The 115,240-nt window shown below is 42.9% G+C and overlaps 1 protein-coding gene across 5 annotated transcripts; it reads right to left on the bottom strand.

Moving 5' to 3' along the window:
* Nucleotides 1-4,778: 4,778 nt before the first annotated feature.
* On the bottom strand, nucleotides 4,779-63,264 carry gabra1 (gamma-aminobutyric acid type A receptor subunit alpha1). Of its 5 annotated transcripts, none has more exons than XM_074671816.1 (10): nucleotides 62,803-63,264; nucleotides 60,521-60,626; nucleotides 56,025-56,137; nucleotides 54,989-55,056; nucleotides 46,094-46,314; nucleotides 39,666-39,748; nucleotides 38,400-38,543; nucleotides 36,483-36,635; nucleotides 11,248-11,450; nucleotides 4,779-8,790 (listed from the first exon to the last, which is right to left on the bottom strand). In XM_074671816.1, the coding sequence occupies exons 2-10, from the start codon at nucleotides 60,598-60,600 to the stop codon at nucleotides 8,470-8,472; spliced, it is 1,386 nt and encodes a 461-aa protein (XP_074527917.1). In that variant the 5' UTR covers nucleotides 60,601-60,626; nucleotides 62,803-63,264; the 3' UTR covers nucleotides 4,779-8,469. The 5 variants fall into 5 exon arrangements, with proteins under 5 accessions (XP_074527917.1, XP_074527915.1, XP_074527916.1 ...); XM_074671814.1 differs by lacking the exon at nucleotides 62,803-63,264 and adding an exon at nucleotides 62,440-62,642; XM_074671815.1 differs by lacking the exon at nucleotides 62,803-63,264 and adding an exon at nucleotides 62,081-62,421.
* Nucleotides 63,265-115,240: the final 51,976 nt, after the last annotated feature.

The raw sequence follows: 115,240 nt of genomic DNA, 5'->3' as shown, positions 1-115,240 counted from the left end.
TAGCTACTGTTAGCACCATAAAAGCTCCAAAAATAAAGACACGTACATTTTAAAGCCTTTATCCGACTTGCTACATGGTGTTGTCCTCGATACCTGACGACTCTTTAGGCAACTCCAGCTAACACCTTATTTATTTAATCTCTGCCATCATGACACCGTCTACTACTACTAAAGGGGAATCATGGGTAAGTTTGACGTCTCAAAGGAAAAAAAAGTTGCTGCAGACGGTTCAGGCCGTAACAAACCATCATTTCCTCCATGCAGGGAGGAATGATCAGACGTGTTTTCATGGACTGGACCTGTCTCCTTCAGATGTGCTGTTTTCTCCTGATCAGGCCGTTATCCTGATTGTTTCACGTAAACAAAGGTATTGATTGACGATAGAGTAGATTTAAACACCTCTGAGGTTTTCAGTTCAATCACAGGTAACAGTTTTCCTCGTCTGCAGCCGTAGCTTCCTGATGCTCTGCGTGTCTGTGGAGGGTTTCCTGTTAAACATAAAGACCGAGCGGAGGCTCCAGGGAAAAACAGGAGGAGAGGAAAAAGGACTGTCCTCCCGGCTCAAAGGGAAACGAGGGTTTGTAGTGGTGACAGGAGGCGTCCACACGGTGCGTCTGCAAAACCCAAATGTGTCCAAAAGTGCAGATGAAGGAGAAAACCTGGAGTGTGCATTTGAAGCAGAAACAATCAGAGAACAATGCAGATACGGCGCCTGAGAGTGGGACACGTCCCCTCACCAACCCCCTTAAATCTGAGCCTGTGAGGGGAGAAGTGACAGTCAGAGAGAGGAAGAAAGGAGGAGAAGAGAAAAAGAAGAAGAAGCCTCTTCTCTGCTCCTCTTCTCTGCTCCTCTTCTCTGCTCCTCTGCCAGCGAGAAGCAGCTTTATTACATAACAGTCTCGGGGCTTGGCAGCTCACATGCTTTTAAGGAAGGAGCACACGTTCCTCTGCACCTGAAATCTCACGGCGGGGTGGGAGACGCTGGGGATGCAGGAGGGCGAGGCCTGGGAGTTTGGGAGCAGAGGCAGCCAGAGACCAGGAGGAGAGAGTGTTGGGGGGAGAAAGTACACGTCAGGGGAAATGTCTGCTTTGCATTTTAGGGAGTGAGCTCCAGATACACCCACAGAGAGCAGGAGCAGCTTCCCTTTGCCCTCAGAGTTCACTAAAAACCCGCTGGCGTGTGTTAATTGAATTAATCTATTATTAAAATGAGCAGAAGAAGAAAAAAGGTGCAGGAGGATCAACAAAAACAGGCTCCTAAACTGGGCTACTCCAGCTCTCTGTGTTGTTTCAGCTTTGGGGCTTCTCCAACGGTCGGAGGTGTTTGTGGTCTGAGGAAAGCAGCACAACAAACATTTCAGTCTCTTAATTTAGTCGTATGGGTGCAAAGCGTTACATAATCAGCATGTTCTCCAGTCCAGCTCGGGTATTTACTTTATCTTCCTCCATATGTTGGTCCGTCTCATCGCTGTCCCTGCAACAGTCCGACCATAACAACGTTTGTATATTTTTTTTTTGGAAACAGAGCCAAAGCACTGAAGTAACCTCCCTATTCATGAGCAGAATATCAAAGATAAAAGCCTTGGAGGAGTCTCACAACAACGCTGGCCTGGAGCGGCTGAAGGAGACCTGATGTGTTTGGTTTGAGGAATAAAGGGCAGGAGACAGTGACTAATGTGAGTGTGACTCACTCAAAGGGAGAAAAGCATCCTGAGAAAGAGCTGTGAGTGAATGAAAAGCAGGAGAGAAGAAAGAGGAGTCTTTTTATGTCAGAGTTAATTTACTGTAAGCAGACAGTCGTCTCCACGCAGACAGAGCAGCCCTGTCAGGTTTGCAGCTTTCATTAAGACTCAGAGCAGGTTATTAACTCTGGGTACAGAGCAGGTTTAACCTGAGGAGGTTTTCATTGACTCAGAGGTGATTTATTCATGCAGCGCTTACATCAGTGTTCTTATTAACCTGCTTTTTAAATCAAATTATTTTTAATTTTCATATTTCTTTTTATGCTTTAACCCAGACCAGGGGTCTTTAACCTGTGGCTCTGTGACTCCTCTGCAGTGGCTCCTTGTATAGCTTTAAAAATATGACTGAAATAAAGAGTTTTTATTTTTCTTACAGAGGGTATTGATGATTAAAGACACTGACACTAAATAAAATCCTGTGTTAACATTTAGTTGAACTAAATCTTCATCCCATCTGTCAATAAAGTCTGCCACCGCTCTACTTCACCTCCTACAACATCAACAGCCCACCAACTTTCCATGCACCTGTGGCTAACCTCAATATTCATCATTAATGTGTGGCAAGACATTTGCCAACAACAGATTTGCAAAATGTGATCAATTTCAAAAAATATATTAAATTCAAAAACTGTTTTTTTTTTCCCTTTTGCAAATTTTTGTAAATTATTTTTTTTATTTATTATTTGATTTTTTTTAATAATTATTTTTTTAAGTTCTGAAATAAATTGAAAATTTTGCAGGTTTTTTAAATTTTAAGAAATTTCATTTTTTAAGAATTTTTTTGAATTTCAAAACAATATCTTGTCAATTTATTTTTGTTATTTTTATTTTTGCAAAAATATTAAACTTGAAAGAAGTAATACATTGTTTTGCATTTTTTAAAGAAATTCAGAGTTTTGAAAATTCAGAAAGTTTTTTAAATTTTTTAATATTTAGAAATTTTCACAATTTTTTTTTTTTTTTTTACTTTTCAGCAAATGTGTTTTATTTTTAATTTTAAAAATTGCAAAATTTATTGGAAATAATAATGATAAAGAAACAAAGACGTTACATGACTAATTTTATAAATTCAAAAACTTCTTGTTTAGATAATTATTCACTAGATTTTAATTATGTAGAGAATTTTAGACACTTAAAGAGACTTAAAGAAGATTTTGTTTCTCCCCAAATGACTTTAAACTTGGTGAGCTGAGGTAAATAGCTCCTATGAAAGAAAGGCTGCAGACATTTGTGTTTCTCTGTTGGCAGTCTTATCAGACAGAGAATAACTGGTAAAGTCCTCTTGTCTGTAACTTTTCTGTTACACTGAGTTTAATTTGTGTCTGTTTTCTTCAGTTTTGTCGATGTCTCTTTCACTCAGCTCTTTGTGTGTTTCAACATGTTTCCTTACCTTAGGATTCTGACCCTATCCTGACCCTAACCTCTGTGTTTACTTACCAGCGACTGACCACTAATCTAAAGTTTGTGATCTCCAATTAAACAGATAGTGATTCCCCATAGGCCCTCCATGGTGCTTCCTGATGCATTAGAAGCTAACAGCTAAACTTTTTGTCACATTGTCAACAGGAAGAGGTGAAATATTTACGTTGTACATGAGCGAGACTTCTGTTTGCTGATTGGTTTCTTGACGCGACATCATGTCATCACTCCTGGTTCCACGCTTGTAATTCAGACATAGTCATGGTTTCTACTGGGTTTGCCCAATCAGAATCAGGTATTCATCCCAGCTGAAGAAGATGCTCAGTTAACACAGTTAATCTTTCCCAACGGGGTCAGGCTTCGTTAGAGAAAATGAGTCAGTTTATTTAGTGAATGATGAGTTTTTTTGACTGAACTCTGAACACACTGTTAACACATGTTTAGAAACTCCACTTTTCACAAGAGTTTTGGAGTAAACTGGGAGATTATCATGTGGAACTCAAAGTTAGCATATTGTAGCATAGTTTTGGCTTAAACAACCATCTTTAATGCAACTTCCCTTGAATATCTATGCTCCTCCTTAACCTCAGAGCAGCACTTTGCTGACTGCAGGAGCACTGAGACCACACCGTGCGTGATGCCCACAGCACAGGATCATCAGAGGCTCAAACTGTCCTCCTGACTCACAGCAGGGTGAGATGGGTGGGCTCTTCTGCCCAGTAAACACTGGATGTTAAAATGCTGAGCCCCAACCATTAATGTACCAGACCTATTTATAACCTCAGAACCCCTTATGACATCATCAGCTGCGCAGTTTCCATGGTGATGGGGAGAAAAGCTAAATTCTAGAACCAGTCCAATTCATGATCTCTGTTTCTTTATGACATCATCATCATCATCTGTGTGGTTTCCATGGTGATGGATCATCTCCATTCATTTTAAAGGGCCAATTTTTGGGGGAAATGGAGAATATTTTAAAATGTACCTGGGATAGAAATGTGAAAAGTAAACACACACTTCTCCAGAATATGCTCCAAATTTTAAAGTAGGAACGGTAAGAATCTGTGATAATTTTTTGGAGTAGCAGTGAGCAAAATAAATAAAAAAATGAATAAATAAGTAAACATACGGGAGAATAAGAAGTTTTTTTAAACTGACAGGATTTCCATACGTTGAAATGTTCATCACTTAATAAAGTTAAAATGAGTTGAAATGGGTTTGGAGTTTGGACTGGACCAGTTTTATTTTTTTATTTTTTAATCATAAATCCTGTCATATCATTTAAAGTTTTCAAAGCGTTAAACTCACATTTCTGAATCTGGTTTGGTCTGAGCATCTTAAAGGTTTCCCTCTCCCAGGTTGATCCTTTATTTTATGCTTTAGCTTCCTTTAATACCAAGCATCCTTGGAAAGCTATTCTAAAATCTTCATGTTTTTTTGTAAAATGTTGCTAGCACTGAAAGCTCCACAGCTAGCATCTTAATCAACTCATGCTGTGTAAATCCATAAACCCAGCTGACAGTGAAGAAAAAGCTCGTCTGTAGTTGGTGTGGTGTGAACTCCACTTCTGGTTGGTGTGATTGATCCACGGCACAAGGACAGAGGTGTAGCCAGCTCTTTCATTTGTTTTCTTTTTATTTAAAGACTAATGCAGAGAATCAGATCTACAGGGCCATATCATAACCAAAAGAAAGAAAAGAAAACATTTACAGAAGGTTCACCATTTCATCTACATCCACCTGAACCCTTTGTCTGTTTCACTGATCGACCAGCACATTCCTGTGTGTGTGTGTGTGAGAGTGTGTGTGTGAGTGTGTGTGCAGTGTGTCTGTCCGTGTGTGTACAGTCTCACTCTGGTTTCTCTTACTCTAATCAACGTTTGTGCTTTAGAAAATTAGTTTTTTTTTTTACATTTCAGTGAAAATCAGAACATATTCGCTTGATAAAAATACAAGAAAAACTCCAGTAGGTATCTAGGAATAACCAAAGACTCCATGTTGAAAAGCGAGTGCTGCTGAAAGTGCGATGGACCCGGCATCAAACATGAGGAAAGAAACCAGTGACGCGCCTACACATGTGATATTTACAGGTGGCCTCTGCGAATGACGTGAAGGTAAAGGTTGGAAGCTCATGATTGCACTGTGCCTCGTTTTCACATTCTCGTTCTGGAGCAGTAAATGTAGCAAAACCAGGCCTGGCCTAGAAAGATCTGGTCCACAGCGTTTGTTCGATCCCGCTCCGAGTACGAGACAGGGGCTTAGCAAAGATACTCCCAACAGAAACACGTACAAAATACTTTTTTTTTACTCTCTTCCCCCAAAAGTCAACACTGGGTGGCGCTCTCTGTAATCCCTCTGAGCTCGGAAAGCAAACCATCCATTTTCACCAGGCTCCACTTTCAGAAAGACAAACAGGCTCAGGAAATGAACAGAAACACTCCTAACAAGGTGGTCTTGTTACAATTTTTGCTCCATTTTTTTTTTCTTTTTGTTGGTTTTGTTTTCAGTCCCATCACTTTATTGCAAGTCTCTGGAGAAAAAGTGCAATCAACACAGAAAGCCGTTTTCCCTTCAACCACCAACAAATCTGAAGCACGAACAAAAGGTAAAATCCAGTTTTCCCTGCGATGACACCCTGTTTAGCCATGGTTAAAGGAAAAACAATGCTAACGTGAGCGCAGCGGATACAAAAGCTAAGCTGTTTTTCTTTTCTTTTTTAATAATAGCTTAAATCTGAAACACAATGGTCAGGGAGGAGGATGGTGGTGTGGTTCGAAGCTGTCCTTGCATAGCATGAAGCTGACTACATAAATGTAATGTTATTGTTCTAAATGTGCAAAATGCATAACAATAGGTTGATAATACAAACAATATTCATCATCATCTTAGCTAATATCTTCATTAATAGAATCAAATACTGTATGCATTATGTATTTTACATATGTATATAGATTTTTTCTTCATGATAATAAACATACATACAATAGTTTAGAATTCAAATATCTTTATACAACTCTTCACCCTGAACTCTGCAGTCCCATGACCCTCTGCTCCTAGGTTAAGTGGCTGTTAACGGAGGACGGTTTGCACGTGGTTCGCAAAGACGTCCTGCGTTACTGGAAAAGGTTCGTAATGATAAAGCAAATCATAACAAAAGCAACGACCTGCGATTTCTCCTTCGTCTCCCTCAGGCGTTAGCGTGATCAGAGATCTCTGCGAGGTTCCTGCACGCCATCGACCCGCTCAGCGCCCCGTGAAACACACTGAAAGATAAACCAAAAGGAAACACGCCCCCACCCTTAACGCAACACAACGCAACACAACGCACCCCGCGCTCAGAGGTTTCGGACCCGGGATGGACGCACGGCGCGATGACTGTGGGTCCACGCCGCTCACAGATAAACTTCACGAAGAGAGGGGTCAGTGTAAAGCTACAACGGATAATCCCCAAACTGAGTGTCAGGTTCAGGTCCTAAGAAAAGCCCTTGCTAAGTAATATTGCTACATAAACATAATCTAAAATGGACTGTTCAGAAACCTCAACGTGCCACGTCAGAGGAGAAGCGTCTCCGGAAAGAAGCTGACGACGAGCTCAACCAAAGAACAAAGAGAGCAAGCAATGTTTAAGACCAGAAACGAGAGCAATCTTTTCACGTCTGCGTTAGTTTCTGTTGGTTTTTTCTCGGAAGAGGGATTGACATCATGCTACAAAAATATATTCTTCTTCTTCACTTATCGTAGACTACAAGACAAGTCCTCTGTGCGAAACACAGCGCCGGCTAAAGCAAGATTACAGATCCACTCCCACTCCACAGCTCGCCTCGCCGCCCACTCCTCCGCCTCCTCCGCCTCCTCCGTCTCCTCCGTCTCCTCCGTCTCTGTCTCTCGCTGTTGCTCACCGACAAGCAGCAACAAATGAGTCCAAACGGGCGTGTGATACTGAAGGCAGTGTAGCTGGTACTTTCTGAGTGTTAACGTCTCAAATTGTCAAACTGAGGAGAAACGATGCCAACGAAAGGCGTGGGGTGGATTCAAACGGACGCGCCATCCACCGACAGAGACGTAGCCAACCGTAGCTTCGGCTCTGAAAATGGAAAAGGCACTTCTCCGCCCCTCAGTGTGCCCCGCCCCTTTTTAAGCCGAGCTAACTTTGCTCTAAATGGCGCTTTAACCGGAAACCAAACTGAGAGGATAAAGAAATGACGAGTGTTTTAACGCTAGTTTAAGTTGCACTCCAGGATTTCAGATGTTTTGTACATTCTTACTCCAAACGATCTCCGTTTACACTGCGGCTGCTGCTGTTTTTGTTGTTGTTGTTGTTGTTGTTGTTGTTGCTGTAAACAACCCTGAACTTGAGAGTGAAAGCAGCTTTGAATGGACGCTAACTTGGCGAGAAACAGTCACTGAAGCATGAATTAGACCAGTAAATACTCTTCTCTTTTTGATCGGTAGAAATAATCATGAACAGGAACACAACGTTAACAAAATAAATAAACTTTTCCATGTGTTCAATAAACATACCCTTGAGTTACACTCTGCAAAGCTGAAACGTAATACTGACATCTCTAACACTTGGTAATATTTACAACGCTGTGAAAGGAAAGAGAATATTTTCCACGCTGCGCACATGATGCTTGGGTTTTCGTGTGTTTTCCTCTTTTAATCCCTAAATAAACGGTGTGTCCACTGAGACGTGTTTTATTGCTATTGCAGAAACCCCTAACGTATTTCCAAGGATGACGTAATTAATCTGGTGAAACGATGTTGAAGACGTTTGGAAAGAGGCCGAGCCGAGCCGCTCGCTGCTGATTTCAGATGAACTATCGCTGGATGTTGATCTCTATCTGAATAAATAAATATAAATAATAAGATGCCCTGACCATGCATATACACAAGTGCCTTTTCCATGTCTGTGACTCCATGTTTGGATAAAGGAGGAAAGAAAAAGACAACGAAGAGAGAAACCAAAGCCCCTAAAGAAGTTTGGGCCATGTGCAGTTGTAGGTTAGCATTCTCTTGGCTAAATATTTATAGTAGCGTTTTCTTAGTAGCATCATCCCAGACCTGAACAACACCCTCTCAAAAGTCTGTTTCTTTGTCGCTCTTTTTTTTTCTCTATTTAGTTTTTTCAAAGTCAAACTTTAGGTAAACATAGAAGCAATGCAACGACTGGGAGTTCAAACCAGCATGGACACCATGTTTGTCTGAAAATCAACACCTGTTTTTTTCTTTTTCAGGAGGAATACCAAAGAAAAGAGAAAAACCAAAGAGAGAAATTACAGAGAGTGGATAAAGGAATGAAACATGGATTAGTGAGGAGTTACCCCCTGCAGTTTGGGCTTCTTATTCAAGTAGGTCGCCCAGTAGACCAGGTTAAAGGTCCCAAAGAGCAGAGGGAAGGCTATTCTGGCGATCCTGTCTATCTTGCTCACACTGTTAAAGGTCTTCTTGGCCTCTGGAGGCTTGGGCTTTGGCTCCTCCTTGGGCTCGGTTGGAGGCGGCGGGGCGCTTTTGGCAATCGTGGCCAATCCAGGGTCCCTAGCAATGTTGGGGGCGAAGGCTGTAGCAGTGGCAGCTGGGTAGGCCGTGGTGTTGTTCTTCTTCAGGAGGGACTCCTTCTTCTTCTTTTGCTGGATTCATTAGTGAGGAGGAAGAAGATGAGAAAGGACAGATGTCAGATTTTCATCCCTCTGCACGGCTAAGCTAGGGACGGAGAAGTCATCTGGCCCTGAGCTAACAGTTCATCAAATGCAAACTCTAAAACGTGTTGATCGCTTGTTGCTCTCTGCCCTCACTGGACATCACCAGCTCCTGATCTTGAAACAGAGCTACGAACACTGATAAAAACCCGTCTCACCTCAGTCATCACATCTCTAACCTGTCGCCCTCAGGTGGCGCTGCAGGTCACACATACACTGTTTTCTCATGTGCATGAATAAATGTGCAATCCCACCACCCCTCCACCCCCTCCACCCTACGAGCCAAACATTTATACAGTACGTACTATTTATTTCTCTATTATTGCTTCATCATGCCTGATATTTATTTTTTTACTTAGTTATTTCTTTTTTTTTGTGCTCTTGATTTTCTTCAGTTGTTTTGTTCCTTGTTGGAGCAACAAACGGACCAGAGCTCCGAATTTCATCATTTCCAAGTGACAGAATGACAATAAAGGCTTTCTATTCTATTCTATTCTATTCTATTCTATTCTATTCTATTCTATTCTATGCTGAAATTGATATAAAGATGCTATGAATAGATGCATTAACAGTGGAAACAGCCATGCACTGCAAACCCGAAGACCAAAAACTGCAAAACAGAAATGTTGTGCACACAGTTTTTTATTTATTCATTTTTTTATTTTTATTTATTTATTATTTTTATTTAATTTTTTATGTATTTATTTATTTATTTATTTATTTATTTATTTATTTATTTATGTATTTATTTATTTATTTTCATTTATTTATTTATTTATCTATCTATCTATCTATTTATCTTCATTTTTTTTCATTCATGTATTTATTAATTTATCTATCTATTTATTTATATCAATTTTTATTTATTTATTAAGAATGAAAAGGTGGCATGGTTTGGTCTGGAGAATTGTTTTTTCTCCATTTTCTTGTTTTTAGGTAAAAATAGGGCATAAAGATACAAACCAGACTTTTACAACCAGTCCCTTGTTTTTTTTTTCCACTACTGAAGTCCTATCTGTACATAAAGCTTTCATTTTGTGTTTCCATCTTATCTTCTATCATATTTTATCTTGACTTTTTTGGTTTTGCTTTTATTGATTTATTTTATTGCTTGGCCGTTTTCATTGTTTTTTACTGTCTGCTGTTCATTTTTACCTGTTTATACTGTTTATTGAGAAGTTGTTACTGTATTGAAAAGTGCCATATAAATAAAGTTTTATTATTATTATTAAATCACACAAAGGGTCGTACACATTATAACTGACAAACTAAATGAGAAAAGTCAGATTAGGCCAATGTAACCTACAGAACCATGCAGAAAGGAGATGAACAGAAAAAAAAGCAACTGAGCAGCTAACCCCACTCAGGTTCCTCCACGGCTGGAGAGAAATGTGCTATTTTAGCTAAAGTTATGTTAGCATCACTCTTTCCTTCTCTTTTTTTAAACTGCACCACTCAGACCTGATCGTTTCAGATCCAGACTCCTGTTGTCTGAGAGAAACTTCAAACTCTGAAACAGCCTCCAGCTCAGGTCCAACACCAGCCGACTGCAGCTCGGTGATTCACTTCAGATAAACCTCAACAAAACCTTTCCTACACTAAAACCTGTGTCTTTATTCACACCTTCATAACCTCTGAGCGGTGGTCATATTAACTAGTTTCTGGTCTTCTACGTCTTCACCATGTTAAATAAATGCTGCACCCCCCCCTCAGGCCCTGGAGCCTCTGATTGTGAAATCTGAGTTTGTTTTCCTGTGTTTTTGGCTTCGCTTCAGTCCAGTATTTACATATTGTTTGCTGTAATGCAGGTGTTTGGATTTTTTATTTCAGCTCATTTCTGTTTGTTTTGGTTTGTCGCAGGTGTTCATGAATTTGGATGGTTGGAGCATTTACAGCAGGTTTCCCTGAACGAAGATGGTCACAGAGCGTCTGCCCTCGCCAGCCAATCAAATGAGAGATGGATGAAAAGGATGAATGAAAATACAGGTATATTTATCAGATTTAATGTTTCAGAGACGTTAAACTCAGTGACCTTAGAGGAGCGTTAGTGGGATTCATATTTCTCATCAAAGCGAGCGAGGAAACAGCGTCTGCTAACTGCAGCACGAGAGACAAGCAGAGCAGGAAACAGGAGCTGAACTATTAATGTTCACGTCATGTTGCTCAGATTGCTTTTTCTACGAGACGAGGTTGCTGCAACAACAGCAACGTGTTCCCGTCTGGCTCTGCTCCCATTGCTGCTAACTGTCCTCAGTGTCAGACTCTCTGGACCGTTGATCCAGATCCACGTTTTGATAAAAAGATCAGAACTTTAAGACGGTCACACGCCTTCTCTTCAGTTACTCTCTTTGTGGATTTTAGGGAAATAACCAAAACATTTCCTGTTACCTTCTCTGGCACCACGCTTTTCCCGTCCCAGGCGTAACCCCTCTTGGTGAAGTAGTTCACGGTGGCGAACTCGATGAGGGCCGAGAAGACGAAGGCGTAGCAGACGGCGATGAACCAGTCCATAGCTGTGGCGTAGGCCACTTTGGGGAGGGAGTTCCTGGCGCTGATACTGAGCGTGGTCATGGTCAGGACGGTGGTCACTCCTGCAGGGGGCGGAGACACAGAGAGGAAACATCAGACGGTGGAAACAGGATCTGAGCTTTACTGCAGAGCGTTTCCTGATCTACGCAGAGGATGTGGTTGTTTCACAGGCCGATGGCGGCCGAAGACGCTGCTGAGGGCCAAACAAAGGTAAAATACTGTTCCTCTCAGCCACACTCAGTAAAACCAGTCATGAAAAGCAGAAATTTAACTTAATCTGTGCACATTTTAAACCCGAGTGTTTCACATTGAGGATGTGTGAGCTGCAGCAGCTGAGAGCTGCAGTGAGCCGCTCGGCGCAGAGAGGAAGTGGGTCAGAGCGTATCCAGCGACGCGGCGCTCATCACAGAGCAGAACAGGCGACTGCAGATGTTTACACAGCAAACAACATCAGCCCGAGCAGCAAACAATCCTCCAACCCAACCTGAGCTCCAGCAGGAACAGCTGGGAACAGCTGGCTGGCTGCGAGAGCCGTGAAATATGCAGAGAGAGAGAGAGAGACACACACACACACACACACACACGAGGAGGAGGAGCATGTTTATGTAAAAGACACACATGTAAATCACACACAAACACACGCACTAACATGTCCTCACAGATCGTAGATCGAAGCAGAAGTTTGAGTTTTTCTCCTGAACTGAGGATCATCTTTTCTCAGACGTCTGTCTGAAATCCTGCTTCACGCTGAGTGAATGTCTGGATTTTACTCAGAGTGAAACTTTGAGGTTTGAACAATCAAAACACACAGAGTTGATTCATATCAACAGAAGTAAGCAAATAAATCTCAGCTTTGATCAGAAAAATGATCAAATCTTTGCCTTGTTTGCGGCTGTTGTTTGTTTCCTCCTGAGTCAGGGCTGTCGAGGGTTAAACGGACTTTCTGTTTCCTCGCTGTGGACACTGTTTTCTTCACGCATCGCCACCAGCAGCACCGTGGTCTGTCAGCTGATTGGCTGACTGACATTGCTAACAGCCAATTACTGCAGAGGATTTTAGGCTGGTCTACAGTTTCTGATTTATTCAATCAACCAAATCTGTCGTTTTAAACCTGAAGCCTAAAAATTACCTTCATAGAAAAAAATCTTAACATGAATTCTTCACTGATGTAAAGCTTAAAAAGAGACAGCGCCCCCTATGAAGGAAGAACAGTAACATGTTAATGCTAAAGCGGTGTTTTTATTTATCTATATCTCATGTTGATGATTTCAAACACTTAAATGTGTCGTAGTGATTGTTTTCTGATGAAATGCTCAAAAAGACTGGGTCTACGTCGATGTTGGCGCCATATTGGTGGTGGCATCCTGGAAAGATGCTCATGCATGTTTGTCTGTGACATCACCCATCTGTTCCGGAACAGGGTTATGAAGCCCATCATCAGCAGACGCCATATTTGATTTGCAGCTGGAAGGCCTGTTAGAGCCCAATACGTACCAATGACTCAAAACGTTATAAGAGATACAAATAATAAACCCAAAATGTAACAAACTACTGATCCCATAACACATATGTGGACGTTACATTTCTGCCTCTCAGATCCACGATATTTCATCTTTTTAAACTTTGACCTGTTGGCCACATTTAGGGACGCTGCCCATGTGGTGGTATTACGACATTACACCAACTTCTGTGGAAAAACAAAAAGGAAATAAGACAAAACAAAAGAAAACACTGTACTCATGTACAGAAACATTAATAACTAAAAACAAATAGCTAACTACTAACGGACATACTCATACTTTTACTTATGCAGTTTGACTTCTCAAAGAGAACAGGGAGAAATGAAAAATGCACCCAGACAAAAGCTCAGCTCTCAGGACGTTAAATGTAACGACTTGTTACGTTTTGGGTCATTTTTACTTTTTTGGGTCATTTTTACAAACTGAGCTCCAACCATAGTCTGTATGTAGAGTGGACAGCGTGGCTCCGTCATTTATCATTGTACAGTTTTGAAGCCATCACAGGAGCAGCCATTGGCAGCCAGAGTCTGTTCAGTAGAGACTGTGAGGGATTCTGGGAGAATCTGAGTGGAGCTGGGTGATAAAAATGATAATAATTATTTTTCTTTGGAGATTCTAATCACTTCCTGACTCTACCTCCAGACATATTTTACAATCCCTGAAAAAAATACACGAGAACGTCAGCTGTCAATCATCGTTAAACGTTACATTAAACCTTGTTTTTAACCTCGTTTAACTAATGAAAACAAAACTTTTCAGAAAAAAGAGGACTTGGATACAAGACAGCCAAATGATATCTTCAAATCACCACAACAATCAGACGTGAGAAACATTTCTACCAGGTGGATTCATTTTTTAAAGTTTGACCACAGCCCATCTGGAATGACTGGGGAGATGGATTTTTAACCTATACTGCAGCCAGCCACCAGGGGGAGCAGTTTTTGTGGAGACCTCACATAGAGCTGAGCAAGATGACGTCCATTTTTTTTTTTACAGCCTATGGGTCCAAATGAGGCAGATGAAGAAAAGAGGGACACAGACCAGAACTGCTTCTTTTTTGAACCAGGTTGTAAACACTAATTTGTGGTTTCTGGTCTGTCTGCAGCCAGCCTCTAGTGGACACTTGGTGAACTGCAGCTTTTAGCACTTCTGCATTGGCTTTGTTTCTTACATCCAGGTGTCTTAGTTTGACTTGTTACCAGGTAAAAAATGCTGTGTCAACATTTCTTCAGATTAATGCTGAACCCACAGTTTCCATCATTTTAACGTCGACCTTTGGATATATTTTTGGCAGTACCTGGAAACACCGGACATATTTTAGGTCAGGCCTACGCCGCCTTCCTGGACATGCCTGATTTCCCCGTCTTTAAAAAGCGTTGCTGGGCCTGAAAGAGGGATGAGTCACTGCCACGCCGCTGGCACCAGCCTCGGCTGATGGTCTGACCATAGGGCGCCAAACTGGTTTGTCCATCTGCTCAGTGGTATGTCACCAGTAAACCAGTCATTTCCCCACACGGTTTCCTGACGACAGCTCCTGCTCCAGTCCAGCACAGCTCTGTAAATAAAGGCGCGTGTTTGTGCTGCTCTCATATACGTCTTTCATTTGTATGCAACTGGGTCGTTTGGCGCTTTGGTAATGACAGAAAAGTAATTTCCTGCGTAATCAGCGAGCTGGGGGCTGCTGCTTTATAAGTTGTCCCATTTTCAGTAATTTCAGTGACCAATAGGTCATTCTGCAAATCTCTGGCCTCTCTGCACTTGTAGTTTTATCAAGCTAGCTTCAAAAGCAGACAGAAAAATAAAAGACCTCCTATTAAGCTGCCAAATACTGTTAATTGCTCCATTACTTGCTGTGACTCATTTCATGCCGGCCTGGGTGATTAACGTTGTTTTTAAAAGCAGAACTCTCAGATCTGTTAATGCACTTTGAGAAAAGTGTTAGATTAACTTTACAAGTTTGGGATTAGCGAGGAGTGGACGCAGGGTGTTTTCTGTGAAATCAACAAACTAACGCTCAGCCCGATCATCTCAGCCCGGTGTCTGAACACGGCCCGGCCCGTGTTCCTCAGCTGGGACTGAGTAATCACACGTGTCCTGAAATGGTACTGTTTCCCCTCCAAATTACAAATCCTTCTTACTCTTCCTCCTCACTTCTGATGAAGCGCTAAGGGATGAATCACCGATTCCTCATCCTCCCACTCTCCTTTCACATGCTTTTGGCAGAGCAGGCTGGGTGCTGTGACATGAAGCATAAAGGATGATTATCATGTTCTCATTAGTCAAAGCAGGAGAAATGATGGTTATCCATACGGGAACAGGACAACCCGAGTCGATTTACAGCATCTGCATAGAAGGAACACGAGCTGCGTGATCGTACGCTCCTCGTGTTCATTATCACAGGAAAAGAAAAAGTAGGTCAGTGTTATTTATTCTGTATAATTCATTGTTTTCTCCTCTCTGAGCTCCTCTTTGCATGATCTTTAAAAACCTCCCAGAAAGATGATCTGTGTTTGATGAGATGACAGGAGACGTGTGGGAGTAACAGGAATTAACACCTGTCTGGATGTGACACAGAGTTTAATTGAGCACAAGTTGAAAGAGCACAAAATGAATGATAACACCAGGAAAAGTGTCGTTCAGCTCCAGTTTGATCTAAGTTTGAGCTCCCAGGGAGGAAAAGAGGAGGAAAAGAGGAGGAGAGGAGGAGGCGAGGCTTCGACGTAAGGACTGAGAGGTATTTTCGTGCTGCAGTCGGTCTATATCTGCTGCTGTAAACCCACACATGACCATGCTCTGCACTGCACCCTCTGCTAAGTAGGCCATTCACCGGGTTGCTGCTATATTGTTGAGGGGATGCATGGCGGCAGGAGATATGAAAATACCAAGTGATGCTTAGTCACATATTCAAGCCAGATTTCCCGTCCCTTTCATCTCAGCTCAGCTAATTTCTATTAGCCAAACAACCTTTTAGGGGAGAAACAGGCAGCGACTTGTCACAAGACGTTCACATTAAACTCAGCTGCGAGTGTTCGCTGACTGCATTTGTCATTTGCGTTCCCTCAAGGAATAAAACACGCCCACGCAGAGACGGCGTCAGATACTGGACAGAAAGCGTGTTCCCATTCTGCTCGGGTTTATCCTCGCTGCGAGCTGGAGCCAAATTAAGACAGGATAACACCCTGACAGGAGTTTAGGGACGACACGTAATCTTCAAGAAACAGTACAAACACTGTGTTTACAATTAACTGCAGGGCCGTGCAACGAGGGGGGCAGGGGTGGGAGAGGCTCGCCCTCAAATCAGAATCCAGTTCAGATAACCTGATGTGGATTTTTTTATTTTACTGTTCTTCAAACTAAAATGAAAACTAAAGAGGACTGTATGTGAAGATTTTTCACCCAGCCTTCTTCAGTTTTCAGTATTTTCCCAGAGGAGCAGAGAAACAAAAACTCTTTGATCGTTCATGAAAAGAAGTTGGAGACCCTTTGTTCGTCCTGCTCCTCTCTGATCTGCTGTGTCTGATGTTAAACCAGCTCTTTTTAAAATATCTGCTGCTAACGTGTCACTTATAGTTATCCTGTGGACAGGGAGGAGAAACATGATGTTTTTTTATTGGTGTGTGTGCCAACTGGGCCACGCTGAGCAGATCGTCTGGATACGACTCACACAGACTGAAGTTTCAGTGTACTTTAGCGCTCACTGATCAACGGACGACACAAAGCTCTTTATGCTATAAATAAAAGTTTTATCTTGCAGTTATACGACTGCAGGTAGTCTACCATCCTCAAAGTGGGTGGCCCTAAAGGCACATGAGACCAAAACATTGAAAGACCATCATTTATTGTATGTTTTACCTTCAATCTATGAGCTTTTTAATAGGGATACACCGATACAGATCCTGGTGTCGGTGTATCGGTGCCCCTCAAAGCCGTATCGGTATTGGTGGGAAAGGGACCGATCCGGTCAAACAGCTCCACGCCTTTTTTTTAATGGTGCTCTTGACTTGATTTAAAATGTGACCTTTGATGCACTTTTTTTTTGCTGCAGGGTATAAAACTTTACATTTGAATAGAGTTTCTGTACATTCTGATGCTTTGTTTTTACTAAAAAAGTTAGATCGGTTGTTGGAAGTTGGATCAGTGCATCTCTACATACCATACCATCGCACAAATCGCACTCAGGTTGTTGCAGCGCTATTTAATAAATGAACTGACACTGAGAATGTTTGGTTGTTTTATGTTTTACTATGTTGCCGACTGTATCAGCATGGATCGGGTATCGGAAAAATTTAATTTTGATCGATTGGATCAGAATGTAAAAAAGTGTATCAGCCCATCTCTAGTTTTTAACAGTCACAGTCAGTCAGAGGGAGCCTCAGGGCAGAGTCCTGCACGGGTCCAATTTTCAAGATCCACCCCGACCTGGGGACGTACAAACCCGCCCCCGAACTACAAACCCGCGCATCAGCCCGATTAGTACCACAACCCGATCCGACCCGTTGAAACACGACCTGCAGCCCGACCCTTAACCGTATTTGAAGTAATCATTTTGGGTCATATTGTCTAAAAATTAAATGGTGTATCACCATAGTTCAGATGCCAGTGAGTAAACAACGCACCTGAATGAAGCAACTCTTCCAATAAAAGCCTGACTTCAGCTCCATCATCAACCCTCTGTCATCTTCTCACATACACCTGTGAAATCACTTGTTTTTTACCTTTAATGCTTATAAACTTTGAATCTCTTAAAGGACCTTTACATGTGTAATAGCAGACTTACTTTCTGTCCAGACTTAAGCGACGCTCAGCAGGTACGAGCCGTGATCTTGTCACAACCATGGATGTTTTATAAGAACTGGATAGCTTGGCTATGTAGTCACAGCCTTACAACCAGCTTACAAGTTACCTTTTTATTTCATTGTATTTATTATTCTATATTAATTTTGATGTGTCAAATTAAAACCCCCGACCTGCTTGTTATTTTTTCCACCCAGATCCGAACCCAGTTTTTAAAAACCACCTGCAAATCAGCTGTTTCTGCCAGTCCCCGTCGGGTATCTGACCCAGTGCAGGACTCTGCCTCAGGGTTTGAGCTAAACCAATCAAAAGGAGACTTTGACTCATTTCTGTTATTCTGGTTACTGAGTTCCCAATAGTTTAGTTTAGTTTGTTGGTTTAATATACAAAAGAAAAGCACATTGATAAACATTTCTGTAAATATACTGATTTAGCCAAGCTGGATATTTTTCATCTGTAGTCTTTGGGGCAGGTGACATGGGCGCTGATGGAAATGAAATGCATAAAAAACAAACAAACAAACAAAAACAGTTCTATCTAATACTATACAACACATTACAAACATTCATTAAAATGCAATTCAATCAAATGAATTAAAATTTCAGAGCAGACGCTCTCACACTTTACCATCTCTCATCCATAATTTTGAATTTCTTTTAAAGAAAGGTGAGTGTCATGCTCCTGGTATGTGAATAATACAGATATGCTACAGACAGAAACATGGCACATTCTGACCCTCTGCAGCCAATCAGGAGCCAGGATTCACCTCCACAGAAACTGAGCATGATTAAAGTCCTGCTGTACATGTTTAAACCGTCAAATATAAAAGTATTAGTTAATGAACCTAATAATTATAAAGGTAAAAACTTAAGCCCCTCCCCCTGATTATTGCATGTCATTAAGCTAGTAAAGAGGACCGTCATTTTCCTCCATGGTGAGACATTTTTCAGCACTTCGCGCTACTTTGCGGGCGACGCATCGCGCTCTTTCACCCGCAGCAGCAGCAGCAGCAGCGCACCGATCAGCTGTTCAGGTCTGCGGCTTCAACTGGACAGAAACTCAACCAAAGCGAACAAAGCGTGTTTCTAACAGCGCCAAAGATCAGCTGATGACTGTGGACACCTGTCTGAGCTGGAGTTTAACGGAGGAGACGGCGCTGGAAGCTCCTAAGGATTAAAAAACAGACGCTTCTGTTAAACGAAGGAGGAGCTGCTGTTACCTGGGCACAGGTGTGTGACCTGCGGTGATTACGACCGACACAGAAACTTCCTCCTGCTCCGGGTGGGGCTGAGAGACAGCGGGAGCTCAGGATCTTTGGAGGACAATGAAATAATTTAATACACCGACAGTTTCTGACGATGCTAACCGACCAGAGTCCACTGACGCATGAGCGAAGTTTGCCTCTGACTTTATTGGATAACCTGGATTCAAACCGGAAACACAGAAGAGACGACTGGAAGAGCTACGTCACAGTAAGTGATCGGCTCTCATTGTTTGTTTGTTTGTTTTTTTTAATGCTCAGTGACACAACGAGTGATCTGTGCAACATGTAAACTGTTACAACACACCGTGTGAGCTGCTGAAGGGAAACTACGGAAGCCCATTTCAGCCAGTTAGAAAATTAATAATAATTACAATAATTTCAATAATAATAATAATAATAATAATAATAATAATAATAATAATAATAATAATAATAATAATACTAAATTATTATAATATCTAAAACAATAATAATAATAATAATAATAATAATAATAATAATAATAATTATTATTATTATTATTATTATTATTATAATGATAATGATAATAATAATAATACTAAAGTGGAAATTATGAGATTAAAATCAATTTCCATCCATTTCTTAGAGTAAAGCTACTGCTTTGTCTTTTCCAAGGCTTCTTCCTGTCTACGATCTCACAGTTATTAATTTTTATCTCATAGTTTCAATTTTTTTCTGTCATAATTATGAATATTATTCCACAATTAGGATTTTATTATCTCATAATTTCCACATATTTTTTATTATTGTATTTTTAAAAAAAATAATTTAATTTAATTTAATTTAATTTAATTTATTATTTTATTTCACTTTTTTAACTAGTGGAAATGGGCTTCCTCAGGAAACTGATCTGATATAAGAAACTCTAAAGAGGTAGCTGTGTCCTCTGAGGAATAACAGGCATTTGGTGCATGTCATGTATAACTGAGATGTAAAAATGTGTGAATTTGTTGATCTATCAGTGATGCATCGCTCATTGATCCAGCTGGCTGATATTTGCTGCAGGCGGAGGAGCACGTCTGCAGAAAAAAAAAGTGCTTGTGTTGGAGTTTCTGGTTGCATTTTGCTGTGGTTGGAGCATTTTTTAGTGACATGTGTCTTTAAAAAACCTGGATGATTGGTTTCCTGTCAGTTCACCTGCAGCTGCAGATTAATTTCATGGAAATCACTGAACTGAACGGTGTGTTCAGACCTCCAGCTGAGTCTAACTCTCAGAGCACAGAGTGACTCTGGCAGCCGTCATGTGTTCATAATGAACACCTGAGCATGACAGAGCCCAGCTCCTCACCCCGGCTCCTGCTCAGAGTGATGGAGAGGAGGATGAAGGATGAATACGCTCTGACAGAGAAATCTTTCATGAGGAGGAACTGGAGAGCCAAAAACACAAGTGTGGGAGGAGAAGGAAGGCTTGAATGCATATTTTGGAGAGTGGTGGGGTTTGTTGTGGAGGGGGATTAGTGCAGGTGTAGATAAGGTGGATGTAGGGCTGGGTGTGTGGCCACAGAGCGCTGTCCGTCTGTCAGCGTCTGTCAGCGTCTGTCAGCGGTGTGATCTGCCTGTAAATAAGCCGACTCTGCGTGGGCGGGCCAAAGCAGCGCCACTGGCTATTACACAAGGCCTCGCAAAAAATGCTGGGAATCATATGTACTTTTAGTGTGTTTGACGAGCGCTGTTGTCATGGAAACAAGTCTTCCAACACCTCCAACGTCTCAGAAAGCAGAGGGAGGACTGAACAGAGAAAAACATTTGGTGATAAAATTTGGGACGAAGCATGAATCGGGCTGTCGGGACGTGTTGGTGAGCTTTGGTGAATGATTTATCTGACGCTGTGTGTGTGAGTGTGTGTGTGTGTGAGTGTGTGTGTGTGGAAGAAGGATCCCCCTTGTGTCTGTTTGGTGATAGTCCCACTCAGGAGTCATTTTGAACAGTGGTGCGTTGATTCATTAGGACGCAGCTCTTAAACGACTCGTCTGACACGTTGTAACTAATGGACTTAAAGCTTTGAAGGCTCCTAATGAACAAAGTCACTGATCTGGAAAGTTCTCACTGGATTAATAGTGGTGTAACTCAATTCTGGGGACTTCCTTCCACTCAATTTAGCCCCAGCGTGCAGCCGCAGTGACACTTGATGTCTACGATGAGTATCTGCTAACAAGGAGCTGCTCTGTTCACAGACACTCTCACAAACAGGGAGGAAGATGGATTAAGAGACAGAGAAAGGTGGTGTTAGGAAGTTTGGAGGAAGTAGGTTTAAGGTGAGGGAATGATTTCTGAACAGACATGGACAAACAGAGCAAATGTGCTTTTTTTTTTTTTTAGAGATGCAGGAGCGATAACGGCCTGTGGTGAATCGGTTTCTGATTCCTGATTTATCGTCCACCAGGGCGCAAGGTTATAATAGTTAACTAAAACTAAACTAAAATTTAAAATACATTTCAGTTAACTCAAACTAATAAAACCTAGAAAAGAAAACAAAAACAATAAGTAAACTAAAACTGTATCTCGTGTTCACAAAACTCACTGAAACTAACTAAAATTAAAGACAAAATTCCCTTAGCTTTAGTTTTTGACAATATTAACAGCCTTTAGGATTTGAATTAATCCGACACATTTTCCCAACCAATTTTACGACAGTTTTTGGCAGTTGTCAGCGCCGTACGCAAGTTTTTTTTCCCTAGGATGACATCGGGAAATCCACACCCCCAACGCATGTGATTGGTTCCTGCAGCATCTCTTCTTCTTCTGTGTAATCCTGCTGATTTGACATTGAGTGCATTACATGCGCCACCATCGGTCTCCAAGGGAAATGAGTCACCTCACAGGTAGTTTACATTTACCTATCAGAGAATGATATATAAAATCAGAACAAGAAGAAACGTGCTCTCGCTCTCATCGTGTCTCTTCGTCCTGGCAGACTACCTGCGTTTGTTTATATCTGGCACGCCGCGCGCGGACTGATACACTAAGCGGCGAGCGCCCTGTAGCCAGCTGTGGCTCTGCAGCGGAGGTAGCACCGTTTTACGACACGATGAGAACTAGAACCTCATTTAGCGGTGTTTTTGTGTGAAAGTAACATTCTGATAGGTAAATGTAAACTACCTGGGAGGCGCCTCATTTCCCCTGGAGACCGATGGTGGCGCATGTAATGCACTCAATGTCACATCAGCAGGATTATAGAGAAGAAGAAGAGATGCTGCAGGAACCAATCACATGCGTTGGGGGCGTGGATTTCCCAAATCATCCTAGGGAAAAAAAACTTGCACGACGCGACGTACTGGGACGTGTTTGTTTCCTGCACTGACTGGCTGTGCTCTGTGCTGAGACCAAACGTAGAGGAGCAACGAATCAGAGCATCTGTGACAGTTTAATTTAATCTGAGTCTGACTTTATTGTTACAAAGTCCAAGTTTCTAATTATTAAAGCTCATATTATATTTTTTTACATAATTTATGTTTTTATTATTTTTATGTAATTCATGTTAACATTATTTTAATATAATTTATGTTTATATTTTTATATTAAGTTTATTTTCTTGTGTTGAAGGCAGCAGCCAACAGTTCAGTATCAGCATTGACTGAGCAGTGAGCTCTATGTTGGACTGGGAAATAAATAGTGTTACAAAATATTTACTCTGACCTTTTTGAGTCCTGCACCTGGTTAATAAGGTATGAAAAAACTAAAACTAAACTAAAACTAAACTAAAACTAAACTAAAACTAAACTAAAACTAAACTAAAACTAAGCCTTGATGCAAAAATTCAAACTAAATAAAAACTAGAATGCCCGCTCCAAAACTAATTAAAACTAAACTGTAATGGAAAAAAAAGGTCAAAACTAACCTAAACTAAACTATAATGACAAATCCAAAACTATTTTAACCTTGCCAGGGCGTCAGACTGACGGTCTACCTGTGCTGAGATGCAGTTTGGAGGATGAATCGCTCCTGATGTGACTAAAAATAAATTCACATGCTGCAGGAGTTCAGCTTTTGTCCCTTAAGGTCAAAGCGTTTCTCAGCAGAAGGTGAAAAGTCTCGGCGAATTATTGTTGTTGATCGTCCTGACAAGTTATTGATTGCTCCGTCGTTGTTCAGACTCTGACACTTGATGGACAGCTCCCTGAAATGACGAGCTCCGGCCTATCTGACTGATCTGAAGCTGAAAGTGTCGCTCTGCCATCGGATCAGAGCCGGCCTCAGAGCTCACATGATGATGAGGGTTAAACACGGACTCAGACGCTCAGACAGAGCCGTGTCATAAATGTGATGTTAATGACCTGTTTTACAAACTCCGGGCTGAGCTGACACCCTTAAAGAGACAAACAGTTTGTGCTGGGAGCTCCACGTCAGCGTTTAAAAACCACAACATGACTGAAAGTTGTTTTCCTGAACCACATTTCATCAGAGCTGTCAGACCCCGGCTTGTGTAACTGAGCTGCGACGAGCGGCTCTAAAGTCTGACATGCTCGCCGTAAAGCCGCTCCTAATGATCTGTTACAAATTGTTCATTAGCATTTGGTGCAAACACTGATTAATTCTCAGGCCTGTAGCAGAGCTTTAAAAACGCTGAAACTCTTTAATGAAACTTGTTTTCATCATCTCCTCCCTCAGACGTCTCAAAGTCAGACTGCTGGAACTGACTTTTGTTAAACGGCTCGAAGTTTAATTAAGTTTGACGTTACTGCGGTAAAGTTTCTCTTAATGAGTGTTTTCACCTACAGTTTACTGTGTTTTTACTGATACAAACGTTGTTTTATGATCAAACAATGAAAAGCCTTCAGAGGAAGTGTTTTCTTCGCTGCATTAAGCTCATCTCACTGAGGTGTTGCTGGACTTTATTTTTATCAGTCTTTAAAGTTTGTCATGTTTTTATTTATTTAGATATAAACTGAGGATTTATTTGAGGGGAAGCTTAGACACCTGAACAGGCCTCAAACAGCTAACAGCTGTTAGCCACCAGCAGTGACGGGTGCAGAAGAATATGGTTTAATATTACAGGTAGGTGACTTTTTTATCTGCATCAGGTGTAAAGTAGCATCAGTGATTTCCGGTGCAGATTAAAGAGGGGGGTGGGGGGGGTGGGGGGTGGGGGGGGGTGGGGGGGTGGGGGGGGGGGTTATTCCCATGATTCAGACACGAGTCCAAAGTAACAGTTACGGATGTTCAGACTAAATTTGTGTTAATTCTTTAACTGCTTTTATGTCAAGTTCTGCCCTAAAGGAAGGGCTGAACAATTCATTGAATTTAAATTAATAATTTGAAGTTTAATCAATCAGTCAAAATTCTTCTGTGATTGTGACAGTTAAATAAAGATATATATTTTGTATGAAGTCATGCTTCAATCTATTTCATTTCATCATAGCATGTAGGCCTGGCCTTCATACTATAGAATGATAGAGAATGATCTATTAATTGTTTTTAGTAAATAATGCAAAAGAACCCCCCCCCCCCCCCACAAAAATAAATAAATAAATAAATAAATAAATAATAAAAATAAAACTCATAAATAAAAAATAATAGATTAATTAATCAATCAATCAATCAATCAGTCAATAAATAAATAAATAAAAATAAAAAATACATAAATAAAAATAAAAAATACATAAATAAAAATAATTAATTAATCAATCAATCAATAAATAAATAAATAAATAAATAAATAAATAAATAAATAAATAAATAAATAAATAATGAAATTAATAAAATAAATAAAATAAATAAATAGATAAATAAATACACAAATAAATAAATAAATACAAATAAATAATTAAATAAAATAAATGAATAAATAAATTAAAAAATTGCATGATAAATCGCAATCGCAATATTGGTTCAAAAAATTGCAATTACATTATTTTCCCAAATCGTTTAGCCCTACTGAAAGGCCTCCAGAGGAACTGGCCAATCAGAGAGAAGGGGTTTGTGGAGCAGGAAGACTTAGAGACAGCAGCAAAAACAAAAAGCTTCTCTTAAAACACCAGTCTGAGACAAAAAGTAAAATAAAATAAAAATTTTGAGCCATAAATATTTTAAAGCTACTTCAACTAGAGGAGCAGTAAAGTGCCCCCTCTTTAACTCTTTAACTTACACGCCTTGTAACCCTTTAACGTTTCATCCATAGAAACAAAAAAAAACCCAAAAAAAAATACAAAAAAAACAACAACAAACAAACAAAAAAATGTATATTTTTCCTGTTTTTGGAGCGCTGAAATCATGAACCACAAAATCCAGAAATGTATTTTAAGCTGCAGAGATTAAAGGGTTAACTGTTGCACCACTGCTGCTCTGTTGTGTCGTCCACGGTGGATTTGTTTCACCCACTCAGTCTTAAAGTCACGTTTGCCAAATATCTGTGGGAAACAAAAGCAGGAGGACTAATCAGAGTCATCTTCAGTTTCTTCAGGGACTGAATCCATCCTGGTTTAATCCCCTGCTCCTCCTCCTGCTTTAAGTTATCCCTCCTTCGAAACAAAGCCTCCTTCACACCTCCTCAGCTCAGCGTGTAAGACTGAAGCTAAAACTTCTGCCTTTGTTCAAGAAGCCCACAGAATCTGTCCTAAATCACAAATTCAGCTTACATTTGATCCAACAGGACGGTGACACAAGCAGCAAAGACACGGTTAAGACAGGAGGAAAATGAGACGGAGCCAATTAAACATCAGCTTCCTGTAACCCAGGACCACCAGGCTCCACAACACGAGCAGAGAAACATCGAGTTGGTGTTTGTTCAGTGATAACAGCAGAAATATTAAACATGTACGCTCGAGCACGTGAACGCTGATCTAACTGAGCTTTTTTAGACGTATAGAAACACATTAATGAGCTGGATTATTTCTTAATGAAGCACAGAAGCTGCTGCAGTCGTACAACATGTAACGCCGCCTGACGAACCAACGGGAGCGCTGTGTGGGGACATGTCAAACACCTTCCTGTATCCCCCTCAACCCGTCCCTGGGGGGCGCTGTCTTTGTTGGATGTCTATCAGCATCTCCAGCAGCTCCTCATTTATTCATACCTTATCAATACCTGAGCCTCAGGGGGCCACACACACACACACACACACACACACACACACACACACACGCACACACACGCCGTCAGCAGCGCCACGTCACCGCACATTTACATAAACAGAGGAATAAAATCAACACGCTGATTGGCAGGTAAGTTAAATGACTGTGCCAGCCTGACACACACTTATACACACACTTATACACACACACACTTATACACACACTTATACACACACACACACTTATACACACAGTGTATAGTAGCACTGCCTACATTATTATCACCTAGTAATCATGTATTTATGAGCTCCCAGCGGTGCAGGAGCAGCACACACAGCTCAGGAACATGTGCACACTCGCTACTGTGCATGCAAAACCAAGGTCTACACACACACACACACACACACACACACACACACACACACACACACACACACACACACACTCATTCTGTAATGAGCAGAAACATTAAACAGCATCATGGGAGAACCAATAAATACAGAGCCAATCACTCCTTAAGAGGAGGAGGAGGAGGCGAGCTGATCTTCGCAGCGCGGCGTCGCTGACAGCTCAGAGACTCAGCGTATCAGCGCCGTCATCCTCGTTTCTCTCCACTCCTCATTCAGACTCCGTGTAAATAAAAGAGTTTTCTACCAAACCCAACTGTAAACTAATCAGCCTGGTAATGGGCGCAGTGATAAATACGATAACTCTACCCACTGCTGTGTTTTTAAATTGCCTATTCATCTGTGGGGCAGGCTCAGAGAAAGAGATGTAGAGCCGGTCTGCGCCGCGCTGCGCAGACACGCTGTAATTTAAAGAGGAGCTCTCGCCTGGCGTTTGTTGGTGTTAACGGGGTTTCCCTGTCAGATCTGCACGTCTGTGTCAGAGACAGAAACCTGATCACATCTCTGGCTGTAAAGGAGCAGCTCTCCGTGCACGGCGCGATGCACGGCGCGATGCACGGCGCTGCTGCTCTCCAGTGGAAACAAAGAGGGAGCAAGCTGTGAATAGATGTCTGCAGGATGAATGACTCAGGTGCATTTGTGTGCGTTAGTGATTCCTCTCAGTGAACAGGATTGCTTTTAGGCTTCTGTGCGCTCTAAGATCTGCTTTTGGACCCTGGATTTGCAGCCACGCCGCCCGTGTGTTAGAATAACTGCTTTTGTCTCCCAGACATCGCCTTTCGTCTCCGGTAAATGTTCCTTACAGCTTTATTCAGGCATGGCAGAGCCGTAATGGAGGCAGCCATGAAGTGTTTCTGACCGGGGGCCTGGACGAATAAACTCAGATGGAGGTTGTGATCAAATGTGCACCACAAACATGCTCACACTTCCTGTTAGACGTGTCGGTAGAGAAGATCATTACAGCTGATTCAGACGTCAGAGCAGTGAAACGTTTCACCCTCCCTAAATGTTTTGCATTACGTTTCTAAACGCCTCTGAGGCTGACATTTCTCACATCCACTGGAAATTACAGAACAACTTAAACAAACGCTGCTTCACTCTAATTTTATGATTCCCATCTAATCTGTGTCAGTGCACCTCCAGCTAAGCCGGCTCAGGCGCTGTGTGTGTGTGTGTGAGAGAGCGGTGTGTGTGTGTGAGAGCTGTTACAGAGAGCTCATGATGCAGTCTCACCTCTCAGTCCTCGCTATAAACACCAGGTCGTTAGTTTGAAACGTGTGTTCATGTCCTCTCAGGCTGCAGAGCTGAGGTAACTACTCATGATGTTTAGACGGGCGCACGGCGACACATCCAACCTGACAAACGCTCATTTCTCTCCACGCTACGTGCACACACCAAGTTCAGTTCATCAGTGTTGCTGCACTTTCTCTGCAAACATAAAGACCAAACTTTGACCAAACTTTGACCAAACTTTGACCAAACGTTGACCAGACTTTGACCAGACTTTGACCAAACTTTGACCAAACTTTGACCAGACTTTGACCAGACTTTGACCAGACTTTGACCAAACTTTGACCAAACTTTGACCAAACTTTGACCAAACTTTGACCAAACTTTGACCAAACTTTGACCAAACTATGACCAGACTTTGACCAGACTTTGACCAGACTTTGACCAAACTTTGACCAAACTTTGACCAAACTTTGACCAAACTATGACCAGACTTTGACCAGACTTTGACCAGACTTTGACCAAACTTTGACCAAACTTTGACCAAACTTTGACCAAACTATGACCAGACTTTGACCAGACTTTGACCAGACTTTGACCAAACTTTGACCAAACTATGACCAGACTTTGACCAGACTTTGACCAGACTTTGACCAAACTTTGACCAAACTTTGACCAAACTTTGACCAAACTATGACCAGACTTTGACCAAACTTTGACCAAACTATGACCAGACTTTGACCAGACTTTGACCAGACTTTGACCAGACTTTGACCAGACTTTGACCAAACTATGACCAAACTTTGACCAGACTTTGACCAACAGAAGTCATGAAGCCAGTGCTGAGAAGTAAAGCCTGACGTTAAAACCAGATGGAGTTAGATCAGTGGTTCTCAAACGGGGTTACGTGTACCCCTGGGGGTATGCGAGGACGCTCCAGGGGCTGCCCTAGATTCAAAAATGTAATTCAAAAAAATAATATCAACCAAGAAAAATCCTTTTAACACAATTTATTTAATCAATGTTTGAATCCAAATAAGTTAAAGTTCCTAAACTGAGAACTTTATCCAATAGACACTGATAGTAGAGCGCTGTTTTACTTTTTTTTTTTCCAACCAAAACTAATTTGCGCTTGATAGGGGATACTTGGCAGAAAGAATACATGTCATAGAGGGTACGTCAGTGAAAACAGTTTGAGAACAACTGATTTAGATGGGAGATGGATTTTTTGACCTGTACTGCAGCCAGACACCAGGGGGAGCAGTTTTTGTGGAGACCTCCCTTCAAGCCGAGCAAGATGACATCCTTTTTTTTTTATATAGTCAATGGCCTTTAGTAATCAGTGTACAAAAACTTAGAAAATCTACAGTATGCTAAAAATCCCTGGATGTCCTACTGATCTGGGGAAATTTCTCAGTATGCGGCAGAGCTGTCTTTGTGGCATACTGTTTCCCACAATGCACTGCACTAATGCTGTTTGTCAATGCAGGTGGCTGGTTTGGGTAAATTACGGCCATCTAATGGAATGAGTCGGCATTACAACTACAATACAACAACACTAACATTAGACGGTCTCTGAGATAGAAGTGAAGTGATGAGAAAGGAACACTCGTAAATCTCATCACTTCCTGTCATCTACAAATTCACTGGCCCATAAAAACACTGATTCATTTATTAAACCATATGTGGATTATATGGAAGTGTTTTTTCATCAGCTGTAAAAATAAAAATTCTGATTTTTTTTTCAGTTATCGATATAACTTTTGGTGTAAGATTAGAAATCAAGGATGATGATTCCGCCACAATATGATTAACAAAATATCTAAATGTCGAGATCTGCCAATTGTTTGTTTTGTACATCTATAATAAAGAAAAAAAAAAAGAAAAATATTAGCTGTGCCTTCTGAGCTGGAAACCAGAGTAGTTTACTACAAAACAGACCCAACAGAACAGCCAGACTGCAGACTACATGAAAAAAGTCAGGGCGTGCGTTTGCTTTAAAGCAAATTAACAACAAAAAGCACAGGTTAGTAAAAACTTTATAAACTCAGTTTGAAGTGTAGTTTATCAAACATCGTGGCTGCAGTTTCCCTGCTTCCATCTTCACTCAGCTTTTTGTCAGAGCGTGTACCTCTCTGTACTCAGCCCCCTCCCTCAGGATGTCAAATGTTATCTGTTGAACTGGTGCAGCACCATCACTCTGGGGGAGTAAAACCTTTTGTATCACACCTCACCCCGTAGGAAATCCAGCTGAGTGGTCTTTAGAAGACCCAAAACCTCTGGACTCAAGTGACTTCTATCAGAAACAGGAAGTACAACCCAAACCAGAGTGAGTATCTGTCTCTGTGTTCCCAGTTTAACATCTATAACCTGATGTGACGTTTACTCACACAGGAAGTCCAAACACTCCAGCTCTTTCCCTGTCGTCTGTGTTTCTGAGCGCGCTCTAACAGCTGCCTGCTCCAACACCCTGACATCTGTCTGCATCACGCCACTCTCAGCCGGCGTTTACAAGCCCCCGTTTACAGGCCGCTCTCAGAATAATCACTGTAAACAGGAACGTAGTGTTAGAGCAGAGGCACTGCGATCAGGGGACACCGGGGTCGACGTTAACCTCTGTGTAACAGGAACATACCATTACCTCTGAGCTAACACGAGGATCGTTGTCTTGCTCGTCATACCAGTCACACTGTGCAGATAATTCACAGCAGTAAAGTCACAGGAAGCATTTTACGAGCGGCTCTTTGTCTCTCGTCCTCACAGCGTCCCACGTGTTCGACGCTTTGATAAACGCCATAAATCCACGGCTCAGATGATGGCTGCAGGATTAAGATGGCACTGAATGATCTTGATTGTCTCCTATGTCTCTTTAATGATTCATTTACAGCCGTATTGACTGTGTAACCTCTGAGGAACGGGCTCATTCATCGCCCGTCTCCCATGATGCATATTAATCACGCCGATGACCTCCCTTAGTATATTTGGACGCTCTGCTGCGCTCCGTAAAAACTGCACGCGCCGTTATGCCTCTCATGTAATCTCACACTGATAGCATGAGCGACACACACATGCCCCAGATAGTCGTCTGAATCTAATCTAGGCCATCCTCATTTCCCCCGGACACGTGACGAGCACCGCAGGTAGCTCGCTCGCTGCACACACACACACACACACACACACACACACACACACATGCATATATGCATAGGAAGGCAGCAAACATGGCAGGGGAAGAGGAAGAGTCTGCGGCAGGACTGTAGAGCCCGCTGCATGTGTCATGTTTGTGTGAGAGCTCTTAAAGCGGAGGGCCAGGGGAGACCGTGACATCCATGAGGAGACAGAACGAGAGAGGGAAGAGGAGCGAGGAGAGGAGGCGCGAGGAGAGGAGGCTGAGGTAACTCAAGGACATCCTGCCTGCTGCTGCGCTGTGCTGCTGCGCTGTGCTGCTGCCGAGCATGCTGCAAACGAGCAAGAGCTTTCCTTTTGGGCGCTATTATGTAAGACATTAGTGTGACAGACAGACAGATACACACACACACACACACACATGCACAGACGCATGCACACACAGATCTGTGCACAAAACACACACTGGTGAACACTTTCGTCTCACACACACACACACACACACACACACACACACACACACGCACACACACACACACACACACACTTGTGGAAACAGATTCAGAGCACGTAAATCTGAACGCACACTGAGCCTCGTGCCTGAAACTCCTACCGCAGCTCCTGTTCTCCTCATTGGTGCAGAGCGCGAGCAGGAGGCGAGGAGCAGGAGGCGAGGAGCAGAAACCAAACGTTTGCTCCCACTGTGCGCCTCCTAATCAGCGTCTCCTTCACTTTAAAGGAGTAGTTTGACATTTTGGAAGCACGTTTATCGGCTCTCTTGTCGAAAATATGACGAAGGGAGCTTTGATATCATCCTGTCAGGACTGAGAGGTTGCCAGGCAACCAGCCGAGCACCAGGAAGTCACTTTGCTCTTCACTAAGTGTTTGTTGCAGACTTTGGCTCCTTTTTTTTCTCCTGACTGTCTGAGCAGAGATTAAACCAATCTGTAGAAACAGCTACTCGCGGTTATCAACATAATCTGCTCGCAGCGTCAAATATTTTGGCATCAATAGGATTCTGCTGTTCTGTTGTCATACATCTGTAATCTAACTGGAACTGACCAATGGCATCCGAGCAGGAAATAATCTGTGCGTGGTGCAAACGAGGCAGATTCATTCATTCACTCATCACTGTGACATTAAGCAGCTGTTTGCAGAGAGCGGCCGTGAACATTGTCCTGATCAGAGTCTGTGTCCTTGTCTCAAACTGTGGTTACACTGTGAAAAAGAAGAAGAGGAGCAGACGATGAAGTCTTCCTGAGCACGACGAGTCCAAGACCAGGATTAGACCACATGTGACTCAGAGCTTTTGGAGGTTTTTGGATGTCCCACAAGGCTTCACTCCACTGTCTCTGCTGCTTACTGCTGGCATTACGCTAGGCTAGGCTAGGCTAACTGCGCATTTAGAAGTCATGTTATGGATCCAGTTTTATGTTGGTTTTGGCGCCTCCTGTGGGCAAAGCAATACTTTACTTTTTTGGTCAGATCCAGTTTTTCAACAAACTGAAATCCCAACGTCCTTGATCTGACTTTTCTAAGACTCATAAAGACTTTTTACTTTCTTCTTTTGGTTGCTAGGCGCCGCCCTGTTGGTTGTAGCTGCCTTTTGCAGCAGCTCTCTCTTCTTTGTCTGTTTCTTGTAATTTTTTTGACTCTTTTTCGTCATCTTTGTATTTGGAGTGGATCATCACTTTATATGGCTCATTTGTTGGTCATGGACACCAAACTTTTTGTGTCTTCAGTGATATTTTTACTACTTTTCTCCTGTGTTTGTCTGGAGATCCTACATGTAACCATGGCTGCATTGTTCACATGTGAAATCAGCTGTTAGCAGCCTGTAGCATGTCAATGCTAACTGGTGCTAGGCCGGATGTTTCCCTCAAGGTGAGGAGAAGGAGGTGAGGATGACGTGCTGGTTCTCAGGTGTGAGCTAAGAAGTGACGACATGGACCTGTCCTTCCATCCATCGTTATTGGGAACGTAAGATCTATCTCCAATAAGATGGACGAGCTAGCTGTGCTAACCCAGCAACAGAGGGAATACCAGAGGGCAGAGTAGCATCATGCTATCCACAGACATGGCTAACAGAGCTAACAGCAGACACCAAGGCCACATGTGAAGAGCTTCACCTGCTGTGAGCAGACAGGATCCAGGAGACAGAGACTGAACAGACTGCTGAAGAAGCTCAGTCCTGGACCCTGTGGAGGTGGAGGCTGGCTGACTGGACAATGATGGACAAGCTGTCAGCATCTATTTTACTATGGAGCTTTTTACACTTTCTATACTCTTTCTGACTTTGGTTTTCTTGATTGCTGCTGTGACTTCAATTTTGTTGTACTTGTTACAATGACAATAAAGTTCTATTCTATTCTATTCTATTCTATTCTATTCTATTCTATTCTATTCTATTCTATTCTATTCTGTGCTCACTTCTGATTCTGAGCAGATATGACCTAGCGGTTGAGGTCGTGTCTCATGTGGTTAGCCCTTGAGAGCGTGACCTGAGTCTGAATCCAGCCTGTGGCCTCCTCCGTGCTCTCTGTGCTCTGTGCACAGTGCCCTCATCTCTGGTTACAGACATTAAAGCACCAAAATACAGCTTTAAAACTAAATAAGTGCATTAATATCATCTGGCAGTGCAGTTTCTGGGCTCATCTCATCCCCAGCTCCTGGGTCCATTGTGTTTCCTGTTTGTTCTGCGCACCGTGGGGACTGGAGTAAAGCGTATTGAGGAGTTTAAGATGATAAATATTTGGCAGCAGGTGATCGTGCTATAAGCATGTCCTTTTTTTTTCCTTTTCTTTTTAGTCAGTTTTGCATTTAGGGCCTGTGTTTATTTTAAGTCACATTTGTTGGCCATTGACACCAAACTGGTTGTGTCTGCAGCAGTGTTTATACTAGTTTCATTCCTGTGTGTGTGTCTTTATCTCCATGTATACCATAAATATCATTGTTTACACATAACATAAGCTGTTAGCAGCCTGTAGCATGTTAATGCTACCTGGTGCTAGGCCCAATGTTCCCTGCGAGACGTACTGATACTGCGGTGTGAGCTAAAAAGAGAGGACATGGATCTGTCCTTCCATCCATGGTGATGGGAAATGATCTGTTTCTAATAAGATAGAAGAGCTAACCATGCTAACCCAGCAACAGAGGGAATGCCCGAGGGAAAACCTAAAATGTTGTTAATACTTTTTGTCCCCAAAGAGTCACTCAAGTGGGCTCACTACGTAGCAGTTCCCTCTTTTTTGTCCTTTTTTTTCTTCTCTTTTAATGTCAGTTTTGCATTTGGGGCCTGTGTTTACTTTTCTTATTTGTTAGCCATTGACACCAAACTGGTTGTTTCTGCAGCAGTGTTTATACTAGTTTCATTCCTGTGTGTGTCTTCATGTCCATTTCTACCATAAATATCATTGTTTACACATGAGATCAGCTGTTAGCAGCCTTTAGTGTGTCAAAGCTAACTGGCAATAGTCCCAATTTTCCTTGTGAGCTGAAGGGAAGGAGGCAAGGGTAACATGCTGATGCTGTGGTGTGAGCTTAAAAAAGATGACACAGACCTGTCCTTATATCTATGGTTACGGGGAAGGATATATGTCCAATTAGATAGACAAGCTAGCCATGCTAACCCAGCAACAGAGGGGATGCCAGAGGGAAAACCTAAAATGTTATTGATACTTTTTGTCCCCCAAGAGTCCCTCTAGTGGGTGCTCTTTGTAGCAGTTCCCTCTTTTTTGTCCTTTTTTTTCTTCTCTTTTTGTCAGTTTTGCATTTGGGGCCTGCGTTTACTTTTCTCATTTGTTGGTCAATGACACCAAACTGGTTGTTTCTGCAGTAGTGTGTTTACTAGTTTTATTCCTATGTGTGTCTTTATCTCCATGCATACAATTGTCTCATTGTTTACACATAAGATCAGCTGTTAGCAGCCTGTAGCAAGTTAATGCTAACTGATGCTAGGCCGAATGTTCCTTCTGAGGCTGAGGGGAAGGAGGCAAGGATGACATGCTAGTGCTGCAGTGTGAGCTAAAAACAGAGGACATGAACCTGTCTTTCAATCCATGGTGATGGGAATGATCCGTCTCCAATAAGATGGACAAGCTAGCCGTGCTAACCCAGCAACAGAGGGAATACCAGAAGGCAGAGTAGCGCCATGCTATTCACAGAGATGCTGAAATTCTCAGTGTAATGTTTTCATTTCACATTTCTTCATTTGCTGCTGTAGCTCTGTTAGCTTCCCCGTTGGGGACAAATAAAGATGTATCTTATCTTATGATGCTACAAGACGCACAGTCTGTGTTACTCAGATACATATTTACATTTCTGTCTTCAGGCGACTCTGTGTGAGCCTCTGTGTGTCCAACAGAGTCCACTTGATGTAGAGCTGTAAACCAGGCTCTGACGCTGCAGTCAGACAGTCAGACAGTCGCTCAGCTACAGTTTCATCCCTGTTGGACAGGTTGATGGACATTAGTTACAGTTTCTTCCATCAGAAAGAAACCAGTTTGTTCCCGGCTCGGTGAGAGCGCTGATTGGGTCGGTGTCCCGTCTAATCACAGTCACTCGTCTTGGCAGAGGACAAGGTTTTCCCCTCGCCGAGGAGACAGGAGGTAAAAACTCTGTGGGTCTTTCCAAGGCGGGCGCTCACGCCTGAGTCATTATCAGCCGTTGTGTGTTTTTACTCTGCGTGATATTCTTTCTCCAGGCTGCCAGCGTGCTGACGTAGGTGTAACTTTGCCCACAGAGTTGGATGATTAATCCTTTGTAGCTGTCGTTGGTTTTGTGAGAAGAAACGGTGACGAGTTCTTTCAGATGTCTGTGGTTTTAACTGAACTATTAAACCAAAAAAGACTGGATACGGCGGTTACTGGAAATAGCAAAGGAGTAAAAGTGATTCTTTACTTAGGAGTGAGTTTTCATTCCCTTTGATAACCGTTAAACTCTGAGTTTGAGGCGTGATCTCCACGTTAAAAAACACAGCGGCTGCAGATCTTTGTGCTGTGAAGCTAAGACGCTGATGATTTTAACCCCGATTAGAGGATCTCCTCCACGCTCTAACATTTCCTGTGTGTCCATCAGCCAATCAGCCGTCAGTCATCAGACTCAAACACGACGAGCCCCCGTCCTCTCCGTGGAGGCGGTCTCCCTCACGCTGAGGTCTCGTCTCGTCTCTGGAGTTATTTACCCTGTCAGGAGCGCTGACAGCAGAAACATTTTCTCATCTTTGTGTGAAGAAATGAAGCTGCACTCCAGGGTCATTGACAGCACTGTGCTTAAAAGCTGCGTCTCACAGTTTCTTCTAATTAGTCCAACGTGTCAGATGTTTTTCATTTCAAAGTCAAAGCAGATGGTGCTGCACGCGTTGGCAGTTATGGTGGTGAATCCAGAAATGATCACAATTTATTCCTTTATTTATTATTTTACTGAATTTACCTCAAAACAAACCCATGTATTGAAAAGGTGATAATGCAGATGAAGAGCATGGTTTACATGTGAGGTAAATATCTTAGCGTTATCGTTCCCTGACTCCATTTCTGTTGGGTCTCCAAGCAGCCCGGTTATTTCGATTCTTGCTCGACAGCACTACAGTTTTGAGCGAGCGCCTGGCGGCCCGTCATCATATCTGCCAAATGGATTTCTCCAGGAACAGATTTGGAAGCGTCTGTTTCCTGGGCTCGTTTCTCTAAGCACAGATGTTTGGAAAGGAGGAAAGCAGACGACTCACCAAACACAGTCCTGGCAGGGACGGACTCTCTGTTGAGCCAGAACGACACCTGGGAGAGGATCACTGTCATGATGCAGGGCAGATACGTCTGGATCACAAAGTAACCAATTTTCCGCTTCAGGTGGAAGTGGGTTGTCATCACCACGTACTCTCCTGCAAACGACAGACGAGATGTGAGGACAAGAGCAGGGATAAACTCTAAAAAAGATTTATAAAAGGCCTGAAGCCGGAGGAGTTTTAAAGGCTTGAGTTTTCAGTTTTTCATCTGGATGAAACAATATGTTGATTGTTGAGTATTTCCAGAGACGTTAGTGAGTAAAACAACCGTCATAAAACCCGTTCATGTCCCAGCTCGGGCGCTGCAGTCGTTGGGGGTGTTGTCAGTAAAGCGAAGCGTTGCTCAGGGGACAGAGCTGTCTGAAGCTTCACTTTCTGCCCGCGGCCAACATCACTGCAAACAGGTCACCCACTTTACGCCACCACTAATTTGTGCCAGTATCAATGGAGGAAGAGGAGGAGGAGGAAACAACGTGAAGGCCGGTAGGGAAATTATGAAATCTGGGACATGAGCTGTCACACGTAGAGCTGAGAAATGTGCTGCTTCAGATCGATGGTTTGTGGATTAATGAAGCTGTGGACGTGTTTGGGCTTTTTCTTCATCACCTGATCAGAGTGAAGCTGAACACTAACGTCCAACTGACCGAAAAACATAAACAAAACCATCAGCAAAGAAAAATAATCTTCAGGATAGATATTTTATTAAGTCAATAAATGTTGTTGTAGAGTCAGCGTCAGATTGGGATTAACATCTCTTTGTCAAAACAGGATTTAATAAACAAGAGTCTATAGTAGATTGCAGGCTCTGGTTTTTCCATAGGGGGCGCCAAAATCAACACAGAGAGTTGCTCACAGTAGCTTTAATTTTAGTTCAAATTTCTTCTGTCATTGAATTTTCTTTCTAATAAATTATTTACTTCATGTAGGCTTTTGTTAAATCTTCTGTATACACCTTTCTCTTGCTGTTGGGTTTGGTGCCTCCTCTGGGCAGAGGATGATTTTTTGAATTGACAAAAATAATTTTTAAAAAAAGGTATTTTGTTAAAAACATTTCTTAAAATCTTGAAGTAGAAAATGTAAACGAAAAAAAAAAAACTGTTTGCAACCAACAAGCAGTAATTTGGCTTGACACCTGCCCCATATTGGTGATTTGGTAGAAAAAATAAAATAAAATAAAATGGAAAAAAAAAAATCAATGAGTAAATAAATATATAGATAAATGAATACTACAGTAAACAAATAAATATATAAAAACTACAACAATAAATAAGTAAAATAAAATGAAAAGATAAAAAATAAAAACTTTAATACATAAATAAATAAAAATAAAAAAACAAAATAAAAAATAAAAGAAAAACTACAATAAAGATATGATAAATAAAAACTCTAATAAATAAATCAACAAATAAATAAAACTAAAATAAATAAATAAATAAATAAATACAGTTAAAAAAAACTAAAAAAAGAAATAAAAACTACAATAAATAAATCAATAAATACAAACATAAATTTAATAAACAAATCCATTAATAATAAAATAAAATAAAACAAAAACCTAAAAAAAAATAAAAATCATTCAGTTTCATCTCCTGTGTCTGTGAACGTCCTACTTTTGCTGGTCTTTAAGAGGCCTAAGTGTTGCTTTTAGTCTGTTTGGTATCCAGTTTAAATAATAAAATTAATAAATAAATAATAAATAATAAAAATTAAATAATCCTCACTGAAGCTTCCAGAGAAAGATTTAAAGTCTCTGAAAAGTGATTTTGTTTTTGATGAAAAGTGCAGACCTCTCTGACAAACTGCTCTCTTTTTATTTGTTTGACTGTGAAAGCTTAAAGTCTGAGTTTACGTTGGACCCACCTGTGCTGGACTGCACCACACCAGAGTCCACGCTCTGCCCCATCAGATCGTACTGGTTCAGTCTGGACCCGTCCTCTGCCACCACCACGGACTGGGCCGCCCCCCTGGTCCACACGTACACCACCTCTGCCCGGGTGTAGGCGTCTGCCGAGGACAGAGTGGAGAGTTATGAATTATTTTGCTGCTGGATGTCTGCCGGTCACATGCTCCTGTTTCAGGCTGTGGAGCTGCCAGGGACGCCGGCAGGAAGAGAAAAACAAACCTGAAACGAGGTCTTCCACTTAAATCCTCCCTCCTCTCAGCTTGTCCCCCTGCATCTCGTCTGGCTGCTCTCATCTCAAACCTGCCTGTCTCGTCTCATTTGCCGTTTAAGCTTATTATCTTTTTCTTTCACCTTGTTGGAGCGTTTTATCTCATCTCTTTTTTATCCTCCCCGCTCGGCCCGCTTCAGATTTTGTTTGCCTTTTTGCCAACATGGCGCCACGTGATGCGATGTGATGTTGTGTCACTTCATGTTATCCCCCGGACTTATAAGAAAACAAACAAACAACATCACAACGGGACAACATGACCTCAAAAGAGCCCAGTCAGTCTTCCCTTCCCTCCGGCCAGCGACCTGTCAAAGCCGCAGTGTGGCTGGGCCACTGCAGAGGAAAAGGATGGCTCCTCTGCAGACTGCAGCAGAAGGCAGAGAGCTCATCACTGAAATATTTAGGGAGTGAGTTCAGTTTGAAGGGGGGTGATGCTGGGTCCTCTCACTCACGCTGTGCAGCTGTCTGAAGGATGGCGGAGAGGCTGTTTGACGCTTTCTGTCTGTTTCACTTTTACTGTGTTTTTTTTTTTTTTTTATCTGGCTCTCTCTTCCCCTCCCCCACTGCCTCCACTCCCCCTCCATGTTTCCACCTCTCGTTACGTCTTCTCCTGGATGATGAGGGCAGGAAGCGGTAGCTGTCAGCGGCGAGCAGCTGGCGTGATGTCCTGGATGTATAACAGACACGGCTGAGGGTAAACACAGGTCGGTGTGCAGGGGTCTTCCAGGGTCTTCCAGGGTCTTCCTGGGTTGAGTGGGGGGGACCAGAGGGGCCTTGGCGGGAACAAATCCTCTGGGAGGACAGCTGTTACCACACTGTCATCCCGATCAGGGGCTCGTGCTGGGGTCGAGCTTCCAGTCCAGTGATGATGGTGTGTGTCACAGGGATACATGTGTGTGTTAATACCCGTGTTCATGCGTGTTTGTGAGCGTGTGTGAGCCGAGAGGATACTTACAGCTGCCGAACTTAAGTGGACAGGCGTGGGCGTCCATGGGGAAGTCCTCCAAGTGCATGGGACACTCTGCTCGCACCGTGAGCCTGGAGGAGGGAGAGAAGCAGAAAGATGAGGATGGATGAAACAAACAGAGGGAGAGTGAAGGTGGAGGAGGAGGAGTGAAGGCTGAGGAGTAATATATCTGCAGCTGGAGCATGCAGAGGGGAGCCCTCTGGGCCTTCAAGGTATTCAGTGAAGGCCTCATGAAAAATATTGAAAGAATTTTTGTACTCCTAAATAATTATTTTATTTTGTTTTTATTTATTTATTTTACTCGCTGAAATCACAGCAATGAGTTTTATATTATTTTTATAAACTTGTCCTGGCAAACAGTGGGTTAATATAACTAAATGGAAAATGGACCAATCACAGTTTTCCTTTTGATGGTATCTGGGTAAATCAGCGACACCTTCTGGCAGGCAGGACCTTCAGTAACTGCAACGAATGCCTGAGTAACTCAAGCCAATGTGGACACAATGTGACAATGACAGCTGTCTTAGCCAATCAGATTTTGTTAAGTTGTGGGCGGGATCATTTCCTCTCATCTTCCGGGGATTCGCGAATACTTAATCGATAAGCTCCTAACTGTAGCTGTGAGTGAGTGAGGAGGAAAGAGAAGATCACGTTGGCAGAACGTGAAGAGAAATGGAGGAAAGTAACGGAGAAGACTGTGTGGTTGCTGGATTATTTGAAACTCCGTTTTTAAGGCTGAAAGCTCGCCAGCTCCAACCTGGTCTAACCTCGGCGCAGGGCGGAGTGCACCCTCCGCAGCTGAAATTTGGTGACAGCCGCACATGTGCGCACGCCTCAGAGGCAGGTTTCCAGAGTGTCAGGCACATTTTAATGCATCTGATGTCAGATTAAAGCCGTTTGTCATAATGGAAAGTTAACCTGACGGCAGCTGGAAGTTTGATGCACATCTTGCAATTAAACAATAAACAGCCTTAACATCTGATACTGAGTATATATCTGGTTCTCTCATTTCATTTAATTCAAAGAAAAAAAGAGAGAAAATAAATGTATGTTACTCAGGATTAACCCGTGATTTCCCATATTTCTCTGTTTTAGTCTTTATTTTTAACCTGATCTAAAAAGATGGAGTACATTGTTGTAAGGAGGATGAGGTGGAGACACCAGGAGAGTTTACAGTAAATCACTAAAGGTTCGCACGATTTAAGCAATAACTTGTACGTACGCACTGTTGGTGAATGAGGCCCATTGTGAGCATAGTGATTGATTTTAAGTTGATTTTTTCCATTTTATATCTTCATTTTTTAATAGTTTGAAGTTGTGTTAGGTGTTGCAGTGTTCAGGCACATGATAAATTTGTAATCCCATAAAACTATCAATATACTGAACTTCCATGTCACATGATTCTATTGTTTTTATTTCTTTGTTTGATTGTTTATTGCCACGTGTGGTCCCATGGTCCTACTGAAGGCCCAGAGGGTGGGGCCACGGTTCAACACTGGGAGCATGTTGTGGTGTAGTTTGTGAAGGAGCAGGTGGTGTAGTTTGTGCAGGAGCATGTGGTGGTGTAGTTCAGTAGCATGTAGCGTTAGCGTTTTGTGCAGCCTCTTTCACAGCACACGTGGCTTGCTGCAGCGCCTCCTCCACCCTGATCCGTGGGTTCCTCTTTCCTGACAGCTTGGTGAAAAACAGCATGTCAGGCCACCCGTGACACACTAATCTCCCATCCATCCCTCATCTGGCTCATCTGTGACAGCCGTACAGGGCTCCGCCTCCTCCCCCTCCCCCCCCCTGTCAGTAAACATGCTAAAACAAATGTTTTACGGCGCTGGCCGCAGACAGCTCACATTAGAGTCTCTCTGCTGGTGAGCATCAAGGTCTGAGCCCTGGTTTTTATTCAGCCGCTCTCTGCTGAAGGCTGCAGAGGCACCACCAGTGGTTGGAGCTGGGCTCAGCTGGTCCTACACCTTATCTTGCTGCTGTAACTGTCAGGGAGCATCCCAGCAGCCATAAATCATGATGGGATGAAACAGGTTTATTTTTACCGGTGAACACGAGGATGGAGAAAGGGCCAGATGTAATAAACTAAATGTGATACAGCTATCATAAATGGCTGACTGTGGTCTCTAAAGAACTATAAATAAGTAATAACAAACAGAAATTTACTCCAGCAGTGAATCTTTTTTTTCCTGTATCAAACAGACCTGTACGTTAGAGTTTATGGAGGATTATTGGGTTTTCTCTGTCAGACGTGACGTGTTGTTCTGTGGTTTAAAGACTCAGTCTGGTTATGTTCAGGGTACAAATATCTGAGAAACATAAAGTAACACACAGTGTACTCCTGCTAGCACTAGCAGGATTATTTTTGTATAGTTGGAGCCTGGTGTAGCAGTAGATCTCCACTGTTTCCAACAAACTGTACGGCTACATCAACATGTGACGGATGATCTGAACGTGTGAGCTCCTGTTTCTTTAAAAAAAATATCTCTGTTTGTTTCTTAATCTTACTACAAATCCTGTTACCAGCACAAATAATCCAACATTTAATCTCACTCAAGTATTTCCAAGTAGCTGAAGCCTGATGTAGCAAGAATCGCCGTTATTTTCCACAAACTGCTGAAACCGCGTCAGGCGAGTACTGGTACTGGTATTGGGCTGACACCAGCCTTATTTCAAGGTGTCAGTACTCCTGAAGACTGCTGATACTCAACACAAAAAAAAATCCTACGTCAAGTCAGTCCTCCTCACCAGTAGGTGGCGCTAGGCCCTGTTATTTTGCCCTGTTGTTCATTGGTTAAAAACAAACAATAAACTCAGGTTGTGTCTGAAATCACCCACTCACTCCCTCCTCTATACTCACTATAAAGTGAATCAGATGTGTTGGACTCTATAACCCACTCAGTCAGCTAAATTAAAACAACATTTCAGACACTACTCACTCACTCACCAGCCGCTGACAGTGAAGGAATTACTCTTGCGTCACTCATGGACGGCTGGAAACTTACAGTTGAAATTTTTCTCAAACACTGTAAACAGTATTTATTTCAGAAATAACTAATATTATACTTAGCGTATTTTCCGCAACAGCCAAATATAATAGAAACATTTATTACACATTATTTAAAAAAAAAAAAAAAAATCATATATTTGCACAAAACTTGTGCTGTGTTTGAGAATTACAAGGTCCAGTGAATGCATCACCCGCCATGAACGGTTTAACGCTAACGTCCGTGTTGTTTGTTTCTCTGCTCGAAGTTGTGAGACGGGCTCGTCCGAGAGTTAAACAGAGAGAAACGTGTTATTCTCTGACACTTTTTAATGTTGTTTTGGTTTTATCAGTAATCAGCCAATCATTCTGTTTGACCCGTAATGCATGATGGTAAATATTGCTCATATAGTGAGCATCGCTAATACATAGGGCTGAACGATTTTGGAAAATAATCTAATTGCGATTTTTTTGGACCAATATTGCGATTTAGCATGTGAATTTTGAGGGGGGATGTTTATCTTCTACATTATTCACTGAACACAAGCAATAAATCATTCTGTAGTATGACCAACACAACAAATGATACTGTCAACATATAAACATTTGTTTTCCTGAAGGCCAGGCCTTAATGTTATGATGAAATGGGATGAATTGATATGTGTAATAAACTTATTATTAATTCCCTTAAATACAATCAGAAGAAGAAACAAAGCACTGCAGAACAACAGGCCTGTCCTCAACAATAAAATAATAAAAAATAAATGTGAATCTTCTTGTCTGTGGATCTCACACTAAATACAGAGCAGAAATATAAATAAGACCAAATCTCTGACTCAAACACTGAAATATGTCAACATGTGGAATGCACTGTTTTTATAAAATAATAAAGAAACACTGTGTGAACATAATTTTAAGTATTATTTGTATAAAAATCTTAATGATCCTTACAAACACACAAACTAAAGTAAATGCACTTTAAAAGTCCTTCTTTCTTTCTTTGTGTTTTTTTAATTGCATCCTTTGCGATTTGAAAATTGCTTTCTATTTTTTTTTACCTTTATTTAACCAGGAAAAGAAACTCATTGAGATTAAAAAATCTCTTTTACAAGAGTGTCCTGGCCAAGAGAGGCAGCAGCACAATGCACAAAGTTTCTTACATTCACAAAACAGCATTCCTCACAAAATACTCAGACCTGTCCATTACGGTTTAAATTTGATTAATTGTTCAGCCCTACTAATACACTACTTTTCAAAATGCATTGAGTGGATTATACGGTGGATGACCATGCTCAGTCAGATTTCAGACAGCACTACAACATGACGCACTCACTATGAAGTGAACAGGAAGTGATTTCAGACACAGCCTCAGAGCGCTGTTTGTGTTTGATTCTGGACTAAATGTCTTTCAAAATGATCTGTCAGTGAATTTAGATACGATGGATTAAAAGTAGCAGCAGTATCAGTGAGTACTCAGGAGGAAGTACTCGTACTAGTATCAGTCTGAAAAACAGTGGAACCAAACATCCCTGGAGGAACCAAAGTAGAGGTAGACCGATATATCGGGCCGATATTTGGACATTTGTCTCTATCGGCCATCGGCCGTATTTTCTTTTAAAAAGCCGATTTTTGATCCGTTGTATAAAATGACGCAATTTTTGATCAGGCACAAAAAAGATGAGCACCTCAAACTCTTGGAACCACTTGGATACATTACATACTTTTGTTCAAATTATATTAATAAGTTTAAATTTCTTTTTTGACATTTTAAGAAGAGTGTGAATGTTTACTACTGCTTGTTACATTGTGTGTTTACTCAGACAAAATATTTCATTGTTTTGAAAGCTGAATAAATGTTCAGAGGACTGGACACGACTTGTTGTAATAGATTTCTTTTCGTTTCTCAGAAATTGCTGCGTTTCACAAAAAATGTGATAAATATATATTTATTTAACAATCGGCCTGAATATCAAATTGGAAAAATCGGCTATGCATATCGGCATCGGCTGCCCAAATTTGGAAAGCATCGGCTTTGGCATCGGCATCGGCCCCAAAAAAACCCATATCAGTCGACCTCTAAACCAAAGACCAAAAATCAACCAAAAACAAACAGAATACCTGAACAACTTTTATTATTTTATCAACTTTAAATCTTTGAAAAGCCAAAGTCGTCCATTAAACCTCCGCCACTGTAAACACAACAGATTAAACACATCACACAGAAAATAAACCTGATTTAATAAACTGACCCTGTTGGCTGAAACTGAAACCAACTCTGAATCATCCTCAACACTCTCTGTGAAATCACTTAAAGAAGGGATCATCTGGTAAACTTTATAACTTCATGATTCAACAAAACTTTTTTTAACCAAAATCTTCCCAACAACTAATTTTAGAAGCGTTTGTGATTTGTAAAGATCTCTATTCTCTTTTATTTTCAAGTTACTGTCCACAAATCATTATTCAAACACATTTTTAGCAATGCAGGAAAGACATACTGAAGAATCTAACGTCCAATCACCTTTAACCAAAAGCACCAACAGATTTATCAAATATTTCAGTCAGATTCAGATCTTTACAGATCTCACAGCCACAGTCACGCCAAACACTACAGGAACTCTGATTTCATAACTTGACGTGATCCTGATCCTGTGGTGAACTCACAAATCTCCATTTTTATCTGGGATTATTTTTCAGGCTTTGTGCCATCGTCAGACAAACAGGAAACGTGGGGACAGAGACGCAGAGGAAAGAGGAGCAGCGGCTCTGCTCTGAGTGGGAGTCCAGCCCACGAGGAGTCCACCAGGAGCTTTAACCTCCTCGTGTGTCTGTGTCCTCAGCACAACATCAATAAACCACCACTCAGCCAAGACACACAGAAAACTGCAGATTTCAGAGAGGAAAGGAGAATTTTTTATGGATAAATTCCTGTTAGCGTCTCTCCAGCTGGAGACTGATTCAGACTGATTCAGACACTCAGCTCCTGCTTTTCACTAAAACCTGCTTCAGTAAAACCAGCAGATGTTCTCCTTACCAATGGAAATTAGAGTCAATCCAGACTTCACCACCAAAAAAGCCTTCAAATGCACCAAATGAGCTTTAATTCTGCAGAAAATGTCCCTAAAAAACCACAGGATTATCTCCAGTTGGAGTAATCTGTCAGCAAAGAGCTGTTTGAGAGAATGACTCAGAAATTATTTGTTTCTAAACGGTCGGACTGAGTGGAAATCAGAAAAGTCTCCTGCTCTCATGGTGTTTGAGCAGATTGTGTTTAATACTTTAACTTTGGTCACTTTGATTCAGTTCAGGAAACTCAACGTTCACCCTCCGCCCTCCTCAGAAAACCACCGAGCTCTGAGCTTCACGCTGCAGCTACAGGCTCAGCTCTAAACCCTCCATCACACCGGTGTAGTGAGCAGACGTGCGTCCCTACCTCATGGTGTACAGCAGGGTGCCCTCCTCCGTGATCCGCAGCAGCTTGTTGGGCATGGTCATGTTGTGGGCCACAGACTTCTTCCCGTTGTGGAAGAACGTATCGGGAGTCCAGATCTTGCTCGCCATCAGGTTGTTGAGACGCAGCACGGCCATGGGACCTTTGAACTTTAACCTTTCGTCCTTCCAGCTCTGTCTGAAGAAGACATCGATGGTGTACTCCTGCAGGGGGAGGAAAGAGGTGAGCGCAGTCCGGGTTAGGTCTCTGCACGTTAAAGGGGACATATCATGCTAGTTTCTCCTTTTCACTCTGCCAGACTAAGATGCCTGTAAAGCATTTCTGCCCTCAGTACAAGTCATTTAGTTCCTTCATTGCCCCACAATAGCGTTCTCAATATCCTCATTTTAGGCCATTCTGAAGATCTGGTTGAAACGCTCCGTTTGGAGAATGACCTCCAGTAACCTCGCAACGTCACAGCCCTTTGTGCTCTGATTGGTCAGTTCTATCAGAGGGGCGGAGGGGGTAGAGCCAGGGGGCAGTTTTTGCAGCATGGCAGTATTTACACACAATCGCCACATTGGATGGAGCAGACCGAGCGAGTTTGCTGTTTGCCAAAACTTCACCATAAGGCATTGATAGCACTAGGGATGGGTACCGAATGAGGTACTTTTATAGGTACCTACCAAATTCTGTCAAAAGTACCAAGTATCGACTCAGGTAAAACCAAAAGGTACCATGTTTAGGTACCTAAACGCATCCTTGTGACTGTGAGGGAATAGAAGAGTAGGCAATTTTCCATGCTGGGCGTGAACACACCATTGCAAGGTTATATATCGAAAAATAAATATGTTAAATTATTTTTTTAATATATATTTCATTAGTTAACAAATTGATATTCTCTACCACATAAACACAAGAAAGTACCGAAAACTGGTACCGTTGAGTACCGGTACTGATTGCCAGGTATCAGGCTTTGGTACCGTATTGTTTCAGGTGTGAAAGGTACCCATCCCTAGATAGCACTAATAAAATGGCAGAGTGTAGGATACGTCCTTTTGTATTGGACCCCGAGTCAGACCCGGACAATCCACCTGGACACAGATCATCTCAGGACGCTTCAGTGTGGTGAGTCAAAGCGGTACTGTAACATGTAGAGTTTATACGTGGAAATATAGGCAGACTTCACCAATAAACTATTTCTATAACAGGGCTCCATCCTGCTCCTTCACTTTTCTCTGTCTGTTTTATCCATCATGCTGAAAGTGTCGTCTAAAGATCGCCTCTACCCTCAGTCTCACAAGTATTACCACGTCTGCTAAAACTACAGTGTTTTAACTGCTAATTCACCATGTAAAGCCGCGCTGCTCAGCAAAGCAGAGTCCCTGCATCGAGCTCTCAGTCAGTCGGCTCTTGGTGGGTGTATCCCTCGGTGGCGGTTGTGTGACTAACTGACATCACAGAGGAGGAGCTGCTTTATCAGATTACTCCAATAAAAAGAAAGGATCCTCGTGTCGTCACCAAGGTCGAAATCCCACGGCCAAATGTCAATGACCTATTTTCAGAGGCATCAAATCTCGTTCTAGGATATCAGAAAAAATACAATATCTCATTTTTTGAAAATTCAGGGGGTGTAAGGTCTTGTTTTCTAATTTATTATATCATATGTAAGTATTAAATCAGGGATCAGCATGATATGTCCCCTTTAAGGCTCAGCTGATGGTCTCAGAGCTGGTAAATGTGAAGAATAAGCTGCTCCCTGGTTTCATTACCTGCCTAAACACGGTCACGTCGTCGTGATGCTCTGAATGCAAATGGAGGATAATTTCTTGGTATTGGTCATTTGGTCGTGCATTTTTAGGAAAGTGCCAAAAAAGATTATTGTTTGCATTTATCTTAAGGGAACTTCTTTTTTTCCCATAACCAAATGACCCTGGACACAAAGAGGAAGCAGCGGACACAAAATTAGGAGAACATTTCATTTTGGCGGCGGCTAATGACCGTAGCTCAGAGCAGAGTTTAATGGTTCCACATGACCGGCCGTCGGAGTAAAGAGAGGCTGTAAAAATTACAGTTCAGCCGTTTTTTTTTTTTTACTTTCTGTCTTCATCCCCTCCCCCTCTCTGCCTCTTTCCCCACTCAGCGCGCAGGATAATTAGTGTGAAGTGAAACAAAGCTTCAAGGTAAAAGAGGAGGATAAAGAGGACGGACTGGAGATGGAGGAGACGTTCTCCACCTCCTTCCTCCTCCTTCCTCCTCCTGGCCTCAGCACAGCAGCAAAACAGGCCGCAGCTCCATGTCAGCTGGAGCAATTAACTGAGATTATGTCAAATAGAGTACACACACACACACACACACACACACACACACACACACACACACACACACACACACACACACACACACACACTCAGGGCTCACGTGCAGGGAACAGAAGTGTGTTTTTATTCCTCTTGAAGTGGTGCAGCAGAGGCAGGCAGACATTTGGAGGAGATTAATTGGTTTCCGGTGCAGCGGGTAAAGATCAGATGCTCCTGTTTGAGGAGCCTGCAGCCCTCTCTCTGAGGGGGAGCATATGGAGGCAGGAGGAGAAAGTCCTAAAGGTGATGATTCACTTTTTGATGTTTGCATTTGAATTTCAAAGTGAGCTCCTGCTTTGTGTTTGTCTCTGGGTACGTCGTGTATTTTTGTCCCTCTGATGGAGGAATCTCTACGATCAGTCTGCTCGATCATCACGGTGAAAACTCGTCAAAGTGTCGACGTCTGAGCAGGCTTACGTCTCCTCATCAGACTTAACTCACTAAACTCAAAGACAGCGTTTCATCAGACATTCATTTAATCATTCGAGCTGCTTTTGTTTTATTTTCATGTTAAAAGGCGCTGTGAGGACTTCCTGTTCCCAGCGACACCTTTGGCCTGATTCTGTAGCATTTTCCCAGATAAAGACTGCATTTCCCATGAGCACTATCACCCACTGTGTTCAGACGTGGCTCTTACTTAGATCTGCATTTGTTTTGGAGAGCAGATCTTTTCAATTTAACTCTTCTTTGATCCTAAAATCTTCTTAACCACTGAGTTCAGTGTGTGCCAGTGAAGAAATTAGTGATTGTGATTTGTATGTGATTTCTGATCTTTTAGCAGACAGCCTCAAGTGGACACTCAGTGAACTGCAGCTTTCACATAGGCTTCGTTTCTCTAAACCAGATGTTGTCTTTTGGAGGTAGCGTATTTATTTCACGTTACAGCCCGGTGCTCTGAGACGTGTCTGTAACGTGTAACGTTAGTGAATCCTGGTTCTGTCCTACCAGAGCTCATCTACCAACTCCAACCTCACCAAGCAGAGCTAACGTAACCTGGCTCTTCATTTTATTGATAGACTCTCAAGTTTGAACAGACCACTGCAGAATAACTGCTGACTGTGGGTTGGAGTCAACATTAGCACAAACACATTAACCTGGGTTTTAGCCTTTAGCTCATGTTTTAGCTTTAAGCACATGCTCTATCTCTCTCCTGTTTCTTCTGCTCTTCTGTTCTTTTTCGTTTTCCTTGTCCAGCTCCAGTGTTCACCAACACTACAAAACAGTTTAAGAAATCCTTTTCTTTGGGAAAACTTGTTTCTCTCCGCTAATCTTTGCGACATGCATGCACATGAATCACATGTGCTACCTTGGGTTGCAAAGGGGTGGAAGATTTTAGGTAAATTTTTCGAAAGTTTCCTGGAAACTTTCCATTGAATTGAAGCTCAGGAAGATTGGATATTTTCTGGGTTTTGTTGACGTCAACTTAAAAGAATTTTCTTAAATAAATAAATAAATAAAAAATTCTGGGAAATGTCTTAGAAATTTTCTGTATTATCAACTTGATTTTCAAAACATTGCATATGACATGTTTGCATGCATGTCTGCTTCAAACAAAACTTGATATATTTACGCACGTAAGTGACCAGGTAAATTCAGCTAATATAAATTTACCCCAAACCCAAAGAAAATTCCTGTTAATTTCCAAAAATCCCATTAACAGTTTCCAATTTTCAAAATTCTGGAAATTTTGCAACCTAATCCAATCAACCATGGTCGCCGACCAGTACAATTTAGAATTAGCTAATTTTGGTGATAATCTCAATGTGAACCCCGGGCCATGTCCAGCTGTGTATCTGGGAAACCTCTTATACTTTTATATGTTTAGTCCTGTTCACACCAAAACACAGTTTGACGTCACTGAAAACAATGTTTCTGAAAACTCTGGACAAAGTGAAGATTGGGGAAAACTCTGGTTTCATAGTTTCATGTAGACGTTTGAGAAACACAGTTTTTGTTTCTCAAACCTCACAGCTGAATGACGAGGTTCACTCTGATTGGCTGGCACGAGTTACACTTCAGAAAAACACCGACACCTGTTGGTTTGTCACACTCCGAGCTGCACTTATCGTCAGATTTGCCCGGTTACGTGTGGATAAAGATATTTATTATTTTGTTTTTGATAAGACCCAGCTTCATGTGTGGGGTCAGGTTTTATCAGGGGGCAAATCCAGAAAAGTTGGGACAGTGTCAGGAACTCTGATAAATAAATCCTCACAGGGCACCTAAAGATCGTCATCCAGAGGTTTCTGAGCAGATTTCTCAGTGAGGATGGATCAACTCCACTTCCTGTGAGAGCTGATCAAACACAGCATGTAACGCTATGATTGGATTCACAAATCCACCAAACACATTCAGATTAACGGCGTTTGACCAGCACTACACTCATAACCACACAGCATCCAACAGCATCCAACAGCATCCAACAAAATCCAACACCATCCAACTCCATCCAACAGCATCCAACAGCATCCAACACCTTCCAACACCTTCCAACACCATCCAACATCATCCAACACCATCCAACACTATCCAACAGCATCCAACAGCATCCAATAGCATCCAACAGCATCCAACACCATCCAATACCATCCAACAGCATCCAACAACATCCAACAGCATCCAACAGCATCCAACACCATCCAACACCATCCAACACCATCCAACATCATCCAACAGCATCCAACAGCATCCAACAGCATCCAACACCATCCAACATCATCCAACAGCATCCAACAGCATCCAACAGCATCCAACACCATCCAACAGCATCCAACACCATCCATCACCATCCAACAACATCCAACAGCATCCAACACCATCCAACACCATCCAACACCATCCATCACCATCCGACAGCATCCAACAGCATCATACACCATCCAACAAACACATTCAGCAGCATCCAACACCATCCAACACCATCCATCACCATCCAACAACATCCAACAGCATCCAACAACATCCAACAGCATCCAACAACATCCAACAGCATCCAACAACATCCAACAGCAGCTGACATCAAACTCCATCCAACACCATCCAACACCATCCATCACCATCCAACAACATCCAACAGCATCCAACAACATCCAACAGTATCCAACAACATCCAACAGCATCCAACAACATCCAACAGCAGCTGACATCAAACTCCATCCAACAGCATCTAACAAACAGATTCAGCCTGACACCTTTTATCCAGCGCCGCAACCATAACCACACAGCATCCAACACCATCAACAGCATCCAACAACATCCAACAGCATCCAACAGCATCCAACAGCATCCAACAGCATCCAACAGCATCCAACACCATCCAACAGCATCCAACAGCATCCAACAACATCCAACAGCATCCAACAGCATCCAACACCATCAACAGCATCCGACAACATCCAACAGCATCCAACAGCATCCGACAACATCCAACAGCATCCAACACCATCAACAGCATCCAACAGCATCCAACAGCATCCAACAACATCCAACAACATCCAACAGCATCCAACAACATCCAACAGCATCCAACAACATCCAACAGCATCCAACAACATCCAACAGCAGCTGACATCAAACTCCATCCAACAGCATCTAACAAACAGATTCAGCATGACACTGTTTATCCAGCGCCGCAACCATAACCACACAGCATCCAACACCATCAACAGCATCCAACAACATCCAACAGCATCCGACAGCATCCAACAGCATCCAACAGCATCCAACAGCATCCAACAAAATCCAACACCATCCAACTCCATCCAACAGCATCCAACAGCATCCAACAGCATCCAACAAAATCCAACACCATCCAACTCCATCCAACAGCATCCAACAGCATCCAACAAAATCCAACACCATCCAACTCCATCCAACAGCATCCAACAGCATCCAACAGCATCCAACACCTTCCAACACCTTCCAACACCATCCAACATCATCCAACACCATCCAACACTATCCAACAGCATCCAACAGCATCCAATAGCATCCAACAGCATCCAACACCATCCAATACCATCCAACAGCATCCAACAACATCCAACAGCATCCAACAGCATCCAACACCATCCAACACCATCCAACACCATCCAACATCATCCAGGAGCATCCAACAGCATCCAACAGCATCCAACACCATCCAACATCATCCAACAGCATCCAACAGCATCCAACAGCATCCAACACCATCCAACAGCATCCAACACCATCCATCACCATCCAACAACATCCAACAGCATCCAACACCATCCAACACCATACAACACCATCCATCACCATCCGACAGCATCCAACAGCATCATACACCATCCAACAAACACATTCAGCAGCATCCAACACCATCCAACACCATCCATCACCATCCAACAACATCCAACAGCATCCAACAACATCCAACAGCATCCAACAACATCCAACAGCATCCAACAACATCCAACAGCAGCTGACATCAAACTCCATCCAACAGCATCTAACAAACAGATTCAGCCTGACACCTTTTATCCAGCGCCGCAACCATAACCACACAGCATCCAACACCATCAACAGCATCCAACAACATCCAACAGCATCCAACAGCATCCAACAGCATCCAACAGCATCCAACAGCATCCAACACCATCCAACAGCATCCAACAGCATCCAACAACATCCAACTCCATCCAACACCATCCAACACCATCCATCACCATCCAACAACATCCAACAGCATCCAACAACATCCAACAGTATCCAACAACATCCAACAGCATCCAACAACATCCAACAGCAGCTGACATCAAACTCCATCCAACAGCATCTAACAAACAGATTCAGCCTGACACCGTTTATCCAGCGCCGCAACCATAACCACACAGCATCCAACACCATCAACAGCATCCAACAACATCCAACAGCATCCAACAGCATCCAACAGCATCCAACAGCATCCAACAGCATCCAACAGCATCCAACACCATCCAACAGCATCCAATTGCATCCAACAACATCCAACAGCATCCAACACCATCCAACACCATCAACAGCATCCGACAACATCCAACAGCATCCAACAGCATCCGACAACATCCAACAGCATCCAACACCATCCAACAGCATCCAACAGCATCCAACAGCATCCAACAACATCCAACAACATCCAACAGCATCCAACAACATCCAACAGCATCCAACAACATCCAACAGCATCCAACAACATCCAACAGCAGCTGACATCAAACTCCATCCAACAGCATCTAACAAACAGATTCAGCCTGACACTGTTTTTCCAGCGCCGCAACCATAACCACACAGCATCCAACACCATCAACAGCATCCAACAACATCCAACAGCATCCGACAGCATCCAACAGCATCCAACAGCATCCAACAGCATCCAACAACATCCAACAGCATCCAACAGCATCCAACAGCATCCAACAGCATCCAACACCATCCTACAGCATCCAACACCATCCAACAGCATCCAACAACATCCAACAGCCTCCAACAGCATCCAACACCATCAACAGCATCCGACAACATCCAACAGCATCCAACAGCATCCGACAACATCCAACAGCATCCAACACCATCAACAGCATCCAACAACATCCAACACCATCCAACACCATCCAACACATCGAACAGCATCCAACAACATCAGACACCATCCACCATCATCCATCACCATCCAACACCATCCAACACCAACCAACACCATCAGACACCATCCATCACCATCCGAGACCATCCAACACCATCCAACACCATCCATCACCATCCAACACCATCTAACAACATCCCACAATATTCATCTAACAACATCCATCACCATCCAACAGCATCCAACACCATTTAACACCATCCAACACCATCCAACACCATCCAACAAACAGATTCAGCTTAACAGTGTTTGATCACATGCAGCTGTATGGCAGCACCACGCTCATAACCACACAGCACCATCCAACAGCATCCAACACCATTTAACACCATCCAACAGCACCCATCACCATCCAACACCATCCAACACCATCCAACACCATCCAACACCATCTAATAGAATCCAACAGCAGCAGACACTTTCTAACCACATCCAGCACCATCCAACAGCATCCAACAGCATCCAACAGCATCAGACAGCATCCAACACCATCCAACAGCATCCATCACCGTCCAACAGCATCCGACAGCATCCATCACCGTCCAACAGCATCCGACATCCAACACCATACAACCGCATCCAACAGCATCCAACACCACCCAACAGCATCCAACAGCACCATCCAACAGCATCCAACAGCACCACCCTACAGCATCTGACATCCAACACCATACATCATTAAACACCACACAAACCATCCAACAGCATCCAACATGTGACAGCTTCATGAACACATCAGGCGTTAACAGAACAAAGCATCACATTAATGATCATCTCTGTGCTCAGAGAGCGGAGGGACCAACCACCAGAGGAGGGTTGAGGAAGGAGGATGGGGGTGGAGGGTGGAGGGTGGAGGGAAACTGGTGACATTTAAAGAGGCAGAAAGAGTCTCACCATGTCGTGGTCCGAAACCGGCCCGATGCTGGTCACGAAAATGTCAGTCTTGACTTCGGTTACACGCTCTGTTGAAGCAGGAAATTGGCAGAGTGAGTGACTATCAGCGCATTCATTAGCCCCTAACTACCTGTTAATACAAACCCACCTGGCTATGGCCTGATCAGCTCACACACACACACTCACACACACACACACACACACACACACACACACACACACACACACACACACACACACACACACACACACACACACACACACACACACACACACACACACACAGGGAAAATAAAGCATAAAAGCGCTCGTTTTGGACGTCGATAACCGTTTCTGCTGCTATTGGCTGAGTGTCAGCTCCACTTCCTGTTGGCTGCTCCAGCCTCTTAATAAACGTTTGCTGTTAGGGAAAATATGCTGCGCTGCGTCTGTGACACTGAGAGGAAACACGTCCACTGACGGTCCACTCAGGTGGTGTCAGGGCTGCTGTGTGTGAGTGTGTATGTGTGTGTGTGTGTGTGTGTGAAATGTGACAGCATGATGTATGAATGATACCATCATAATCCATAATTCTCTCCTCTGCAGTTGAGCTGGAAGCAGGCTGCGTGTTTCTCTTCATCTGTCTGTTTGACGCCTGCTGCATCACGCTGCGCAGCCTCGCCGTCCTTCACACGCCGCTTCTCACATTATCTCTCCTGTTTCCTCCTCTTTTCTCTGTTCCTGCCATTTTGTCTCCCTCTCTAACAATGGTTGGTTGATAATAGCGTGAAAAGGAGCCCCCCCCCCCTTCAATAAAAATGACGGTAGCTGGTTTTCTTTCAGCGTTGTGACAATACGGCTTCACAAAAGCAGCAGGTGAAAAACGAGAGTCTGATTCTATCTTTTAATTATCACCCCCTGGATCTGATTCTCACTTTTTCCAGCAGCAGATCAGCAAAGAGGAAACTTTTTAAAACATAAATAAATGTTTGCAGGGAAGACAAACCAACAGTCACCACGAGGGACGGAGGACATGCAACGACCCGGGTTCACTGACCTCCCAGTCCTGGCCTGAGGCGGTTGTCGTATCCATCCAGAAGGCTGTCTAAGATCTTGGTGAACACTGTGGTGTTATCTTTCTGCTCATCCGTCATGCCGTTCTGCCCGGAGCTGGCAAAGAAGCAGAGGAGAAGGAGGTTTAAAGTCGTCACAGCTCCAGCCCAAAAACCATGATCCCAGCTGCCAGGAGAGTTCACAGACGCTCTGCAAACGAGCGATGAATCAGAGAGGAGAGGAACACAGAAACACAGGAGCAGAGCTCTGAAGTCAGCGAGATGGCCGTGCTCACCAGCACGAGGAGCACAGGAGGCGCCGTGGAGCACAGGAGGCGCCGTGGAGCACAGCCAGGGAAACATGGACCACGAAACTTTGTGAATCTTCTGTTAAAGCGGCGCCATGATTCGTACATTTACACAGGAGGAAGTTCACCCCAAAAACTGAAACCTGATCAAGTGTTTTTGTCTTAATTTGAGGTGAAAATGTCTTTTTAGACTCAATCTGAGCCACATTCACCTGAGCAGTCCAGAAAAATGTCTGTTTTCAGGTTAGAAAAGTTTCCTTTATTAAAAAATTATTTTAGTTTTGAGCAAATTTTTAAGCAAAATTTTCTTTTTCCACTGGCAGATTTTTTATTTTACTTCTTACAGCAATTAAGACCTTATTTTATCTTTTAAAAACTTGAAACATTTTGATTCGATTGATTTGATTCGATTGATTCGATTCAATTCGATCAGTCTTTATTGTCATTTAACGGTAGGACACAGTACAGAAGCACAGATACATTTGGGCACAGCTCTCCTCTTTGTGCTAAAAGATGATAAATAATAAATAAAATAGAATATTAAATTATAAATAACTAAACACCAGCTATATATGCAAATTAACTGACAATAAATGAACACTTTGCTAATATCAAGTATAATCAGACAGTTTTTACTAAAACAAAACAAAAACACTTGATAAAATTCCAGTTTTTGCAGTGTTAGCGTTAGCTTAGCGTTAGCTAAAGGCGCCAAACCAAGCCCAGTCCATCCATCCACACACACACCAACAAGTGTTACAGGACTTTTTTTCTGGTCACATGAATATGGCTAATATCATGATTTGATTCGATTCGATTCGATCAGTCTTTATTGTCATTTAATGGTAGTACACAGTACAGAAGCACACATAAATTTGGGCTCAGCTCTCCTCTTTGTGCTAAAAGAGCTGATAAATAATAAATAAAATAGGATATAAAAGCATAAATAACTAAACATGACTGTATGAATCAGCTTTATATGCAAATTAACTGACTCTAAACAAACACTTTGCTAATATCACGTATAATCAGACAGTTTTTACCAAAATAAATCAAAAACACTTGGTAAAATTCCAGTTTTTGCAGTGTTAGCGTGTTAGCAGTGTTAGCTACAGGCGCCAAACCAAACCCAGTCCATCCATCCACACACACCAACAAGTGTTAATCTCAGGGATTGAAAAAGGACCCAGTCTGCAGTTTTTCCACCATAATCTGGTTTCTTACAGACCACACCGGCTCTGCTGAGCGCGCTCCCTGAACATGAACCCAAACGCTTCGAGCGACGCCCAAAACAATCACAATCAGCGATGGAGGGAGCGCCGTTTGCTGCATCTCTGCATAAATATTTTAACGCTCTCATAATCAGGAGCGAGGGCCTTAATTGTGAGCAGGGACGCCACCGGAGCGTGTGTGTGTGTGTGTGTGTGTGTGTGTGTGTGTGTGTGTGTGTGTGTGTGTGTTTACCTGATTTAATGCCGACACACTCTGCGCTCAGGAGCTGTGTGCACACGCCGGCCTGTGTACTCAGCCTGCATATGTTTGCATGAACGCTGATAACAATCAGATGAAAGTCTCTGAGCATCCAGCGCCGCTGTGCAATTAACCCCGCCCCCTTTTTCTACCAGTGGTGTATGGTTTGATTGTATATGTTTGGAAACTGCTCCAAGGAGAGGAGGAGGTTATGGAGATGAGTTAGCGGGGACCTGAGGAGCTCCAGAGGAACGACGGATGGAGATGGAGATGGAGGAGGAGGATGAAAGGCAGAGGTTGGGATGAGGTGAGGAACAAGACGCGGCTCAGAGCTGAGGGTCTGAAGCAGATCCCACAGCTGTGAGGTTTCCAAACAGTCTGCCTGTGGAGAAAAGAGGGCCGCGCCAACCACGCCAGGAGTGGATGGCTTTGAAAGGGTTAACGTGAGTCTCTCTGCGAGCAGCGCGCTCTATCTGCCAACAAACAAACAAATCTGTGGAGAGCAGAGCCAGCGCTTTAAAACCCGACTCTGAAGGTAACGGCTTTGAAACAATCTCAATCCTCAAACAATCATTAATCCGTCTCCGTCAGGTCTGAGGAGCTGATCATGAGCAAATATCAAAAATCAAAATCAGAAATTAAAGCACAGCCTTTCCCTGCTGCCTGCATTTCCAGTTTACCAAACCACATCTCGACGCCGAACTCTTTTTTCTTGGCGTGCCCTGAGGTCTTACAGCCGGCTTGTAAACAGAGGAAACAAGCTTCGTGTCCCTCGGCTCGTTTAACAATAATTAAATCACGTTAAACACGAGGAGGAAAACCCAAACTGGTGAAAACCAAACATTTCTCCATCTGGATTTTAAAGTCAAACTCTCACCCCAACCTCAGAGAAAATCTGGTTTTTACACAAGAACATCTTCCACCCTCGCTCCTCAGAGATGGTTTTTGTTTTTAGGAAACGAGCAGAGGAAGGTTTGAGGTGGTATGATGAGGAAAGAAGGAGAGAAGGAAAGGATGTAGGGAGGGAAAAGGTGCTGAGGAGTAATACACATGTTCCTCAGCCAGGGGCCACCTCCTCATAAAACACTGTACACCACCCCCATCTACAGGTCATCTGAACAGCAACAGCCCTCACACACACTCTCACACACACACTCACACACTCACACACACACTCACACACTCCGTCACTGGGAGATCTAATTATAAGGCAATTTCTCTGGTTGGAAACATACTGTAGCAGAGAGCTAGGTCTCCCTGATTACCGTGTCCTGTTCAAATCCCTCAAGGTGTGTGTGAGTGTGTGTGTGTGTGTGTGTGTGATTCAGCATTTGACTTCAAAAGGAGAGGATGAAGATGAGGAAGAGAAGGAGGAGGACTCTTTGGGTGATAATTGCTTTGCAGGTTAGCGCTGACAGCTCGTCCGTGTTTTAACGTGCAGTCAGCCGACCCTCCATCGTTCCCTCTCCTTACGTGTGAAACCAGGACCAGAGCAGCCCGCAGTAACGCCGCCGTTACCCTGGAAATAGGACACATTCCATCTGTGCTCTGCAGCGTGGACCCTGCGCTGCGCTGCGCTGTGCTGCGCTGTGCTGCGCGGCGTGGATGTTTGTGGCTGTCACAGGGAGGAGAAATATGGCCCGTCTCCAGACGTCGGAGCTGGAGTGGAGCAGCTCTGACAGCTCTCTGAATAATTCACCGAGCAGTGAGTGAGATCCCATCACTTTCTCCTCCAGAACCAAACGACGTGCAGCAGATGGATCCGACTTCCCGGCCTCGACTCTCACTCCTGGGACCGTCTCTCCTGCGTGTTTATTCACTGCCAGAGCTCCTCAGAGCAGCCGGAGCGTTCCCGGCTCTGCGGCTCTGCGTTCTGCTGCACGCCGGCCTGCCCGGCGTTTGAATCATGTGGGAATTAATGCAGCTGCAGTCACATGACAGAGGATCTTATTGCTGTCATCTCTCATCCAATCACGGCCCTCTCCCTCACTGCACGTCTGCTTCTGGTTCGGTGACATCCAACACATCCCAGCTGACATTGAGGAGAGTGTCTGTACACGGAGCCTACTGTCCCTGCAGCCACTGTCACTGACACATGTGCACAAGTGTGTGCCAAATACCACTGAGGGACACACACTCACACACACACACACACACACACACACACACACTCAGAGTATGAGCATGCAGATCTGCAGACTGAGGATGAGGATGCTGTGCCACAGGTCTGCAGAACCAACCAACGGTTTCTGCTCCTGGTCTCCACGCTCGGTGTTTCACGTCTTACTCCCTGCATGCAGCTTTGAGCTGTGAGGAAGCTGCACTCAGAAACACACTGAACAGGCTCTAAAAACAAAGGTTAGGCTCAAAGAAGAGCCTACAGGTGATAAACTGCTGCACACTGTGCTGTTTGACGTCGTTTAAAGCCAGTTCACCAGATTTTAAGCACAAAGACCAAAAAAAGTCTGAATGTTTGAAACAAGCTGAGTTAAAAATGTTCCCGATGAGGTTTAAGCAACATTTACACAATCCTTTGTTGCAGATTCTGTTGTCATGAAAGAAACCAGAGAAAGTTTCAAGGAAGATTTGAAGTTTTTGACTCAAAAATCAACGAGAACATTTTTCTAGCACCAAACTTTGACCTTGGATTTGCTCACAGCAGTTTGAGCGTCTTCCATGGGGAGCACAGATCCATGCATCTGCAAGCTGAAGCTGCGTCTTACCTCTTCCCACCCAGCACGCTGTTGGCGGCCAGCAAGCAAGCCCACAGACACAGGAAGGCCGTCCTGCTCCGTCCACACATGGCTGCAGTATGAGGACCTTTCACAGCTGGAGGTCAGAGAGAGGAGGAGAGAAGGAGGCAGAGATGAGCATCATCAGCAGGTCAGAGGAGGCTGAGGCCCCCCCAGGAACCCCCACACACACACAAACATGTCACCACAGCCAGTGTCAACAAACATGCAGCAGAAGTGGAGGAGGTGGAGGAGCTGTGAGGAGTGAGGACCTCGAGATGAGATGTTTTATGGAGGTTTTTGCTCCTTAACGCGCCTCACGCGTTCACTGACAGCGCATGAATCAACCCGCACGGCCCTGCTACATGCCCCCCCCCCCCCCCCCCCCCCCCCCCCCCCCCCCCCCTCCAACATCTACACCATCATGTGAATTATCTGCCCCTGACACAGACTGAGGGAGGCCGGTGGAGGTCTCTGCTCAGGGAGGAACAGCTCTGGTCGCTGCCGCTCAGGACGCGCCGCTCAGGACGCGCCGCTCAGGACGCGCGGCGGAGGACGGCTGCATCTGTAGCGCATTAATGATGAAGAAGACATACCAAGGCAGCACATCACCGCGCACAGAGCCGCCCGTGTGAGCTGGTAGCACCTGTGCACAGCCTCCCCGTTAATACCCTGCAATGTGAAGCGCGCAATACCGCAATATGAGCCCAAATCCCCCAAACACAGCGCCGCTTCCTCCTCAGTCATTACGCTATGATGTCAGCCAGGTCATGAAGTATGTGTGCAATTAGCCTGCGCTATTGCGCATGCAAAACACAACGCGCGGATTCATGGTCCGTTTCGATGAAGACACAATCGATGTGAGCAGTTTTTCCCACTTCACGGAGGAAAACGCGCTAAAGCAGAATTTCGCAAAATCCTCCCAGGAAGACAATACCTCAGCCAGACCTGCTGTGGAGCTCCAAGGTGCTCTGCGCGGAGCGGAGAGGAGGGGACGCTCAGTGCCCTCTTGACATGAAATAAAAATCAAATCAAATCCGCTGGTTGACAAGGATTTGACAGAGCAGGGAGGGGGATGATGCAGATTAACGCACGGAGGAGAAAATCCCGCACATAAGCACACTTTCCAAGTTATTCAGAGGAGATGCCCCCCCTCTCCGTCTCCACGACGATATTTAAACATATCATCAGCTGGAGAGCGGTTTTAGCATGCAACTGGCATCTCCCCCCCTGCAAAGGCTGCTCGGAAACACACGCACGGCGCTCCAACCCTCGTTAAGCAAATGATGCCGCTCGGCTCGGAGCGCTGTCCGTGGTGCTGACCCAGCCCGTTACAGCCTCGAACGGATCCGGTTCGGTCAGAAAAATCACCTCACACGGTCCCGATTCGACGGCAGACTCCCCCTGCTCCCCGGAAAACTGGTCTTGGATTCTAGCGGCGTCCAGCAGCACAACCCGTCGCTCTCTAAATCCGAGTGAGACTCCCCTCTCTCCCCTTCTGCTTCTCCTCCTTCTGAGAAAAGGGCGAGAAAATGGAGCAGAACCACTTACAGCAGCTGAGTCGGGGTTATATTCGCTGTCCGCTGGCTATATCCTCAAACTTTTCAGAATATCTCTCTTCCGAGCCGGTCTGAATGAGAAAAATCCTCTGTGATCTCAGATCTGACGAATTCTAGCTGGAGGCTGGAGAAGCGGCTGCTGACGATATGCGCAGGTCTCTCTCACTGTTCATTGGTGGTGCTGTGGTGAGTTCAACTCTCCCAGTCCGTCAGCAACAACACAGAAATGCCCTAAACTAACAAATGTGGAGAGGTGTGTGTCGGAATAGCGCGGTGTGGTGCCTGTGCATCGAGCGCACGGAGACCTGAGCTCAGCGCAGAGCGGCTCATTTTAGAAGAGGCTGTACCAACCTGACAGAAAGAGCAGCCCGCCCATTTTATATGCAGCACACTCCAACTTCCACTGCTGTCGTCCTAATCTCTCCCAGTGCCTGCTAAATAAAAATCCTCTTATTTTTCAGAAGGGATCCCTGCTTTGGGTCTGATCCGCCGCGCTGTCTCTAGCTGTCTGACTCCTACGTGACGGTGTCCAGAGAGGGTGAGGACACATTTACCAAAAACAGCCTCAGCACCGAGACCCCTCACGGACAAGGACAGTTTGATGAAGCACAAAACAGTCAAACACGAATGGGTGACACAGCTCGGAAACGCGCGCACACACGCAGAAAAAAGAGACACCTTCTTCAGAGAAAAGAGAAAACGGTGTTTCCTCACCCGCTTCCTCTGATGCCCGAGCCTCTCTCTGCCTCTCTCTGCGATGAAAACCTCCGTGCAGCACTCACCGTGTCCTAAAAGCCTGCGCTTCGCATGGAGCCCACAGCACCGTGTCTGTGTTTACAGCCAAATATTCTGCTGCTGCTCAACACTGAGCTGAGCACGGCGAGGAGCGCGGAGCTGCGTGCATCTGCAAGGGGAGGTCGGAGAAACGGGGCTGATGAGAGCCAGCGTATATTTCTGTAGTCATCTGCGTATTTCAAGTTAAACTACAAATCAGAGGACATTTTCATCAGCAGCACCAGGGGCTGCGTTCAGCAGGAGGGGGACAGGGCTGTGGTGGCTCTGCAGCTCGGAGCGCGGCGCGGTTGCATAAGCGTCATATTTCTCCCAGCTGTTGATTTAAGGATGCTTTGACAAGTCGTGTTATTCTGATTCTGACTGGAGGTTTGTTTTCCTCAGAGCAGCAGAGTGAGCTGGCAGCGGAGTCACGTCAGTCTGTCTGCAGTGCAACGTTTCCTCACTGTGTGTACGTGAGCGTGTGAGTGTGTGTGTGTGTGTGTGTGTGTGTGTGTGTGTGTGTGTGTGTGTGTGTGTGTGTGTGTGTGTGTGTGTGTGTGTTGCCTCCTCACGCGTGGTTAAAGTAGTACATGTGCGTGATTAGTAGTGCGGGGCATGACGGGATGTCTCTTTTTATTCATGTGAGAAATAAATTTCTCTGAATCTGAATCAACCAGAGGAGGAAAACGATCCAGCTCCTTCCTCCTCCTCCTCCTCCTCCTCCTCCTCCCTCCATTAACCTGATGCTGCAGGTGCGCGCGCGTGTTTTAATGATGCTAACAGTAATAATGATGCTAACATTAATGATGCTAACAGGAAGTGGAGGGGGGTTAATGCCGCTGTGAAGCCGGTGGAGTATCATTTCAAGCTGCTCTCCTTCCCTCGGAGCCAGACGACACCGCTGCATGTGACTCGATACAGCCTCTGCGCGCGCGCGTGCACGTGCGAGGCATGCATAACCAACACGTGCCCGCGTGCGCGTGGAGTTGGAGGCGCGCGAACCCGAGAGGAGCCGAGAGAGACTGAGAGAGGAGAGGAGAGGAGAGAAGGAGGCTCTGTCCCTGTGCCTCCTCAGGAAGAGGAGCGAAGAGGAGCAGGATCCAGACTGTGGACCAGAACCTCAGAGCCCGGGGGATCCGGATCCACTCAGAGGAGAGTCCAGAGACTCAAACAGCTCCATCTCTGGGCAGGCGATGGGAATGAAGTGTGTGTGTGTGTGTGTGTGTGTGTGTGTGTGTGTGTGTGTGTGTGTGTGTGTGTGTGTGTGTGTGTAAACAGAGATGGATGGTGGTGATTTGGCAGAGATGTGCAGGTTATGGAGAAATCATCCCTCGCTGTGAACGGAGCTTTCTGCATTTTAAAGAAGAGTATTGACAAACTAAAGCTCCCTCCTCCTCCTCCTCCTCCTCCTCCTCCTCCTCCTCCTCCTCCTCCTCTTCCTCCTCCCTGTGTTAGGGCATCCATCACGCTCTGGTCGTGCTGGTCACTTCCTGTCTCAGACTTCCTGTCACAGACTTCCTGTCACAGACTTCCTGTGGAGAGGAATCCTCTCGCTGACACATTATCACCTGCTCATGTTGGCATTTAGCATCTCTGCCACAGGTGTGTGTTTCCCATCAGCCTGTGATCCTTTAAGGTCATCCCCACTGTGTGTGTGTGTGTGTGTGTGTGTGTGTGTGTGTGTGTGTGTGTGTGTGTGTGTGTGTGTGTGTGTGTGTGTGTGTGTGTGTGTGTGTGTAAAGTACCTTAAAGCCATACTTGAGTAAAAGTACAGATATCTCATTTAAAATCTCCTCCTGTAAAAGTGAAAGTCCTCCTCTCTGAAAATCACTGAGTTAAACTCTAAAGTAGCTCACATTAAAACTTCCTCAGTGTCAAAAATCAAAGTACAAAGAAACAAAAACAGAAAAAGTCGTTTCTCTCACTCTCTCTTTGCTGTGGAAACGCAAACGGATCAGGATTAACTGAACCACACCGTCCCAAACCGTACTGAACCGACCCGGACTGCTTGGTGGAAACGCAGCTTTTCTCTCTCCCTCTATCCCTTCTTTACCTCCTGCTCCTTCCGTCTCTCCTTCCTTCTCCTCCTGCTCCTCTTTTTCAGGTCTGACAGTGAGTCTACGCCAATATGTTGTTGTTTTTCAGCAAACACAGGAGGCCCCTCATCCTGTAAGATGAACCTTTAACCCCGACAAAGGTGAAAATGTGTCCGTCTTCCTCTGAGGCTAAGCTAAAAGCAGCAGGTGGTGATGGAGGTGGAGGTGGTGTCTCCACGAGGGATGGGTGCTGGTGCTGAATTTGGTTGTTTTGGAGGTACAGACTGAATTCTGTCTGTAGCACCAAGAACTGGTTTATGTAAAATCAAAGGTACCATGTTTAGGTCCCTAAACGCATCGTTGTGACTGTGAGGGAGTTGAAGAGAAGGAGATTTTCCTACTGGACATGAACACAGCATTGGAAGTTTATACACTAATAAATGAATGTGTTATACTGAAGGATTTGAGATTTTACCATCAAACACATTTATATCTATTACCACATAAACACACTAAAGAACTGAACATTGTTATCTGCAGTGGATGATGTAGCATCCATCACGCTGTGGACCAGTGGTCCCCAAACTATGGCCTGGGGGCCGAACACGGCCCGCCTCCACATTTTTCCCCCTGAACAAAGAGGCACATTGTGATCTTTTTATTTCAGTCTGGTCACGTGAACGAGACTTAGTTAGTTTGGTTTCTCAGCCTGCTCACTTTCTGGTTTTCACAGTGAAGTTAATGAGAGAGCTGCAAACAGTGGAGTCTACAAGAAAGTTTCATGGTCTTGAAAAGGGTTATTTAGTTATTATTCATTTCATAATGATGTATTTAATTAATAATATTATTTATTTTCTGTTTTTTTCCTGTTAAGAGCCCAGAAAGGGTTATTATATTTGGTTATGTGTGCCTTTCTGGGAAACAATAAATATTTACGTTAGGGCACCTCTGCGATGGTCACACCTGGCCCCCGTCAGAGAGGGGAACAGTTGTTTGGCCCTGACAGGAAAAAGTTTGGGGACCCCTGCTGTAGACCCTGAGGAATACCCTCAGGCTGTGTGTCTTTGAGATGGTTCACAGTTTAACATGACAGCGCTAGTTATTAGCACGAGAACACATGGTCCTTATAATCCAGACTCAATGAGACAATAACCAGTTCATCACATTTTAATTTGACCTCAGTAACCATGGTGACGGTGTAAATATACTGAGGTAAAAGTGAAAGTTAACATAAATAAAAACGGAGGTACAGATCAACCTCCTGTAGTAGTACTTTAATGAAGTACTTTTACTTTGTTTCTTTACTCCACTGCTGGTTTCTCATGGAGCCTTCATCCCTCAGTAAAACCACCAGGATTCAGGATTCAGGTCTCAGGGGACACCTCCCAAACCCCACAGGACCCTGGGGGGTTGGTCTGACCTCTTTTAAGTGTATGAATACCTGCACTTAAATGACTCCAACACACACCATCAACACACACACACACACACACAGATACTTCATCAGACAGACAGGGAGACAGGTGGAGAGTTTTTTCCAGCCTGTGTCTGTTTTTGTTTGCAGAGGACTAAGAGCGCTCTCTTTAGGGGAGGCGTGTCTTAATTTGGCGTGTGATGTCACTGCTTTGGAGATTCCTGAGGCGTGCTGTGAGTCAGAGACTCCTCTGACCTGCGGCGAGTTGTAACCCCGGCTCAGGTCGGAGCTGCTCCTCAATGAAAAGGTGGATGGAGCCCACTCTCTGTCCAGCTCCACGTCTGCTGAGGGACAGAGACAGAGGAGGACACAGGGAGAGGACGTCGGCTCAGTCAGCCGAGGAGCTGGACTTAAACTCTTCCTTTCCTGACCCTGGGTGCTGCCGAGTTTCTGGGAACCTGGTCTTGGGGAGGTTTTACCCTCAGAGTGTTTCTCCTGTTGTTCCTGTCTGCAGAGCGTGACTGTCAGAGCGGCTCGCCTCAATCAGACGTCCACAGGAATAAATCAGCTGCTGGTGAAGACACAGAGAGCTCCCCCTCTGTGAGCTGCTCCCTGCAATCAGCCAGGAGCCGGCTTCACCTCTGACTCACTGCTCAGGCCGTGGCCCTGTGTGACACCACCACATTCACACTTTCCTGCTCATGTTCACTGGCTCATGTGTTCAGAAACACTCGGTCATACACTGTGTGTAAAAACAGCTGATTTATACACACGGTGCACGGCGAGGTTTCACTCTTATCCTCACACACACTCTGAGGAATACTAACACAACTTTTAGCATCAAGATTACACCCAGTTTGTGATCAGATGAATCTAAATCTGTTTTATTTTGAAAGTCACAGGAAGTTTGAGGTGGTTTCTGTGCACAACTTCCTGTCCTGCTCGACCTGCGTTTCCATGAACTTGACGCATAGCAGCTCCAGCATATAACGACAACCTGCCACAGCCAAGACAAAGCCTCGTCACGTTAACCATTTGATTCTTGTGATGTTAATAACTATTCATATACTTGAAAATTAAAACCCATCTCCATAGAGGTGGGAGAAAAAAAGGAAATCAATATATCAAGATTTTTTGTTGGGATTATTTGTCAAAAAATCAATTTTGATATTTTTCTCAAAATCAAATTCTTCATTTCATTTTTTTGATTTATAACCTGGATTAACAAAAAGTTCCCACTTTTCTCCAGGAGAGGGTGAAATGTTTCTGTCTGACTCATGTGATGAGGATTTTATGGGTAAATATGGCTCCAGATGTAGTCTGTGGACGTTATCATCGTTATTTAAAGGTCCCATATTCTGCAAAACCCCCTTTATTTAGTCTTTTAGTGAAATGTGTGGGTCTTTGTCTTTCCTCCCAGCCCACAAAATGTGATATTTAATGACCAAACCTGTTCTTAGTAGAGCTTGTTAATGTAAAATCCTGACCTAAAACCAGCTGTTTGGAATTTGGGGATTTGCTGACGTCAGCGATTTCCTTTTTTGACCAATCAGGAGCAAGTCTGACCTGATTGGTCCACCAGGGCAGATACCCCTGAACTTCCTCCCCGCCCACTCCCTTCTCTCCAGCAGTGAATGCCAAAGTTGAAGAGCCATCACTGCTCAGTTTTTGGCTGTAAACAGCCACATAGCTCCAGTGTCTAGTGTCTAGAGTTCATTTATCAGGAAATGTTCCAGCTACACTCAGTAAAACTGAGCATGTGTGTGCTAGTCACTTCACGGCCGACTGCTTTTCCAACTTTGGACAGTCCAACAGAGGGCTAGCCAATAGACTGGTCCTGAATCCAGGCGCATTACCAACCATCCTCCAACAAACCTGGGACCCTGGAAATGTGAGTATTTTAAATGCTGTGTGCTGTGGAGCAGATGGAAGAGCTTTTCCTCAGTGTCCCCCCTGTCTCTGTGTTAGCTTCAGGATGCTAACTTTAGCTGCAGTTAGCCTGTTGTTTTGGCCTGTAATGTTACGGTAAACGAGCTTCTCTGTTTTCTAAACATTGTGCACTCGGAGCTCGTGGCGCCGCTCTCAGTGACGTGGAAGAGCGGGGCGGTATCAGCGGTGGCTCATTTACATCTGAAGGCCACGCCCACTTAATCAGAGCGTTCTGAACAGAGGGGCTATGAGAGCCTGGAAACAATGCTGCTGTGCTTGATTTATTGGCTTTTTGGACCAAAACATGTTACTACCATTTCATGAAGACATCAATGATCCAGATTACACTGAGGAAAGGAGCAGGATACGGGAGCTTTAACTTTTTCAGATGGTCTGGTGTTAAAAAAGCAAACTGCAAAAATCACTATTTAGTTGAAATGGCATCCAAAATATTGTAATAGAATTGAATTGTGGGAGTTAATTTGTACAGGAATGGTGGTGAGGTGTAAACAAGAAGTGTGATATTTACCCAGAGAGAGCAGGACAGGAGCTGAGAGTGGGGACTGACTGATGTTGGGAAGGGACCACAGGGTGGACTCAGACCTGCAGAGGAGAACTGGACTTGAAGAGGACCTCTTCTTAGATCTGACATGTACAGACCTGTCTGGTGTTCCTGACTCTGACACTTTGTGTGACGTGTTGTGTAAATATGAGGAGTATCTTCTATCACTGAGTGAAAAGGACCCTCCATGCTGCATTTGAGGAAATCAGTTTTTTTTATCTACACTGAGAAACTACCCCGTGGAGCAGGAAGAAATATGACCGTGAAGCAGCAGTATCTTTAAACTGAACACAAACAGTTTTTATTTTAGGTTCTGGGTGTTGGACTCTTTGACTCACAGTTTGAATGAGCAGTATGTGTTTGCTTCAACAAACAAGTCAATACAGCTACTGAAACGATGTTACATCCTGCTGCGCCACACTTAAAGCAGGGTGAGATAAGACGTAGATCCAGATCTGAAGTTGCAGATAGCTCTGATCGCTGCAGGAAGCTGCAGCAACCAACACGCTGATGGTTCACACTTTGATTATTCATGATCGTCAATATTTGCTGTGGTCTGTAAACACCGTGTTCTCCGTGTGTGGAGCTGAGACACACGCTGACCTGAAACACAGCAGCCAGAGGCCTCTGCTCCATCTCTGCACCTTCAAGAGCTCCCATACATTCAGAGCCCAGCGGACTGCTTTGTCCGTCCTGAGTGTGTGAGTAAACTGTGTGGGTGTGTGCATTCATACATGGGTGCACATGATGTGTTCATACACATGCTGGATGAATGATGTGCTCAGCTTGTAGTGAGCTTTCAGTGAGCAGCGCTCCACAAGGTCACACTCTGGAGATGAAGCCCACACAACGAACTCTGCTGACAGGGATAGGTCTGAAAAAACAACCTGTGGAGGAAAGGTAAAGGGCGTATCGCATTCACTTGAAGAAAAAAAAAAAAACTCAGGTTTTTCAGAGTAATTTATTCTTCGGTTTGTTTTATGTACTAAAAAATTTTGTTCTTCTGATTAATATTTTTTTATCGTTTTTATTTATTTTTTTTTTTAAATAAATATCTCTGTTTTTATGAATAATTTTTTGTGGCAATTAATTTTGTTTTTCTGATTAATATTTTTTTATTGGTTTGTTTTGGTATAATTATTATATTGGTTTGTTTTTTGTCACAATAATTTCTGTTTTTATGAGTAATTTTTTGTGGCAATTCATTTTGTTTTTCTGATCAATATTTTTTTTTTGGTTTGTTTTTTGTTATAATTATTTCTGTTTTTATGAGTAATTTTTTGTGGCAATTCATTTTGTTTTTCTGATTAATATTTTTTTTATTGGTTTGTTTTTTGTTATAATTTCTGTTTTTATGAATATTTTTTTGTTGTAATTAATTTTGTTTTTCTGATTAATTTTTTTCTATTAGTTTGTTTTTTGTTATCATTTTTTCTGTTTTCATGAGTAATTTTTTTCTGTTTTCAGATTTCTTTTTTCCTGTTTTTAAGAGTAATTTTTTCCTGAAGTATTGAGATACTTCGAAATCCTGTGAGAACCTCCAACCTGCAGACGACTCCCGTGGATGTGTGGTGGCTCCTGTGTCCCGCACGGATCAGAGATCCTGTTCAGCTCATATCTGCCTTATCCTTAACTTTCTACTGGCTTTCAAATGTAGAAGCAATGCATTTTTTTAACACCACCTGTTCGTCTATTCCTTAAGTATTACATTGAACAATAGGCTTATATAAAATATAAGGATAAAGTCGAAAACATAACAAGGGTATCATACCCTGTGTGTGGCTAATACCTTAGCTTTATTGACCCGGTACGGACCAGTAGAAAGGGATTTCTAAGTATCTCAATACTTCAGGATAAAATTACTCAGAAAAACAGGAAAAAAGTAATTTGAAAACAGAAAAAAAAATACTCATAAAAACAGAAATAAATATAACAAAAAACAAACCAATTTAATAATTATAACAAAAAACAAACCAATAAAAAATATTAATGAAAAAAACAAAATTAATTACCACATAAAACAAACCTGAGTTGTTTCTTTTTTTCTTCAAGTGAATGCAACACACATCCGTAGAAAGGAGCAAAAACAACCAAAGTATTATTTCACTGATCTGTTTTTCCTCTGTCCTCTCAGTGACACCTCTGATTCTCTTCAAGGTTGAAACTCTCAGTCATCTTCTCATGTTATATAATTTAATTGTTTTCCACCCACAGCCAGAAAATTGCAGCACGGTGTCCTTTAATGCAGTTACAGATCATCTCAGTGGGACTCCAGCCATAATTGCTTTAATTAGCTCCCATGTTGATAGAAACAGGAGCCTGGGAGCTGTTATGGAGAGAGTGGATCATGTGTGTGGTGCAGAGAGTGGAGCCTGTTTCAACGCCACATGTTGGGTACACGCCGCTCATGGTCGGAGACTTTGTTCATGTGTTGTTGTCATTTTTAAGTAAGAAGAAACAACTGCATGGGGTTAGATATGATGACGGACAGATCCCACCTCCGTCACAGAGCAGCTTCACCTCTACGCCCGTTTGAGTAGAAGCAGCGCAGCAACAAAGTGGATCTGTCAAAGTTTACATCAACCCCAAGCAGACCCAGAGGCAGGGAGCTCAAAACCGCTCCACCAGGCTGGGTCCATCAGGCAGACGCTGAAAAGTTTCACTAAAAAATCCTTCATCCACTTCTCTCTGCCTTTTCTCCTTGTATGTGATGCTTTTATTTTATTTTATTTTATTTTATTTTATTTTATTTTATTTTATTTTATTTTATGTTATTTTATTTTATTTTATTTTATTTTTTTAATGGAAGTTGTTTTTGCAATAAAGTCTATCAATTTAATACAATAATAAATAAGAAAGTAGATTAATACACAAATATGCAAACACATATTTGCATATTAAATAACTTTTATTTAAAGTTTCATTGATGTCAATTTTGAGCAAGATGTCTGTATAGATCTATATTTATACAAACTATATAGATCTATACAGACATCTTGCTCAAAATTGACATCAATGAAACTTTAGATAAAAGTTAGAAAAATAATCTCCCTTTTCTTTCTTTCTTTCTTTCTTTCTTTCTTTCTCCTCCCTCACAGGCTCCTCTCCTCCTCTCCTCCTCTCCTCCTCCTCCTCTCCTCTCTGATGTGTTTGGGTTTCCCTCTCCTTTCACTAACATTTTAATGACTCCAGCCTCTAGTGGCCATAAAGAGAAGTGCAGGCTCCTTTCTTGGCTCTGACGTTTGGCTGTGATTTAAAGCGTATATCTGGGTGTCCTGACGTCGTCCTCACACTCGGAGGTGTCAATCGATTGCCTCAGCCGTAGCAAACACGTATAAATCTTTCTGAATGTCTGCATCTTTCCCTCCCTCTTCCTGTTTGTGAAGAACCGCTTTTTTTGGCTCCTCCATCCTGGTCCAGGTCCAGACTGGCTCCCTCTTCTTTCCTCCTTCTCAGAAACTCTGAGCACACACACACACACACACACACACACACACACACACACACACACACACACACACACACACACACACACACACGCAGCCATGGAGCAGGGCTTTGGGATGCAGTGGGGCCGCGGCGCGGAGGCAGACAGCACAGCAGCAGCGGCGCTCTCTCTCCTCAGTTTACATAACACTGATTATAACCCTGAGATTGAGCCAACCAACGCGCAGCTCCTCGCTTTGGCCTGGGCTCCAAAATCTTACCAACCATCTGCTCCATGCTCAGTCGATCTCAATCAAATACTTTTTACAGTTTTACCTTTTTAGAAATGTTCACAGAGCCATTCAGAGTCAGAGGATTTCTCAGATTATTCACACATTTAAATCTTACTCATCAATCTCTAAAGAGTTTTCTTTATGATGTGAAGCTACAAACTGAGAGTTGAATTAGAAATCTTTTAAGTGTTTAGCTAGTTTATTAACTTCCTCATGAAAAGCAGAAACTAAGAGCAGAGCTGGCCTCATGTTGGACACGCTCTGCTGGATCTATATCTACATCAATAACCACTGTAGCTACAGGGGGCCACCACCGAGCGCTAAGCTAACTTATTGCCCCTCTCAAACTTTATTTTGAGAAATCAAAACTTCTGATTGAGGAGCTAGCGGGCTTTAACTGCCTTTGATAAAGAAACAAGAGCAGGGTACGTACAGCAGGGCGTTCCCTCTTCACTCACGGTTACTAACGTCCTCACTTTGCTAAAACCACAGCCTCAAAATGTCTTAAAATGTGTTAAAATGTCTTGAAATGTGTGGTTACAGAGGATGGTGTTTTTGACTGTTGAATATTGCTGATGACTCCACCTTTTTGTACGACAGAGATCATTTAGGAGTTTTACAGGTGGTTGAAGTGGAACTAAAAAACTTAGACGCTGGTTTGATGTAGACAGGAGTTTGTTGTATCCCAAATTTTGACACCAGTATTTTCACTTTTACTGCTAAAAAATATCAGCCTCAAATACCAGCTATCGGCTTCGGTGACTACTGATTAGAGATAGACTGATATGGATTTTTTAGGGATGATACTGATTATTAGTAGGCAAGGAGGCTGATAACTGATATTTGAAGCCGATATTAATTTGCAGGCAAATTGAAAATATTGGCATAAAACTTTTGAACTATACAAACTCCAACATAAAGTTAAATTAAAACATAGAAAAATAAACAGTTTAAGTTTTCTACAGTAAATAAGTTTTCCAAAATTTCTATGTTACTGCAAAAAAAACTGGACTGAATAGAGTTTGTTTTATAGGCATGTAATGCAGCTGAATTAATTCTCTGTTTGGTTTTCACATGACTGGTTTTAAATGTTTTCTTCTTTAGCGTAGACAGAGAAACTCTGTGCAGAGAAGCATCAACATCAGCTCCTGAATGTCTGCAGTTTAAAACATTTCTGATCATTTTTCAGAGGCAGAAAAACTCATTCCTGTGGGTTTTGATAAGAGGAGTGAATTCTGTGTCTGTGAAAGTTAAAATAAGCTCATAGACAGTAAGATAGTCACAATGCTAATTGTGTTAGCCCATCTATGGGATTTTCCATTGACATTAGCATTAAGCTAGCAGACGGATAGAATCACTTAGCTTTGCTCAGTTAGGCTGTCTATATAGTTTGCTTTCTTTTTTTCACACATACTTCTACTATGACTATTTCTATATCAGTATTATCAGCAACCCTGAATTCATATGATCAACGGACACGTCTGGAGGAACTGTCAGTGAGCAGAGCTGCTGCTTATGTTTATAAAATGTTATTGGGCTCACAGTAATGTTAGTAACTGCTGCCTTAACTTACCTTCAAAATATATCTCTGCTGTCCGGAGTTCCTCCTGTTGGTGAAACCTTTTTTTATTATATCTGTGTTGTGTTTGAGAGAGACAATGCTGGATGCGCACAGCTTCCACTGCTGATTGGCTGTTGAGCCATGGCTCTGCTTGTAACCAATCAGATGGTGCTGTGGGAGGGGCAGTGCTGGGGACTGAGTAGTGACTGCAGACAGCGGTGCGGCTGAAACAACACAGTTTGGAATTGCTTTCCTATTGGCCGTCAAAATAAGAAATAAAAATGGCTGATGCTGATATGCCCCAAAACGCCAAATAACGGCCTCGATAACCGGCCTGTTGTCTGAAAGCTAGAGATGGGAATCAAAAACCGTTTCCTGTTGAGAATCGATAAGAAATGTTTCAATCCATCGATATCGTTAGCCTTTGTGCTTAACGATTCCCTTATCAATTCCTCACATTGTGCCAGAGCTGCCGGGCCTTACGTCGACTAGTCTGCTGCAGCTAGCTTAGCTTAGCAGTTAGCTAACGTTTCCCAAGAAAACTCTGATTCAGGATTTTCAGCTTGAAGTTTTCCTGAAGAACTGACTTCATAAAGAAATGTTCATCACTCTCTGTCAGGAGATTCATATTCAGCACATTCAACATGGTTTAAATCACCTTATTTACCAAAATAACAAAATAGCTTGATGCTAACGTATATGGGAAACTGCATTGGTGTGCTAGCAGTTAGCATACATCAGTATAACCAGCTTCAGAATAGAATTTCAACTTTCATCACAGAAACATATCACATCAACTCTTTGTAAAAAATACTGAGAGTTTCAAATGCTAAAAGCTAACAGGCTAATGAAAGGCTCATGGCTGACGGAAAGGTTCCAAACATCTTAAACTATTGCTGTAACCACTTTGAGACACTAGATGGCCTACTTCAATTATTAATATTTAAATGTTGTTGAGACAGAAAACCTGTAAAGATACTTTTTGCACCAAGAAAATTCACAACAGGAATCGATAAGGGGATCAGTATTGACACAATCTTATCAATTCCCATCCCTACTGAAAGCACAGTGCTCTGTGATTTTTAATGAAACTTTAAATCCAGGTTGTGTAGTTTATTCATGGTGCAGATGGACACAGTAGACTGTGACGTTAGATGGGATGTTGACTGACTGACTGTATCTAAGTGTTTTTGATAACAGCAGCACGACAGAAAGTTATCCAGTGTACGCTGAGTCTTAGTAATCTGGGTTTGTTATTGGATGAACGTCAAACCCACAAAGATTTCTTCTCCCTGAACGTTTTCCACCCTCATCTCAACAGATCCTGAAACTGACGTTTAAAGTACGACTCTGTTCATTTCTCTGTATCTCAGAGCGAATCCCGTGACCCTTCAGTGACCGTTGTCCATCTGCCTGATGCCTCTTAGTGACAGATGAACACGTCTACCCATGATGCTCTGTGTTATGATGACCAGCCCATTGTTACAGCAGAGCATTCCTCCTCACTGCTCTTTGATTCAATCTCCATGGCGATGGACGTAGCTTCAGCTCCGTCCTCCATTCGTCCGATATTTCCTCTGAGAGCAGTTAGAAAGTTGGAGTGCAGACGTTAATGGATCATAAAGTCTCTCCTCTCTCCAGATGCCGTGTAGAGATTGGAGTGCAGCACCGTAACTGCAGCTACGGCAATTATATGGAATGATGGTTCAGCTCACACACGCCACTAATCCCAAAATAAAGATGGAGAGATGTAGAGATGCTCAGTGGCTGTTAGCTCAGGGTAACAAACACAGAGAAGGTGACATTATCAACATGTGGGCTGTGAGATTCACTGAGACTGTTGCTGCCTCTATTTCTGGAGGTGTGGGAGTATTTGTGTATGCATTCCTCCAAGAGTGTGTTTGTGTGTGTGTGTGTGTGTGTGTGTGATTGAGAGGAGATGGTGTCAGAGTGTGCATGTGTGTGTTTCAGAGAAAGTCACAGAAGCACACACAGACAGATATAGAAGGAGAGGAGAGCAGGATTTTCTCCTCCGTCCTCGTTAGAGCGAATCATTCACAGCTAAACTGGAGTTTTTTATGGAGCTGATCTGAGTCTGAGCTGCAGAAAGTTTCTCCAACATGAAGCTCAGACCGAGGACACGTCTCCCCGCCTCACACAGCTGTGATTAATGCTTCGGAGCAGTTGTTAGCGTGTAGCTCGTGTTGGAGCAGGTCAGGTGGTCGCTGTGCTGAGCAGCGGCCTGCTGTACACGCTCCTGTATTAAATAATGAAAGCACGCTCTGTTAAACATCAGTTCCTACCATTAATTTACTGCTGCCCCCTGAAGATCACTGTTCTGTGCTTAATTGCTTTGAAACAAGCACATATTTCTTACCCTATTGACTCTGGTTAAAACTCTGAGCAGAGCGTCTGCTGCTGAGCGCTGCAGTCAAACATCCTCTCTCCAAGACAAGAAAACTGTTGTTATGAGACATTCAGAAGTTCTTCTTCTACTTTTCAAATCTGCAAACACTTATGTTTAGATTGTTGCAGTTCCACCTGTTTCCAGGGCTGTGTGACCACATTAATTTGAGTATGATGGCCAAATTACTCTAGCTCCACGTCCGGTATGTCTCCACTCTGTCTGGCTTCATTTTTACAAGTGCTGTACACGTCATTTTGCCCATACCAGATTAAGCCAGACAGGAAGTCAGGCACTAAAACACTATCGCATCCATTGATTGTCAAAATAAAAGACACTTAGCTAACACCAGATCGTATTTCCTTAAACTAAAAAAGGTTTTCTTCTTTTAGGATATTTCTGAAAGAGAGGTGGTTGAAAACTTGGGAATCTAGACTTTACATGTACCCATGGTTACATTATTTAAATTAAACACAAGGTTTCAGCTGTTAACAGCCTGTAGCATGTCGATGCTAACTGGTGCTAGGCCCAATGTTCCCTGCGGGCTGATGAGAAGGAGGTGAGGATGAGTGCTGGAGCTGCTCTGTGAGCTAAGAGGAGATGATATGGACCCATCCATGTTTATGGAGAAGCTAAGATCTGTTTACAATAAGATGGACGAGCTAGCTGTGCTAACCCAGCACCAAAGGGAATACCAGAGGACAGAGTAGAGTCCAGAGACTGAACAGACTGGTGAAGAAGTCCAGCTCAGTCCTGGACCCTGTGGAGGTGGAGCTGGGATGGGATCACAATCAATACACAGGAGCTGTACAGTGGGGAAAATAAGTACAGAACGCATCAACTCTTTTTTTTCTCATCACATTTATTTCTGAAGCTGCAATTCAAACTAAATTTCTCCCAGACATTGGTATTAACTCCAATAATCCACACATGAGAAGAAATCACAACGTTCAGGTCCATAAATAATGATTATGGTGAATTAAGACGATAACACAGGAAGAAAGGATTGAAAAAGTTGATGCGTTCAATACTTATTTTCCCTGCTGTATCTACAAAGCTGATCCCTAAACTCTTCCATCCATCCATCCATCCATCATTCATCCATCCATCCATCCATCCATCCATCCATCCATCCATCCATCCATCATTCATCCATCCATCCATCCATCCATCATTCATCCATCCATCCATCCATCCATCCATCCATCCATCCATCCATCCATCCATCTATCCATCCATTAATCCACCCATCCATCCATCCATCCATCCATCCATCCTCAGACTCTGGTATCTTTGTGGTCGATGCAGCTGCAGACACTCAGACTTTGAGACAGACTTTCTGAGGATGGATTTCTCTCCTGAACCTGAGCAGCCTCTGGCTCTTGATGAAACACTTAACCTGTCTTGCTCTCCGTAGTTATTCTGGTTTGTTTGTTATTTATTGCGTTGCTGGCTGTTTTTGTTGCTGCTCTGATTTTTCCTGGTGCTGAAACCTGCTCACACTCGGCCTGTGTGAACAGTTTATTTGCTTCCTGCCAATCATTCATTGATCTGCGTGTCCAGTATTTTAGAGACAGACTGATAACAAACGCTGGAGCAGGCGGAGCGGGCGGAGCTGGAGGGGTCATCACTCGACCTACACTTTCCCTCCCTCCCTCCATCAGCTCGACAGCCCGTTTTGTTCCTCAGCCTTTTAGCGCTGGGTCTGTCAGCCGCTGCCACTCAGCATGCAGAGGTGGAGGAGAGGAGGGTGAAATGCATCGAACAAGGAGCAGAGTCATATTTGGCAGAGCGGTTAAATAACCCTGGAGCTGTCAGTCTTCCTCTCAGCCTGTCATACAGGTGCCGGCCTCAGCAGCTCTGTACTTATAGGGTGTTAAGCTGAGGGTTATCAGTGTACGGCGAGCTGAGAAACAGCAGACGTGCTGGAATAACTCACTGTTTATGTTCAATACGCTCGCTGGCTGCCTGACTCTTCTTTCTTTCTTCTGTTGAGGTTTCTCTCACCGCCTGGCGTCCTCCTACAGATTTATTTACAGACCTACAGGTTAAAGCTCAGCATGGGAACTGGGACGAATGCAAAGTCCAGTTTGGCTCCAGTTGAAGTGTGTATGCAGGAGAAAACCAGTCCCTGATGGCAGAATCTAGATCCTGGTCCAGCAGTGAGGAACTCAGCTGAGTAGGGTTTCATTCAGACCAACACGTCAACATTTGTTTTAAAGTCAAGTTTTAGTCAGACTACTTCAGTAGCTCCATGTGTAAAACATAACATCAGCATGCCGCTCTGAGCTTCATCGGATCTGATGATTTGGCTCAGGCTGTCCCTGGCTGTGTTTTCAGAGCACAGCACAAAGAAAACACTTTTTTTTATTTATTTATTTTTTTCTCCATGTTTTGCTCCTCATGTGATAAGCTTTGGTGGCCTGCTGTGGATTTTCTGTTTATTCAGTGTGTGGCAGTGGGAGGGTTTGCTGTGCTGGTTGGGTGGTGATTTTTGTTTTTGTGTTTAGAAAATATATATTTATTTATTTCTGAGCTGATGTGACTTTCTTTCATTTCCTAAAAATCATTTCATGGTCTCTGACCAGTCTAAAGGTAGGCCAGCAGGTCACAGAAGGTGGTATTTACCTTTTGATTGACAGTCGGCCACGGCTAATTGCTGGCACTGAGAAACTGTCCACCTGCCCAGGTGTAGTGGCGACCGTGTTATTTTTGTCTGATAATTTGAATCGTTAGAGATGGTGAAACATTGTCAACTTTTAGCGTGGAATCAGCTCTATCAGCTCTAGCTCTATGATAGAGCAGAGACATCTAGACTAAGATCTGCTGGAGACTGGCTCTAGTTTTGTTTTCTGCCCGTGGCTCCTGTGAGGAAGTGTCTGTGTCAACTTTGGCGCCCCCTGTGGACAAAGCTCTACCTTGAATCTCTGAGCTGATTATTTTTCCTTTACTTTTGTGTTTGATTAATTAAAAAATACTTTATTTACTTTTTGATGACACTTTAACTCTCAATGAGCATCTCTGCTGTGGGAAAAATAATGAAAGCTGCCACATGTTTTCATCACTTTCTCTGACACATACTCACACACACACACACACACACTCGACTATGGTTTCAGGCATTAAAACGTCAGTTTAGAAACAGTGGAGCTGTTTTTTTAACCATGTGTCTCATTCAGTTTTGTGGCTCTCTAACAGACGTCAGTTTTCATTTCAGCCCGTGGAAACTGGCGCTCTGAGATGATTGTCGTTCCCGCTCCCTGCTGGGGATTTCTCTTTGATTGCCGACGTTTACTTTAAAAAATAATCTATAAAATGAGACTTTTCTGACTGTAGTAATGGTTCATGTCAGCAGCTGCATCAGGGTTTGGAGTTAAGAAATGTCCCTGGGATCCACAGTGAGGTAACCTCAGTCAGGCCTCATCAATAGCAATCTGGGCCGTTAATTGGAATAATGAAGCAGTTTATGAGAGCAGACTGGACTCTCCCTCTTGTGGCTGAGTAAGGTGACGTCTCAGATGTCGATGTTCATTAAAAATGCTCCGAAGCTTTGACAGAAAGGCTCAGGGGGGGCGCCAACATTTTTAGGGCGGACGACCCAACGAAGGGATTAATAACCACAGAAACCTGTGACTGAGGAGAAACAGACCCTGAGTTCTTCTTTTAGCCTCGTGAGAGAAAACCTCCCAGATTAGCATGAGCGCCATCGCCTCAGGATGAGTTGCCGTCATCCGTGACCTTCAGCGTGCTCCTGTGGTGGAGAGCGGGGAGGAGGAGTGATGTGGCGGCGTAAACAGCCTGCAGCGTGTACGCTACAGAGTTACCACACAAGATCTGTGTTAGTGTGGAGATCAACAGCCTCTGAGTCCTGTCCCAGAGAGAGAAACATGAAGCTGCTGTGTGTGGAAGAGGAAACAGCTTTCAGGCTTTAACATGAACACCTGAGTGAGAGGACGCACCGCTGTGACACGTTCTGATCATCGCTCTGATCAACGCTCTGATCGACTCTCTGATCGACGCTCTGATCATCGCTCTGATCGACGCTCCGATCGACGCTCTGATCATCGCTCTGATCGACGCTCTGATCGACGCTCCGATCGACGCTCCGATCGACGCTCTGATCATCGCTCTGATCAACTCTCTGATCAAGGCTCTGATCGACGCTCCGATCGACGCTCCGATCGACGCTCTGATCATCGCTCTGATCAACTCTCTGATCGACGCTCCGATCGACGCTCCGATCGACGCTCCGATCGACGCTCTGATCATCGCTCTGATCAACTCTCTGATCGACGCTCCGATCGACGCTCTGATCATCGCTCTGATCGACGCTCTGATCGACTCTCTGATCGACGCTCCGATCGACGCTCTGATCATCGCTCTGATCGACGCTCTGATCGACTCTCTGATCGACGCTCCGATCGACGCTCTGATCAACGCTCTGATCGACGCTCTGATCGACGCTCTGATCAACGCTCTGATCAACGCTCACACCAGGTCTTTACAGGGACCACAAATAAGTTGGTATCATTTTGTTGACGCCTCGTGTTTCCATGACGATAATGAGACAGTGTGTTGAGCTGAACATGGCTCTTTGACTGAAGCATGACCAGACGTATGTAAGGCTGCACGACGCGGCCTGAAAACTAATATCTCTATCATTTTAAGCACGATACACTTTATCTGGATATTCTGATTCTCCTCAAAGTCACTTCAGAAATTTTAAATCAAACTCTTGCTTAAAGTGACACCAGTACAACAATTCAAGCAGACCCTCCAGGTGAGATTTTTAATCTCTGCATTTAAAAACCCCAAACCTGTGCCTGACGAAATATAAAAGCAACTTTTTCCCTCCGCTCCTGATACAAAAACACGTCTGCAGAAGAGTTTCTGGGCGGGACTGAGCTGCTCGCTGTGACGGGAGCACCAGCAGGAAGTGAAGGAAGTGAAACTCCAAAGAGAGTTACAGACCAACGTCTGAAAACATTATCCTCGCAGTTTGTACTCCATCAATCAATCAATCAATCAATCAATCAATCAATCAATCAATCAATCAATCAATCAATCAATCAATCCATCAATCAAACTTTATTTGTGTCGCACTTTTCATACAGAACTTTGTAATACAGAGTGCTTTCCTAAAGAAAAAAAATTAAATAAAATAAATAAAAAATAAAAATAAAAGAAATAACAAGAAGTGGAATTCAGGGAGAAAATTGCATATTTGAATAAAATGAAATCACAAGACCCCCGCAATCCCCCCTCCCCCAAACCGCATTCAGTACACACACACACACACACACACACACACACACACACACACACACACACACACACACACACACACACACACACACACACAAACAAAGACATACAAAGGAAATTCAGACAGAAAACAGAATTAGAGTTGAAGGACTGAGGAAATGCCACTGAAACACTTAAATGTGGAAACACAGGAGCCAAAACTAAAATAGAAATTTAATAATTGAAAATAAATAAATAGATAAAAAATAAAAATAAAAAATGAAAATACTAGAGGGTAAAATAAGTAAATGTGTAAATACATAAATAAATAACATAATAAACAATATAAAATAAAAGTTGGATAAATGATATGGTAAAATGAGAAAGTGTAACATCAGTTGCTTAGTAAAATCATCTAAAATAGGATAATACAAAGGTGGTGATGTAGTCATTTTTTACATCTCATGTCCAACAACCAGCAATACATTGATTTTATTCAACATATTAATGTTCTTTGGTCAGTTGAGAGAAATTATGTCACGCCATGAATCAACTTCTGTCCAGGTCAGACTGTGACAGAGCTGCAGGTGTACTGGAGCAAACAGTGACCGTGCTAACTGGAGACTCTCAGCTGAACGTGTCGGTAGCTGTGTTTCCATTACACCTTTTCACAAAATCAAAGTGACATTTCTGAAGTTTCCATAAAGAACAATTGCGACTTGCTGGTGTTTCTATTTCAACTAGAATTGCGTACAACTTGAGTAAATTAAAACGTAACGTCTGTCCTGAGCCTGATGATGATGATGATGATGCTGATTCATGAACATTTGTTTTTATTCACTGCTCAAACTGTGATCACGCCAACTCAGAACAGGCAGGAACAAAACACTGAATGAAAATCATCATCTCCAGCTCACCTGCTCTCTCACACACACACACACACACACACACACACACACACACACTCCTCCGTCCCTCCCGCTCATTGCTGTCCTGATGCCTTCACTGACGCTCAGAAACACCAGCATCTGAACACAGAACAACCAGTAGAGCTGGTACAGTATGAACGCCACAGTCCGTCTGTGTGGACGTGGACTAGTGCGTTACTATGACAACCTGACGTGTCTTTGTGAAAAAGGTGTTTCTGTTGCACTTTTTCGATAAACTTCAGTATGGAAACTTCTGAAAAACCACCTCATGAGAGTGTCAAATCATGTTTTTGAAATTTTAGTTTTTTGTTTTTTTTTTTAATTATGATGTTTTTATTTTTGTGATATTTGTGTTTTGCACAGCTCTAGGAGTAATGGAAACGCAGCTGCTGGTGGTTGACTGAGAGTCTCCAGTTAACAGGGTCACACTTTACACTGAAACACCAGCGACGTCTGCAGCTGTTACTGAATGTGTCCTCTTTATCCAACCTCAGGTGACACGGTTAGAGCACTAATAAATAACATTAACAGCTGATGTTTTGATTCCAGTTTTTACTTTGTGTGTTTCATGAAAGTGTTGGTTTGAAACCGAGGTCAGACCATATATAGACTCACAAGTGAACCTGTAAATTATGAAGAGCAGAAAAAGTGAGTCCTGGCTGCGTCCATAAATCCTGACTGTTAGCTCACGCTGCAGCGCTTCACTTCCTGCTGACACACACCCTGACGAGCTGTAAACACGATGTTTCTCCTGTTTCAGAAAATACAACAAGAAAACAAGTTCTGCAGCCTCCAACTCCACATTAACACGTCCTGACATCCAAACACAGACACTATCATCGCTCACACACCTCCACAGGAAGGTGTGAGTGTGAGTCTTTACACAAACACACTCACACACACACACACACACGCCACGATGCACAATGGCCCTCCAGCTTTGTACCAGGTGATATCATCCATGCTTCGCCGGTCACATCCAAGGTTACACGCCTAATGAAGATTGATGTGGAGGTGATGCACGCAGAAACTGACAGCAGTGACAGTTTGGTGTCTGTGTGTGTGTGTGTGTGTGTGTGTGTGTGTGTGTGTGTGTGTGTGTGTGTGTGTGTGTGTGTGTGTGTGTGTGTGTGTGTACACATTAAAGAGAGGAATATGAAAGGAGAGAAGAAAGACAGAGTGTGTATTAACGTGTAAACACACCTATGGTTCAGGTGTGTGAGCAGCGCTTACAGGCTGTGTGTTTAGGCTACATTAGCCTCCACTCAGCCTCGGTCCAGCCTCCGTCCAGCCTCCGTCCAGCCTCCGCCCAGCCTCCATCCAGCCTCCATCCAGCCTGTGGAGCTCGTTGACGGTGATTGATGACAGGCTGTTGACCACGGTGAGCGGAGAGGGTGACCGGTGGAGCCTGCAGAGGTAATAAGGTGGATGCTGGTGGAGCTCGTTGCTCTGGATGTATTATCACCACATTCACTCCACTGTGAGCTCACATCCTCCTAAAAACCACTGCCATTCCTGGAGACGGAGCAGGTCTTTGTGGATGATGGAGTTAGAAAGGAAAGAGCAGCTTTCCAGAGCACAGAGCCCATTTTTCTGACCTCTAACGTGGTGTTTTCAGCTAAAGCTCAGCCTCATGAATCAGCTCGTAGCTTCATAACTGGATTCCTCTGTTCACTCGCTGCACATGACGATCAATTCATCACGTCAGGAGCATTGATGAATTCACGGCCGGCCCGCAACAATGCAGATCAATGCCTCCCAGCAGATCCTGACACCCAGAGGAGCAGGAGAGGACTCAGGAAACACCCACAGGCTCCACTTAACCCCACTATGTTCTCAGACAAATTTGAGCGTTTAATGATTTTGTTAATGTCAGCGAAAAAAAACGTCAATCAGTTAATTAGAGCCTGGTCTCTGGGAGTTTCCCTACACTGCCCTTTTTCTGTTTACGTTTACCAGCCCTCACTGCAACAAGGAAAACTGTTTTTCACAAACAGAAACATCCAAGAAGTCAACTTTTCATATGAGGGATGAACTGATCCAACTTCTCTGGTCCTGATACTGATACCTGGGCTTTGGGGATCGACTGTTCCTGATCCGATACATGTTTCCTCTGACTGTTTCCTTATTTCCTCCATCAGTGGAGCCTTTTTTAAAGAGGCTGACCTTCATGAAACACATTTCTGATCCTGATAAATCCATTAATGTAAAGTCGTCAACTGAAGGTTTGTTGAGTTTCTGCTGAATGTTCAGAGCTTCAGCTTCAGACCAGCAGCCTCTGATCAGACCACGTGGACTTTAAGGAGACCTTAGCAGCAGCTCTCTCTCCTCTGTCAGTTTCTTGTAATTTTTTCGTCTCTTTTTCGTCATCTTTGTATTTGTAGTGGATCATCACTTTGTATGGTTCATTGTTGGTCATGGACACCAAACTTTTTGTGTCTTCAGTGATATTTTTACTACTTTTTCTCCTGTGTTTGTCTGGAGATCCTACATGTAACCATAGCTGCATTGTTTACATGTGAAATCAGCTGTTAGCAGAATGTAGCATGTCAGTGCTAACTGGTGCGGGGGGGGTTAAGCTTCCCAGCTGGAGCTCAGGCCTCTTAAAGGCAGAGCTGTTGGACTGTGTCACTGCTGCCTGCTGGCTGTGAACAGTATGACACACTCAGGCCAAGTTCACTGTTTAACCACTAATGACATCATCAGCTGTGGGGTTTCCATGGTGACAGGTCATTGCTGTTCATTTTAATGAGTCAAAAACTTTGGAAAATGCTGAATGATTTAAAAAGTACAAGAGTTACAACTGTGAAAAGTAAATGCATCATTCTCCTGAACGTTCTGGGCATTTTAAGATTTGAACGGTGAAAATCAGTGAGGAGTTGTTGGAGGAACAGCGACAGCTCATCTGGATTAAAATCATTTAAGAGCCACAAAATCCACTTTATCTTCACAATAAAGACAGGAAAGGTGGATAAATTTCATAGTTCACTAAAATTTTATGAATGAATATCTATACAGTTTTTCATTTTTTATTTTATTTATTTTATTTTTTTTCAATTAATGGACTTGTACATGAGATATCTTAGTCTTTTTATTCGTAATAAATTAATATTTTTCATTTTTCTATTGATTTTTTTTTAAATTGCAAAAAAATTAAACAATTTCAAATTTAAAATATTTGCACTAATTTTAAAAAAATAATCTTTAAAATATTTGCAAAATAAAAAATGCAAAAAAATGTAGTTTCAAAAATTGTAAATCAAAAAAAAAAAAAGAATTACAAAAATTACCAATCATCAATACCCTCTGTAAGAATTTTTTTTTTTTAAAAATTTCAATAATGTTTGTTAAAGCTACAAGGAGCCACTGCAGAGGTGTCAAAGGAGTCTGCTGCAGGTGATAGCTGGTTTATCCCAGACCCTGCTCCTCTCTGAATTTAAAAACTAGTTTTGTTTCGTTGTTCTTTACATTTTACAGCTCCATGCAGTGACAGAGCTACATTTCCTGTCTGACATCTTAACCCAGGTGTGTTTTGTGTCTGACTGTTTTTCCCGTGTCACACCTTGGCCTTGAGAAAGCTCCAGGTCAGAGGATCTCAGCCACACAGCCAGAGAGCGGCCTTTAACCCTCTGACATTTCTGTTACACTGCAGGAACTGACCCCTGTCTCCGTCCCTGAAAGGAAATCACTGAAGAGGTGGCCTCACATATTTATGAAGACGTTGGCATGCAGCTGCCGTCCTCGGCGTCAGCTCTTTAAAATGTGGGGGATTGGTTCAGAGTCTTCCTCAATGACAAGCTCAGGAATGAGCGCGTCTGCTGCTGAGACGGCAGATTGGAGTTTAGCTCCATAAACATTTCCTGAAGGCAGAGCTGCCCTGGGGGTTAAAGCCCCAATAAGGAGAACCAAATAATTAAAACCTTCCTGCTGAGACCTTGGTCCTGGTCCATACGGAGCAGGTCTGAGTGAGCGTCAAACCCAGACACGAGGAACGCTGCTTCACAACACCTTTTTTTCAACGTTTGTGGCTGATCAGCCATTTTTCCTTTTGTGGTGATGATTTATTTAATATTGTTCCCCTTTTTTATTTCAGCTAGTTTCAGTCATCCCACGTCACGTTAAACCATCTCCAGTCTTTATGTCCTTTCTGATAAACGTCTGTTCCTGACTCTGACCATTATTCAGACCTTAAGGCGTTTCACTCAGACCCCACCTCCTGCTGGATAAATCACACCTGTGACCTTTCTGGCTCTGGGTGGCCTGTCTGGGTTCAATTGCCTGGAAGTAATCATTTCCAGGGCTCTATTGTTGGCTGTGGTCTTCTTAGGATGACAGCTGTGATCAAGATGACACAGGAGAAAGTAATAAACTGTTTTATAGGAGGTGGAGACCCAGGCCGAAATGATCCATACCAGGGGTCTTTAACCTGCAGCTCTTTGACTCCTCTGCAGTGGCTCCTTGTAGCTTTAAAAATATGATTAAAACAAAGAATAGTTATTTTTCTTCCAGAGGGTATTGATGGTTAAAGACACTGACACTAAATAAAATCCTGTGTTAACATTTAGTTGAACTAAATCTTCATCCCATCTGTCAATAAAGCCTGCCACCGCTCTACTTCACCTCCTACAACATCAACAGCCCACCAACTTTCCATGCACCTGTGGCTAACCTCAAGTTTTACAGCCCTGGGAAGATAACTACATCTACAAAAAGACTCATCTGGAAGAAAACACAGATTTTAATTCTGTGTAGATGGATTCATTTAACTGACAATGTGACAGATTAATATGCATGCTTAATACGAGGCAAGACAAGAAACAAACGGAATATTCTTTCTTTTTTTTAATGTGTTAAAGTTTTCAAATTTCATTTTTTTTATTTATTTATTTTTTACTTTTTGACATTCTCTGATTATTTTTCTTTTTTTCATTTTGCAACTTTCTGTAATTTCAATTAAAAAAATGCATTTTTTTAGTATTTTTGCAAATTTATTAAATTTCATTTTTTTATGTTTCCATATTGTTTTTACTTTGTAAAATTCTTTTATTCTTTATTTAATTATTATTATTATTATTATTTGCAACTTTGTGAAATTTCATTTAAAAAAATGCATTTTTTATGGTTTTTTGGCAGATTTATTTACTGTCATTTTTAAAATCATTTTTCACAGGTTTTAATTCTGTGTGGATGGATTTATTTGACTGACAACGTGCAGCTTGATAAACATAATTAATATGTGGCAAGACTTGAGCAACTAACCAAAAAATTTAAAAGTTGAATGGTATTATCAAAATCATATCAAATAAAATTATTCCTTTATTTTTATTATTTATTTATTTATTTATTTATTTATTTATTTATTCATTTTATTTTTGCATTATTTATTTCAGAAATTTTTCAGTTTTGGCAAATTTTTGAAATTACTTTTTTAATTTTTCCATTTTTTTAAATTTGCAAGTGTTTTAAATTTCAAATATTTTTAAATTAATTTAAATATTTTAAATTTAACAATTGTGTTTTTTTGCTTTTTAAAAAAAATAAATTCAAATTTTTGCAATTTCATCAAATATCTTAAATTTTTGCAAATTTATTAGAAACAAAAAAAGAAAAAGAAAAGAAATAAATCACATTCACAAGTTCATAAAACACACTGTTTAGATAAACATTTTAACTGTGCAAATAATTCTAAACAATTTATTGTCTTCATTGTGAAGATAAAGTAGATTTTGTGTCTCCTGACTGACTTTAATCCAGGTGAGCTGAGGGAAAATGGCTCCTCTGAAAGTAAAGGTTACAGACTCCTGGTTCATACTGATTGATCACTCAGGCAGGTAAATATGCTCCAGTGTTGTCAGCGAAACGGAGCAGTCGTTAAACCTGTTAATCTGGAACATGACTGCATGGATCAGTCCAGGTGTTATTTATGGAGCAATCTGTTCCCAGCAGGACGTCCATGATGGGAGAGGGGATGATGGTGTTAGCTTAACGGGGCACATCATCATCATCGTCCTCATCATCACTGTTATTGTTGTTTACCCTGAATCTGTGACATCATCACTCTCTGTTTTCATTTATATTTCCTGATTTCCTCCATGCTCCACAACCCTCACATGACTCCCTACATCCTCTCTTTTCATGTATGAAACATCCATCCATCCATCCATCCATCCATCCATCCATTCATCCATCCATCCATCCATCCATCCATTCATCCATCCATCCATCCATCCATCCATCCATCCATCCATCCATCCATCCATCCATTCATCCATCCATCCATCCATCCATCCATCCATTCATCCATCCATCCATCCATCCATCCATCCATCCATCCACTGATCCCTACACCCAACCCAAGCTATCATCCTCCATCCTCTTCTTCACACATCGAGTCATCTGTCCGTCCTGCCATTCCCTTATCTTCCTCCAGCAGTGTCCGTTACCCCCGCCCCTCATCCCTTATCCTGTGCTCACCTGCTCCGTCCTTCATCTCTCATCCTCCTGCTCCTCCTGCTCCTCCTGCTCCTCCTGCTCCTCCTCCATGCTCCTGTACCTATTAGTCTCCTTCCTGTTCAGCCTTTGTCCAGCCTTCCTAAATCACTTTTCCTTCAGTTTTTGTGTTTGCTGTATTCTTCACACGCCTGCTCTCTGTCGGATAATTTCTCACTGGCTGCTGTTTGCTCTTTGTCTCTTTCAGGTTTCACAAGAAAAATGATTTTTTATCCTCTCTCCTCCCAGGCCCTGATAAAAAAACACACTTCCCAGTTTCCCTGCCACTTTCCCACCATGCATCCTCTTCCTAAATCCCTGCATCCTCTTCCCATGACCTCTCCTTTGTTCCTTACATCCTCCTGCCTCATTGCACATCTCCTTCCCTTCCTGTGTCTGTCTCCTACATCCTAACCTCTCTGACCTAACCTTCTCCTTGTCTCCTTTCCTCCTTTTCTCCCTCATGCTTTGACCTCTCACATTAGTCTTCCAGACGTCGTTCTCCATTATTCTGCATCATCCTCTGTTTGCCCTCTCCTTTCCCTTTTTCATGTTACAGCAGCCTCTCGCTCCTCCTCCTCCTCCTCCCTCCTCCTCCTCCTCCTCCTCTCTCCTGCTCCTCTTTCTTAAATCCGACGTGCCCCCTAGTGTGCGCTCAACAGTCTCATCTGAGTATTTACAGATTTTATTTCCATAGCAGACTCTTAGAGACTGAGCGCTGCTCGTGGTGTTTCGGTAACCCACTCTCTGAATGACTCATTGATGAACACATGAAAGGAAAAATAGAATCTTGGACGTTTGATTCTGTGTAACAAACTCCTTCTCAAATGTTTTGGCCGGAGTTTACAGCCAAACAAAGGCACCATTTGTTACGCCGGTGAGAAGGATAATGATTCAATAACGCCCAGAGAGAAAGCTGCAAAATTAATGTGAAAACAATCGATCTTACTCATTCTGTGAGCTCAACAGGGATTATTCAGGTTCTGCTTTCAGCTCGGTCATGCAAAACCGCCCACGAGTGGGAACACGGCTTTTACATAAGATCCTGCTGCACAGGCTGAGACGTCAGGCTGTAACACAGGCAGGAAACACTGAGACGTCAGGCTGTAACAGGCAGGAAACACTGAGACGTCAGGATGTAACACAGGCAGGAAACGCTGAGACGTCAGGCTGTAACACAGGCAGGAAACGCTGAGACGTCAGGCTGTAACACAGGCAGGAAACGCTGAGACGTCAGGCTGTAACACAGGCAGGAAACACTGAGACGTCAGGCTGTAACACAGGCAGGAAACACTGAGACGTCAGGCTGTAACACAGGCAGGAAACACTGAGACGTCAGGCTGTAACACAGGCAGGAAACACTGAGACGTCAGGCTGTAACACAGGCAGGAAACACTGAGACGTCAGGCTGTAACAGGCAGGAAACGCTGAGACGTCAGGCTGTAACAGGCAGGAAACACTGAGACGTCAGGCTGTAACAGGCAGGAAACACTGAGACGTCAGGCTGTAACAGGCAGGAAACACTGAGACGTCAGGCTGTAACAGGCAGGAAACACTGAGACATCAGGCTGTAACAGGCAGGAAACACTGAGACGTCAGGCAGTAACACAGGCAGGAAACACTGAGACGTCAGGCTGTAACACAGGCAGGAAACACTGAGACGTCAGGCTGTAACAGGCAGGAAACACTGAGACGTCAGGATGTAACACAGGCAGGAAACGCTGAGGGTATCACTGAGGAGCTCTCAGAGAGTTACATTAACATCCAATCCCCAAGAAGTCAGACAAAGAGGTTAACAGATCCCTGAGAGATGGTTTCAGAGTTTCAGAGCTGGTTTTAGTGCTGGTTTCAGAGCTGGATTCAAACTGGTTTCAAAGTTTCAGAGCTGGTTTTGGAGCTTGTTTCAGAGTTAGAAGCTCATTCCATTCCTTGCTTGGTGGTTTTTATTTTAGCATGGTGTTTTTAAGGTGAAAGGTGAAGTATGAAGGAGACGTTAGCCAAACAGGGCGTGGTAGAAACTGGACAAAAACACCTCGGGTTGGTTTGAATGAGTATAAAACAGCCTGAATGGAAAACATGGGCTGTTTTCAAACCATCCAGTACAGACTAGCTGTGAATAAACTGCTTTTTCATGAAGTCTGTTCTCTGACTGTTCTGTTGGGTCTGTTTTTTGTAGTTAACTTCTCTGGTTTTAAGTTTCAGAAGGCAGAGCTACAGATAATGATGTTTTGTTTTTGTTTTTTTAACCTTTATAAAAATGTACAAAACAAACTGTGAGTAAATCGAGACATTTTAGTTATTTTGTTTATCATATTAAACAGAATCATCATATTTGATTTTTAATCTTACACCTCTTCCATATAATCCAGGTATGGTTAAAAAGGTAACTAGTGGTTTATAAGGGCTTTAATGAATTTGTAGCGGTAAACACCTGTTTAACGACTGGAAGTGATGAGATTCATTGATGTTTCTTTCTCATCACTTCACTTGTATCTCACAGACCGTCTAACGTTAGTGTTGTGTTGTAGTTGTAATGCTGACTCATTCCAGTAGATGGCAGTAATACACCAAAACCTGCCACCTGCACTGACAAACAGTGTTAGCGCCGTGCATTGTGGGAAACAGTATCCCAGGTAGACAGGTCCGTTACATACTGAGAGATTTTCCTGGATCAGACATCCGGGGATTTTTAGTAAACTTCAGATTTTGAAAGTTTTCACAAACTGACGACTACAGACTGGATTTCAGCCTAAATAGTAGGAACTGCTGGAGTAGTTTGTGGTTTGGAAAACAGCCTCAGTTTTATCTGGAATAATCTCAGGCTGCCATCTTGCTCCTCCATTTTTCTTCCATAGCTCAGCATAGCACAGCTCTCATACAGAGTTTTATATTTTGTGAAGCTGTGCACAATTCACCAGTCTGAAAATGAAGAAGACTTTTCTGCAAAAAACGACGTTTTCAAGGAAGTTTTTAACACGAAAAACTTGTGAAATGGGGAACCACATTTATCATGTGTCACAGGCGCTCTATTCTATTCTATTCTGTTCTGTTCTATTCTATTCTATTCTAGACGATCAGACCAAAATGAAAAGCTTTTGACAGGTGTTGTAAAATATGTATCTGATAACTACCAGCCGTGGTTTTTAGACTGAAGAAGGACTCTGAAATCGACTGGGAGGAAATCCACTTCTGTTTACATGTGTTATCATAGACATGGACATAAAGACCACATGCTTATTTAATCCCCACAGGCCCGTTCATTTCTGTGTCCTGGTTATTGATCCTGCAGCACACACAGCCCAGGAAACACACACTGCCCAGGAAACACACATAGCCCAGGAAACACACATAGCCCAGGAAACACACACAGCCCAGGAAACACACACTGCCCAGGAAACACACACAGCCCAGGAAACACACACAGCCCAGGAAACACACACAGCCCAGGAAACACACACAGCCCAGGAAACACACACAGCCCAGGAAACACACACATGCAGCAAACACACACATGCAGCAAACACACACAGCCCAGGAAACACACACAGCCCAGGAAACACACACATGCATCAGGATCCTGCAGAGCTGCTGTAACTAAGGAGGGGAACAGGGCCGTGGTCGGGAAGTGAACCGACACCTCTCAGACCCCAGCTCAGATCCTCCATACCGTGGTCTACACAGTGACTTTTGATTGGTGCTGCTCACTTTGTTACTACTGGAGGTAAAAACGTTAGAGCCATTGTTGTGATAAAACTCACCAAATAAAAAACGTTTAAACTGACCAAACATCCTTTTTACTGTGTGAAAGGCCCAAATTTCTCAGGACCAGACATCACTTTTTAAAACCACCCTTTTTTTTTCTTAACACCACAGTTTGAGAATAAAGAGAAGTGTCTGAGCAGACAGGGAGCAATTTAGAAATAACAACCAGGCCCTGACTCCTGAGACACCACTGTCTGGATACCACTGTCTGGACCCGGTCCATCAGTCACTGGTTTTTATTCAGGGAGCTCTGAGATGTTTATTTGTCCCGAGCAGGACGTCCTCAGACAGAGTCAGCTTGGACAGAGGCAGTGCGTTAGCTCCTCAGCTCAGGATCTCCTTGACGGCGGACCAAAGAGGGCTCCGTGGTGCTGAAGGATCCATAAAATCATATAGTATAAAACCATCCTCTCAGACTGGAGTGGTCCAGAGGATCATGTTCAGCAGGTCTGATCCTGGTTTCTTTGCTCTGCAATGAGCCGCTGAGGGTCAGAGAGGGTCTGTTCGTTGAATAAAAGATCACCTGATCAGAGGGACAGCGTTTGGACACTCTGTATCCAGTGATCTGACACAGGTTGAGCTCAGAGCGTGGAGTCGTGGCAGTGAAGTGACTCACCTGTTGTGGCTCAGAGCGAAGCAGCGGTTGTTGGTTGGATTGGTGGTTGGATTGGTGGTTGGATTGGTGGTTGGATTGGTGGTTGGATTGGTGGTTGGATTGGTGGTTGGATTGGTGGTTGGATTGGTGGTTAGATTGGTGGTTGGATTGGCAGTTGGATTGGCGGTTGGATTGGCGGATGGATTGGTGGTTGGATTGTTGGTTGGATTGGTGGTTGGATTGGTGGTTGGATTGGTGGTTGGATTGGTGGATGGATTGGTGGTTGGATTGGTGGTTGGATTGGTGGTTGGATTGGTGGTTGGATTGTTGGTTGGATTGGTGGTTGGATTGGTGGTTGGATTGGTGGTTGGATTGGTGGTTGGATTGGTGGATGGATTGGTGGATGGATTGGTGGTTGGATTGGTGGTTGGATTGGTGGTTGGATTGGTGGATGGATTGGTGGTTGGATTGGTGGTTGGATTGGTGGTTGGATTGTTGGTTGGATTGGTGGTTGGATTGTTGGTTGGATTGGTGGTTGGATTGTTGGTTGGATTGGTGATTGGATTGGTGGTTGGATTGGTGGTTGGATTGGTGGTTGGATTGGTGGTTGGATTGTTGGTTGGATTGGTGGTTGGATTGGTGGTTGGATTGTTGGTTGGATTGGTGGTTGGATTGGTGGTTGGATTGGTGGTTGGATTGGTGGTTGGATTGGTGGTTGGATTGTTGGTTGGATTGGTGGTTGGATTGGTGGTTGGATTGGTGGTTGGATTGGTGGTTGGATTGGTGGTTGGATTGGTGGTTGGATTGTTGGTTGGATTGGTGGTTGGATTGGTGGTTGGATTGTTGGTTGGATTGGTGGTTGGATTGGTGGTTGGATTGTTGGTTGGATTGTTGGTTGGATTGGTGGTTTGATTGGTGGTTGGATTGGTGGTTGGATTGTTGGTTGGATTGGTGGTTGGATTGGTGGTTGGATTGGTGGTTGGATTGGTGCTTGGATTGTTGGTTGGATTGGTGGTTGGATTGTTGGTTGGATTGGTGGTTGAATTGTTGGTTGGATTGGTGGTTAGATTGTTGGTTGGATTGGTGGTTGGATTGGTGGATGGATTGGTGGTTGGATCGGTGGTTGGATTGGTGGTTGGATTGACTGTTCTGTACGAGGCTGACGCTGCTGTGTTATGGGAACAGTCATCGACTCAGGGTACGCTGACTCTGGCAGAGCTCACAGGAAGAGGCTTCGTATCAAAAGCTCCACGTCTGAGGAAAACTTCAAGTCCAGAGAAACTCTGAGGGATCATCACTGACCTCCCAGACTCATCCACAGGTTTTCTGATTCAGCTGAGCTCCAGGAGAAACGAACAGCTGTGTCAGCTGGTGACTAGTTTTATTTATCTTTAACACAGCAGGGCCCTTTGAATTAGAAATCCAGGATCTATCACCGATTGGACACAACAGAGCAAACATTATTTCTGTCTGAACTTCAAAGATAAGGAGTCAGAGAAACACATAAACAACAGTATGCAGAAAAATACAATCACAAGTCTGTTAAAGATCACATGTGGTGTCCCACAAGGATCAGTACTGGGTCCTAAACAGTTTATATTGTGCATTAATGAGATTTATAATGTGTTAAAATAATTAAATTTGTTGTTTTTGCTGATGGCACAAACTCTTTTTGCTCCAGTAAAAACCTGGATCATCTTCTGGAAACGGCGGTAAAGGAAGTGGACGTTAGACTCGATGGTTCAGTGTTCATAAATGATCTTTGAAAACTAATTATGTGACATTTGGAAACCATGTTGTGTCATTAATAACAGTAAGACAGAAGTTATGATGGATGGTATGGAAATACGAGTCGATGAGAATCACAAACTGCTGGAAACCTCGTGTTAATCGCATTCAAACAAAAAATTCAAAGTCGATTGCTGTAACCGTACAAAACCAAAGATAATCTTAATTTGTGATATTTATTGTGTTGTATGGAGGCCCTAAAGGGACATAGGCAGCAGAAATAAAACACTTTGTTTCTTGTTGAAACTTTCATGTGAGCATGAGAAACATACATTTTTATTTTTTCAGCCTGTGTCCCTTTAGGGGCACCGTAGTATTGCTTTCTCATCCATTCATACCTTTCTGTGTGGAAGTTTGGGGAGAAATTTTAAAACAATCACAATTTTTTTTTTTGTCTTTTTTGAGTTGAAAAGAAATGGATCAGGCTCATAAACTGAGCTGATTATTGAGAGCCAACTCACAAAGTATTCATTAATCTACAGGCTGTAAAACTCTGTGAGCTGATGGATCTGAGAAAAGCTTCACTGATGTTCAGAGCAAATAAAAAGTTGTTCCCAGATTTTACCCAGAGGTTTTTTTTGTTTTTTGTTTTTTAAGATGAGTGTGAGCATGAACTGAGGAGGAGCTGTGTGTTCAGGAAAACAAAGAGCAGATCAAAAGTTAAACTCAGATGTTTGAGTGAGTGGAGTCAGTCTGAGGAAGTGATCGGACACAGAAACCAAGTCAAACACGAAATGGTTTAAAAGACGTTTTCAACACAAGATGAGAGACAAAGGCTCAACATTTGCTTATTAGGAACACTTTCACTTCAAGGTGTGTTAGCGACTAAAATAAACTAAACTAATTGGACTGCTTTTTTATTAATAGTTATGTTTAAATAATTGAATATTAGTCTCCGATCAGCCGTATCTGGATCTGGATGTTAGTGAACGTGCAGCACAGTATGTTTCTCCCTGAGTGAACAGCAGAGCCTATGTAGCTATAACAACAGCAGCTGGTCGGAGGTGTGGGAGAAGCGACTCAAAGTTAGCCCAGGAACAGATGGAGCAGCCGCTCTCTTCTGGTGGGTAACCATGGTAATGTGGATTTGACCTTATTTGTGTTTAATATTCCTGCTGCCCCCTCCGCTCCCCCACAGGCCCCACAGGCCCCACGCCTAATCCTTTCTTCACTGAGACAGATACTGTACACACGGCTGTATCCATTACAGGCACATTACTGAGCTGTCAACTTAACACACACACACACACACACACACATATATATATATACACACACATACCCATCCGCCCACGCCTGTGTGTATACTGATGTACTCTCTATCTGCAGAAGAAGAAGCAGGCAGCTCCCGCTGAGCTGGACTCACTGATGCTCCTTCTGATTGGACTTGTTTTTAAACCCAGGGGAGGTCTCCCGTGCTCCTCATTAGCATAGCGTCTGTCCACAGCACGCAGCCTGTCATCAATCTTCCACTTAAGATATGCAAAGATGGAGGGAAAATCCTGCAACAACAGACTGTAGGTCAGTCTGCAGAGAGTGTGGCGCTCTCAGCTCGTGTTGTTCCCCGCACAGGGCTTCATACTGTCCACAGAGGTTTGAGCTAACGTTTGTGCTAACGTGAGGAGAGGAAGGAGCTGTTGGCACTTCCTGTAAAAAGTCAGTTTGTGTCTTTAGAGGAACCAGGGGGTCTGAGACAGCGTCACAGCCTCTGATCTTTGGGGTCATTTCTACACATTTAATCTGGATTTTACATCATTGTTTAGCCAAAAATCCCTAATGACTCCTTACTGACCCAGAAAACTGTAGGAGGCAGAGCCTACATACGATATACCATGATGCACTGAGTCTTAGCCTTACTGTATTAAAATAACCTCTTTTCACTACAAAAAAGAAAAAAAAAAAAAAAAAAAACATAGAAAGAAAAGAAAAAACAACAACAACCAGAAAAAAATAAATAAGTGTAGAAACTGTAGCCTGGAGCGCAGACGGCCCAGTGGTCTCCATGAGCCTGGTCCTGTGTGGGTGGACCTGGATCCACTTCAGCCTCTTCCTCGCATTTCACTCCTCACCCTGTTTCCTACTCTATCCTCTGTCTTCTGTCCTGTTAGAATAGAATAGAATAGAATAGAATAGAATAGAATAGAATAGAATATGTCTTTATTCTGCACCAAAGTGAAAAATTGGCTTTGGCTCACCTGCACCAGAGACAGACAGCACTAAAATACAAAAAATGACATAAATAAAAACATATAAGACACAATATAAAAGTAGAAGTAAAACAAGATCTAGGTAAATAATTAAAAAAAAAAACATTCTTAAAACTGTTCTGTCCAAAAAAGAAAAAAAAAACAAAAAAAAAAAACAAAAACAAAACAAAACAAAAAAAAAAACAGAGAGAGAACTGCAGTTCCTGAGGTGTCCACTTGAGGGCAGCTACAAATGGGCCAGGAGACACGGTTTCCATCAGAGCAGATAAAAAAGTTTAGTTTACAGCCTGTCACAAAAAAACTCTTTTGGAGTGAATTATCTTTCACACATTGATCATTTTTCAGTAAAACTCTTTAATCTTGAGGATTTTTAGGTTGTAAGTTTTGCTCAGTCAGGGTAAGGTGGCTGCCTCAACAGACAGGAAGCACACTGTAGCTGTTAGCAATGAGGCTAAAGACTTCCCTCTTTGTCTCATGTTGGTGTGAGTCAGCATTACAAATATAGCAACTGCAATGTTCAGCTTAAAAATTCTACTGCAGAAACCAGTGGGCGTCATCCTTAGCTTGTAGCATGTCAATGCTAACTGGTGCTAGGTCCAATTTTCCCTTTGAGCTGAGGAGAAGGAGGTGAGGATGATGTGCTGGTGCTGTGGTGTGAGCTAAGAAGAGATGACATGGACCTGTACTTCCAGCCATGGTTATGGGGAATGTGATGAGCTAGCCATGCTAATCCAGCACCAGAGAAAATACCAGTAAAGTAGCATAATGCTGCTCATAGACATGGCTAATGGAGCTAACACTGGACACCAACTCTTCATAGGAAGGATTTATCCTGCTGTGAGTGGACAGGATACAGGAGAATCCTATTCTATTCTATTCTATTCTATTCTCTTCTATTCTTTTCTATTCTATTCTATTCTATTCTATTCTATTCTATTACATTCTATTACATTCTCAAATAGAAACAGCTAAAGTAGTAAGTAATAATAATAATAATAATAATAATAATAATAATAATAATAATAATAATAATAATAATATTATTATAAAACATTAATATAAAATAATGATAATAATACAATATAATAATAATATAAAATAATAATAATATAAAATAATGATAATAATATTAATAACAATAATAATATTAATAACAATACTAATAAAAATATAACAATAATAATAATAATAATAATAATAATAATAATAATAATAATAATAATAATAATAATAATAACAATAATAATAACAATAATAATAATAATAAACTAAAAAGGCAGTAGGGATTTAATTTCAAAGCATGTCATCATACAGTCTAAAGAATAACAGCTTGTGCTGCTTTGCTGTGATTCATGCATTATATAAACTACAGCAGTGAAGACGGAGAAGAACCAGCGTATAAAACCTGGCAGACAAACAAACAAACAATGCCTTTCCAGTTGATAGAGTGGGTGTTTTTCATTAAACCTTCTCAGTATGACTCTCCCTTTACAGTCAACCTGGAGCCACCTTAAATCTGAGCTCCTTAACTGAGAATAAACTCCAGGGCTGAACTCTCTCCTCCTGAATCACTCTGCTCTTCCTCTGCTCTGCCGTCTTTACGGCCTCAACCAATATGCCAGAGCAAAACGCTGTGTGCATTAATATCAATGAGCTCTCCCTGCTTTAACTGCAGCTTTTGCTGCCAGTAAAACTTTTTTCACTTAAGTGCACGGCACCAGGAAGCCGGTTGATGTATGGACGTTCTTAAATGCAAAAATCATGGTGCCTAATATACTGTTGGCTGCTATGAATCGCTTATAGAGCTGCTTAGAGTAAGAGCTGGCAGTATCCAGGGATGGGCGTATATCAGTGCAGTTTTTACTGGTCGTTAGCTAATTAAAGCAGAAAGAAAAATGTGTGTGAGTCATTTAGATTTAATATTCCTCTGTATAACACACATCAGCATCATCAGGCTGTGACTGATTTACTGTCTGTGGATTATTGCTGGGAGCAAACACAACGCTGACATTGTATGTACAGTATAATCTACATGTTGAGGTCAGAGAAAGCTGCTTAATGGCACTGGTTCCTCTGGAAGATCAGCTTTAATAACCCTCCTCTCTCTGTGTGTGCCCGCTTTAATCCCCACTGTGGATGTCTTTAGCTCGAACTGTGGGGACAGGGGAAACATACACACTCTGAACGACTCTGAACAAGTCCAAGTAACTGAATGACTGAACGATTCTGAGTGACTGAGTGACTCTGAACGACTCTGAGCGACTCTAAACAACTCTGAATGACTGCTGGATGTCACTGTACCTGGTCATGGACAGAGGTCAAACATGTGTGACTGAATAAGCCAAGCAGAGTTTAACACTGTGTTGGTGAAAATACAACAATGGACAAATAAACGAGCTCACCTGATAAAATGCTAAATGTTAGTCCAATACCTCTGGAAGTGCTTAATCAGCAATTTAATTTCAGTCGTTTATCATTCTGTTATAGATTTGTTAAATTAGATCGTTGGTTTTTGGGCCACAGTTTTCTGTTCATTAATGAATTGACTATTTTTTGCCTTGACTGTAAATACAAAACATTACCTATAACCACATTAAAAAAAACTTAAAATAATAATAATAATAATAATAATAATAATAATAATAATAATAATAATAATAATAATAATAATAATAATAATAAAAATAATAATAATAGAATCAAAAATAATAAAATAAAATAAGATAAAATGAAATAAAAAAATAAAAGGGGGAAAGGCTTTTTTTTAAATTTTGCACATTTCAAATTAAATCCAGTTCAAAGTTACATACAAAAATTAGAGAAAAAAATATAAACCAAAACAATGCAAAAAATAAAAATAAATAATAAATTAAAAAAATAAGATTTTTGAGTAGAGCCAAATGTTCACACAAATCATCAAAACAACAATCAAATTATAAAAAGTCACAAAAAACAGAGCTTTAAAAATAAAAAGGTTGATAAAACATCAAAATAAAGAACATTTTAGTTATAAAATTATAAACCTCTATACAAAAGCCAGATTAAAAATATATTTTGGCTCGAGGTAAACATCTCAAAGAATCTGTGTTTTTACAGCTCCTCTTAAGATGTAAGATTCATTGCAAAAAAAAAAAAAAAAGATAAATAAATAAATACGAAAAGAAATATATAAAAAAAATAAAAACAAAAAAACAAACACAAGGATGGAACAGGCTAAAAACTGCAGGTAATGAGCAACAGGTGTGGACACAGGTGGAACTAATGAAGAAAATTCAAGTAGAGGACAGCACACAAAGGCCAGACCAGGCACACAGGAAGGAAGAACTACAAAATAAAACAGGAGGAAATACAAAATAAAACAGGAGGAAATACAAAATAAAACAGGAGGAAATACAAAAAAAAAAAAAAAACAGGAAGAACTGCAAAATAAACAGAGGAACTTCGAAATAATTAGGAAGAACTACATAATAAAACAGAAAGAACTACAAAATTAAACAGGAAGAACTACAAAATTTAACAGAAGTAAATACAAAATAAAACAGAAAGAACTACAAATGAAACAGGAAGAACTACAAATGAAACAGGAAGAACTACAAAAAACAGGAAAAAATACAAAATAAAACAGGAAATACTACAAATTTAAACAGGAAAATATGCAAAATCAAACAGGATGAACTACAAATTAAACAGGAAGAACTACAAAATAAAACAGGATGAACTACAAAATAAACAGGAAGAACTACAAAATAAAACAGGAAATACTTCAAATGTAAACAGGAAAAACTACAAAATAAAACAGGAAACACCACAGACTGTAAAGACACACCAGGAACACACTGGGGACACTGATCTCTGATACACAACACAGGAAGACAGAAGCTAACTGTTAGCTAAACAGACAGGAAAGAAACAGGAAGCACAAGGTAACTCATCAAAATAAAACAGGAAATCAAAGAGTGATCACGACTCAAAGTCACCTCTGTTAACATGAAGAAAACACTGAAATAAAGTGAATTTATCCACAGGACCTATGGGCAGATGTGTGAGACGCTGAAACGCTCAGAGGGATTAATTAGCTGTGATGTGTTTGATGAGGTTTCCGCCTGTGTTATTTTTATTATTGAGAAAAGATCACCGCTGTTAATTTAGCCAATTAGAATCAAGTAATAACTGGTCAGAAAACAGATATTTAATAATCATTTACTGAGACGGTCTCTGAGGATCAATAAAAGTAATCAGGGTTAAAGACCTCTCCTCAGCGCCCAGACGTGGGAGTCTCCATCAGCTCCACCCACACAAACACCAGACACTTCATCAATAGCACCAATCAGCTCCTACCCTAACACACCCACACACCCCTCCCCCCGCCCCTTTAACCTGACCTGGTAAAACCAGAGGGTGGGGTGGGGGTGGGGGTTATACAGAGGCTGAATAACAGAAAAAAGGGAAGTCTTTGTCAAACAGCTGTAACTGTGTTTGTTGCCATGGTTACGGGATGTCCTGGGTCAGTAACTGGTGGTGTAGAGGATAACTGGGTGGATGCTGGGTGTTTGTAGTGATCAGCTGACTCGTCTCAGTCAGGCTGATATGATGAGCTTCACGTGTCACAGTCTGTGGTTATCCTCCACAGGTGAATCTGTCACCTTCCCCAGCCCATCACTGCTCCAGCTGAGAGACTTTCAGCCCATATTTGTCTCATTTTACGCCAGAGCCTCATGACTTTTAGATGAACTATCGATTTTCCTTTGGCATTTTTTATTCCTGTGTGAATCCTCACCTCATGAAAAGCTTCATTTTGACGGGAGTGTTGATCAGAGCAGGAGTGGATTTGGTCTGCAGAGACGTGTTTTTGTTTCTTCATCTCAGACAGGTTTGGTCCCACACTGTGTCCCCTCTCAGCGCCTGTTCTTTAAAAAGAAATTAAGTTGACTTCAGCCCTGAAAACCCACGAACTCACTGAGTGAAAGGCATGAAGCATGAAGCTTTGGGGAGCAGGTGAATGAAGTCTTTCTCACCTCTTTCCCAGCTCCACAGAGACTTCTGCCAGAGGTGTTTGTTAAGGTGAGGAGAACAACAGCATTAACGGAGAGTGTCGCAGACAACCAGAGAGAAATACGTCTGCCAAACACAGCGGGGACATGAGCTAAGAAAGAAACAGACGTCGCCTCATGAATAATTTGTTGAGGCCTGATGCGGGAGTGGAGGAGCGACCTTTGACCTGCCAGCGTGGGCGACCCCGGCTCTGGTACCCTGCCATCTTTCCTACCAGCTCAGACTGACCTCGTGCAATGAGGAAACTTGGTTGCCATGGTTTCAGGAGGAAATGTAATGATATGCTTGGAGGTGTTGCTGTGTAGAAACAGTGGAGAGAGAAGTTTTCAGTCCAAAGATGTTCAGCAGCTTAAAGCTAACAGCAGCTGTCTGTGTCCAGTCCACGAAAAAGACAAACATGAAACATCTCTGTCTTCACTTTCTGCTAGAGTCTGTCCACATGTGGAGTTTGTTTGAGGAATCCCATCACTACAAAAACTACCTGAGGGCTCCTGAACAGGTGAGGGAGCTGGACCTGAGCATAGAAACAGCTCATTGAATATTACAACATGTCTGAGTGAAATGATGAGGAAGGTCAGAGCCAGCGTGGTCACAGTCACAGGGTTATATCTGAACTTTTCCTGATCCGCAACGACTCTCCAGAGTGCACTTCAAATAGGATACCGTCATAAACTTTACACATATACAGGGGAAAAAGGCTCCTGTTGCCCAAATACAAACAGCCAATCAGCATGGGGTGGGAGGACAGGACAGCCAATCAGCACGATGCACAGAGAAGAGGCCTCCCACAGTGGATATCAGAGGCTGGACTGGGACAAACAGTAAAAACAGGTTAGAATAAACAGCAGACAGTAAAAAAAAAAAAAACTAATAAAAAAAAATAAAAATAAAATAAATAAATCAAAGCAAAACCAATAAATCAAGATTAAAAAAAAAAAAAAAAGATAAAATCACAAAATATTGGGTCAGTGTTGTATAAACAGCCATGAGTGTTGAGGACATTTTTAGCTAATTTCACCTTTGTTCATAAACCACCTTCTCCAAGGAACGTTAGCCAAGGGATGTCCCTGACGTTTCTAATTTGATCAGATTAACTGAGGGGCGGAGTTAAACTACCCATCACTTTACTGAGCGACTGCTTCACCATGGATTCATCTCAGTGATCGATTAGTTTTGTCTGGGTTTTGTTGTTGTTGAACACTTCTGGTCTCTGTCAGTAGGGGGAGCCTGTTGTCTGTGGCTGCTCATGAACTAATGGATAAAAATCAGCAACAACATTTGCAGCGCGCGGTGCAGGGCTGTGAACACAGACATGTCTGTGATTTTAAGACAGCGTTTGAGAGGAGAACATTTCCTGTTTCTCTGCACCTCCTCTGCACCTCCTCTGAAGCTCCTGACAGATACTGCCCTCTGGTGGACAGAGCCAAAAGGAGGAGGAGCTTCATGATTGGACCAGTCCCGTATCAGTAAAGTAAACAACCAATGGGATACAGAGCAGCGTGTTTTCAGGGACGATGGTCAGGAAACAAACTCCTGCTCTGACTGTTTTTGTTGTTGTTGTTATTTGTTCGTTGAATGAATTATACTGACAGAACCAATGCTCCGGGGCCGGTGTCTCACAATTTGATTGGCCCAGCCCAGTGTCAGTCAGGATACTGATCTATTGGTTCTGATTCACTGGCTGCTCAGACCAACACATATGTTTTTAAAAAGTTGATAAATTGTCAGGAGCGTGGGTCAGTCCAGGCTCCGCCCAGAGTCAAAAGTTTATGACAACGAAACTCAAAAACAAACATGGAAACTGTGGTGGAGGTATTTATAATGCTCTTTATAAAGGACAAACATGGAGGCAGCGTTGTGGCAGGCGGGGGTCGGTGAGGCAGTCAGATAGATTGCAAAAGTTCCACCATTGTTATTTCTTCTTTGTGTCTCACTTAAGTCTTGTAGCGGGTAGTAACAGACACACTACCCCCATGGTTTCCAGTAGTGCTGCTCCGTTTGGTTCATATCCATAAGCTTCATGGAAACGTGCAGGAATACAGATAAAATAGACGTAGAGCATGGACAGAGGGCTCCGTCTGTATCTGTATCCATGTGTAACGTTGAGCGTAAATCAGCCTTTAGGCCCTGATCCAGCACCAGGAAAAGACGGGTACATGCAGACAGTGGTAGGAGGTTTGTACAAAGAGACTTAAACAAAACTTTCACTGAGCACAGGACCCAGGGCGTCAATATTTACATCGTGAGAAAATCCAAACTGTTTCTTAAAAAAAAAAAACACACAAAGGAGAATAAGGAAAGACTTCTTTCCCCTCGTCTGTGATGACTCAGCGTGCAGTCAGAGAGCAAGAGTTCAGGGAGAGCAGCTGTTACAGCGTGGAGCTGGATGAGAGAGGTCGTTTTACATCCACAGAAACTCCAGCTCTGTTCTCTGTGAGTTACTGATGATGCTCAGCCCATCAGATGTCCATCAGATCATACAGGAAGCAAAGAGGAGTGAGGTAGTCTGCATCAGGGATGGAGCAAAGAGGCTGACGATGCTCTGAATCCAGGGCTGGTTAAGTGGAGGAGGACGTATACATCCATAATATCATATATAATATATAACCATAATCAATCACAGGAGGAAGGGAGTGTCCGCCTGTTTTCTCCTGGCTCTGAGAGTAAATATGTTTCCATGGCTGAGGCCAGTCCTCACTCTGAGCTCTGTGAATTAACACGTCAATACCTGAGTATCTGTGGGGGGGTCAGGTTTACCTGTAGGGTCAGGGTCAGGTGGTCACATTTACCGTCAGGGTCAGGGTCAGGTGGTCGCTCAGACACGTAAACACGATGATGATGATGGAGAAACACTTCTGCTTCCACTTCCTCTACAGGACAGAGACAGGAAGAACAGATTTCACCACAGGGGGCGCTAAAACCCACATAGAGCAGACGTTCCTAACAGGAGCTTTAAGAAAACTGTGAAAATCTTCTTTGTAAGTTTTTAAACACAGTTTAAACTCAGTGAAGTTTTCTGACAGAGGGTATGAGGAGACAGAGGAGCATGTGAGGAGATGATGGTATCATCAGCGTACAGGGTTAATTACCCCTGCTGTCTTTACTCGATCATTAATGACAATAAGGAACAAAGAGGGTCCCAAAACAGAGCCCTGAGGTACCCCTGAAGATTGGGTGAAATCAAATGTGTTTGATTTAAACTCAGAAAAGTTCACAGTTTTGCTAATTAGTCAAACAGAGCTGACTTTCCTGCAGTTTACGGTTTCATTTCCTGTTTTCACTGGTGCCAACAAAATCCATTTGACACCTTTAAACTCCAATTTATTCCAGTATCCTTTCTTTAAGTTTGATATTTCCTCAGATTATTTAAATGAAACGTCAGAATGAGGCCTTTATCTCTTTTTAACCTGTGTTTTCTGTTTATTTCATGTCGTCAGCTAAAGAAAGTTTGTATTTAGTTTTTTTTTTCTTCTCCAAAGATCAGCTTAAAAATTCACTCATGAGATGTAAAGTAGTGTGATAGTTGTTAAATTTAGGTCTGTAGTTTAACTTTCAGTAAACTTTGATCCCTTTGAAAAACTTTTTCCCAGTTTATTAGATTAGAGAGCGAGCCTGAAGTTTGCAGAAAAAAAAACTGGTCGAATTAACCAGAGATCAATTTTCATGAAACCAGGCGTGGTCTGCATGTGTGATTATTATTCCTCCTCCTCTTCCTCCCTGTCTGTCCTCTCCACCAGCAGGTAGACACGTCTGATGGTGATGATTGTTTTCATCAGCCTGAAGAGCGATCTGAGCGCCTTCAGAGTCATTCAGCAACAAGTGACGGTTAGAGCGTCACTCCAGCTGAGACGAGCTCCTCCACACCTCCTCCACACCTCCTCCACACCTCCTCCACACCTCCTCCACATCCCTCAGAGTGACACGCTGCATTAAGTCTCTAAACACAGAGGATCTCCATCTTCTCCTGATAAAGACGGAGCCACCAGACCCTGAGCAGGGACTTTTTAGCCTCACCTAAATCCTCATCTTCAACAGAAACCTGATGCTCCACCCAAAGCTCCATGCACAGCTCCACCCACAGCTCCACCCACAGCTCCATCCACAGCTCCACCCACAGCTCCACCCACAGCTCCACCCAAAGCTCCACCTACAGCTCCTTTGGTTCATGCACTGGGTCACCACTGGGCAGCAAGGAAGGTGTGTGTGTGTGTGTGTGTGTGTGTGTGTGTGTGTGTGTGTGTGTGTGTGTGTGTGTGTGTGTGTGTGTGTGTGTGTGTGTGTGAGAGAGAGAGAGAGAGAGAGAGAGAGAGACCACCTTACAGCCTTCAGAGGGAAAAGAGATGGAACGAAAGGAAATGAGAGGCGGCCACTTCCTCTGAAACTGAAGCCACTGTGAGTGTCTCTGAACCTCCATCACTAACATGAGGAGGAGAGAGGAGAGAGGAGAGAGAAGAGAGGAGGAGCAGGAGGAGGGAAGGAGAGGAGAGAGTCGGAGAGGAGAAAGGAGGAAAGAGGAGATAGAAGGAGAGAGGAGAGTATAAGAGGAGAAAGGAGGAAAATGGAGAGGAGAGAAGGAAAGAGGAGATAGAAGGAGAGAGGAGAGTAAAAGAGGAGAGAGAAGGAAAGAGGAGAGGAGAGGAGGATAGAGGAGAGGAGGAGAGCGGAGAGTTAAGGAGAGAGGAGAGGAGGAAAGAGGAGAGTTAAGGAGAGAGGAGAGTAGGAGAGGAGAGGAGAGGAGAGGAGAGGAGAGGAGAGGAGGAAAGAGGAGGAAGGAAGAGAGTTAAGGAGAGGAGGAGAGGAGGAAAGAGGAGAGTTAAGGAGATAGAAGGAGAGAGGAGAGTAGGAGAGGAGGAGAGGAGGAAAGAGGAGAGTTAAGTAAAGAGGAGAGAGGAGAGGAGGAGAGGAGGAAAGAGGAGAGTTAAGGAGATAGAAGGAGAGAGGAGAGTAGGAGAGGAGGAAAGAGGAGAGTTAAGTAAAGAGGAGAGAGGAGAGGGGGAGAGGAGGAGAGGAGGAAAGAGGAGAGTTAAGGAGAGAGGAGAGGAGGATAGAGGAGGAAAGAGGAGAGGAGGATAGAGGAGAGAGGAGAGGAGGTAAGAGGGGTAAAGAGGAGAGTTAAGGAGATAGAAGGAGAGAGGAGAGTAGGAGAGGAGGATAGAGGAGGGAAGAGGAGAGTTAAGGAGAGGAGGAAAGAGGAGGAGAGAGGAGGAAAAAGGACACATCTGCTAACTACTGGCTCACAGCCAAACAGACTCCAGTTAACAGGGTCACACTTTACTCTGAAACACCGGACACATCTGCAGCTGTTTAACGTGTCCTCTTTACCTGACCCTCAGGTAACCAGGTTTGACCACTAATGATAACATTAACTTTAAACAGTCCTACCAGTTAAAACACTAACCACCAATAATCTGAGAGATTTGGAGCAGGTGTCTGCATGGACACAGTTTCTTGATCCTTTATCTTCACCCAGGTCTCAGACTGAGCGGTCTGTGAGCTGGTCTTTGGTTTGGGAGCGGTCTCTTTACTCTGAGTCATGGATTCAGACCACACTGGTCCAACAGAGAATCATTTATTTGATTAATAAATCTTCAAGTCAGGGTAGTAAATACTTTAAATACATTTGATTTCTCTGGTGAGCATTTATTTAAGCAGTGTTTTCAAATGTAAGCTGAATTTCAAACTTGAACACTGAAATTATTTGAGATTTATTATTGAAATTCAGTGAATAACTGTGACTAATTTAATATTTCTAATAAGAAAATAAAATGAAAAAGATTTTACTTTAAAGAATCACTTCAACTCTCCCAATCTAGCTGTTTTTTTATTTATTTATTTATATTTATTCATTTATTTTTTTCACAAATTCCAGAAAAGTAATCAATAAAACACAGACACAGGTCGTGTGTTCTGATAAACTTTATTCTTTGAATACTACTGAACCTAGGGGTAAAAGTCATGTGACACTACTGAGAAACTTTATCAATCTTTACTAATTTTCTCTATTTAATTTTTCCCTAATGAATCATTTGATGCAGGAGGTGAGAGGAGCAGGAGGGAGGTTAAACAGTCTCTACCCTCTGAAACTAAAAGACGACCTTAACCCTGGTGACCTGGGTCGCTGAGCTGTGTGTGAGTCTGCGCTGATTGTTGGTGATGCTGTGATCGTCAGTTGTTGAACTGCTGTGAATCCGTGTGCTGCCTTCCTCCTCCTCCTCCTCCTCCTCCTCCTCCTCCTCCTCCTCCTCCTCTTTGTTTATGCATGAGCATCTGTGCACACAAAGCAGATAATTCCCCACGTCAGTCTGTGTGTGCGTGCCGCTGCTGTGTGCTCTCAAACTGAGATTTTCTCTGTGCGTGTGTGAAAAAACATATGGTGAGTCAGTGTGTGTGGGAGAGGAGCACCAGTGTGTTTGTGGGAGGAGGGAGAGGAGAGGAGAGGAGGAGGTGGAGGGGAACGAGGAGAGAGGATTCAGGTTGTGCACCAATAGGTGGCACTCTACCCTTTAGTGATTGGCTATGTGACCCAGACGAGCCGGCGCTGGGAGCACACGCGTGCAGCTGCAGGGAACAGGAAGTGGGGTCATGGAAGTTGTTTTTTTATCTTTGTATTGAGGTTATTTCTGCCTGCTGGCTGCTCTTAGTGTGGAGGAATGAAAGGAGGGAGAGGAGAGGAGGTGAAAGTGGAGGAGGTGACTTTAAATCCAGCTTCAGTTGGTCAGGACACACACGCCACACGTCATTCACGGCGTCCTGTCGGTGTCATGTCACCCCGTCATCACAACATACTGAGGGAGAATCACACAAACCTGTGAGTCACTGCTCTGCTCTCATGACACCTCCCATCACATCACCGCGTCTCCTCACTGGGAGCAGTGGGACTCAGGCTGACAGGGAGCATCAGCGTTGGTGTGTGAAACGAGGATTACTGTCTGCACGTGTGTGTGTGTGTGTGTGTGTGTGTGTGTGTGTGTGTGTGTGTGTGTGTGTGTTCATGTCATAAATTAAACTGGTTAGAGTCAGTAACTTTCTGCAGCAGCACAGAGGCTGATGATCACTCAGAAACTGATTTTATGCCTGTGTGAGGATGAAATAGTTCCTCGTTTGTGGTGTAATTAAAAATGTGGTGATAGTGAAATGAAAAGAGATCACATCTTCATCTTCATCATCATCTTCATCACCAAGCGGAGCCTCACAGGCCTCGTCCAAAGACGCCGCTCAGGAGGTGAAAAGAGAAACAGACTCAGAGATATTTCTGTATTTACATACTCTGTCTTTATTGAACATAGTTTTTACAGTCCTGCTGGGAAAAGTCAGTACGGGCTCTAACGAACAGGGGACAAGTTCCTGAATCTGCAATAAGTGAAATCTTTTTTTTTCTTTTGCATTAAAGCAGCCGTCCTCATGGAGATAGAAAAAAAAAGAAGAAGAAGGGCAGATCTGGAGCAACTAAAGGCCTGATCCACTGAGATCCCAAATAACAAGTGTGTGTGTAATGAGGATTTAGCGCGTGCTAACGGCTAACATCACAGGGAGTTTGGAGAGCAGAGCGGACGTAAAGGAAAAACAAAGTTTGTAGCTGTGGAGGAGGAGCAATCAGACATATGGGTCACAGGCTAAAGCACAGGAAGTGAGAGTGGCAGTGGTCCTTCACCTGAGCCGTTGACCAATGAGGTGGCAGGAGAGGGCGCAGGAGATAAAGGTTCATTACGCTCAGGTGGAGACCAGAGCGACCAGTGAAACCACAAAGCCCAGTTCAAGAGTTTGATTTGAGGAAAGGAAAATCAGAGCCAGTCGACAGCTCTACCATAGTTTCCTTTAAAAGATTACCCATGATCCTCTGGGAGCTGCTGTTGATAACCTCACCGGTGATTTACGCTGTGCCAGTTTGTAATTGTCAGTTTGAAACGCCATGCCAGTTTGTAAGCCTGTGCCAGTTCGTAACGCTGTGCCAGTTTGTAATTGTCAGTTTGAAACGCCATGCCAGTTTGTAAGCCTGTGCCAGTTTGTAACGCTGTGCTAGTTTGTGACGCTGTGCCAGTTTGTAACGCTGTGCTAGTTTGTAACACAGTGCCAGTTTGTAACACAGTGCCAGTTTGTAATGCTGTGCCAGTTTGTAAGCCTGTGCCAGTTTGTAACGCTGTGCTAGTTTGTGACGCTGTGCCAGTTTGTGACACTGTGCCAGTTTGTAACGCTGTGCCAGTTTGTGACGCTGTGCCAGTTTGTAATGCTGTGCCAGTTTGTAACGCTGTGCTAGTTTGTGACGCTGTGCCAGTTTGTGACACTGTGCCAGTTTGTAACGCTGTGCCAGTTTGTGACGCTGTGCCAGTTTGTAATGCTGTGCCAGTTTGTAACGCTGTGCTAGTTTGTAACACAGTGCCAGTTTGTAACACTGTGCCAGTTTGTAACACTGTGCCAGTTTGTAACACAGTGCCAGTTTGTAACGCTGTGCCAGTTTGTGACGCTGTGCCAGTTTGTGACACTGTGCCAGTTTGTAACGCTGTGCCAGTTTGTGACGCGGTGCCAGTTTGTAATGCTGTGCCAGTTTGTAACGCTGTGCTAGTTTGTAACACTGTGCCAGTTTGTAACACTGTGCCAGTTTGTAAGCCTGTGCCAGTTTGTAACGCTGTGCCAGTTTGTGACGCTGTGCCAGTTTGTAACACTGTGCCAGTTTGTAACACTGTGCCAGTTTGTAGCGCTGTGCCAGTTTGTAACACTGTGCCAGTTTGTAGCGCTGTGCCAGTTTGTAACACTGTGCCAGTTTGTAGCGCTGTGCCAGTTTGTAACACTATGCCAGTTTGTAGTGCTGTGCCAGTTTGTAACACTGTGCCAGTTTGTAACACACTTAATACAGATGCTAAGACAGCGACCCCTAACAGTTTCAGCTCTGATAAATCATATTTTCATATCCTCCTCCCAGAGTTTCGGAGTGTTGATGAGAGAGGCAATCCATGATGCAAAGGTTAGTACACGCTAGCAAGCTAGCCCCTGTTTTTACGCACACAGACCTTTTGTAGATCAGGCCCTCAGTTGCCAAAATAAAAACAGAAAGTTGAGGTCTTTGTAGATTAGTTCACATGATAAACACAGCGCAGCTGATCATCGAGCAGGGTCAAACATTTGGAAAACAAAGAGCAAAACCCACAGAAATGAGCGTATTCACAAAATGTACACACAGAAAACAACGAGTAGCATTCAGAGTCTTCTAGTTACTAGACAAACCAGAAAAGAAACGACACGGGGTGAACGAGAGCGTCGTTACAGCCGGTGCCTGAGAAACAGGACGGACAGACGACAGGTGGTTCATGGCCGCAGTTACCATGACGACAGCGCTCTGTATCCTATGGAGTTCACAACCTTTACATTCAACAACCCTAACAAGCACAGGAGGCCCAGGGCATGCAGGAGCAGGAGACGAGGAGGAGCGGTGGAGCTGAGCGGCTGGGCGGGGTCAGAGGGCAGATCAGCCGGGTCGTCTTTCACACACACACTCGATCAGACACACACACACTCGATCACACACTCATACACCTACATTTATCTGCTTTTACACCTGGACTGTTCTGGTGGCGAGAGGTCGCTGAGGTTTTCAGCTCCCTCAGGGGTGGGGTCTGCAGGTTTTTACAAGTCCACTTGGAGTCCCACAACAGAGTCTGACATGCAGGGCGGTGAGAGTGGACTCTTTATCCTTTGGCTCAGAGACAGAACGGAGGAGGAGGAGGAGGAGGAGATAAAGACAGTTCACACAGCCTGACTCTGCTGTTTTCTTTTTTTTGTCCTGTGGTGCACACATGAAAAAAAAACATGCAACAACAGGTGTTTGAAGAATCTTTGCAGTCATTGGTCCAATTATCAAAGTTTTGCACATCACGTGAAGAGAAAGGAAAGATCGGTAACATCTGGATCTCCTAAGCTAGTCACACGCTGGTCAAACCCTGGTTTCCATGCACAGGTTTGTAGAAAAGGACAGGTTAAAAATCCTTGGCACTGGATCGTCTGAGGTTTGCACATTAGTCCAGGACAGATGTTCTTGTTTGGCGACAGTTGCTCTTCTGGGCGCTTGAAGCTTTGCATCGTCAAAGATCGGGTCGAAGCACTGGATCCAAACCCTGGGAGTCCCACTTGAGGCTATATTGCATTTTTTATTGCATTGCATATTTTGATTCAGTGAAAAGTTCATGATGCAACATTTTAATCATGCATTATTCATCTCCTGTGTCATTTCTGTGGATGTCAGCTCTTCTGTGTTGGTTTGTTTCTGATCTAAAGTGCTCGTAACAAAAACATGGAGAGATATATACAACAGAGAGAGCTTCCTTTAAAACCAGGAACATGAAACAAACACGATACTCGAGGACCAGGAGGTCATGTAACGCCACACATGCACGCACGTGTCAACAGTTTGTTTGTTTGAGAGTCAGAAACAACACACAGGAAGTGTGTGTGTCTCTTCAGGAGTGTCGTCTTTTGCCGCAGTGTGCCACTTTTTCATTTTCCAGAGGCGCCGTGTTAACGAGAGACGGATTTAACGGGAACACCGAGTGGATGATGGATGTCATGAGGAAGCAAACACACACGTCGGCTTATATATAGAAAGCACACGGCTTCCACATGTTACCCTCTCTGCTTAATTGGAAACGTGTGTAATGCTATGCAAATCCTCACAAGTGGATTATTAATGAATGTGTTTTTGGCAGCGGCTGTAATTGATGATGATAGCTTCAGGTTTCTATATTTCGCTGCTTTCATGATGAAAAGCAGACGCCGGAGCTGTCAGCGTCAGGATTAATTGGCAACTAGTGTGAGGGTCCTTTAACTTCAATTACAGGAAAACAATAAATAGCAACAATAAAGCAGAGCGCGATAACAGAGAGCACACAGAGAGACTCCCATCTTCTCAGAGAGCAGCGCTTTGTTGCCAGGATACACACAGACCTGAGTCTCACCCAGGGTTCACTGTTCGCTTCACACACACTTCAAGTTTCCTCACTCTGTGTGTTTTCTGTGTGTGTGTCATAAAACACAGGGAAGGGCTAGGTCAGAAAAAAACCCCAAAAAACTTTAATTAATTAACAAAAATAATCTCATGAAAAAACAAGGCTAATTTTATACATTTATGAGAATTAAGTCGTAAATTTATTAAATAAAAATAATAAATCTACAAATTTAATGTCTTCAAGTGACAAAAATAAAGTAATAAATAAAAAATAATAATCCAATAAATTTAGAGGATAAATAAGTAAATTTATGAGAATACAGTCATGATTTTATCAATAATCTCGTAAATGTATAAAAAATAATCTCATAGATTTTTAAGATTAATTTAAAAAATTTACAAGACTAAATTAATGAATTTATGAGAATAAAGTCATGAAGTAATTAAAATAAACTTAAATTAACAAAATAATGTCATTAGGTGGGACAAATAAAGACATTCATAAACAAATTAATTTAACACATTTAGAGGATGAATAAATAAATTTATGAGAATAAAGTCATAAATTAATCAATAGTCTTATAAATTTATTTAAAAAAATCTCAGATTTTTAAGATTGAATTTAAAAAATCTAGATCAATTTTAAAAATTCACAAGAATAAATTCATAAACTCATGAGAACAGAGAAATCAATTTATCAGTAATGTTCTTAATTTATTAAAAAAAACATTTTTTTTTTTCAGATTAATTTTAAAAATTCAAAGGAATGAATTTAAAAATTTATGAAAATAAAGAAATAAATTAATTAGAATAATCTCACAAATTTATTAAATCAATCTCATACATTTTCAAAAATAAAATGATAAATTTCACTTAGAACAAAGTCGTTGTTGTCGTTTGAAAAATTTGAGATCATGTCAGCAAACTGATTTCGATGACCCTTCCCCTCGCCTGCATGAAGTCACTTCATATTTCTGTTTTAATTTTTATGCAGTTTTCAGGCATTTCATTTGAACAGAGAGCTCCAGTTTATCATCTGTTTTTCAGGGTCCAGTTTTTCTGCTGATGAGCCATAAAATGAAATAAGTTATTATTTCTGAAAATATACAAAAGTTTAAGTTCACAAGACGCTGCTCTCCTGACAGTCTGTCTACAGAGTAAAATAACGAGTTTATCCTCATAAATGTACTTATTGTGATCCTCCCTGGAGTAACTCGTTTCAATCTTCTGATTAAATCATTTACACGTGTGGAAAACCTGAAGACCTGTGAGTGTTTATCAGACGCTCATGTTTGAGTGCTCATTTCTGATTTTACTCTATCTGCACGTCACAGCAATGATCAAACAGGCCAGCGTCTGTAGTGGATATAAACACCCTCTCTGTACTCCATCAGCACAGGGAAATGAAGCCAATGAGCCAATAAACGCTGCTGTAAATGGGTGCTGTGGGTAAAAAACGAGGAGTGAAAGGAACAAAAAGGAAAGAGTTCCTGCTAGCATCCCATCCAGCGAGGGGACAAGTGCTCTCATCAGACGGAGGGCGCCATTTTTAGCTCACATGCAGAATGCTGGTCACACGGGGGGAAGCATGCACGCCGTACACGCAGAGAAACACGAACACAACCGACGAGTGGATCCTCCTGTGGCTGCAGCTGCTCCACTCAGGAAGGAAGGAAGGAAGGAAGGAAGGAAGGAAGGAAGGAAGGAAGCGTGTCTTCATGTGTTTCAGTATGAGGGAGACTGAGAGATCTGAT

Source organism: Halichoeres trimaculatus, unplaced genomic scaffold, assembly GCF_033239565.1.
Source record: "Halichoeres trimaculatus isolate MK-OKI-2021-1 unplaced genomic scaffold, fHalTri1.1 fHalTri1_scaffold_6, whole genome shotgun sequence".
Classification (NCBI taxonomy): domain Eukaryota; kingdom Metazoa; phylum Chordata; class Actinopteri; order Labriformes; family Labridae; genus Halichoeres; species Halichoeres trimaculatus.
This window is presented reverse-complemented; position numbering and strand designations above follow the sequence as displayed.

What these genes read in the sequence shown, in the direction of transcription:
- gabra1 (XM_074671814.1), bottom strand. Translation starts at nt 62,464, where the DNA reads ATGGGCGGGCTGCTCTTTCTGTCAG. An exon ending in CGGGCTGCTCTTTCTGTCAG is followed by an intron (nt 60,627 to 62,439) that starts GTTGGTACAGCC and finishes TCTGACCTCCAG; the next exon opens with CTGTGAAAGGTCCTCATACT. An exon ending in TGTGGTGCAGTCCAGCACAG is followed by an intron (nt 36,636 to 38,399) that starts GTGGGTCCAACG and finishes TGTCGTTTGCAG; the next exon opens with GAGAGTACGTGGTGATGACA.